The sequence below is a fragment of the Cupressus sempervirens genome, chromosome 6, assembly GCF_028749045.1.
Source record: "Cupressus sempervirens isolate cs-2001-9-10 chromosome 6, ASM2874904v1, whole genome shotgun sequence".
Classification (NCBI taxonomy): Eukaryota; Viridiplantae; Streptophyta; class Pinopsida; order Cupressales; family Cupressaceae; genus Cupressus; species Cupressus sempervirens.
In genome coordinates, this window is record NC_143123.1 from 185,201,770 (window position 1) to 185,345,948 (window position 144,179).

Genomic DNA, 144,179 nt, shown 5'->3' on the forward strand with positions numbered 1-144,179 from the left:
CTCTCTTTAGAGAAAGGGAGAGAAGTTTGAATGGATAGAAAAGTGTGAGGAGGCCTTTTAGAAGCTTAAGAGGTCACTCATTAGTGCACCCATTTTAGCATTACCCAACCCCTCATTGAACTTTGTAGTATACATAGATGCTTCCTTAGATGGAATTGAAGTTGTTCTTATGCAAGAGGGTCGAGCCATAGCTTATGAGTCTAGAAAAATCAAGGCTCATGAGCTCAATTAACAAACTCATGATCTCAAGCTCACTAAAGTGATCCATGCACTAGTACGATGGTGTCATTTCCTTCTAGGGTGATGATTTGAACTTCATTTAGATCACCAGAGCTTGTAGTATATTTTCGCACAATCAAACCTTAATGCTAGGCAAAATAGATGGGTGGAGTTCCTATGTAAGTATGATTTTGATGTACATATTATTAAGGGTAAGGAGAATGTAGTAATGGATGGCTTGAGCAAATGATCGTGAAGAGCATATTTTGCTCCACCTACCTGAGGATGAATTCTATGCAAAAAAATTCTAGATAACCCACTCTTAGAGACCTCTTGAGGGTAAATTTGAAGATTATTCATTGAATTCTAAGGGATTATTACGACATAAAGGGCACATTTATGTACCCTCCATAGGAGACTTGCATGAGTTTATTATTTTGGAGGTTCATCGAGTACCTTATGCAACACATCCTGGAGTTAAGAAGATCCATGTTGACTTAAGACAACTATATCATTAGCTGGGTATGAGGATGCAAATTTCTAATATTGTAGCTAGATGCTTTGAGTGATAGAGGGTTAAGGCAGAACATGGACATCCAAGTGGACTCTTGCAGCCCCATGAGATATCAAAGTGGAAATGGGACACTATTTCTATGGATTTCATTTTTGGTCTTCTGATGTCTTCTCATATTCATGATGCCATCATGGTGACGGTTGACACCTTGACCAAAGTTTCCCATTTTTCACTAGTTTAGACTACCTTCACTACCCCTACAGTAGCACAAGTGTTCTTGCAAGATATTGTCAAACTACATGGAATTCCTTGTAAGATCATGTCAGATAGAGATTCCTTGTTTACATCATCCATTTGGAGGGAATTACAAGCAACATTGGGCACTAGGATCAACTTCAACACCACTTATTATCATTAGACAGATGGTCAGATAGAGAGGGTTAATCAGATTATAGAGGATATGTTGCAGATGTATGTGATGGAAAACCAAGTTAAGTGGGAAGAATACTTGCATCTTGCCAAGTTTTCTTACAATAATGGACATCATTCTTCTATAGGTATGCCACCCTACTAGGCCTTGTATGAAAAATCTAGTAGGACACCCTTGAGTTGGGAGAGGATCGAGGATAGGGTATCCATTAGACTGTAGTTGATCAAGGACATGGAACAATAGGTAACACAGATTAAGCAATGACTTAGAGAGGCCCCCGGGATAGATAGAAGTAGTACATAGATGCCAAGAGGATAGATAGAGAGTACATGGTGGGTGATAGAGTATTCTTGAGCATGAAACTTCATAAGAGTCAAATATATTATGGAAAGGGCTCTAAGTTAGCACCTTATTTTGTTGGACCATTCAAGATTTTGGATTGGATAGGACTAGTTTCCTATTGTCTAGCCCTACCACCTAGCCTGTCGCATATCCACCATGCATTTCATGTTTTTGTATTGTAGAAGTATATTTATAATGAGTCTCACCTCGTATATTTGGATGTCTTATAGGTGGAGTTAGATGGATAGATAGCCTTAGATCACATTTGCATATTTTCTCAGCAAACCCTCTCACATCGAGGCAAAGAGCTGGACTAGGTTAGAGTCTAGTGGGATTGTTATGATGAGGTCATGGTGACATGGGAGGATGTAGCACATATGAGAGCACAATACCCCTATCTTTTTAATGAACTCCAGGAGGAAGTTCATGGTTATGGGGGGAGGATGTAAGGTCTCACCCTGACCCATCATAGCATAGATACTATATTTTTATTGTGTTACTTAGGATTGGATATCTCAACATATAGTTTTGAGACTTGATGGATAGTAGATTTTTTTACTTATCCAATGATATTTACCTTGTGATTTTCCATCATGATATGTATTAGGACTTAATTGGCATAGTTAATGAATTAATGGATATTTATTTAGTATTCATTATTATGATAGGAAAGGGAATTATGATGTGATTTAAATGCTTAATTTGATCTTGTTAGGAAAGTTAGTAATATGAAAGTTTTTGAGGCTTAATGATTAAACGTTTTATATGTAAATGATGGAGAATAGGAAGTTAATTATGAAATGTGTTATATGTGAATTGTAGAATAACAAAATTATCATGTATCCTTACTTTTAGATGTATTTATATGTGACTTTTCATTGGAGTACTGATTCTCGAGTTTAGTGTGTAGGGAAGGAACCATGGAAACATAATGGGGAAATAAGGTATAAACACATGTTAATATAACACTACCAAGGTGAATCTTTAGAAGAATTGTAAACCTCATTGTGATGTGTTATTTTTTAAATGTGAGATGTATGTTTGTAGTATGTATTTCATGCATAGATTTAGAACATGTCATGTGTGATGTATAGTAAAATTTTGTATGTGTCACTTGATACTTGTACTTGTTATGCAAAAATGACATGTTCTCTAAAGATGGATCATGTAGCCACCTTATCTCAAGTTAAATTCCTTAATTAATAATTAGACTTGTTGCCTTGACTTAGTAAGGGAAACAAAGGTTAACCCCATAGAAAATTTGTAATTGGACTTTAACTAGCATTGTGAGGGCCAAAAAGTAGCTGTAAGGTGAATTTTTGATGAAAATAAACCCTACCCATGATAATACTTTAAGCTAGGGGACTAATAGTGACCACTAGGGTGCCTAGATGACCTAGGAGACCCCAAAAAGAATGCATTTTATATTGAATCCGAAAATGGGAGTCTTATATAGAGGCATGGCCAAATTAGAAACCCACATACCCACTTTCTAACTTTAGAGATATTTAGTATTTGGAGGAAGAGAATAAGGAGCTCTACAAGAACTTTCATTTTCCATTGCTTGGAGTGAGGTTGGTATCCATGATTGATAGTGTTTCTTCATTGTATTGTAGATTTGATATGGTGTTTCTTCATTGCATTGTAGATTTGATATGGTGTTTCTTCATTGCATTGTAGATTTGATAAGTTATTTCTTCATTGCACTGTAGATTGATACAATGTAGATGTGGTTTTGTGAAGAATCTTGTTGTGTGTGCATTGAATGTGAGATGATTTTGATGTGTTCAATGGAGTATGGACTTCATGATTACTTGCATTCTTGGGAGGTATAAGAAGGTGTATGAAGAGGTAAGACACTATTAAACCTTGAAAGGGCATGTTACATATGAGAATATGTGAATATATGTGGTTCATGGATTTGAAATTGTCCTCATGGAGAGAGCCCACCTTCACCCTATATTTTGATTCTATTGTAGAATCTATGTGCAAGCCTTGGGATGGGTTGTATTTTGTTGTGTTGAGTTGTCTCATTATAGTTTTGCATGATATGTGAATATAAAGGTATGCAACCTATTGTGCCTTGTTTCCCCAAGCTTGGGTGTGGCCTCCTTGAAGGCCTAGGATGGGAGGTGAGCCACCATGGTTTCCCATTTTTGTCTCTCTTTTACAGGTTTTACTTGTTAATCTTGGAAACTTGGAGCTCATATAATACTTTCCTTTGCATGGGAGAAGAAGACCCTATTGTATTTGTATTGAATAGAGGGAAACTCCATCTTGTTAGGTTATCATATTATATTGTAAGAGTGTTACCTTGTTCTATTTCATTTGTCAATAGAGAGGTTGTGAGACATCTATGCATAGTGAGAAAGTATTTCCATTGTGTAAATTTTGATATATTGATTTCACCACCCTATGTTCATGTTTGCTGAATTTGTTGAGAGTGACATGCAAGAGAATTTCATTGTGTTGACTTTTTTGTTTCATTTTCTTGAACATGAATGTATTGAAGAAAAGAATCGAGTATCATTGTTGGCACTAGTCAGATGAAAGAAAACTTATCTCTTTTTAACCTATTATTCTCCAATCTCATAGATATAATAAATGTATTTTATGTTCAAACTTGATTCATACATATGGATGTAGAATAGGCAATTCATTAGTTAAAATATTCATATTTTGTTATAGTCATGAAATGAATGTCAACAATGTAAATTGAATACTTGGTGTTCATGGAATTACCAACAAAAAAAGATTTCATTTATGTTCATATTAGAGTATCTTGCAATTAGATTTTGTTAGTATTATGCTATTTGTTATGTGTAATACATTAGATTTCCATATTGAATAGGTATTGTAATGCATTATACAATGTTCAATTTCATCAACTCAATTATAAAAAATTATAGAGAATGCATGAAGAAACTAGGCAAAAAGTTTAACTTCAAAAGAATCTTGTAGGTGCATATTTACTTGATAGAAAATGTATGGCAATTCAAACAAAACATCTACCCAAAAAAAAATTCAATAGAATAATAATATTAGAATAAAATAAGCATATTTTACCTCTAGCAATATAAAAATATATAAGTCAACTATCATAATAATGATGGCTACCCATGAAGTAAACAAAAAAATATTGATATATGGTTGTATGAAAGTACTCTGTCAACCAAACAGTAATATATATATATATAAACTCCCCCATCCTAGGAGATGACTTGGCCATCAATCATGTTAGGAGTGTTACAAAATTTTTGGGGAAAAAAATGCAAGTTGAGGGGTTGGGGGGCATTTAATGTTGGGGTGCCTTAGCAAGCATGCCTCCCTCCCTCCTCCTTCCCACGTGGGAAGAGAGAGGGAAAGTGGGGTGTTGGAAAGTGGATAGGGGGTAGGTTTTAGAGTATGGGGAATAGAGTTTGTAGGGTAGTTTTGATTTAATTTTTTATATTTAATATTTGTGAAGGGAAATAGGGGTTGGAAATTAAATAGGAACATAACTAAGAGAATTTAATAGGTAGATGGGAATTAGACTTAAGGGGTGCTTAAGAAATAGATTAGGAATAAGATAGTTGGTTATTATTATTATTTTTTTAAAATTACTTAATTTTTTTTCCATGCTAACTAATGTGTTGGTGTATTAAAGTCAAGGGTGACCATGGGTGGTTTAGCACGGCCTAGGGAATTTCAAATTGGAAGTATTAATGTATTCTATATTAGGAGAAGGGTAGTTTAAGAGGGATTGCTCTTAGGAAAAAAAATTATGTTAAAATGTAGAGGTAGTTTAATATTTATGTGTAGTTAGTATATATCAAGTAAGAAATGTTTGACTGATCAATGTGCACTCACTAATTATCTTACGAGATCAAACCTCAATATTGAGACTATCAAATTGTCATCACCATGCAAGGATTAAGTACTAGATAATAAACACATATATAACAATAATCTCAAATGCAATTTTGGAACTAATTGAATACAAGTTATACATTTGGATAAGAAAAACATAACCATACCCTATATCCTTAAAAAAAAAATTGTAATTGTGTTTTTTTTCCTTGTAGAATTTTGGGCATGACATGCTCCAAAGGTTTTTTGATCTCTATGTTATAAAGAGGAAATGGTGAATGATCCTATGGTTATTTTCTGGTTCCCCTTCATCCTTCATGTTCACTAATGCATTTATTTCATATTGATGAAATGAATTTCATCAACCCTTCATTTCTTTAGGTTAAAGACATAATCAATTTATCAAATTCATTGAATATCTTTTATGAGGGAGTTTTACCTCTTAATTCAGAGGAGAGTTATTAATCAATCATAACTCATCCAACTATTAGGACACTTTGTTCTTTTTTACATACATATTGAGTCATTATTTACATTTCTTTCTGAAGGAAAAATCTATTTACTAATATAAGGTATGACTGTCGAGTCACATCAATCCATTTAAAATAAAGCTTCTAATCAAAAAGAATCTATGATTGCTAAGTCATATACTATGGATGTCAAGTTGTAGTCAGAAGTCAAGTTGCATTTTGATGCCAATAATATATTACAAGAGAGGAATACAAAGTTACCTAACAGAGAAGCACACAATGAACCTGAGATTGAACTTCTTGAACATCCTATTATTGAAGTAGGAAGAAATTTTTTTTGACATTAGTACCTCTACCAAAGGAAAAAAATATTATTTTAACCAAGTGGGTATATAGAAATAATTTGGATGAGAATGGTGAAGTGATAAGGAATATGATAAGGCTAGTTTGTAAAGGTTATGCACAAGAAGAGGGAATTGACTATGGAGAGATATTTTCCCTAGTTGCAAGATTGGAAGGAGTAAGAACTCTTCCTGCTTACTCTACGTAGAAAGGATTCAAAGTTTATCAAATGGATGCTAAGTCAACATTTATGAATGGTATATTGGAAGAAGAAGTTTGCATTGAACAAACTAAAGGATTTTTTGATCCTAAAAATAAGAACATGATATGTAAATTTTACAAAGCTTTATATGGTTGAAAGCTAGCTCCTAGAGTATGGTATGAAAGATTACATAACTATCTTGTGAAGATTGGTTTTAAGAAGACTGATGACAACAATAACCTATACTTGAAGACTAAAGGAGGTAAAAGAATTTTACTAGCTGAAATATTTGTTGATGATATCATATTTGGAAGAAAAAATCCATTCTATAAGACATTTGTAGATGAGATGATGAAAGAATTTGAGATGTCTATGTTTGGATAGATAAAGTTCTTTGTTGGATTGCAAGTGTGTAAGATAAAATGTGGTATTTACATTACTCAATCCATGTATGTAAAGGAAATATTGAAAACTTTTAGTATGGAAGATTCAACACCAGTTAGCACTCCTATGGTGATAGGACACAAATTATCCAAAATGAATGATTCTGCTAAGGTAAATCAAACATTGTAGAGGTCTATGTTTGGGAAATTGTAATATGTAGTTCATAGTAGACTTGATATTGCTCTACTTGTTAGGATTATTTCAAGATTTTTTTCAAATTCTAAGGAGAATCACTTAATGGCTATCAAAAGGATTATGATATATCTTAAAGGGACAAAAGGTTATGGTCTATACTACAAGAAGAATAACAAGTTTGAATTAAGAGCCTATACAGATGTTGATTGGGCTAGAAACACTGATGACAAGAAAAATACAAGTGGTGAAGAATTTTTCTTAGGAAAGAGATTAGTCTCATGGACTACTAAGGAGAAAAAATGTATTTTACAAACTACTGTTGAAGCTAAATATGTGGTTGTTGTAGTGAATTGTACTAATCTAGTGTGGATTAAACAATTACTCAAAGGTATGAAGGAGGAAATCATTGAACTTTTGGTAATCTAATGTGACAATACAAGTGCTATAAACATTTCTAAAAATCCTATAATGTATACAAAGAAAAAGCACATTGCAATCAAATACCATTATTTGAGAGACCTGGTTCAGGACAAAGAAGTGAGAATGAAATATGTGAATACAAAGGAACATATAGCTGATATATTCATGAAGGCTTTACCTAAGTATGTACGTGAATATCTTAGAGGTAACCTAGGGTTGATACCCCTATCTCAAGCCACTTGAGGAGGAAGAGTGGTACCTTGAATAAATTTAGTTGAATGTCATATTTTACAACTTGATGTAGTGGATCTTACTTTAGTAATTGCCTAAAGTAGGAAAGGAGCTGAAATGGAAGATTTACAATCACAAGAAAGGTGATATAGGGAGAACCTGAATTATTAATATTTTCATAAATAGATGACAAGTCTTTGGAATTTTTTCCAAAGAGGGAGAATTTAGTAAGAGGGAGAGTCACCTTAAATATTTGAAGGTAGAGTCTATTTTGAAGAAGGAGAGAGATTGTAAAGAAAATATTAACCTATATAGAGGAAGGACACATACTGATAGAGGGAGAGATTTCAATACAAGGTATTATGTTTCTTTTTGGTATTGTTGTTGGTAATGGTTTTCCATTAATTCCAAAGAGGGAGATTGTTCAAAAGAATATTGGTGAAGTGTTGGAACTTGTATTGGAACAATCATTATTTTGTCACTGATGTCAAAACCTACCACTTGTTGGTAAGACAATTGCTACTTTTGGTCTGAATGCTATCATTTGATTGATTGATAAAGAGAATTTGAAAACAAAGGATAACAGGAGTACCTAGAGAAAGGTTGAGTCATGTGGTGTATAAAAGGAGCACTAAGAAAAGACAAGACTATGATGATATGATGTATTGTTGATCTATTTAAGGTTAAAGTGAAAGGTTATTTAAGCTAAGACAAGAAGAAGATTATGAATCAAAATGTGTCTGCCAAGCTTGATCGAGAAAATAGTCGAAGCTAAGAAATTTAGTCTAGGCCACGCATAATTTAGTATGTGCCAAGCAAAAATTTGGTATGTATCGAGCAAAGAAAGATTAGTAGGTTTCAAGTGTCTAGGAAGTTAGTAAGAGGCAAGAATTAGAGGAATAACAATAATGACTGAGCAAGGAAGACTTAGTTCATGCAAAACCTAGTGTTGGCCAAGCATCAGAAGACTATTATTATTGAGTGACAACATGTTATTTATGAGTGACAATAAAATGAGTTTGATTAAATATTTGATGAATTTGAGCCAAAAAAGTTGATTTCTTGAATTGTGTGAAGCGTGTTGAAGATAAGTATGATGAGTTGGTGGCATAAAATTCAAGATAAATGATTTTAGGTGAATATAATAAGGATTGTGAGAGAAGTTTCAAGAGGGGACCTATGGAAAGAGGAAGGATTTGAAGAATCTAACCTAACCCTAAGATGGATGATTGTGATTTAGCAACAAAAGTTTGAAATTCTCTATATAAAGGGATATAAGGCTAGAAGAAAAATATCAAGAGTGCAAAATAGAGAAAGACAAGAAGTCTGGAGGTGTTGCTTCATATGATGGCTGAAGGAAAGAACCTACTATTGGCATACTAAGAAATAAGGCTTAAGGAGGTGAAGACTTGAAGGGTTGACAAGAAATCAGGGGTGAAAGGAATGAGTTCCAAGTAGAATGGAGGACTAAATCAGAGATCTATAATCTATAAGTGAGTTTTTTGTTAGTAGATCAAGTCCTATGGTTACTTTCTAAAAATTGTATCACTCTAGATAAATCCTTTGGATTAAGGTTGACCTAATAGTCATGAGTAAATCCTTTAACTGGGTGACATTCTAATGGAATTTTCTAAAGTCCTCTAACATGGATCACTCCTAATAGGGTGATTGAAATCCTTTAATCAAGGTCACATTTAATAGTGTGCATTGTAACTTTTAACAGGGTTGGCTCCTAATAAGACTCACTTCAGAAGAGTGAAAATTGGTAACATGCTATTGATGATTTTTCTTAAATTAGGTTTCCACATTAAATTCTTGTATCAAATTGTGTGAATGAGTTTGTGATGTTTAATGTTTATATTTCTATAAAGTTATTTTGACCTAGAATAGTAACCTACTAAGTTATGGAGATATTGGATGATCTAATCAATGCACATACTTATATGTTTGGTGAAAACTGAAAAGTTTAATTTGTACATTTAGACCTTAGATAACCAATTCACCCCCCTCTCAGTTAACACTAGTACAAAAACAACAATTTATTACCAAATAAACTACTAAAAATTGTAGATGTGTGACTAATTTTGATCATGTGACCAATGGTAGTTTATTGCCAGACATTTATCTCTCAACCAAATTTATGACTAAACTATTTTAATCATTGATTAGGTCATTAATTTAGTCATTTATTGTTGTTATTTGGTAGTTTATATGGTAGTTTATTTGGTAATTTTGGTAGTTTATTTGGTAGTATATGTGGTAGTATATTTGGTAGTTTATTTGGTAGTATATATGGTATAATATATGGTAATGTATTTGATAGTCTATTTGATATTTTATTTAATCAATAATTTAGTCATATTAAGGAACGATGGAATTGAACCACCATCCTTCTACTTATAAAGCAGGTGCTCTTCCATTGAGCTAGTACCCTTTAAAGAATAATACAAAAAATTGACAAAGTTGTCTTCCCAACATTAGATCTACCATGATCATGGTCACTGTAACATGATATACTCTTCACAAAGAACACAAATTTTTAGTTATTATGAGAAACAATAATCTAAATCTTTATGAATAACAATTTAACAATTTTAAATTCTTTTGTTCAAGGATTTTAAAATTATATTTCACGTCAATTATACTTCTCTAAATTATTGTGTTGATGGACTCTTATAAAATATAATTTAGAGCACTTTGGCCAGACACAAGTGTTGTTTCATGTGCTAACTTTTTAGAAAAAAGATACAAATGATTATGCAATTTACGTCAAGAAAATAGACCTTTGCATTATATAAAAACAATTTCTAATAAATTCTAAATGTCCTTAATAATTCTCATTGAGTCATCTCTAGATCTATCCTAATATTCGAAATATAAGAAATGTCATAGTCAATTAAGTTACACATACAAAAATTGCAAAAATGTCTCAAAATCTAAAGAAAAAGAATTTTGACAAGAAACAACTAAAATATACATAAAATTGGGCGATCATTATAACTTCAACTTTGTCCACCATACATAAATGTGAGATTGGATCTTTTATGTAAATTAAAATAAACACATCATCAAGAATGCATGAGAATATTCTTGAAGATCCAAGCTATATTCACCACACCATACTTAATTAATATCCATTAAATGTTAGTTTACTTGCATTATTTTACTATGTTGTCATCTTAGTAAACTATTAATCACACCTATGTGTGAAATGGGTACGTCGAAGAGGTGTGTAAGCTCAATTAAGAAAAAAAATGAAGTAAATAAGGTCAAATGATAGTGTTAATATAATGTTGAACTCTCTCTCTCTCTCTCTCTATATATATATATATATATATATATATTCTCTTCATCTACCTCTATGTCTCTCTCAATCTATAATGATCTTTTGTTTCTCTCTATCTCTCTAACTCCATATTCATTTCTATTTGTATCTTCACTCCATCTCTACTATCATGTATATCTATCTACCCCTCTCTCCCTCTCTCCCTCTCTCTCTCTCTCTCTCTCTATACACACACACACACACACACACATTTCTATCTATCAATTTCTTGTCTCTCTTTACCTATTCATTAGATGTTGGAAATCAACAGTCAACAAATTTTGTGAGTTGTGGATGACCATTGAAACTTCTATGACCATATATTGTTTTTCACCCATTTTTACATAGTCATTCATTTTCCCTAATAAATATGTATGACTTGTCTTGTTCATTACTATGAGTTTTTCCAAAGTATCTGAGCTTTCATTTATTTTGTATTGTGTTTTATTTGATGCCTTAAATACACACACACTTGACAAGAAAAGTCTATTAATGTTTACCTTTGAAAAATGGATAGAGACTAAAATGTTGGTACATTTGAAGTATCTTTTAAACTTTCTTTTATAGATAGGTGACATTATTTATTTAATAGAATTCAAAAATATTTGAGTTATATGTCCCTTTTATCTCTATCATTTTTTAACTATATTTTCCTCTAAATCTCTCCCTCACCATATTTTAAGTATAACAAAACCTTGCTAATAAACAATGTAAGAAAAAACATAAAATTAGATCTATGTTATTATATATATATATATATATATATATATATATAATATGAATATTTTTTATGCTAATTAGTTTAAGGAAAACTTAATATAAATGAAATAAATAAAAAATTATATTCTAATATCTAACATAAAAATCACCTAAATTTATAATAATTTTTAAATTTCTTTATAAAAATCAAATCTTGTCCACCTAATACTCTTAAAACTCTATAATAAAAGAAAAATCTTTTAAACTCCATTTATCAAATGCTTTCTGTGATTAAAAAAAATCATGTCTTTTAAATGATTTAAAAAATAAAACAAGTATAGATCAAATTTGCTTCGTACCCTCTCTTCTACCTACCCACTAGAGGAAAGAGGGCAGAGGCCTCCATAGAATTTGGTTGTTGGAGGAGACATGGAGTTCCAAAGAGTGTTAAGAAAAGAGGAGTATTACTAAAATAGAGTGGTATGATTATGATATTACATAATTGTATCCAGATAAGGTCCTTTGCTCTTGTGCTTTATATTTAAAATATCCCAATATGGTGTACATGGAGTACATCCATTGAGAGAAGTGACAAATAGGTTTTGATGTGTATTCTTAAGCCAAATACCTAATGCCCTTATAAACCACCTTGCCAAAAAAAATCTCTTTGGCTGCCAATTAAAAACATCTACACAGTGAATCTAAGAAGCATCTAGGTAGGACACTAGAAGTTGACCAATAATAATAATTTTATCTTCAAAGCTTCAGCTATGAACAATGGCGAAACCAATTCTATTTTATCATTTCTTCTAACCCCAATTGAATCATCTCAAAATCCAAATCTAAATCTCACCCCTTTTTCAAATATCTAAGGAAGTCATGAATTTCTACATGAGGCAACATGGGATTAAACTTTGATCCAAGTAGTTGGGATTTTTAAAACTTCAGTGCCTGGTTAGGAAGCTTTGTCAAAGTGAAACGTAGGGCAGTGATATTTCTAGGTCTAGCTATGGAGATGATAATGAGAATTTCTATGGACTCTGCATCTTCACTATTCAAGTCATGTTGACACACTAAATATTCCTTGTGAATAACCCTAATCCAAGACATGAGATTTTTAGAGTTTGTTCTTAAGCATGGCAAAAATTGAAAACATTTGTTGGGAAGTTTTCATTAATGGAGTCTTGTGATAGAAAGGACTTCAATAGTGAGTAGGAGAGGAATAGAAGTTATAGAAGAGTGAGGAAAAGGAGCTGGGGAAAGTGGGTCTCTAAGATAAGGCAACCAGGGACCAAGAGCAGAATATGGCCAGGGCCATATGATAAGCCCCATATGGTAGCTCAAGCCTATGATGTTGCCGCTATTTTCTTGAAGGGGAATTATTCTTTGCCCAATTTTCCTCACCTAATTTATACTCTCCCTTACCCTACTTCCTTAGATCCAAGGGACATTCAATCTGTTGCTTCTCATGCAACCCATTCATTTGGGGAGCTCAAATTTGGGGTAGAGGGGTATTTGTAATGTTTAGTTCCCATCACTAAATGGAAGAAAATATCTGAGAATTTTGTCTCATTAAAAGGCTAGTTTTGTGGAGGAATTTTTGAGTGGAAAGTAGGCAAGCTGGAAAGATGTTGCAAGGTAGGGTTGCTTATTTGTCACCATGTCTACACAACACAACTATTTAAAAAAATTCTAGTTAAAAAAAAATGGAAATGGTGAATTATTCAAAACTAATTGATCATGGACATAATTACAATGAAAAAGCTTTTAAATTTAACAACCATAGACATCAAAACATATCTATTGTAAAGTAATGTGAAAAATCATAATTTCTATTAGCATTTCATGTTTATGCCACCATATCATTTCATTGCACAAAAAAGAATATTTTATCTATTCAAAAGTTATGGAGCTTGTTTGCTCTAGGATTCCCTGGGGCTTTTCCATTATTTTGGGCACCTGAGACATTCTGAGGTGTGGGGATGGATGGAAAATTGCCTCTCCACCCCTTCTCTATTGCAAAGTTTGGGGATATCCTAGGGATCCACAATCCTCTATACCCGGGGAAGAATTTCTCCTAAGGGGGGACCTCTAGAGCATTCCCTATTTCTCCACGATGTCCCAATATCCCCCACATATGGATAGTCCTGGATAGTGATTCGGGAATGGTAATAAGTTTCATTATTTTGTAATCTCAATAGTGTTAAGATAGTGATCCATTAACTATCGGTTTCAACAATATAAATCTATTCATTATGATAGTTAAATATGTAAAGGAATAAGGATCAGATCATTGATAGAGATTTATTTTTATTTGCTTTAATATGATGACTGGAATCTCTTCTTAAATAACCTTAGTAATATGGATTCTCCTTACAAATTTATGCAAGAGATCTGAGCTGTCAAACTGTAAGTTATATATATATATATATATATATATATAGAATGCAAATGTATAAGTTGGAGACTACTACAACTTGAAACTTTTGTGTGTTTCAAGTGCTTGGCAGATCTAAATATATATATGCCAAAAAGGAAAGTCTCATGTAGAAACATGCCCATGACTACCATACAAACTGATTCATGACCATTTCATTATTAGTAAGTGATGTTTTAAGGCAGTGATTATTGTTAACTTCTGATCTCAACAGTGTGTTGATAGTGTTCCATTAACTGTTGGTTTCAATAATATAAATCTATTTATTATGATAGTTAAAACTACTAAGGAATAAGGATCAGATCATTGATAGATTTCTAATTTTATTTTCTTTAATATGATGACCGGAATATCTTCTTGAATCTCCTTGCTAATGTGAATTGTAAAATATTGTACAATATACCCAATTTGTAGCTAATTAGAAATCATTTTTAGAATATTTCTTCAATAATAGTTTTGCATGGATATTTAAATTGGGACTTAAAAAGCTATACAAAACCTTAAATCTCAGGACTAGTAAAATAAGACTTAATAATATGCTAACCTATTCTTTTTTACTAGATATATATTGCATAAGTTCAAGTTGCAAAATCAAACCAATCTCGTATTGCTCTTTCTCTCCATGCTTGGATGGTTATTGTAACTAATAGATTATATCCCAAAATATTTGTAGTAGTAATGCATAGAGATGCAGGAAAAATGCTCAACTAACACAATGTTTTAGAATTTATATGAAGATATCTTCTAGTAGCAAAGAATAGGATCTCCTCAATCCTCGGGCCCATTGTATAGAAATTAAAACCTTGGAGTTCATACCACTTTTCTTAAATAGGCTCAACAAGATCCTTCTTCAAAATTTCCACTTATTGGAGTACTGTAATGTATAGAACCTAATGCCACCAGTAAATTCTTCAAATAATATGCAACCATTAAAGATCTACAACCCACCAATTACACCCAAACACTAAAATCTTCATTTATAATGTAGATTTTTCTTCCTGGGTTCTAGTTCTCACACCAAAATGACTACACCAACAAGAATACCAAATGTTGGTAAGGTTATAGGAAACCCTAGTGCTGAACACCAAGAATAATAGTTACAAACTTAAACTTGCAATACAATATGAGAAGCCATGCTGAGGAGACAATAGTAGGCACCATAAACAAAAAGAAGTCATACCAATACAAGTACAAGCTTACTAGTAGATGAGATACTCAAAGGAAAAAATAATAATCTTTAATACTATCCATTATTTCATCCACGATATGGGGGAGGCTTGTTTCTTACTGCTAGAAATTCACAGTTCCTATTACCTATAAATAAGCATAAGTCCAAAGGATTGGCAGACATAATGTGTAGGTCCTCTAAATGGATTTTAAGATCTAGACATAATCAATCACCACTTATGAACCATAAAAGAAAAAAGGATTTTTAAAGTGTTGGACTTAAGATAAACATATCAAAGAAAGAATGGGCCCACATTCATTTTAATACATATCAAAACTTAAATAATCCAATAATACCATTCATTAAATGCACTTTTTTACTAGAATATTATAACGAATCCAATCATGCAGAGCTTAAATAATCTAATTCTATCATACCTGCAACACCCTTATTCCTTTTTTGTGCTCACTTGGACAAACTTTACTTCACCCTCTTTGTCATAAAATCAACATGGGGAGGACTGCACACCTTGCATCAAAGGAATAAGTCATAATATGTGTTGATGTGATAACCATTATCACTCCTTTAAGGAAATTTCTTCTAACTAAAATTCAAGGTCTACACTATCATTCCTATGAACCAAAAATAAATGTTAGGATAGAATGAATATCAAAAGGAGGAGAATTTAGTCCTTGTAGTTGGGAACTTCATTTGTTAATGTAGATATATGAGTTTATGGCTTTTATGATGAGTGTTTGACTAAGTTCCATAAACTTTCATTCTTGTGTTGGCGTGGAGTTTAAGGAGCTAGTCATTTGAGCTTGTAGGACATTTGGAGGCATTTGAGCATTTTTCTCTAGTCAGTTGCTTCATTCTTGGTGTGGATCTGAATGGTATGATATTATATTCAAGCTAGTAGCATATGGCAAGTTGACTTCACCATGAGTTGGCTATATTGAAAGAAAAGGCATGGGATTTGAGTGCCAATTGTTTAGTCTAGAAAATAAATTGAACCTATTTTAGCATGCTAGTTTTCATATTCATTCCAGGCTCCAACACTTGGCCTATAAATAATCTCAAGGCATTTGAAGCATTCTATGTAGTCTGGCCTATATCAAGCAAGAGGCTTTTAAATTTAGAGAATTATAAATGCATTTGGAGGAGATGTTTTCACATTAAAAGCATATTCTAAGATTGATAATCAGTTGCTTAAGCTCATCAAATAGACAAGCTTTCCATAGCTGATTAATAAGGTCTGAAATACCACTAAATAAATATATTTATTCTTCTTAAAAGAGAAATGAAATAATTTTTGTTATTTTTTATTTGAAGATAAATCTAAATATGATTTTCATTTTAAAAGAAATGATCAAAGAAACATTACAAGAAGAAAGATCTTAAACATGCAAATATTTGTGATATTGCTATCAGGATTTAACTGTGTAGTTTTTGAGTCAAACTCATTGACCCATATTTCATGAGTAGTTTTTGAGTCAAACTCATTGACCCCATATTTCATGAGTAGTCATTCAACATGAAACCATCTCTCATGAGAATAAATGGAATACTTAGCACTCATTGGATCTAGGTGATGCTCACAAAGGTGAAGTACCGAGACTTCTCAGGAGGTCACCCATCCTAGTACTTCCCATCTTGTATGATAGTTATTCAAGGTTTGGCCATAACTCCTTCAAAGGTTGGAGATTGTAGAATATTCTAGAAGTAGTGTGCATGTTAAATCAAATCTTGGAGAATGCTTCCACCTACACATAAATTTTACATGGACATCTTACCAAGATAATTCACTTGGGCATCAATACATTGCAATGTAACTAATGACTTGTACCGACTGTAGATTTAATCACTAGTGATTCTTAAGAAAAGACAATTAAAAAGTAAACATAGCAAGAATCAATAGGCTTATTGTAATCCAGAAATAATTTTTTTTTATCTTTTTGGAATCAAGGCTAGCAAAGATAAATTTCTTATAGGTAGAGTAGATGTACTTGCATATAAATGACCATGCTACTTGTTATGTTCAAGGGTCAAGTAGATGTACCTCTATATGAATAGATGTACCAAGCTACTTGTTCTGTTCATGGGTCGAGTAGATGTACCTCACATCTATTCAACCTTTAATAATTTATAACATCTAGGGGCATGCATTGTTTTCAAAGATAGGAAATTGAGTTTCTTTTGTATTATGTCTGGTTAAAAAATGAAACACCTAGAGAATGCCTTGGGAATAACTTACTAAATAATTCTCAATGGTATGCATATAAGATACTTACAAGAGAAATCACATGGAATATCACATATATGCATTAAAAAATCTGATAAATTAGAGTTATTGAGAGTTTTTTTCTTAAATGCATTTACACTAAAGAACAAACAATTTCCTAATGTATTTCAGCATACCGATAATAAAACTATTTAAAACAGCCTTAATATCGCTAGTCATGGAATGCTCTTTGGATTTGATAAGATTTCCCTTTAAAGTATAATCATCTGGCCATTCAATTCTAAGAGAACCCTCCATTTCTTTATCACTTGGTGTGTTTGAGTTTGCTAAAAACACAGATTTGCCAAGCAAAAGTAGCTAAGATATTCCAAGACAACACAATTCTAAAGTCTTTGTCAAAAATGAAGCATCAAAGTTATTTCAAATACAACAACATACTCTTAATGTTGACTTCAAGAGTGCCACTAAATTTATAATAAAATTCACAAATTTTTTTTCTTGTGCATTCATCTTTTAGTATAGATTCACTATGTATTTTCTCGTACATGCAATCCTTCAAATCTAATAGCCTCAAGACAATCATCCATTTTCTAGACTATTTCATTGAGAGAAAGTCCCTCAAGTGTGGCTATAAAGTTGCAAAATTCAACATTTCTTCATATTTAAGGTCTTCAGACCATAGAGAGATCGTAGAATGGAAAAGAAACATAGTCAAGTGCTTACCCTATTGTTATCTCAACAGATTTCTTAAAAGTAATAAATAATTTTGATCATGCAAACATCAGTGGGTGTCAAGGCTTTGGATTGTCATATAGAGCCTCATTGGAAGATGACACAAAAGTTACAATAAAAAGGTTAACTAGAGACTTTCTACAGATTGAAAGAGAATTTATGGAAGAAGTGGAAGCTTCCTCCAGAGCCCAACACAAGAATTTGGTCTCCTTGAAAGGGTATTACTTAAATGGGAATGATTAGTTTCTAATTTACTCTTACTTAGATAATGGAAGCTTGGGTTATTGGTTACATGAAAGGTTAGATGGAGATGCACTGCTAGACTTGGATGACACTGTCTATATAGGGGCCAAAATGGACTTTTATTAATTAATTTAATAAATATTTATAACAATTTTATTAATTTTAATCTATTAAAAAATACAAACAAATTGATTATGTAGATGCATTTTGGCCCCTCCATAGCCAAAACTGACTCAAATAGTAGGACAAAGATAGCTCTAGGAGAAAGCAAGGGTTTGGCATGTTTTCTTATTGTATGTGAACCTCATATATTGCATCACGATATCAAGTCAAGAAATATTCTATTAAATGATAAATTTGAAGCCCATTACCAAATTTTGATCTATCAAGGCTTATTTTTCCATATGATGTGCATGTGATCACAATACTTGTGGAAACATTTGAATATATTCCAACTAAATATGGATAGATCTAGATAGCCACTCTTAGAGGTGATGAGTATAGCTTTTGTGTTGTGATTTTGGAGCTTCTTATTGGAAAGAGGCCTATTGGTATCTGCATACCAAAGGTATGTGGGGAATTAGTGGCAAGGGTAAAATAAATTGGACCTGATGCTAGAGGAATAAATATTTGACCCTATTTTTTTATGGTAAGCAAAATGAAGATCAAATATTACTAGTACTCAATGTTTCATGCATATGTACAGAAAACTGCTTGATAGGAGGCAAGATTTTTTTTACTAAATAAATGGAATTTTGACACTTTCTATAAGAAAGAAAAGGGTTGTATGATCATGGGTTCATCGAGAACTTGGGGGATTCTTGCTCATGCTTGGTTAGTTGAAGAGAATGATTAGATCTTTATTCAATATATTTCTTTATTTCTCATACCATAGTTTTAAATGATCTGATGTGAGAAAGTAGGATAGTCTAAGATGATGAAAATACCCTTATTGAAGTTATGAATACAAATATATTTTTCTAAGGATAACTTAACAATTCTAATACCTACTTATAGTGACAACAAACTTTTGAGAACACATTAACAAGATTGCATTATTTGTTGTATTTTCTGGGTAAATTGTGTAACAATTTTTGCATCAACATTTTGGATCACACTCTGTGATCCATCATCAGGATGAGAGAGATGAAGGAGAAAAGTGAAAAATTAGGGCTCACAGATGTTGAGCAAGCAATACATAGAAATTAGTCAAGTTTTAATAGTTGCAAAATGTAATTGGGCTCAATAAAATAAAAAATTAGATATAAAAGAGGATGTTTGGACATGTATCTATTGATGCACTTTGGAAGTTTCTTGAGATTAATGAACTTTATCACAATGAAATTGAGTTTCATCTTGGGAATTACCATAATAGGAAAATCAAGTCGCATAAAAAATGCTAGGCATATATACACTAAGGAATTACCCCTCTTTCTCTTATTCTAAAGGTACATTAAATAATGAATGACAATGGTAAAAGCAAGAGAGAATAGAAAGGAATTAACATACTCTTTCCTCCTCTAAATGCATTTTTGCAATCCTAAATTTGTCCATTCCTTGTCGAGAGATCTATGAATGCATATCATCTTAACTAGCTGGAAGGAAATATTGTAGAAAATTGAGAATAATTTAGCCACAACTTATGTAGATAAACTTGTTATAGGGTTCTCCATTGGGGTTTTGTTAAATCGAAGCCCTAAATGTGGGTTGTCTCTATAACTCTCAAAACTTAGGTCACATCCATGAACATGTATGTCCTTTTAGAAATAGATAATTTATAGAGATTATCAGAAGACATACAAACATATGCAATTTGAACATTATTTTCACTGACATAAGCTCTCCTAGATTGAAGAATTTAGCATCTGATATCTAGGTCATAAAGAATCGTAACAATAGATTAGGCCCTAAATAAATACATATCAACATACCTGGCTTTAAAATATTCATTTTTGTAGTAGATTAGAACTCAAGTATTATTTTGATTGACCTAAAGAAGATCCATCATTGGAATCAACATCCAAATTATTGAAGATATTCACAAATCACATGCCCAATAAAAAATAAAAAATAAAAACACCATGAGATACTCAAAGTGCTATCATTTTTTTTTTTAGGTACTCGAAGCGCTCTCCTTACTTTTATTATTATTTATTATTTATTTCAATAGTAAAATTATTTACATTTTCTTTCTCTTGACATTATAGGTAAGTTAATATGGCTAACTTATCTCCACCTTTAATCCTTAGACCCACATCCAAGAGGCCTCATTTTCTCTTTTATTTAAAATGTTATTTAGTTGTAAACTTAATATAATGGTTGAAGCCAGGATTCATTATTTATTATTATGTGATGTGATTAATTATTATTATTTTTTAAGTTTATGTAGAGTCAAACCCAAGACCTACCAGATAAGAGGCTCACAATTTACCATTGTGTTGTAGGCTCTTACCTTAAATTTAATAATATTAAATATCATACATTATATAACTTTTAATGTATATGATTCATAAAATATATCACATTAGTTTTTATCTTTATGATTTCAATTATAAAATCAAAGTTCTTAAGGCCTAGTAACTCAAGGTGAAATTCTTTGAAGTCAAATTTATTATATGTATTTGTTATACTAAAGAAATCAAAAAATTAAAGTTGTTCCATATCATACTTAAATATATTAATAATTCATTATAAGATTTCATTAATGTAATTAATACCAATTTTATATTGAGATTACAAAATACTTAATTGATAATTAATATTTTTGATATACAAAGATAGATTTGGAGTTTCCTTTTGAGTGTATGGAGTTTTAAAACTCTCTTCAAAAATTCGTAGATAGATTTTGCGGAATTTGAGTATATATTGGAGTTATTTTGAGTTCATTATTAATTGAGAGGAATTTCAAGGAAGTTAACTAATAATAAAGTATTTACAAGACAAAAACTCCATCGACAAGTTATTTAAAAAAAAGTTAAAAGAATGTATACCATGACTGAAAAATCATTAATGATTCATTTAGTCATTTGTTTCAGTGACTAATTATTAGTGACCAATTATTTCGTCTTTTATTTGATCATTTATTTAGTCACTTGTCTTTTTCCAACCTTGTAATTTTAGCCAATGGCCAAATTAGTCATTTCTTTAGTCATTAATGCTTATAAATTATAAAACATTACTATAATTTGATCATTTTTAGTCACATGACTAATTTTTTTAGTCTTGTGACTAAAGGTTTTAGTCACGTGGTCATTTATTTGCCAAATTTCTACTATTGTAATCTAAATATTTCAACAAAATTCTATAGGCTGGCCTTTATGTAATTAAGCTCATAAAAGAGGAGATCACAAAAGGAAACCTTAATGAGATCTAACCAAGAAAAAATAAAGAGCATAAATGAGAGTTCTAACCACACACAAGATAGCCACATATAACTCAATGAAAAGAGGATAGAGAGGTGGGTTCACCAAAAGAAGGCATAGACCTAGAATAACCAATCTAACTCCAAAAAGAATGAGCACAAGTTGTGTTCACCAAAAGAAGGTGGAGTCAAGGCCAAAGAAGAGGGATAAATGGATACAAATTCAAAATATAAAAGAGTGGACTTGTTAGGTTCAACAAAATGTTTTATTCGTAAAGTGGAATCAGTTTCACAGAATGTAGAGCTCCACTTTACTGGGTCACTAAGTGATTCAAATATATGTGTGAAGGAAAGTGGGGAATTTCCAAGTATGGTTCCACTTATGATCCAAAGTAGATTATCTAGGACCAAAAGAAGAAGGGAGATAATACTAAATTTGAATTATAAAGAGGAATGCAATACAAGGAAATGTACTCTCTTTGGCCTTTAAAAAGATAATATGAATGTGAGATTGAACTAATTTCTTAAATAGTGTAAATCTAGATGCTAGGTAAAGATAGTAAGTCCAATTAAGATGCAAATCTAGGGTAAAGATATAGAAGGAAATAAAATATAAATGAATAACCTTGAAATACATAAAGGAAGATGTATTTTGGACCCAAATCTCATAGATATGAATTGTATCTAAATATCTATCTGTAGATCTCAAAATGAAATGATGAAAGGAAAAAAAAAAAAAAACCCCAAAAACATCCCCTGAATTTGAGACTAAAGGACTAAGTTGACTTGGGAAGATGTCCTACAACTAGGTTGACATAGTTCAATGATCTACAACTAAGGACTCTAGAAAGCTTGTGAATAGTAGGTTCTTGATTGATAATCCTTTTTTCTCCCAACTTGCAAATCAACAATTAAAAGAAAGGTTTGGGGGTTGGGTTTCAATAAGGGATTTTTATGGTCAATGACTAGGTTAAGGAATTAACTTTAATTAAGAAATATAAATGAAAATGACTGAAAGACAAGATAAATGTTAGGATTCACCTTTCTTATATTTATGTAAATGTAATCTAGATCTTGAATTAGGATTGTATGGTATCTCCACTCTTTTCAATAGATCTACCATAATATTTTTATGATGTAATGGATATAAAAGTGCATTAATAAAGAAGATGATGAATGATTCAATGTAGATCTCATCCCTTTATGGCCAACAATAAGATAGATATTGAAGAGGAAATTCTTACAAAGGATCCTTCAATCCTAGATATAAATCTTGCTTGAAAAATTTGAATACTTGAACTCCTTGAATGAAAAAGACATAAATCATCAATTAAGATAAAGAATTTGAGTGTATGAATGAATGATATGAGAGATATATTAAAATAAAGCATCCAAGTCTCCTTATATATGATTTTTGGGTGAGAAAACAATATAGTACAACTAGATAACAATCACAATTTAATTAAACCCCTAAGGCCTTTTAGGCCCTAAGCTCCAAAATTATCACAGACTAGGTCAACCTTGGAGGACTCAATCAACTTGAGTTGACCTTTTCTAGACCAAGTCAACTTGAGTCAACCTGGTCCTTTTGATCCAATCTTGGGTGCCACAAAAAACATAGGTAGGTGCTAGAAGGAATATGGTGGAAAGAGGAAGAAGATAGGAGATAAAGGAGATCAAGCACAAGAATATCCATAGTCTAAAGAATGGTATTATTAAGAGGGAGCTAAAGGGTCTTAAAATTTAGGTGTGCTAATTTTAAGATGGTACAGTGATTATGATGATACCATCAACAAGAAAACTTGAAAGATACCCTTTTTGATCAACTAAGAATTGCGCCCTAGATGAGTCATGGAGTTAATAGACCTACCAAATCAATTCAAGACTAGTGTGCAAGGAGAGGAAAACATAGATCTGATAAAGAAGTTATATAAATAGGTGAAAGAAACATTGCAATAAAAAAATATTGAATTATAAAGTTTAAGAAGATCAAAGGAGAATACATGTCACCTTTAGGGTGAGAGACAAAGTATGGGAATACTTGAACAAGGATAAGCTACCCAAAGGAAAAAAAACAAAATTATAGATGAGAAAAGTAGATCCTTGCAAAATATTCCATATATTTGAAGATAATACTTATGAGTACTCTCTACCTCCTATAGTTTTCCATTTCTCAAAATTTTACTATTTATGATCTGACTCCTTTCAAAGGTGATGTAGGTACTATTGATTCTTAGCAGAATGAAGAAGATTAATAGGTAGAATTGTTAAAGTATCCCTCCTAACCAACCAATGAAATTGAAGAAAATTTTGGACTCATAGATGATCAAGAAAATAAGGAGGAACACTTATAAGTATTGCCTAATCAAGTGGAAGGGTTTACATGATCTAGATGCTACATAGATAGATGAGAAAATCATAACCAAGTATGGTACCATGTTGTAGAAGTTACTCTCAAGTGGGAACCAAAGTTCAAAAATTTAGGGGAGTATGGTGTAGAATCACCCCTCTCATGCTCTAATAGAACACATTCTAATAATTCTTAGATGTCTCAATGATTATTGGGTCTTTTGGAGGAAATAAAGGATCTATCTATAAGGTTAGTCGACACAAGTTGCTCTTATGAACCTTGGGTTCAAGATTGGTCAAGGGATCCAATATTGATGAATTGTATTGGTTTTAGGTGACTTAATTTTTTTAAATTGAAATTTACTTATCTTGAATTTTGAGAGGACCTAGGTAATAAAGGACAACAAATTCAAAAGATTGTTATCAAAGTTGAATATCAAATTCTACAACTTTCAAATACAATATGGTTGCACACTTCCCAATTATAAAAAAAAGGGTTTTAAAAGTATCTACAAATGTCCAACTAGAGGTATATGGCCTCATGAATGTCAAATCATAAATCATATGTTCACATACAAAAGCTTTGGTGGTGATTGCAACAATAAAATTATGATTTTCTGGAGATTGCCTCTATTTTTCCATATTGTATGATCAAAATTTGATTGGCACATGAGTATTTTGTCTATTTTTTTTTTATTTGAGTGTCTTACCTTTCTATTATAGTTTTTTTCATCATTAGGGACATTGAAATAAGGTAGATATCTACACTTTTGTGTAACTTAAAATAAACCCTTCTAAAAATTACGGTTTCTACAAAATGGACCCCAAATTTTTTGACTATGGGAGTTGTACAAATATTGGGGTAAATAAAGTAGGGTACATGTATTTCAATATTATAGAGGTTTAGGTTTGGGAAATAGAGTTTATGATTTTTACCACTAAGCCCTAACCAAGCATTTGTTATGTGTTGGTAGCTGTTGAAGCAATTTTCTATGTGTAGTATGGATTAGAAGATTGGAAAACCCAATTTGAAGCTACATTTCAGTTTGACAAGGGTATTAGATACTTTTTGTGCACTTGGTTGGGTTTGAGCATCGCTTTGGCTAGTAGTTTTTTTAAAGATCAAACCTAATTAAGGCTATTAGGTCTCTAGTCATACTACCAATTTGAGGGTGCCTATTTGGAATTAAAACCTAAATATTACATTACATATATAAATTATAAAGGGTGTTAAAATCTTCAATTTTTTCCTAGGATTTTTTGGAAGAAAAATAAATTGTCCTAAAAACTGCTCTAAGAAACCTAATTGCAATTACATTTCTTTATAAGTCAAGTTGGATCACTTGTATTGTAGAGTTTTGGGGGTTAAATAAATGGTTTTAGGTCCTTCAACCTAAATAAACTTGAAAAACTCCATTTCCTAGAACTTGGTTAACAATGAAGTTATTTTTCTCTAAAGCCCTTGTTTGGGGAAAATTGTCCTTAATATTATTGTCAATTTGATCTATTAATTTATCAGATGGTTGTGACACTAATTATCGTATAGAGTCATAGAGATGATACATTGGTCCATTTGAAGAAGGTTGGGTTTATTTTCTTCTTCATAAGGTCTAGTTGAAATAAGAAGGGGTTTTGGGTCTTTTGTCCTTTTCTTACTATCGAATCTTCATCATTTTCATATGTTGAAAACTCTATAAAATTTTAAATAGATCAAAATACTTATATAACTATCCTAAAATTATCAATTATGAATAACCATATTTATTTCAATTGAAAAATACATATGACCAAGAATTTGAAATAGATTGTTTTCAATATAATCTTAGAAAAATTAAGAGGATTTGTGAAGGGGAAACTCATCTCATGGTCATAATATCTTATGTTTTTGTCCACTCCTTTATGATCAATAGGAGGAGAGCCTACACAATTCCTTCCTAGATAAGATTTATAAAACTAAATTTATTTCTAAAAAGGAATGGAGCGAATGGTTAAGAAGTTATGTAATTACCTTATTCCTTTAGTGGTCATTAATAATTCGATTGTAAGTTTTTTAAAGAATTTTAAAGGCCTAAAGAAAGATATTCTCTTTCCCTATGTCTTTACTATCACAATTAATACTCTAAGTAGATGCATAACAAATAAGGAAGTGATTATCTAACCCTTATTTGTTTATTATCATTGTAGACGATTTCAATGGACACACTATATTTGTATAATTTTAAAAGGACAATTAGCTTAAAACCTCCTTCTTTAGGTTTTCTCTTACTAAGCATGCATTTTATGTGATTTAGAATAAAGCTATAAAATGGTTCTTTCTAAATGTGTATCCTAAGAGATATATAACAAGACTATGAGATGGGTTTGGGTAAAAAGTATAACTAAGATGAATCAAGGATCTTATGCATAAGTGTTAGTAGAATGACTCTGTCTCAATAAAATAGACATCTTTCATTAATCTCTTCTAATAAAGTTTACAAAAAGAAGGATTTTTTGACTCCTCCCCTAAAGTTTAAAAAGTAAAATTATCCTCCTAAAATATCTTTTCCAACCTACTCCATTAGATTGGTTTTCCCTCTATTATATTACAAGAGTCAAAATATCCTCAAATATATTATCCATCTCACTCCAATTTATTGGTTGTTTCTATTAACTCTCACAAATAGTCCAACTAATTCAAATATAAGTCCCAAAACTAGCTTTATTTAATGAAAAATGAGTTTTCTATCTTTTATATGTAGAGTAATAATCTCCAAATAAATTTGCATAACTATTTCAATAGATTTATTTTCCTTATTATCTCTCAATAGAGTACTCACTAAATTATAATTATCCTTATTAGCTCTTAATAAAATTCTCACTAAATTGCACAAAAGTTGTGAAGTATGTGTTGGAATTATGTTGTATTTGTCATTAGTGATAACACTTATTCGATTCTGAATGCTTACTGAGCTCATGACTTAGTTTATAGTTTATATTGAGCATTCAATGGTTACCTTGTAAGCTTAGCAGTTAAGAAGTTTACACTAAGCATTCTTGAAGCTACCAAGTACATACATGCAATGTGAAGACTAGCAGTGTCTGCCAAGCTTCTTAGTGTCTACCATGCTCCACAGTGTCTACTAAGCAGTAAGTTTGTGTCATGTAGATTCAATGTAAACCGAGCATTGGAAGAAGCAATGTTTATCGAGTGAAGTAAGGTAAACTCAGTGTGTAGTATCTATTGAGTGACACTACATCTACTGAGTCACTAGTGGTTACTGAGTTTAGAACTACATCGAATGATTAGTATGGACCAAGCCTTCACTTCTATTGAGTGCATGATGATGCTGAGTGATGTAGTGAACACCATGTATCAAAAGGTCATTGAGTTAGTTCAGTGAACCTGAGTTATTTACGGTTGGGCTGACTTTGTGATGTATTTATTCACTTGTGTTTTGGCCAACCTTGCTATTTTGTAAACTTGAAAGGTATATATCTAAGGTGTATTGTAAGATATCACATGTATCAAGTAATAGCGCAGTAATGTGAAGTAATTTTGAAAAGTGTTTGCGAAGGATTTTCAACAACAATTCAAGGAATATAGCAAGGTCAATACAGAGGTAAAAAAGTTATATCCATCACATAAGGTGATCAATGCACAAAGGATCTTATTAGCAATCAGTTGTAAGTAGATCCATTGCTTCATCTTAATAGGTGAATTAGCTTCTAAATCCTTTAACAGGGTAGACTTAACAATCTTTGTATAAATCTCTTAACCGAGTGCATACTTCATTGTATGTTTGTAAATCCTTTAACAAGGTGGACCTAGTAGTCTTTTGTGCTCCTAACAAGGTAGATCACCGGAAGTGGTCAATGTAAGCCTTAACAAGCCAACTTTATGATGCAGTATTAAATTTTTGTAGGTATCATCCCCACCCTAGTTTTACTTTCTATTTGGAAGGTTTTTGGGTCACCAAAATATTGTGTTGTTTTATGCGATGAATGTTTTATCTTTCAGTACTAATCTATGCAGTAAATTTAAAGGAAAGTTTTAAAGTTACTGATTCACCCCTCCCCTCTCAGTAACTTGTCATATCTTGAATATTTCCAACAATTGGTATCAAAGCATTGTGGTTCTCAAGATAAAATTTAGGTAGCTTGAGCAAAGATCTAAAGACAAATGGAGATATTCAGACTTGACAAGGTAATTGAAAATTAAAAGCTAGATCTGGAGATGGCCATAGCTCAACTCAAAGAAGTAAAGGAGCATCTTTCCAAATCCCTAAAAAGAAGAAAGGAACTTGCAAGACAAATGGATGACCATCAGTATTGTGAAGAAAAGATTGAAGACTTTTTCCCATCAAGTAGCTCAGATGAAGCTAATGAGGCAATCAAGGAACTCCTAGCAAAGAATGGCTCTCTTCAAGAAGAAGTAAGGAAACTCAAAAGAGAACAAAAAATCCAATCAATCACGCTATGTGAAATTTTGGAACAAAGGAATAAGGAAAATGAAGACTTGGTGGCAAGAAACAATGAAGAACAAAATCAATCCAATCATCATGAAGTCCTCATTGATTAGATCACGAGAGTAAATGAAGAAATTCATAATTCTCAAAGCACAGAATGAAAGAATAAGAAGTGATGTAAATTATGAAAGGGAAATTAATGAAAGAATAATGAGAGAACTAAGCTGTGAAAAAAAAATTGTTGAAAAATTGAAGAATGACCTAAATTCTAAAAAACAAATCAATGAAAGAATGTTGAAATCATAAGAAGACACGAATCAATTGAATCAACAAAATGAGCAAAATCTTCATAGGAAAAAAGGTAAAGGAGGAGTTGGATACAAGGAATAAAAAGGTGAATCTTCCAAGCAAGGTGCAAAAAGGAATAAAAAACCCTCATGCAATCATTGTGGAAAAATTGGTCATACATCAAACAAATGCTAGAGCAATGGAAAAGCAAAATTTAATGAGAAGTGCTACAACTACAATCAACATGGTCACAAAGCTAACAAATTCAAGGAGAAATCAAAATTTGAAGGTAAATGTCACAAATGCAAAAAACATGGTCACAAGGCATCTCAATGTAGATCCAAATCATTCAATCTAGCTAAACAACTTGTGAAGGCAATATTTGGATGAGACTACAATACCTAGTACAAATGAGATTATTGTGGAGAATATGGACACACTAGTATAAATTGTGCAAGACATCACCTAAGGAAGAACGATACTACTATAAGGTGTTACACATGCACTGAACTTAGTCATATAGCTAAAAACTACATGAATATAGGCAAAGTTGAAGATGAAAAGAAAGCAAGGGCTAGAAACATAAGGAAACAAATGAAGCAACAATGAATTTCTAAATCTACTAAAGATACAAGCTCAAACAATGGAAGTGAAGTCACTCAAGAAGTGGGTGACTCCATCCCCTCAAACTAAATTCCTAAGAATGTGTTGGAGTTGTACTCAGCAAGAAAATCATAAGCAGTTTCAAGAAATATGAGGAATGCAAATGATCCAATCAGTATTCCAGATATACCAAGATCATAGAAAGGTTATCTTTCACAGAGTTACATTAGACTCCACCAAGGAAATTTGGTTAAAGACCTATCTGAGTGAGGTTGGGAGTAAAAGGGATTTGGTTCATCTGTCAAGTTGATACTCTTGCTGAGTTAGGTTAGTGGATGATAGTCTGTCATGCACTATGTTGGTATGGAACCTAGCATTAATTGTGAATTTTTCACCGTGTCTTCAGAGCAAAGAGATTTCTAGGTGCATTCAAGTGATTTCAAGCGATTCCAAGTGATTTTGAGAGAATTTGTAGTTAGGGAATTTGTTCAAATATTTCCATCACTTATCGAGTAGCAATGGCATTCGAAAACACCAATAGTAGCAAGGAAAAAAGAGGATCAGAGATGTTGGTCAAGGGTGTAGAGTGGAAAGCACCAAATTTCAAGTTAGTTCTAGTAGTGGTGGAGGCACTTGACCCTAATGGCATGCAATCAAAAATTCCACCAAAGGTACTTCTAATTAATGATATTTGCACTCATTTTAAGTGTTCAATTCAAGAGATAGGAACCCTAAAAATGGATAGTGATTTAGAAGAAATGCATGTTGATGGCTCATTGAAACTCAAGCACAAGAATTTGGAAACAAAAGGGTTGACACACATATCACACCTACCAAGAAGCTTTAAGATAAAATGGATTAGGTATATTCTTAGTCATGTACACAATGGTCAATTATGGTTGGAGCAGCTCGTATTGATCACCAAAAAGATGATTCACAAGATTATTGGCCTTCCCATTATGAGCAAAGCTAAATCCACCAAAACCCTAGGTCAAGATGAACTCCAGAAGAAAACCCTAGTTGAGTGGGATGGTAGAGGTTTGAAAATTAGCATTGTTACTGATGTAGAGATGAGGTTCAGAATTCATGTAATTGCCCACAATATTTATAGTTCCAATCATTTAAATAGTGTGCCATGTGAGGTAATAGACTTAGCATTCAAAGTTGTGAAGAAAAAATTGAAATTTGACCTGTTAGAGCTACTACTGAAGCAACTAAACAAGAATATGGATAGCATCAGGTCATCAAAGAACAATCCCTAAAAATTTAATTCTTTATTAACATGTCTCTTCTTTTATTTGCAAAAATTCTTTCCATCCAAAGGTTCTGTTGTATGGAGAAAGGATGTTCCCATTTTGTATTAGATAAATGAGTTTATAGTAGAAATGGGTGTAAACTTTGACAGTATAATGGATAATTATTTTGAAGACTTCAAAGAAAGAATGAACAATAGGTTCAAGATTCCTCCTAAACTTGTTGAGGACTATAAAGATGATGTATGGTTCATGGTAGACTATGATAGAGTATACATTCAGGCAGTCAAGCCTTGAGTTTCATGGGTGAAACCTCTCCCTTATGAGGTCAATATTGATGAAACCAGGGACATCATTGAAGCATTGGTAAATGAGCCTATAGATCCCAAGAAACTAGTCTTTGCACTTATGATGAGGAAAAAGCTAGAATTGAATTGGAAATTAAGCTACCTCAAGAAATTAGCAAATGTAAGAGGAAGATTGCTAAGATGAAAATTGCCACTAGTCCCTTAATGCTTACGAAGGTAAAAGGAGAGGATGAAGAACAAGAAGATGAAGAGAAAGAATTAGAAAAGGATGCATAGCTAGCAAAGAAGAAAGGGAGGGTTATCATTACTAAACCTCCAAAGGCCTCCATAGCTATTTTCACCAGGAGAGGCAAAGGAAAAGATAAAGGTGAAGTAGTATTCAACAAGCCCCAACTTACCTTCCAAGAAAGGCTAAAATAGATGGAAGAAGGAGATAGCATCACAAACTTCAAGGCTTTAAAGTTTGAAACCTGAACTGATGCCGAGAAGATGTGGATTGAGGAGCTAGTACTCACCAAAATGGGAAAGTGGAAGTATTCCCTAGACTAGATTGCTCCCTAGATCTCAAAAGAATTATTAGTAAGGCTAAAATCAAGGTGGGAGTCAGCCACACAGATAGCCAAGGACATCTATGAACAATCCTTGAAGAAACTATTGCCAAATCTTACTGAGGCAGAGTAAAGGCAGCCATGAAGAATAATGAAGGTAAAATGATGATCAAATTTCACACATGTTTGATTCTAATTAAGGACATTGAGCATGTTGTAAGAGATTCAAAAAGCATGTGGAAGAATATCTATCATCTGCATAAGCCTAGTGATGATCTAGTTGAGATCAAGGATGATGATGATGATAATGATGATGAAGAAGATGACAACATTCCATGTACTACTTTTGATGCTAAAGATTATCAGGCACTAAGGGCTGATGATGAAGAGAAAGGGGAAGAAGCTGAAGAGGAAGACAAGGAGGAAGTGGATGAAGAAGATGATCCAATGAAGATTGTAGCAGAAGTCATTGCTTCCCTTCCTCACTCTCCACCTAAGCCGACAACATCATCAAGGTTGGAGTCAACTTTAGCAGGATTGATTGCATCTACATTAGAAATATCATCTGCTCCTACCACCCCATAGCTCCAGACATCTTCTATGGGAGTATTAGTTACTTCATCTATCGAGCTACAGCCCTCTTCATCAGCACCTGAACAATCCATCTTAGCATTGTGCATAGCTATCAGTTCCACGACTATGTCAACATCTTCTACTTCATGTATAGTAAGTCTGCCAACCCATTGTACAATTTTTTCTACCACAACTCTAACTACACTAATTTTTGTTAGTTCTTAAATTGTAAATATTGTAGCTTGTACATTACCTATTGGTACATCATTTTTGGGAAGCACATCAATTTTGGATACAGTTGGTACTTCTCTCAATTTTCCTCTAGTTGGACTAATTCAAGTTTTTTCTACGAGTCCATCTATATCAACTATTGTTTCTATTTCTAAATCCAAGGAAGTAAGCACTGAAGTAAAACCAAAGACTCCTCTAAAAATTTTGCTTGCTGGTAAGGAAATTTATGAAGACATAGACTTGGATAAAGAAATTATTATCCCCAAGATAGATTTGGACATTGCCTCAGCCAACGAAATGAGATTGGTCAATCATCTTTTAAAGCAAAAGGCAAGGCAAAAGCAGCTAAGAGAAGAGAGGGATAGAGAATTCACAATAATTGAGAATGCCAAAAACATAATTATTGAAGCTATAGGTGTTGATGTTTATCCATCTCAACACATTTTGTTACAATTAGAAGAGGTTTTGAGTAAGTTCAATGAGGACACTTCTGGCCAAGAGCAGCTCATTGAAAAGGCAGAGAAGGAATTTGACAATAAGGTGCTCGAGCACATTGCTCAACACATTGCAATAAAGCAAGTAGAATTATCCACAATTTTGAGCAACCTTGAGCAATCTTTTACAAATGTAACATTACTTTTGTGCAAGCTTTGTGATCTTACCGAGTACACCAAGGATGTTAAAGAAAAATTAAATAATATTGATGTGGACATAAAGGATAGTGCTCAAAAATTACAACTTGACCATAGTTCAAGCTCATCACATCACATAAAGGTGAAACTTTTGTCAGAGATGCAGGCAGAGCTACTTAGAGAAGAAGCTAGGATTAGGTCTACATTGATTGACATCTAGAATATGATCCTTCTAGTCATGGACCAAATGCAGAAACATATTGCTTATTCAAAAACATTGATCCAATACACCAAGTTTTCTATAGCAAATCATATGATTGATCTTTCTATAGAAGTTCAAGTGTCACTCTCCACCTACAAAATTTTGCAAAATAATTGGGATAAGAGATTTTCTCTTATTCTCAAGGTACACTCTAAATTTCTCTCACATTTTAGTGTCTCTATTTGAATTTATTATATATACTCTTTGGCATTATTGTCAAAAAAGGGGAGTATGACATGAACAAGAAAAGAGAGCAAGGGGAGTAAAAGAGACTTGTTGAGAAATAAGAAAGAAAATAAATTGACATATGTACAGATAAAACTTATGTATATATTATGCCATATGTATGAGGGAGATATGTAAGATATGTATATACAATAGCTTTACAAAGATCAATTTTGAAAAATTAAAATCAAAATGTTAGTTAACATAAGTTTTGGTTCATAAGTGTTTTTGTCACTAATGCCAAAGGGGGAGATTGTTGGAATTATGTTGTATTTCTCATTAGTGACAACACTTATTTGATTTTGAATGCTTATTGAGCTCATCACTCGGTCTACAGTTTATACCGAGCATTCAGTGGTTACCTTGTAAGCTTAACAGTTAAACAATTTACACTGAGCATTTTTTAGGCTACCAAGTAAATACAGGCAATGTGAAGACCAGCAGTGTCTAATAAGTTTCTCAATGTCTACTGCGCTCCATAGTGTCTACCGAGCAGTAAGTTTGTGTCATGGAGATTTAGTGTAAATCAAGCATTGGAAGTAGTGTTTATCAAGTGAAGCAAGGTAAAATTAGTGTGCAGAATCTACCGAGTGACACTACAACTATCGAGTCACTAGTGGTTACCGAGTTTAGAACTACATCAAATGATTATTGTGGACTGAGCCTTCACTTCTATCAAGTGCATGATGATGCTGAGTGATGTAGTGGACACCATGTATTAGAAGGTCATTGAGTTAGTTCAGTGAACCTGAGTTATTTACAGTTTGGCTAACTTTGTAATGTATTTGTTCACTTGTGGTTTGGCCGACCTTGCTATTTTGTAAATTTGAAAGGTATATATGTAAGGTGTATTGTAAGATATCGCATGTATCAAGTAATAGTGAAGTAATGTGAAGTAATTTTGAAAAGTGTTTGCAAAGGATTTTCAGCAACAGTTCAAGAAATACAGCAAGGTCAATATAGAGGCAGAAAAGTTATATCCATCACATAAGGTGATCAGTGCATAAAGGATCTTATTAGAAACTAGTTGTAAGTAGATCCACTGCTTCATCTTAATAGGTGAATTAGCTTCTAAATCCTTTAACAGGGTGGACCAACAGTCCTTTGTGCTCCTAATAGGATAGATCACCAAAAGTGGTCAATGTAAGCCTTAACAGACCAACTTTATGTTGCAGTATTAAAGTTTCATGGGTATCATCCCCACCCCAATTTTACTTTCTATTTGGAAGGTTTCTGGGTCACCAAAATATTGTGTTCTTTTGTGTGATGAATGTTTTATCTTTCAGTACTAATGTATGTAGTAAATTTAAAGGAAAGTTTTAAAATTATTGATTCACCCCTCCCCTCTCAGTAACTTTTCATATCTTGAATATTTCCAATACTATGTACATTAAACAAGAAAAAAATTTCATAATTTTTTTTTGATATATTATTTCCCCCTATTAGCTCTCAATGGAGTCTTGCTAAATTGTGATTTACCCTATTAGCTCTCCCCTATATAAGTTGTCACTGCTAGCTTCTAGGGTCCAACCAATGGTTCTGAAAGCATTATTTTTAATAGAAAAAAAAATCATTAGCACTTCCTTTTGGCTACAAGAATCCTTGAATAAAATAATGAATAGAACCCACAAAATCATCCAACAAAAGGAGAAGTAAAATCCCATCTCTTTTACCAAATAAGCTACAAACATTTGATCAAATAATTCCTAGATAAAAAATCCTATTATGTTCAAGTACGACTAGAAAAATAGATGTATCTCCAAGTCTAGCCTTCTCATTATCCAAACCTATGGCCATTTTATAATTAGGGATTTTGGAAAGAATAGCATAAAGATACTACTTACCAAATTGTCCCCCATTTGCAGAAGAATCCTTGTTTAGGACTTGAGTGAATACAAAATTGGTGCCCCTCAAATCCTCTTTTATCTTCTCTAAAGCTAAAATTGGTGCCCCCTAAATCAACTTTTTTATTCTCTAAAGCTGATTTGAAAGTCTTCACGTCTATAGGTTTTGGAATGACTCTTGAGGATTCATTTCCATTAAAATATGAAGATGGATAAATTGACCCAAAGTCATTTAAATGTGATACTATGTAAGAAGGCATTAGTGTCACCAAGCTAGGAGGGTGGAGTGACTATCCACCCATGCAAAGTTGATCTTCATTAGCTCGTAATAATCAAGCCTTAAGTTAAGAGGTCACCCTTTAGAGATATTTAATTGCTTTTGATACTTAAAAACCTCATTATTTATTCCTTTATTTCTTTATATATTAAATATTAAATTTACTAATTAACAAGAGTTTATAAATTTATTATCAATAAGATTGAGTTATAATTTTTTTATAAAAAAATCAATTTAAAGTTTAATAAACTTCCTTTAAAAGTTACTTTTGATAGCTCTTCATTTTAAAAATACAATTTGTGAAAATTGTAGGGAAAATAATCAAATTATAAATAATTTTATAAAATAACTATAAAATGAGTTGGATACGGAGTCGAAGGAGGCAGATTCAGTGGTAGAGAAGGAAAGTGAGTTGGAAGATGACAAGGAGAAAGATAATGACAAGAAGGAGGTGACCCCGTTGGTAACCCATGATAATCTCAAGAAAAAAAAATTAGACCAGATCCCAACCCATGATCATCTCTGTGGCCTCGTTGATGTGCCTCCCAACCCTACTGCACCCACCTCCCCCCTGGAGGTCCCCATTTCACACCCAGAAGAGATGATAGAAATCATGGTTGAAAAGGGGGGGAGGCCATCAGGGAAAATAAGAGAAGAGCCTGGAGCAATCTCAATGTGGATAGAGCCAGTATGGGCATTGTTAGAGAACCTGCTAAAATCTAGGTTTTGAGGGATCTTGATAGTAGCACCCACTATGACGAGCTCCTTGACCCAACTCTTTTGGTTCTCTCTGACAATGTTCATGAAATGGGTTTCAACTTTCTCAACAATGCAAAGAACAACCTGATTGACAATTTTCGCTCCATTAAGTGGCATTTTCAAAAAATTGAGACTTTGAAGGATAGGTCCAACCAGAACAAAAATAGGGGGGATGTCAAGGATCATGAGGCCAGAGGTAGTAAAGACTAGGAGGGCATCCAGGAAAAAGATAGAAGCCAGGACCCCAAAGATAATCAAGAGGACAAAATCACCTAGCTCGAGCAGAAGGTACAAAGGCTAGATTTCATCCACCAGATTGTGACTAAATAGATTGTGGATACCCTCCATACCTTGAATGAAAACATTGTTAATTTGGGGGACTATCTGACCAATGCTGGTCTTGTGGGGAATGTGGAGCAGAGTATAGAGCACGAAACCAGCCGGGAAGATCCTTAGAAAGAGATTGGAAACCAAGAAAGTCAGGGGGACTAGAAGCATTTCCCCCCCAGGATCCAGGAGGAAGAGGCCAACCAGAAGGAAAGCAACATTGCAGAAACCCTGCAGGCAATGAAAAAGAAGGGACACTAGTCTACCCACCAGGCTATGTTCCTGGCCTTTGTTTCTCAGGCTTCGAGCCTTTTTGTTTCTGGCCTTTTGAGGCAGCTTTTTTTCTGTCTTTTCAATTTTAAGTTATTTTTTGTTGTAAAACTTTGGGTTTCAGGATCCCTGTAAAACCTATTTTCCTAATCAAAAACTATAAAATGTTGAAGAAAATCCCAATTCATTAAATAATAAACATTTAAAAAAGCCTTTGAATAATATTAAATCTCATTTTTAGATAATGATATTTACAATAACAATAAAAATTTCAAAAAAAAACATTTTATACTACTACTTTGCCTATTTCCATGGAATTAATGAAATTAGGTTATTGCTTTTCCTTTCTCATTTTTTTATTTCAATTTCTGAAACAATCACTGATAGAATTTCAAAAAATTTCCAGCCAAAATATATCAATTTGAAATCTAAAATATCTAAGAGTAACAGTAAAAAAATTCAATTTGGAATCGGAAATATCTAACAATAATAGGAAAATAAATTTGAACAAGAAAAAGATGCAAAAAATAGGAAAATTAGGGTAATATAAATAATTCCACCCTTAACAAAAATCACACATTGCTTCTTCTTTTTTTGTGAAAGTTTTCTTTTTGAAATACTTTCTTCTCATTTTTCATTTCTTTCTGACATGGTATGATTTTATTTTTCTTAGGAAGATGGATAAATTGACCCAAAGTCATTTAAATGTGACACTATGTAAGAAGGCATTAGTGTCACCAAGCTAGGAGGGTGGAGTGACTATCCACCCATGCAAAGTTGATCTTCATTAGCTCATAATAATCAAGCCTTAAGTTAAGAGGTCACCCTTCAGATTTATTTAATCGCTTTTGATACTTAAAAACCTCATTATTTATTCCTTTATTTCTTTATATATTAAATATGAAATTTACTCATTAATAAGAGTTTATAAATTTATTATCAATAAGATTGAGTTATAATTTTTTTTAAAAAAAATCAATTTAAAGTTTAATAAACTTCCTTTAAAAGTTACTTTTGATAGCTCTTCATTTTAAAAATACAATTTGTGAAAATTGTAGGAAAAATAATTAAATTATAAATAATTTTATAAAATAACTATAAAACGTTGAAGAAAATCCCAATTCATTAAATAATAAACATTTAAAAAATCCTTTGAATAATATTAAATCTCATTTTTAGATAATGATATTTACAATAACAATAAAAATTTCAAAAAAAAACATTTTATACTACTACTTTACCTATTTCCATAGAATTAATGAAATTAGGTTATTGCTTTTCCTTTCTCATTTTTTTATTTCAATTTCTGAAACAATCACTGATAGAATTTCAAAAAATTTCCAGCCAAAATATATCAATTTGAAATCTAAAATATCTAAGAGTAACAGTAAAAAAATTTCAATTTGGAATCCAAAATATCTAACAATAATAGGAAAATAAATTTGAACAAGAAAAAGATGCAAAAAATAGGAAAATTAGGGTAATATAAATAATTCCACCCTTAACAAAAATCACACATTGCATCTTCTTTTTTGGTGAAAGTTTTCCTTTTGAAATACTTTCTTCTCATTTTTCATTTCTTTCTGACATAGTATGATTTTATTTTTCTTAGGAAGATGGATAAATTGACCCAAAGTCATTTAAATGTGACACTATTTAAGAAGACATTAGTGTCACCAAGCTAGGAGGGTGGAGTGACTATCCACCCATCCAAAGTTGATCTTCATTAGCTCGTAATAATCAAGCCTTAAGTTAAGAGGTCACCCTTCAGAGATATTTAATCGCTTTTGATACTTAGAAACCTCATTATTTATTCCTTTATTTCTTTATATATTAAATATGAAATTTACTCATTACTAAGAGTTTATAAATTTATTATCAATAAGATTGAGTTATAATTTAAAAAAAAAAAAATCAATTTAAAGTTTAATAAACTTCCTTTAAAAGTTATTTTTGATAGCTCTTCATTTTAAAAATACAATTTGTGAAAATTGTAGGGAAAATAATTAAATTATAAATAATTTTATAAGATAACTATAAAACGTTGAAGAAAATCCTAATTCATTAAATAATAAACATTTAAAAAAGCCTTTGAATAATATTAAATCTCATTTTTAGATAATGATATTTACAATAACAATAAAAATTTAAAAAAAAAACATTTTATACTACTACTTTACCTATTTCCATGGAATTAATGAAATTAGGTTATTGCTTTTCCTTTCTCATTTTTTTTATTTCAATTTCTGAAACAATCACTGATAGAATTTCAAAAATTTCCAACCAAAATATATCAATTTGAAATCTAAAATATCTAAGAGTAACAGTAAAAAAAATTCAATTTGGAATCGAAAATATCTAACAATAATAGGAAAATAAATTTGAACAAGAAAAAGATGCAAAAAATAGGAAAATTAGGGTAATATAAATAATTCCACCCTTAACAAAAATCACACATTGCTTCTTCTTTTTTTGTGAAAGTTTTCTTTTTGAAATACTTTCTTCTCATTTTTCATTTCTTTTTGACATGGTATGATTTTATTTTTCTTAGGATCCTTCATTTTTCATTCCATAGTGTACACATTGATCTGTTAATTTTATTTTTGTTTTGGTGTTTGTTATGTTCATCTAGTTTGTGTTTTTACTTAATGTTTATTTGTGATTTTATTTATTATTCTCTCTCTCTATTAATGTTTTTGATTAGGAAAATAGGTTTTACAGGGATCCTGAAACCCAAAGTTTTATAGCAAAAAACAAATAAAACATAAAAAATAGAAAAAAAGCTGCCTCAAAAGGCTAGAAACAAAAAGGCCCAAAGCCTAAGAAACAAAGGCTAGGAACAGAGCCTGGCGGGCAGACTAGTGTCCCTTCTTTTCCATTGCATGCAGGGTTTCTGCAGTGTCACTTTCCTTTTGGTTAGCCTCTTCCTCCTGGATCATGGGGAGGAAATGCATCTGGTCCCCTTGACTATCCTAGATTCCAGTCTCTTTCTGAGGATCTTCCTAGCTAGTTCTGTGCTCTATACTCTGCTCCACATTCCCCACAAGATCGGCATTGGTCAGATAATCCCCTAGATTGACAATGTTTTCATTCAAGGTATGGAGGGTATCCACAATCTGTTTAGTCACAATCTGGTGGACGGTATCCAGCCTTTGGACCTTCTGCTCGAGCCGAGTGATTCTGTCCTCCTGATTGTCTTTGGGGTCCTGGCTTCTATCTTTTTCCTAGCTACCTACCTGGTCTTTACTACCTCTGGCCTCATGATCCTTGACATCCCCCCTATTGTTGGTCTGGTTGGACCTGTCCTTTAGAGTCTCAATTTCCTAAAAAAGCCACTTAATGCAGTAGAAATTGTTGATCAGGTTGTTCTTTGCATTGTTGAGAAAGTTGAATCCCGTTTCATGAACATTATCAGAGAGAACCAGAAGAGTCGGGTCAAGGAGCTCGTCATAGTGGGTGCTATTGTCAAGATCCCCCAACACTTGGATTTTAGTAGGTTCTCTAACGATGCCCATACTAACCCTATCCATATTGAAATTTCTCCAGGATCTTCTCTTATTTTTCCTGATGGCCTCTCCTCCCTTTTCAACCATGATTTCTATCATCTCTTCTAGGGGAAAGATGGGGACCTCCAGGGGGGAGGTGGGTGCAGTAGGGCTAGGGGGAAAATCAGCAAAGTCACTGAGATGATCATGGGTTGGGGTCTGGTCCAATTTTCTTTTCTTGGGGTTATCCTAGGTTACCAAGGGGGTCACCTCCTTCTTGTCGTTATCTTTCTCCTTGTCATCTTCCAACTCACTTTCCTTCTCTGCCACTGAATCTGCCTCCTCTGACTCCATTTCTGACTCATCACTAGACTCCTTAGGATGAGGGGAAGGGGGGTTAGGGGGAGGCCACTTGGGGCTCTTCTTGCTAGGGAAGCGAGGAGAGGGTTTGGCTTTTGGGGTTTCAGACTTGACAAATTTCACAACACGCACTTCCCCTGAGTCTGAGCTGGCAGTGTCCTCTGAGGAGCCACCTGAAACCCCAATGGACTTGACTCTTGTCTGGGTTTTCAAAAACTCAAAAATGAGGAGCAAAAGACCCTCATGGAGGGTGGGGTTCTTGACAGGACATTTCTTGTAACTCTCTATATTCTTAGTCATAGAAGTATAAATATAGAAAGGAAAGGAGATTTTCACTTTATGTCTAAAATGATTAAGCAGAACAAAATGATGGGTCCTGACTCTATCAAACCTGGGTTCCAAAGTGACATACTCTATGATGATTCTTAGAACGAGCCCCCAAAACTTCTTGATGGACTCAATGTCATAGTAGGTGTCAATCTTTACCAGTTTGCATTTCTCCTTGTCATTCTTTATGAAAGCATTGACAGCATTGGCGGACATCTTCTTATCCCTGAAGAAGCTAATGCCTTCTTGGGAGAAACCTGTCACCTCTACAATGAGACCCTCTGTAATTTGGTGGGAGACACCATCAATTTTGACCTTTTCATTGTTCCAGGTTTCAACCATAATCTTGGTAACCCCTGCGTCGAAACCATGGAGCCTCTCCATGAAGCTGGTTATGCCACCCTTCTGAAGTTTTTCCAAACCTTCCCTTTTTCTTTCCAGCTCTCTGTTTCTCCCCATGGCTCTCTTCTAATCCTTTCTCCCACCATTGTGATGTTATGCCTCTCTAACCCTAAACCCTTAATAGAATTACAGAGCTCAAAGATGAAAAAATTGCTAAGGACGAGAGCTTTATTGCGCGTGTTATTGGGTTTAACTCTGGCTTTCTTTTGCTCAAGTAATCTGTACATGTTATTATGAAACGATGGGGGTTCCACATAACTCCAAATGATACCCTTTTTAAAACATGGTTTAGCATGTCTCATCATCATAAAAAGATTTTGAATTGGTACCTTGGATTTTCTCCTTTCAGATGAGCTCCATAGCCATCGTCGGAAAATGATTATTGTTTCCCCACGTCATCACCGAATTGAATGTGACCGCTGCATTAGCGAACTAATCAGCAACCACGTTAGCTTCACGGTAGACATGGCTGACGTGGTAATTTTTAGATTTTCTCAAGTTCATTTTTAGGTCCTCAATTATGCTTTCAATGGTCCATGATGGTTTGGTTACTCCTAAAATACAATTTATTATATTTAGGGAGTCTCCTTCAAGCCACAATTGTTTGATCCCTGAGTCCAAGGCCAACTTAACAGTGAGTCTGGCCACACTAGCTTCAGCCAAATGGTTGGTTTGGTGACCAATAGGGGAGGAGATGGCAGCAATGCCCCCTCCCAAGCTATTTCTTATGATTCCACCACATCCGAAAAGACCAGGGTTCCCCTTAGCCGCTCCATCGAAATTGGCTTTATGCCAGTTTTCAGGGGGGAAGGACCAAGTAGCCTGCTGTCTTCTTTTGATCCTGTCTTCTTTCCTGGTCTTAATTTTCCCTCCATCCTTTATGTTTCCATCTCTAGTTGTGGAATAGTTCTCTTTCATGAGGCCATCAATTTTCTCTTCTATAATACCCTTAGGAGCTTCTCTGTCTCTGAATATCCTGTTGTTGCGCTCCTTCCAGATTCCCCAGCAAAAGTGTGAGATAATCCAGGAACTCAAAATTTGGGATTCTAGGACATTGTGGTTGCTACTCCACTGAATGAAGAAATCCTAGATACACTTTATTTTTCCTTTTTCTTCTCTTGTTTTGAATTATTTTCATAGAAAAGGAACAAGAAAAGGTAGGAGAAGATGAAGGAATAATAGCTCATGGAAAAATAATTAATTCTTCTTTCAAAACCCTTCATATTCTAGGCAAGTCAATTATCAAATACATTTTCATAAAGATTTGAAAATCATAGACATCTAAAAAAATTCTTAGATCTTCAAGCTTTTATTATAGTCTAAAAACTTTGATGCCCACATAATTTTTATTAATTTTGTTCTACATATATTGTATGGTTTGAAGTCACTTTGGTTTTGGTTTAGTTTTTATTTTTCTATTTAGGTTTCTGAAAGGGAATTCTATACAAAAATTGTAATGCCTACCAACGAAAAAAAACTAGTGAAGTAAGCTAATCATGTACTTGAGTATTCAATAAACAGTGTTAACCATTAGGCTTGAATATAGTGTCTTCTTCAAAGAATGTTAGTGAATTTTTAAAAAACTATCCTTGCCCATGGCCATTATTGATGCACAAGCATCTTGGGTTATATTGTTATCCCACTTAATTAATATGTGCTTGGTTATCATTGTGAACCTGCTCAATGACTTATTTTTGTTTTTATCAATGAATGTGTTCATGTCTTCATTCACCAAGTTGGCTGAGTTCTTTTTTTATTAAGTGATTTATGTTCTATATTCATTAAGTGTCTTAGTGGATCTTTGTTGCTAATGTTTAGCTATATCTTGTTCTTCTTTCACTGAGTTATCTATCTAGTTCTTATTTGACATCTCACCTTGATTTAATTCATGGTCATGATTCAATGTGCAGATTGATTATTGGGATGCATATAGACTATTATGTGATCAACCCTCTCCAATATGATGATCTAAAAACTTCTATAAGCCATTTTGGAAAGCATAAATAGAGGATCTTGGTATAGGTTTGGAAGAGAGGAGGTAGAACACAAATAGATGAAAATATTGTAGATCTCACATGTTGGAGGATATTTTTCTACATATTTTGATATTTTTATTGGTTATAACCTAAGAAGGCCTCAGAATTGGGCATATATGATGCAATTTATGAATGAAAGAAAGATTTATCATTCTATCTCCTTTTGATGTTGTCCTTTGTGAAATTGTTTCTGTTGTGTAACTCATTGAGGGTTGGTTTATTTTTAGGTAAGCCTTTGACCCTGCCTTTTGATCTATCTCCTTGTGCTAAGTGGTATTAGAGACTAGTTTCAACCTTGTGGAGATTAAATCATGTAGAACCCTAAGTGGATTTGGTTATAGGGTGGAAAATCTAATATTTGACCTACAACTTCTAGAGGGTTACAATCTTACATGAAACTATTATCAAAATAGTTTATGGTAGAGGAAATATTGATAATGAAATTATGTTTATGTCGAGACAAATTCTATTCAGACTTGATGTTGTTGAGATAACCCAAAGGATAGGAGTACACCCTAATGATGTTAGTGATGATGAAGGAGCACTAGGAGCATCAAACCCTAATCTCAAGCCCAAGGTGGAACCTGATGAGGAAATATTTGTTGAAAATACAATAGGGAAAGTAAAATCTAAAGTGGGGGAGTGAATTAGTGCTTCAAAAATTTAACCATAAAACTATTCACCACACATCCATCTACTTGTGGACTAGCACTCGACATATTTACGTCTAGTACATTTTGGTCTTGTTGTTGCTCTTTGTTAGCTATTGCCTCTGTAGTGCCTTCCCCATTTACTTCCCTTCTAGATTCATCATTTTTTACTTCAACTACCTCTAGTTATTCTTTCTCTTCACCTACTTCCTTAGGTGCTTGCTCAATAGCCTTTTGTGTTGGCAGCCCATAGATTACTTTCCATAATTTTGTGCTCTACTGAACAACCTCTTCAATTTATTCTTAAAAGCTTGGTATTTTGGTGAAAATTTCCCCTTATACTTGTTAATAGCCTTTGTCATTTCAGATTTTTCCAAGTCTAGCATAACTCTTGCAAGTGTAGTCTCTCTAATATTTATCTCAGTTGTAAGACCATATTGCTACCTTTGCTCAACTCTATCATATAGGCTCTTGGGTAAAGAGTTGGCAATCTCAATTGGAGTCTTCTTAAAAGTTGCTATCATGGCATATATAGTTTCTTCTACTTTCTTCATTTCTATCTTCCCAAGTTTATCAAACTCAACATGTGTAAATCAACTTAAATCAACATTATTCTTGATATTTTCACACAAGTTGTCCAAATCAGAAGAGGGACTATGACTTACCGCTTTGAATTGGCTATTGTCATCTAACTTGGTCCTCTCCTCATCTAACTCAATTGGGGAAATATATTTCCTTCTTTTTTTTGCTCAGGTTTATCTTATGCTAGCCCAAGTAATAGGAACTATAGGCTTTTGTTGTGAAGTTTTTTATGAGGCCTCACCTAATTTGTCCTAGTGTAGATGACATATTTGCATTATGATACTTCTAACTCAATGTTTTGATACAATTTTGAGACTATAGGGTTATGCCATTTTAATATTTGTATTTTGATGATCTACACTTATGTTGGTATATTAGGACCTAATTGATATATTTAATGACTTCATTTCATGTTTTAAATTATTTTAATTTCCTTATTAGAAACTGAATTGTAGAAATGTAAATTAGTATTAAATGATAGATTGTGATATGCAATAGGACCTAATTCATGTTAGAGTAAATAATTAATTATTTATTATTTATTCTATTGCTTAAGCTTACTTAGGTAAATGCAGTTATTTAATATTTTGTATTTAATGCATGTAGTGGTTAGTTGATGACAACATGGGAGTTTGTTCCCTTCTATCATGTTCCACCTTTTGTGGATATGTGCTGAGTTGTCATTATCTTCTACCACCTTCCAACTTGTTCTACAAGCTTCCATGAGATCTTTATAAGCGGGCTCCCTCTTTGTATTTTCAACACATAACATTGTGCATATTGTAAATACATTTCTTATTATGTTTGCACATTTTTGGTCTCTCATGTCCGTTTAGAGTTTTTCCCTTGCTCCATGCTCTTCCTCTTCTTGGCTTCTCTTTGATAGGTTTTCACATGCAAGTGATCTTGAGCATCTTCGGAGTTGGCTTTTCTCAACTCCAACATGGTATCAGAGCCTTACTGTTGTTGCTTGGTTGAAGAAATTTTGAAGCTGTGATTTGAAGTCACAAAACCTAGTTTGTTTGTGCATTTTTCCTTTGAATCAGGGGATCAGCAATTTTTTAGAGCACTTTAGGCCCAAACGGACATCACCATTGAATTCGGAAGGCCGTTTGCAGTTAGGATTCATATAAAACTTATTGAATTTGGAGATAGAGCTTTGGGAGGCAAAAAAAATTTTGTATCAAGGCCTTCCGTACAGATCGTACAGATGCACGGTGATTTAAAAATTTAAAAAAGGAAGGCGCAGAGTGCACCACCCAGCAGCCACCGTGGGGCTACCCATGCTCCGCCCGTGGCTCCCTAGTCACCGGCTGTAGCACCCGCCCTCTGTCTATTTTCGGCTGCCGCTACTGTTCGCACCCTCCACCGTGGGTGTTCTCCGTCCACGCCCCGCCAGTCTGCCGACTCCGTTCTCTCCTCCCGATGGCACATCCTATTTCCACCATCACTCTGCCCAGATCCGCAATCTCCGCTGGCATTTTTCCACTGGCGCTTTAGTTTCTGCAGGCTGCAATAGTTTTCATCATCTGTGACCACCTCCACCCGCTTGTAGTGGCTGTGATAGTTCAGCACCCACGTGGCATTTTTTGGTTCGCCGGTTTTCTGCACCATCAGCAATAACAACACAATTAGCTGCACCGTTTGAGCCACTCACTGTGTGACATGTGGCAGCAGTGCCATGTGGCACTTTGCCACATGGACTCTGCCATGTGGCACTCTTTTTTGCCATGATAGGTCACAGGCCATCAATTTTAATGGCGCAATTTGCTGACATCAGCATGACATCATTGGCATCATCCATCCTTGCATGCACCTCTCCTGATTTTGTTTTAGACCTACTTGTGGTTTTTTGGCCATAACTTTTCCATACGGAGGTATTTTTCTAATCCAAAAGAAGTGCTAGAAAGCTAGTTTCGAGACGAAGACATTGATGTAGGTATTTTTTGGTTTTGATGATTTTTTATTGCCTATTTTTTAGTTGAATTCCAAAGTCTTATTTTTGACTCCAGCATGCATATCTTTTGCATCCCATGCCTATTTTTTGAAAACTTTATATTTTTGAAAAGCTGGTTCTGTCATCCTTTTAGAAATGTAGTCCTTTTCCTTAGTTTTTGGCCTCTACTCTTTCTATCATAGTTTTGGCATTTTTTCTAGATGATGGATATTTTGAGTGTTTTAGGCCCGAGGATTGTTTTCCTGGCATGGTGTCTCTTGTTTTCGGCTATATTTTATTTTGTTGCAGCTCTTTTTCAATTTTGATCATTGTAGCTATCATTTTGAAGCACTTTTTTGTATCGCACTGAGATCAAGTGCCACTATTGCATTCTGGGGATCATGAACGTTGTTTTGAGTCAGTTGTACATGCACTATTTTCATAAAGCACCATGGGGAGGATCTTTGTTTGTTGTTTTAGGCATTCTCCCTTTGTCAAGTGAGTGTCCCTTCCACGACATTAGACCCATGCAGAGTCAGTTTGACCGTGTCTTTATAGGTGTCTGTACCTCTTTCCCTCTCTTGATGTTCTTGGTTTGTTTGCAGGAGACTTTGGCCCACCTTCTTAGTTGCCTGTCATCTCACCCCGTCTGCATTAAGGGGGGGTTATGCTATTGTTCTAATGCATCCTTGGTTCGATGGTTTGATAGTGTGAACTATGTATTCAGTGGTTGATCCTATGTACAAGGTGATTGTAGTGGTTGGCTACCTATGCATTTCAGTGAGATGGATCATCTACCATATAGACATGCTCAGTTCATGCCTTCTTCTTCCATGGAGGTTCTTCAGATCAGTAGTTTGGTAGATTTTGTAGCTTCTTCATGCTTCAGTGATGTTGCTTCTTCATGATCACTTCTTGTTCCTATTTTAAGGGACAATTTCCCTAGTTGGAGGCTTCTTCAGTTCTTCACTAGGTTCTTACCTCTTTTTGGGGGAGGGTTTTTCCCATGTGGTTTTCTCTCTTTCCCTATTTACAGAGGTTGCATTTTCTATTGCATTGTACTTGGGTACCTAACATGACCTCGTTGCTGGGACCCATTATGCATTCATCTTATTTTTTTGAGCTTAAGGCATTTCCCTAAGTTGCACTTAAGGAGGGGTGTTAGAGTAAATAATTAATTATTAATTATTTATTCTATTGCTTAAGCTTACTTAGGTAAATGCAGTTATTTAATATTTTATATTTAATGCATGTAGTGGTTAGTTGATGACAACATGGGAGTTTGTTCCCTTCTATCATGTTCCACCTTTTGTGGATATGTGTTGAGTTGTCATTATCTTCTACCACCTTCCAACTTGTTCTACAAGCTTCCATGAGCTCTTTATAAGCAGGCTCCCTCTTTGTATTTTCAACACATAACATTGTGCATATTGTAAATACATTTCTTATTGTGTTTGCACATTTGTGGTCTCTCATGTCCGTTTAGATTTTTTCCCTTGCTCCATGCTCTTCCTCTTCTTGGCTTCTCTTTGACAGGTTTTCGCATGCAGGTGATCTTGAGCATCTTCGGAGTTGGCTTTTCTCAACTCCAACAATTCACATGCCTGGTGACTTAATAGTCATAGATTCAATATTTCATCATCATGATAGAAAATAGATTATAAGGTTATTTAGAATGTTATTCAAATCATGTTAAGTAAAGATCAATATTGATATTGAAAGATTGATATTTAAATGTTTTGAATATTTTACATGAAAATGATTAGAAAAGGGAAAGTTAATTGGAAATGATGAAATATGCAAGCCTAATGTTGAATAATTGTATGTATTTACATATTTCTTACATGATTTTCTTGGATTAGTGATGCTCAAGTTTACTGTGCAAGAATTTAACCATGGGGTTTAACGAGGAACCAAGGCTCAAGCCCATATGAACATGACATAATGAAGGTTGAATCAGTTGAAAAGATTCAAAACTCATTGTAATGTATTTTGTTTCATAAATGTGAATTACATGTGTTCATAATAGTTTAATTCATATATAATTAGAGACATGTCACTATAAATATAATGTGTTATTTTTATGTGCCACTTGACACTTGTGTTGTCCATGGGTTGATGACTTGTCCTTTAGGGTTTTGGGAAAAAGTCACCTAACCTAAACCTAACCCAATGTAGCACCCAAGTTAACCCCTTATGGTAAAGCATTAAGAGAAGTCTCCATCAAGGGGAATTTGAATTCCAACTTCCTATTAACTTTCAAGGATCAAAAAGTGGTCATAGGGGGTTATTTTGGTGAAAAATAAGTGCTCTGATGATAGTAATATGGGTTGGGGATCTAAATCTAACCTTTAGTAGGCCTAGATGACCTTGGGAACCCTCCCAACATGTCACTTTCTTAGAATTTCGAAATTGAAGGGTTCACATGTTTATCCCTCTTGTTCAAGATTACAATTTTAGAAAGGGGCAAGGATGTAAGAAAAGGGAGGATTCTTATTTGGGCCATTTTTAGCTATCTGAGAAGTTGGAGGCTTTTTATAGGGCTTGGTGGAAATTAGTGAGTTGTCTACCCACTCTCTAACTTTAGAGACTCTTAGGGTTTGAAAGCTTGGGAGGGAGATCTTCTATAACCATTGATTACCATTTTGCAAAAGGATTCAAGGTTGGTTTCTTCTTGCCCATGTAGTATTTTTCTTCAAACTTCCATAATGGTGTTCCATTCATGAGCATGACAGAGTGTGAGATTCATATTGTCTATAGATTGCATGGTGTTGTATTATGATCTAGCTTTCATGTAAATGTTTAAATGGTGATTCATGTTGTCTGAAAATTGTGACATTGTTGTGTTGAGATGAAATGTGTTGTTGTATTTTATTTTCTCTTGTTTCTCCATTTTGTTAAGTATTTTTTTTTATGGGTGTGAGGACTTCACTCACCCTTTGGGAAGGGAGGAGAAGTGTAAGGTGAAGGGGTTAGTTAGGCTTGAAAATATATTTGAGAACCTTGGAGTATGGGCTCCATTGTATGTCATTATCATTCATATCTTGTTGGGGGTGATAAGGGAAGTATGGTGTAGAAAGGAAGTTTATGGAGTATGGGCTCCAAGGAAGCTATAGTTGATGGTAGTGTTTTTGGAGGATGATTGTGGAAGCCCTATAAGGGAATAAATTTTTTTGATTTGTGAAAGCCCTAAAAGGGCATGAAAATTGTTTATTGAAGATATTGTTTGATATGGAAAGTATCCATTTGAAAAGCACAACTTCACCCTATGTTCATGGTTCCATTGGTGAACCATTGTGAAATATCCTTAAGATGGAATTGTTCAAGTATTTTATTGTGATGTATATGCATTTGTAGGATTGTATGTGATACCCATTTTGAGCCTTATTCCCTCTAGCTTAGGGGTGGTCTCTTTGGAGGCCTGTGGTTGGGAGGAGAGTACCCATGATTCTTGTTTTTTTTTGTAATGTATTTGCAAATTTTGTGCTCAAGGGAGCAATGGAAAAATCTTGGAAAGATCATCTTGTAGGTGCAACTTGAAGGAGAAAACTGGTCATTGTACATGGTACATGCATTAGAGAATCTCTCTCCATCTTATTCATGTTGTTACAATGAATGATTGCATAGTAGCAAGGAAGGAGTGTGTGGATTTTTAATGTATTTGAAGGGATGAAATCCTTCTCCATGTTATTGTATATCACATTGTAAGAGTTGAAACCTTCTATTTTGCCATTTGTGTATTGTATTGTAAAAGTGAGCTCTCCATTTTATGAATATCACTATGAAGAAAGGTTTCATAGAAGAAATAAAGTAATTTTGATATTCTCATAACTATCTACATTGTCAAGTTTATTGTTATGCATCTAGTTTGATTGAAAAGTAAGGATCGACTTGTCATACTAGACATATGAAATGTAAAAAGATTCATTGCAATAGCTATCTCTATTGAAACTGAAGTAGTGTATATGTCTCATTTGCATGTATTTCTTTGAAGCAAGAATTGATACACACAAAAAAAAATCAAAAGATTGAACATGAAGGAGTTCTATTGTGCATTAATCAATAAGGAATGCCATTTAAGTCCCATTGTAATAGAAAAAAATTAATCCACTAGTTTCATTTCATTTTGATTTTGTCCCCATGCATTTTATGTGTAAAATATACTATTCTAATGAATTCAAGATAGATTCATTTATCTAGATAATTGCATTGAAATGTTAGAAATAGCATCAAAAGATTCAAATGTTATAACGAAAGGAGAAGATAGTCCAAAGGGATAATATAGCATAAGTTCCATAAGAAACAAGCAGTAGATGCACATTTTAACTCTTTAGATTTTGTATGGGGATGGATTAAAAAAATCCTATATCTATTATAGAGCAATAAAGTATTCAAATGGAATATTCCTTGAATCTCCTACAAATAAAAAAATAATAAGGTGAAAGTACTAGTCATTGACTAAATCAAATAATAGCCTATAAATTAAGGATGAAGACTATCATAAGAAATCCATGACTTAGAACTGGTAAATGAGTCACATCAAAAAGATCAAATAATATTATAAGATAATAGTATGAGACTATAGATCAACCCACATAATAGTATAATTCCTTATCTAAATAAACAATTTTTTTTTTTTGTCATATTCCCATACCTCCTAAGCATGTGACATCTTTCTTTTCATGCTAGGCATGATTTGTTGATGTCTTGGAGCATAGGATAGGCCGCCACCCACCAACGAAAAGGACTTGGAATTCCTAGGTGGTCAACCAATTTGGAAGGATTTTTTAAAAAAAAGTATAAGGGGCACGAGGTACTTGGGAGAGTAGGATATAGGACATTGGGAAGTAGTATTTTTTAAAAGAAGAAGAAGATTAGGAATAGTTTAAAAGGGGCCTTAATAAATAAGGCATATTTCATGGGTGTAATGTGCAAGAATCACATAGGCTTAAGGGAAGGTAGGTAGTAGTTAAAATGTAAGAAATTGAGACTTAAGATAGGCTAGGTTTTTGGGAAAAGTAAGTTAGAAAAAAACAAAAACAAAAATTAGCATGGAGTATGTAGTATTGAGTTTAAGAGTTTAAGGCATGAATGATAAAGTTAGATAGTAGTTAAGTTTTTGTTCATTAGTCACCTAAAAATAGGTAAAGGAAAATTATGTTTGTTAGGAGTTTTTTTAAGAAATGTTGTTTATTATTTTTGGGAATATTTGGTGGATATATAACATGGGTGCTTTTTGTATGGGAATTTATGATATAGGATAGAACTTAGGTGATATGAAATTGGTTAGTAGTTAAGTAACTAGCATATAGAAATGGATGTACATATATCAGTTGGTGAGTATATTAATTTAGTAGAAATTATAGGTAATTAGAAAAGTAGGTAAATTTGAATTGTAATGATATATGGTTATATATAGTTGGTAAAATAGTATGAATAGAATTAAACATGGATTAGTTAGAAAAGAGTAAGTGTAAAGTGATTAGAATTCAGGTTAGTTTATTATTATTATTTTATTAATATTTTATGATGGATTAGAATTTTAGTTAATGGTAAATAATTTTTAAAATAGGTTAGTAATTTAATAAATCAATAACAATTAGTGGATGACAAAAAATTGATAAACTACTAGTGACTAATAAATAGATTTAAGAAAAAAAATATAGTTGGTTAGTAATAGATTTTAAATTTGTAATTAGAGAACAATGTTATTGTTAGTTTTTAAACATTAGATTTAATGGATAAATCAGTATTATAGTAGTTTGTGTAGTTGGCATACCTATGGATTAGTAATTATTTGTATTAACACAATTATAATGTGGTGTCATTATATATGTGTTATTAAATACCTATTAACTCTATACAATTTAATCATTTTGTAATTAGTTGTAAAGCATAGGATGTATCAAACATTGTGTTGGGAATGAAGTAAAATGATATTATTAAATAACATTACTTTATAATCCTAGTGATCTATTGTTAGTAGTGATAGTGTTTGTGATAGTAAAGTCTTTAGTCAATTATGGTAATTAGATTGATAAGTTTAGTTAGTATAATGTCATTTTAGTTTTCTATTATATATAGATATATCTTAATGGTTGATTTGTAGATGGGTGGTTATTAGTTATAACTTGTAGTATGTTAGTTAACTAGACATCATTCAACATACTACATTAACTAGGAATAAGTGGTTCTAGAATGGATTTGATATGGAAAAAAGTTAAATGAATAAGATAAAACCTTAGTTTCATAAGTAGACACAACATCTTGGAAGTTAGAAATGTTAGTAACTAGATCAACTATATCATAATTGTTAGGCATCCCAAAATTGTTGACAATGTATAGTCCTAAGTGATTTCCTAAGGTTATCTAAATATTTTTTAAAAAGAAGTTGTAGTTGTGTTTTTGCCCTATAAATTTTTGGGTATGATAGTTTCACAACCTTTTTGGGTATTTTTTTTCTACTAGCTTCTTTTCTCTTCTCCTCTTTTCTTCTATGGCAATAGGTGCTTCATTGGCTTCTTCTCCCTTGGAACCTTCATCAAATTCTACTTCTTCTTCTCCTTGGTCCTCTCCTTGACCTTGTGTAAGAACTAGTGGTGCTTGGGTAGGTGTATCTATTATAAATATAAGAAGAGTAATTGAGAGGGGAGGACTAAATCAATTACTAAAAAAATAAATCTCAAATTCCTTATATGTCAAACATAAACTCTAATCGAACTGTATTCTATTGTTACTCAACAAACACATAGGAACTCGATTTACACTAGCAAATTTTGTAGCTTGGAAAATACTGAGAATCAACTTTAACTTGACAATAACTAAATATACTAATCTTAATGTGATTAACCTTAAATTTAACTTAGTTGCATACAGATAAAAGAAATAGAATGAACACAAGTGACACCAATATTTAACATGGAAATCGAATTTGGGAAAAACCACAAATTGCAACTACTTACTGATTTTCACTCTTCTGAAGTGTGCCCTATTAGGAGCCAACCCTGTTAAATATTACAAAACACACTCTTAGGTGTGACCCTATTAGAGGATTTGATCACCTTGTTACAAGTGGCCTTGTTAGAGCTCTTTAAGAAACTTAAAATAGAAATACCACCTTGTTAGAGGATTTTTAAATAGCTATTAAGCCAACTATGTTAAGAGATTTAGATCACTATTAAAATTGTTAGAGAGTAACAATGAGATGAACTAAATTCTGATGCAACTAAATTGTAGATTATAGATCTTAATTTTGGCTTGTATACTTGATCCTTTATGATCAAATGTATCTTTGCATCTCAACAAGGATATTTTTCTTATCCTTCTAATTTGCTTCCTCTAAGCATCCTCAAATCTTCTATTATGTTCCACACATCCAATCCTCAACTTGACCTTATATTTATTTATTACACTTTGTCAATTTAGCCAGAATAAAACTTAGAATACTTAGTATTCACCTCCTTAGTTATCTAGAACCAACAAATAAATTAATTGAACTCAATATGCCAAAACAAGAAAATCCTTCATTAGCTGACCATGCTCGATAGACACTAACTCAGAAATGATTTTCCTATGTTAACCAAGTGAACTTGGTTAAAACTACATATTCACAAAGTTCCTTTGGTAACTGAGTGAGCTCGATTAACACTGGTTCCATCCAACATTTCCTTCATTAACTAAGTGAGCTTAGTTAACACTCAACTTCTACAAACTTTCCTTTGACACTCGAGTGAACTCAATAGATACTAACTTTTGAACATGGAAAACTTTGGAATGCTTGGTAGACACAAGAAACTATCTTTATTTCCTGAGTGAGCTTGACATACACTGACTAAAAATGATATGACATTTTGTGTAACATCAAATACAATACATAATTAGCTAATTGTTTTCAACAATCTCCCTCTTTATCATTAATGAAAACACACCATGTCATAAGATAATGTAATTTTTAGAGCAAGAATATAGTAAGGAACAAATCCTTAGTTTCATTTTGATTCTCATCCATGAGAACTCCCTCTATCAACATGAACTCCCTCTATCTTTAGTTTCTCTCTCTATCAAAAAAACTCTATCTTCAACACCTTTTTTCTAATAGAAAACTTATCTTCTTTGATATCAGACCAAGTTCCCCCTCTTTGAAATCTCTGGAAGTAATAAATTTTCTATGAAATATATACTCTCCCTCTTAATAAATTTTTTATGAGGTATCACAGTAAACTTCTCCCTCTTTGACAACTCATGCCAAAGACAATATTTAGTGAATATTAATGTACCTTATGTACTAATTCATTTGCAATGTGCCCTTGTCAATATTATATCATATGTCTAATCTGCAACATGCTTTGGTTAATGAATCACTAAACTTCATTTAGTGAGCTTTAGATAGGGGAATGGTCCCTAACTTATCTCTTAGATACAAAAGTGCATCCTTAGGTAATAACTTAGTGAACATGTCTTTAATTTGTTCTTTAATATTCAAATATTTCAACCTTACCTCTTTATATTGTACCAATTCTCTCAAAAAATGATATTTTATAGTAATGTGCTTGGTTTTGATGTGCATCACAATATTCTTTGATATATTAATTACATTGGTATTATCACAGAAGACAACCACTAGATCCTTGATCTCTACCTTCATACCTACCAACAATTGCTTGAAGCAAAAAACATTGGAACAATTAACTGCTACTACCACATTATCTACTTCAGTTGTCGATTAAGAAATATAATTTTGCTTCTTTCTTGTCCAAGATACTAGTCTTTTACTAAGACCAAATGCTCCACCATTGGTACTCTTTCTTTCATTAACACTTCCTACCCATTCAACATCTGTAAATGCTTTCAAATCCAAATTTCCTCCTTTTTGTACCATAATCCATAGTCTTCAACACCATTTAGATACCTCATGATTCTATTGATTGCCATCATGTTATTTTCTTTGGGATTTATTGAGAATTTTTCCACCATACCAACTACTAATGTAATATCAAGCCTTGTGTGAACTACATACTGTAATTTTCCAATCATTGATTTATATGTGATTTTCTCTACCCCTTTGGAATCATCATTTTTGGAAAGCTTATGTCCAGTAGAAATAGGTGTTCCAATTGGTCTTAAATTTTCCATTCCAAACTTCTTTAGTATCTTCTTGATATATTTGGATTGAGTAATATAGATGTCATCTTTCTTTTGTTAGATCTGTAATCCAACAAAGTATTTTATCTCTCCAAACATGGAAATCTCAAATTCTTTACTCATCTCTTTTGAGAATGCCTTACATAAATCATCGTTTCTTGTAAATAAAGTGTCATCCACAAAAATTTCTACCAACAAAATCTTCTTGTCTAGTCCTTCTTTGATATACAATCTATTGTTATCATTTTCTCTTTGAAAACCAATCTTTATCAAGTAGTTATGAAGTCTTTCATACCAATCTCCAGAAGCTTTCTTAAGACCATACAATTCTTTGTGTAATTTGCACACCATATCCCTTTTTCTAGGATCCACAAAGCCTTTAGGTTATTCTATGTAGACTTCCTCATCAAGAATTCCATTCAGGAACATAGATTTTACATCCATTTGATAAAATTTAAATCCTCTATGTGCTGGTATGCTAGAAAAGTTCTAACACCTTCTAGTCTTGCAATAGGAGAAAAAGTTTCACCATAATCAATACCTTATTCTTGATAATATCCTTTACAAACTAACCTTGCTTTGTTTCTTAAAACTTTTCCATCTTCATTTACATATTTCTGAAAATCCACTTTGTGCCAATTACATTTTTATCTTTGGGTCTAGGAACAAGAGTCCAAGTCTTATTCCTCTCTATCTATTCTATTTCTTCATTCATAGGTTCAATCCAACTTTCATTATCCAAAGCATCTTTAACATTTTTAGGTTCAAATTTAGCAAGCAAGAATGTACCTTTCAATTTGTTTCTTGTCATTGTTCCATCTTATTTGTCTCCAATGATTTGATCAGGTGCATTGTGCCTTCTAACATATCTTGCTAACACAGGTACTTTGGATTTAGAACATGTTCCACTAATCTCTTCATGATCTTCTATGTCAAGCTCAAGTCCCATTATCTATGACTTAGGTCCATCTAACTTGGTTTACTCTTGCACTAGCTTAGTAGCTTCTAACTATGACTTGGGTCCTTTAGATTATGACTTGGGTTGTTTGGTTGCAACTTGGTAGCTTTTGGAGATTTTGGGGACTCAAGAGGTGAGGCCTTCAAACTTCCAAATAGATTTGGAAATGTATTAGGTTCATAGTAATCAAATCTCTTCTATAATCCTTAGGTTCTTTGATGCCTTCTTCTTCATTCTTTTCTGCAAACTCATCAATTCTCAGATGTGCACTTTCTATGAATTTTATGAGTGGATAAATTCAAAAATTTATATGCTTTACTTTTGTAGGAGTATCCTAGAAATATGCCTTCATCACTTTTGACGTCAAATTTACCTTTCTTAGATTCCCTTAAGATATAACATTTGCTACCAAATACTTTCAAGTAACTCACATTAGGTTTGTAGCCATACCATAGTTTATAAGAATTTTGATTTGAGTCTTTCTTCAATTATACTCTATTCAAGGTATGTACTATAATACAAATTTCTTCTTTCTAGTACTTGATTGTAACATTATTTTCTATCATCAAGGTTCTTACACAATCCATAATGGATCTATTCCTTCTTTCAGCTATACCATTCTGCTATAGTGTATCAAGTTCTGATACTTGTCTCTTAATTCCTCTTTCAATGTAGAATTCATTAAAATCATTAGAAATGAATTCACCACCTTTGTCTAATCTTAGACATTTCAACTTCTTTCCAGTTTCTTTCTCTACTCTTGCCAAATACCACTTAAATTTTTGAAAAGCTTCATATTTTTTATTTAGATGCATTACAATCATCATTCTAGAATAATCATCAACATATAAAATAACAAAATTGTCTCCATTATATCTTTGTATTATAATAGGTCCATATAGGTTTGTATGAAAAAACTCCAAGACTTCTTCTAAATGATAGTTCTTGCTTTTGAAACTAGGAATACCTCTTACTCTTTTGTTCTTTCTTATCTTGATTATATTATCAAAGTTAACATGATATAACCATTTATGCCACACCCATATTTATTCTACTTGAGAAATAAAACATGAATCCTCACTAAGATCTAGGTCGACTAGGTTACCTTTTGTTTATTTTCCAAACCCATTTGGATTTCCTTTTCCATCTAGCAGTTTGGCCTTCCCATTCATGAATTCTACCTTGAAACCAATGTTATTCAATTATGCCACACTAAGTAGATTATGCTTTAGTTCTTAAGCCCAATAAACATTATCACATCTAAGTTTATTGGTTAGTGAGACACAACCTTTTCCCTTTATACAACAAGTTTTATTGTTTCCAAATCTCACACTACCACCATCATAGTGTTCCTTGTGTTAAAACTTTGTTTTATCACAATTCATATTATGTCAACATCTACTATCAATAATCCATGTATCATTCTTATTAACATGAGAGGTAAGTATCATTTTATCTCTTTCATCATAGATTCATCTTTTATAGCAATACATACCATTTCATCATCTTCACTACTATCTAAATCTTTAGCTATAAAATAAGATTTCTTACCTTTGTCCTTGTAATGCATGAAATTCTTGAAATCCTTCTTGCCTTTGTACTTTTTGTGCTTCTTTTCATCTTTGTCTTCTCTATTTGGACATCTTGCAACAATTTGTCTAACTTCTTCACAAGAGAAACATATTAAAGAAATTTCAGCTTTATATTTTCCTTTGCCTTTGGGTTACCTCCTTGCAAGTAATTCTTCAATGGCTTCAAGATCACTATCAGAACTATCTTCCTCCTCACTTTTAGATTGTTTTCTTTTAGACTTTTTAGCTTTTTTCTTGAGTGATACCTTGGCTTCAAATGCAGCCTCAAGATTGCTTGAGCTAGGAGTCTAATTATCATAGTTATCTAGTTCAAATATAGTCAATCTTCCAAATGGAGAATCCAAAGTTATCTTGTTATTTGGATCACATCCCATCTCTTGAATAGTAGATGCTCTAATTGTATAAATATAAAGAAGGTTTCTAAGTACCATACTTACCACTATCACATCTTCAATTGTTCCTCCAGAGGATTTGATAACACTGACACTGACTTTGATTCTCTCAACATATTTTGCAATGTTTTTATCCTCTCTCATTGTTATCTAATCAAACTGCCCTCTCAATATTTTTTCCTTGGTTTTCTTTATGTTATCATCACCTCCATAGATATCCTTCAATTTGGTCCACATTTCATGATTAGTAGCACACCCTTTGACTTCATCAAATTCAACATCGTTAAGAGCTAATTCTATGTCAATCATCATGATATTATGATTTTTATTTTCAATAATTTCTTCTATAGTCATTGTACTAGTAGGATTTTTTAAAGAAGTTTTTAAGTATTTTAAACCTAAATCACTGATGGTTTCTAGATGAAAAATCATAAGATCTTTCCATGATGCAAAGTTGTCTCTGTTTAACTTGGGATTTCACATTTGTAAGACATCCCAATCTTTAACTTAGGTCCTTGAAACATTCTTTGTAAGCACCAAAAGATTTGATACCAATTGCTAGAAATATAAGAGAAATAATTGAGAAGGGAGGGGTGAATCAACTACTACAAAAATAAATCCTAGAACCATTAGATGTCAAACATAAACTTTGATCAAACTATATTTTATTGTTACTCAACAAACACACATTAACTAGGGTTACACAAGAAAATGTTATAACTCAGCAAATACTAAGAATCAACTTTAACTTGACAATAATTGAATATGCTAATCTTTATGTGATTAACCTTAAGTTTAACTTAGTTGCATAGACATAAAATAAATAGCATAAACACAAGTGACACCAAGATTTAACATGGAAACCCAATTTGAGAAAAACCACCAATTGCAACTAGTTACTAATTTTGACTCTTCTGAAGTGATCCCTATTAGGAGCCAACCCTATTAAAGGTTACAAAATACACTATTAGGTTTGACCCTATTAGAGGATTTGATCACCCTGTTAGGAGTGGCCTTGTTAGAGGTCTTTAAGACACTTCAAATAGAAATTCCAACTTGTTAGAGGATTTACAAATAGCTTTTAAGACAACTTTGTTAAGAGATTTAGACCATTATTACAATGGTAAGAGGGTAACAATGAGATGACCTAATTCCTAATGCAACTAAATTACAAATTATAGATCCCAATTCTTTCTTTTATACTTGATCCTTTTTGATCGAATGTATCTTTGCATCTCAACAAGGATATTCTTCTTATTCTTATAATTTTTTTCCTCTAAGAATCCTCAAATATTTTATTATGTTCTACACATTCAATCGTCAACTTGACCTTATATTTATATCTTACACATTGTCAAGTTATCTGGAATACAACTTATCATACTTAGTACTCATCTCCTAAGTGGGCTAGAACTAACAAACAAATCAATTGAACTCAATATGCCAAAATAAGAAAATCCTTCATTAGTCAACCCTGCTTAGTAGACACTAACTCAAAAACAATTTTCTTATGTTAACCAAGTGAACTTGGTTAACACTGCATATTCGCAAATTTCTTTTCGTAACTAGGTGAGCTCAATTAACACTGGTTCCATCCAAGATTTCCTTCATTAACTAAGTGAGCTTGGTTAACACTCAACTTCTGCAAACTTTCCTCTAATTCCTGAGTGAACTCAATATATACTAACTTCTAAAATTGGCAAACTCTAGAATTCTTTGCAGACATAGGAAACTATCCTTATCACCTTAGTGAGTTTGGCATACACTAACTAGCAATGATATGACATTTTTTCTAACATCAAAGACAATACAGAATTAGCCAATTGTTTTAAACAATATCTTCTTCATCATCTTCATTATCCTCTTGTTCTTCATCTCCTTCTACATCTTCACCAAATTGTTCCTTGAGGTTCTTCACAATTTTATTCTTCTTTTTCAACAAAGAAGTTGTCTTCAAATCCATTGTGATATTTGATTTTGCTACATCATAATTTCCAAATGTAATATCATCCTTGTCTACTTCCTTTGCTAGTAAACTAGTGATGGTTGAAGATGCCTCATCCACATTAATCTCATAAGGAAATGGTATGAGCCATCTAACCCTTGGAATACTAGCTTGGACATAAGTGAAATCAACATCAACTAGAAAAAAAATATCATTTAAATGCTTCTCTACTAGTGACACTAGAATTATTAGTCTTTGTTTCATTGACATCTTAAAGTCTTCAAAATAACTAGTCATCACAATCTCAAAATTATCTCCAAATTGCTCTATGAATCAACCAATCTACACTGCAATTGACTTGTCAGTCTTCCAAATACTTTCCCAAATGTGGAGAAAGTGTTCTATACATAGAAAAATATACAAAAAAGTATTGAACTAAATTTTCATTATGCATTTTTTTCTCTTTCATATGGCTCCCAAGTTTTATGATAACTATTAGAGTTGTAACTCGACAAGCCTATAAGAATGGTCTTTCTTTACTATCTTGTAACCCAAATCTACAATGATAAATGGTACAATGTTCAACCTGCTAGATTGAAATAATTTATGTGAAATAACTCTCACTACAAATGCAATTAGGGGATCAATAATTGTGCCTATGGTAATCCCTTTCTTGTTCCATAGTGCCCCTGTAGTCTTCTCAATTTCCTCCTTTGCATCATTCCTCATAGTCTTTGTTCTGTCTAGGGTTGGATACCCCATCACTCTGTGAATAATCCTCTGTTATTTTGCTAGGACCATCCTCCAACCATTTAACATTGTCATGTATTCTATTATAAGTTGTAATCTTTCCTTGGTGTGTTTATAAACCAAGGTCAATCCTCCTTTCTTTATTGTTATAATATATTAGGATATAAGCCAAAGTATCCTAATATATTTCATTTTTGTCCTTTTTCCACTACATCTTATTTTGTCCTCTAGTGGAATATGTGAGGACAAATATTTATTTTAGATTATTCCTCCTTAAGAGGAATCTCACACTTGGCCTCACACACTTATGAATGGTGGCATTCATAGACATGGGAGTTACATTATAACTCCTCTCTCCCATCTCTATTTAAGAGATGACCCTCCTCTCTCATTTCTCATGAGATTTCTTCCTCTTCTCAATTATTTTATGAGTGATCGCTCTCTCTCTCTCTCTCTCTCTCTCTCTCTCTCTCTCTCTCTCTCTCTCTCTCTCTCTCCTCTTAAGCTTTTCATGCCTCATTCATAATGTCACAAGGGGTTTTCTTTTCTTTCCCCTTTTCAAATATCTTGTCTCATGGTGTTGGATCTTAAAGCTTTCTCTCTCCTATCTTATGGTAATATCTATTCATGCATTAACTCACTTAGATTCTTTCTTGGTATTGCTTATTTACATATTTCTTTTTCATTTCTAACATGGTATCAGAGCAGTTTAATCTTTGTTTTTGAGTGTTTGCATGAAGGTACAATTCGAAGGAGACTCTTGAGAGAGATTTCACTAATTTCTTTTTTAATCTTCTTAAGTTGGAAGAAATTGAATTTTTTTTGGGTTTGGCTAGTTTACCGCCAAACCCGATTAACTCCTGTTTGCTCTAATTTGTACTAACCCTCTTTGGAAGGCTTGCCGCCAAATGGTCTTTATTTTGTTTAAAAAAAATTTTTTAAAAAATCAAATTTTGTTTTGCTCTTGTTTTTCACAAGAAGCATTTATATTGTTTATTATTTAGTGTATAATTTTTGTTCAATATTTAAAATAAAAAAATTATTTCCCTAATATTTCATTGTAGGGAACACTTCAAAATCATATTTATGATTACCTTTTTTTTTTCAACTTACATTATTAGGTTAAAAACTATTCATATTTTTTTTTGAAATTTAAACTCTATTTCTTATCCATATCTTTTGGGTTTTAATATTGAATCTCTAAACTTATTCAATTTTTTTTTAGTAACTCTTGTTTTATCTCCTTCTTCAAGCTTGCTTGCTCGGCCCTACTTTGTGAGCTTTTGGTGCACTCATCTAGCCTCTATCATTGTCTGTATCCTGTTGTCTCTTTTTTTGTCTCAAAGATTTAGATAGGCAATTTGCAAGAAGCAAAATCGCTCCTACAGGGATTATCTTATTTTAATAGGTGCCTCCTTTTTAGAGAGTATTAATTCAATGTGGCAAGGATGTGACATGTAAGGATTGATTCTTCCATGTGCATGATAAGTTCTTCTACATTGCTTTTGTGCTTGGTTCACTTGGATGTGAGATATATATAATGCATCAAAATCAAGCCCTTTAACCTTAGCATTGCTTTCTGCATTTTTCAGCAATCCCAACAAAAACTCAGCAGACTTTATAGGCCAACGTCCTTGGCCATTTGAATGTCGACCCTTTGTTTGTGTAGTGCCGCCTACACCTCCACAAAATCATTGGAAGGGTATTGCTTGCTTGTGGGAAATAACATCCTCCAGATATCTTTTGGCCTTTGCCAAGTGTAATTTCTTGATGGCCTGGGCTGCTTCTCGGGTATTCTTAAAATGGACCCGTAGATCTGAGCCCCAAGCTTTGCATGTTTTTGTCAGATTATTGAGCTCCCTTGAGTACTTCACCATTGCTGTGATAAAAAAATTAAATAATAAGATCAACTAAGATAAAAATTGATCAGCGCAGTTCCATTGATACTAATAATAAAATTTAATGGCTACACAGTTGAGATAGTAGACTACAAATTTCCTCACAAGTAAAAACAAAATAGTTTCTTCGAGTTGCCAAACATATCAATCTAGATTGGCATGCCTTCCCTCTGACATTGAATGGCCCCTACCACTACTAAATAATTATCATTGCCATTCTGTAGTGACATCAATTGCTTTGGTTGGAGCTACTCCTGCTAGGGGTAGCATCGCAGGGGTGCAATGGAAATTGAAACAAGAAACTCTAACTGTCATCGCCACCTCCACCAATGGCACAATTTGTATCCTTTATCTCATATTTGAGCTTGAAATAAATAGTGGAGGAGAGTCTGACAGGCAGAAATGGTGAAGGCAGCTGTGAAAGGGATGGTTTCTAGATGGAACAGGATGCCTTCTTTGGGTTCAATGGCTTCCTTTGCCAAAAATTTTTATATGGTGTGGTAGAATTTTTCTGAAGCTGTTAAAAAGGCTAAACCTTTAGTCATAAATAACACCTCTTCTTCTCTTGTGATGAAACCCTCTTCTTCTGCTCCTGCTATTGCGTAAGCTTTAGCTATAGTTCTCTTGCTCCTCCAGCCGTGTCTCTTTCTTAGCACTATTTTTCATTATTTCCTTACCTTCTTATCATAGTCTTTGAGTATGCAACTCGTTCAATATCTCATGGCTGGATAGACGCTCACTTTTTTGACGGGATGTTTTCAGCATACCTTCTCGGGTTTATGTTCAATCAGCAGACAAGATAGTAGATTCATCACATGCATTAGTTCCTTTTGTGAAGATGTGTGGGATCACCTCTGTCCATGATACGGTTCTTGCTGTAGAAGCAGGTGCTAAGCTCATTGGTATGATTTTTTGGCCCAAGTCAAAAAGATTTGTTTCACTAGATGTTGCAAAGGATATCTCAGGCTATTCAAGTATTTGCATCATTTTTATTCCTACCTTGCAAGAGAACTATTATTCTTCTAACACCTTCTTTTGAGGGTCATCATTTCTTTATTCTTTTTTAAGCTCTTATCTATATCATTATAGAGCTTTTAATTTTTTTATCATTTCATACTTTCTCTGTCATTATTTGTTTAGCTTCAGTAGGTTGCAAGCTCATTTTCTTCATTTCTAGCTGTTAAAGTTATTATTCTTTTCTCTGCTAGTATATATATTTAGTTGTGTAACATTCAATTGCTTTTGTCAGAGAATCAGTATATATATTTAGTTGTGTAACATTCAATTATTTTTGTTAGAGAATCAAAATTTTATGCAGCATATCTTATTATCTCCTTTTTAAAAATTTTAACATTCCCATTTGTCATTTTTTTTTCATCCTCGTGCTGCACCCGTTTGAAGGATTTTTAAACTTCAAATAAATTTCTTTTCTTGAGTCTTTCCCTTTCCAATACAAGCCTTTTACATAAGTTTTCTTAAAAACTTTTAAAAAATCATTTTTTACTTCTTCAAAATTCTTATAAAAGTATTTTTCATGTTTTACAAGTTTTAAATTGTTTTATTTGTTAAAAGGTTTTAATAAATACTTATCTTTAATCTTTAAAAATATTAATTTTAATTTTTTATATAAAAAATAAGTTTGTGTTTTTTAAAAATAAAAAATATAGCAATAAAAATTATAGTTGTTTTTTTTTTAATTTTTAATTTCTTTTAAGATTATATAAAAAAGGAGTATTTTCTTTTTCTTGTAAATATGATAATGATGATAAATTTTTTTGTATTTTTTACAAATGATTTATCTAGCTTATTGAAATATTAATAGAGACAATATTTCTTAATCTATGTTGTGTTTCAATATTTAGACTAACCTTCTACTTATTACATTTGTGAGATTTCTTACATCATTGGTCCTTGTAACCAATTTATGTTTACAAGTCCTCTAAATTTCTTACATGATTATTTTTTTACAATGATTACACAATTTAAATTAGCACTTTTAAGAGTCTTTTATTCAAGCCTTGTCTAATTTTTTTCCATCATTATGAGTTATCATTTGAGTTATTTGAGTATTTATTCTCTAAGGGTATATTTATTCTAGTATATATGGGTGCACACATATATGCTCAGATAAATATACAAGTGATGATTACTAAATTGTACGGGTATATTCTTGTACCAAATAAATATATTCAATACTTCAATTCATAATTTTAGCTAAGTACTCATGTTTACCCTCAATGGAGTTTTATACCTGATATACATATTTTGTTTATTTATTTTTTCATTGATCATCCTTGGATCTCTGCATTTACCTTAATTCTGATTGGATTATGAGTTATCTTACACATTTTCCTTCAACCTTATTGTGATATTTTGATGTGCACATAGTTGCACTATTATGCTTTTATAGCATCGTTCTATGCCCATGTTGGCACTTTATGGTTTTATACCATTGATTTTTTTAAATTTTTTTTTAGTTGCATAGGGAGCCAATTTATTTCAAGGTTAACTATGTAGGTCCCCTTAGTACAACTAATACATAGTTTCCTTATCTGGCCCATGGAGTACCCCTCCATCCTATATTGGTGTGCACTCATTTTATATGGAGTTTCCCTCCATTTGATCCTATCTATTCCACTTTGATAGGATAATATCTTTATGGAGTTTCCCTCCAATTGGTTCTATTGGTTCCACTTTGAAAGATTGATATTTATATGGATTTTCCCTCCATTTGATTCTATAAGCTCTACTTTGAAAGGTTTCAATATTTATGGAGTTTTTCCTCCATGGTGTTCCATTTTGTTCCTCAATGAAGAGGATGTTATTATTGGAGTTTTTCCCTCCAAATTTAGATGATTTGATCCAATTTGAAGGCAATATGTTGTTAAACCCTCATAATCCATTCGTTTGAGTATCCTATCAAAAATCATGATAATACTAATTTGATCAGCATGTCTCTCTTTTTACTTTATTTTCACATATTAATGTGACAATGATTTGCATACTTCATTGCTTAGATCATGAATCATGCATCTTGTGGAGGGACGCCCCCACTAACTTGCAGTGGGATGATTCATTAAGTGGACCATCTATATCCACGTGATTGATGCAATGTTGATGCAAGTATCATTAGTTGGCCTTGTATGTAGTCATTAGTACATTAGTATAATATACTTTTCATGAGAACACTGATCAAACTTTTTTTGTGCTTATTGATAATATTTTGAGCATATACTTTATCTTGATATTAGGTTATCTCCATTGCTTTGTGGTAACATGTTTTATTCTCCTCATTGTTTCTCTATGAGAGTTTTACTATCCTTACTCAAAAAGACTTTCTAATTTGAATATAAGATGCAATTCTACTTGTGGATAGTTGTCTTGTTTTTTGTTCTTTGTCTTTTTTTCCAGGTGATCCATCAAGGAACCTTCTCAATTTTTCACACATGAAGATGTGTCTATGCTTCCACTTGATCACATTCAAAGGACTCATGTACTTCTCTTGGATCTACAAATGTACCATATGGCTTGAAGACAATCAAATTACTTCATATTGAAGATTAAGTTGTAGATTATTGTAAATTATGGGTTTAATACCCCTTGATATAATTACCCCAAGTAAAGATTAAAGGGGGGTGTTAGAAGTTGTAATCTTTCCTTGGTGTGTTTATAAACCAAGGTTAATCCTCCTTTCTTTATTGTTATAATATATTAGGATATAAGCCAAGGTATCCTAATATATTTCATTTTTGTCCTTTTCCACTACATCTTATTTTGTCCTCTAGTGGAATATGTGAGGACAAATATTTATTTTAGATTATTCCTCCTTAAGAGGAATCTCACACTTGGCCTTACACACTTATGAATGGTGGCATTCATAGACATGGGAGTTACATTCTAACTCCTCTCTCTCATCTCTATTTAAGAGATGGCCCTCCTCTCTCATTTATCTTGAGATTTCTTCCTCTTCTTAATTATTTTATGAGTGATTGCTCTCTCTCTCTCTCTCTCTCTCTCTCTCTCTCTCTCTCTCTCTCTCTCTCTCTCTCTCTCTCTCCTCTTAGGCTTTTCATGCCTCATTCATAATGTCACAAGGGGTTTTCTTTGCTTTCCCCTTTTCAAATATCATGTCTCATGGTGTTGGATCTTAAAGCTTTCTCTCTCCTATCTTATGGTAATATCTTTTCATGCATTAACTCGCTTAGATTCTTTCCTGGTATTGCTTATTTACATATTTCTTTTTCATTTCTAACATATTCTACTAAGCACAATCTTAATCCACTATGTCTTGAATACATTAGGAAAATATTAGGCACAAGTTAACCCTTTTCTCTCTACAACCTTGTTTCCCTTTTTTAATACTCTATTCTCACACAATTTTCCATATAAGTTTCTTATTTCTATATCTCCAATGTTTCCTAACTTACAAGTGTAGTAACACCTTATATCTTGTATCATTAAAAGTTGTCGTGGTATCATAGATAATGCACTAGATAGGCCTCTTTTATAAGAAATATTAGGAATAGCTCTAAAACTTGGTTGTTTGATCTCATTTCTTATCAGTTGAACATTCAAAACTTCCTTTCCTTACTTAACCATTGTAGCATAAGAGATAGATGCCATTTCAAATATCTAGGTTTTGCAAAAATTCAAACAACATAACTTATCACACGATAAATATCTTTGACTTTGATGATTGGTGACAAGTAGTAGTTGAATCTAGTTCACAAATTCTTGAATCCTTGAACTTAGTTTGCCTTCAACTCTTTGTGCTCTCTTTAGTCTTGAATAATTGCAAATGAGTTGAAAATTGACCATAGAGCTCTTGAGACTTCACAAGAAATGCTCAGTTTTGTAAGCTTAGTTCCAATAACATTTTTGACTCACCTGGCTTCTGGGTTATTCCTACCATGCTTGGAAACCATAACAAGCTTAGCCAAGACTATCACCTTTGGTAGGTTAGTAAAAATTAAACTTTTAATCGAAAAAAATACTGAAAATTATAGATTTCTTCTAAGTTCTAAGCAATACTTTGCATCTTACTTTATGCATATATGGTCTTTTCAAAACTGAATCCTTGGAACTAATGTATATTTGAACTTTGAAATATCAATCCCACACATACCTCTTGATTTCCTAATTGGGGGTGGTGTGATCATCTGATCCATTGGATGAAGTGTTTCCATCTAAACTTGATGTGCTACAATCTTCTCTTTTCTTCCATGTCTTATTCATCTCCACTTTGACATTCTTAACATCAACCTTTCCTTTTCCTTTATTGAATTTATTGCTATGTGTCTTTGACCTTGTTGGACAATTTCTTCTTATGTGACTAATCTTCAAGCAACTAAAATATGTAGTTTGACTTAACCATCTATGATAATCACTTCTTAAATGTGTTCTAATGCAATTTTTAGAAACATGTCCATATTCTTGATAGTAATAACAACTATACCTTCTATTCTAATCCCAATTATAAGAGTTTTCAATATGGTTTACCTTGGCTTTCTTGTTTTATGAGTAGTAAGTGTTGGATTTGCATTCATATGCTCTATGTCCATACTTCTTGTAATTGTAGCAGTAACCTTCAAATATTTGTGTGCTTGATGTCTTGGTCTTTCATTTATGTGCTTGATGTCCTTGATTGTTGCACTTGTAATAGTTGCCCATGAATTTCTTCTTAAGGTTCTAATTTGCATTGTTGCTCCTGCAAACATTTGTTGTATGACCTATCTTTCCACAATTATGACAAGTTGGTTTGTATTTCTTACCTTTTTTGCTTCTTTGTTCACCACTTTTAGATGATTCTCATACTCATGTAACCCAATCTAGCAATATCACTATTAGATCTAGGATATCTCATTAATTTCTCAAAATACTTGATGGCTTCACTAGGTTTGTTGAAAGTTTTAGAAAATTCTTTTTTTTTTTTTTTTAGATCATTTCATAGTTTTGCATTCTACAACTTTAATGTTGTGATCTCAATATCATTTCCATTCAATTCATGATTGGTAATCATTATTTGACTCAATAATTCCAATTGCATATGAGAACTCCTATTCACCTCTAATGTCTTCTCATCTAGTCTATTGGTCAGTGTCCTTTTTTCATCTTCAATAATGACTTTGTCTTCTTCAACTTTCTTTTTCTTCTTGATCACCTCACATAGAAATACTGATTGGACTTCTTGTCCTATCTTAAGATTTTTGACCTCTTCAGTTAGGGCACCATTCTTTTTCATCAGATCTACAACTGCTACATCAAATTCACTTGAATTTCCATTTGCAAACAAGTCACTAGTGTCAATCTCTTGGTAATGTGTATCATTTTCTTCAAAAACTATATCTTTCCTTTTCTTCAATGAGAACTTCAACTCATCTCTTGCTTCATTTAGTTGATGTAGGGAAAGATGGATTTCAATTTATGATTCTCAATAGTATTTCCCAACTTGTAGACTTCCATCTTCAAGATCTTTCCTCAAAGCTGCAAAGCTTTCCTTTCTAGAGAACAAAGCTTTGATACCAATTATCAAAAATCCACTAGGGAAAATAAATTTTGAAGGGGTGGGGTGAGGGGGGGTGGGTGGGTGTTGGGGTGAATAAATTCTTCAAAAAATTAACTATAAAATGATTCACCATACATCCATCTCACAATTTGCATGTAAACTAAAATAACTAGCTAAACATATTCATCCATAGCATCAAAGAAAATTACATTCAACACATATATGACACAAGATATTTGGTTACCTAGAAACCCTCTAATGAGAAGGTAAAACTAGGGTGGGGATGATACCCACAAATCCTCACTACTGCATAATTAAGTGTATCCAATGAAGGCTACAATGTTTTTATCATAAACTATGATCTACCTAGTGAAAGGTTTGCCCTATTAAAGGCTTACAATATTGTTAGATCTTACCTTGTTAAAGGATTTCAAAAACCTATTAGAAGTGTGCCTAGTTAAAGGACTTAAACCTACAAGAAACTAAGCACCCTATTAAAGGATTTACAATATCTAGTTAAGACTACTCTATTAAGAGATTCAATTGATTTACCTATTAGAATGTCTCAACAATGATCCTATAATTAGCACTTTGCTACTAGATAATAGGTCACCTCTTTGCATGTATCCTTGATCCTTGTTGATCAAATATATCAATTCTATCCTCTAATATATTTCCTCTATTATGCTCTAACTAATTCTTAAATGTATACCTCAATTCACAACTCTTTATCCACCATGAATGCTCTTTTTCTTCATGCAAACTTCTTTCTTCACTACTTTCACACTCTCTTTCTTTTAAAGTTTGTCCTCCTTATGAAGACTTAGGTGACTTAGGGTTAGGTATGAATCAACAATTGTGATTCACCCATTTTCCCTCTTAATCCATCCTTTTGATTGATTTGCTTCATGTACTACATAAAGATCCTCAATATATACTCATCCTTATCATCTAGAATCGCAAAAAAATCCTTAAGTTGCCTAAAAAATGGTTTACATAGAAGTTTGTGCCATTACAAACAACTATGTCCAAAACTATTTACTTGACACTTGAAGTGTTTGATGTTCAACATCCATTGTATCTTCAATGTTGTAACTTGGCCTTTGAATGACTTGGCATTCATTGATCACTTGGCATCTAAATCACTCAGCATCAACTATCTGCTTGACACTTGAGTGAGTTGGCACATACTAGTTACTCAACACATACTATTTGACAACTTATGCTACACATACATTACTTGTTTGGCATGACCTAAGAAAATGAATTAAGTGTATTATCACTCATACATCAAAACAATTCTGAGATTAACAATATTGTTAAAATTTTTATCTAGGGCACATTCAAAACCTATTATTGAGGTTATTAGCTATGATGGATGGTTGTGTTAATCTCAAATTAGTTTTGACATATGAGTGACTATAGAGTTAGTCACATTCATAAAGTGCATTCCTAGTAAGTAGTGTATCTCAAGATGAGTGAGTAGTAGATGCCAAGTCATTCAAAGGTCATGTTGTAGCATTGAAGATATAGTTGATTTCAAGCATCAAAGGCTTCAAGTGCCAAGTAAATAGTTTTGGACATAGTTGTTTGTAATAGCACAAACTCCTATGTAAACCATTTTTTGGACAACTAAAGGATTATTTTGAATTTCTACATGATAAGAATGAATCAATATTGAGAATCCCTATGTAGTACATGAAACTAACTAGATTAAGGGATGTTCTAAGTGGCAAAATTGGTGAATCACATTCATTGATTCCTACCTAACCCTAAGTCACCTAGGTCTTCTTAAGGAGGACAAACCATAAAGATCTTAAAGAGTGAAGATAGAAGTTTGCATGCACAAACAAAGCATTCATGGTGACTAAGGAATTGTGATTGGGAATATAAATTACAAAATAAATTAGAGAGAACAAAGGAAAGAAAAGGGGACAAAAGTGATACATCTGATTAGAGAGGATCAAGCATACATAAAGAAAGAGGTGATACAATATCTAGTAGAGAGGTGATAATCAAAGCATCAAGGCTGAGATATTCTAGCAAGTTAATTAGTAAAAACTCTTAACTAAGTAATCCTAGCAAGATTTTGTAAATCTTTTAATTGGGTACTTACTTCATTGTAATTTGAAGTCCTTTAACTAGACACATTTCTAATAGGGTGTTTAGATCCTCTAATAGGGTAAGATCTAACAATGTTTGTAAGCCTTTAATAGGGAAAACCTTTTATGGGTAGATCATAGTTTATGATCAAACATTGTAACCCTTATTGGGTGCACTTTACAACTATAGTAGTTAATATTTCTAGGTGTCATCCCTACCGCAATTTTACCTTCTCATTGGAGGGTTTCTGGGTAACCAAATATCTTGTGTCATATATGTGTTGAATGTTTATTATTTTCATACTATGGATGAATATGCTTGGGTTGGTATCTCATATTTTTGAAATTATGAGATGTATTTATCATGAATATTTTAATAATTGAAGTTTTGAAGGACCTATTTATCCCCCTTCCCCCCTCTCAGAGTTTACTTTTCATATTTTATTTGCAAAAATTGGTATTAGAGCCTTGTTCTTTGAAAAGGAAAGCTTTGTATCTTTGAGGAAAGATCTTGAAGATAGAAGTCTACAAGTTGGAAAAAGTCATTGAGAATTAGAAGATTGAAATCTAGGTTTCCCTACATCAGTTGAATGAAGAAAGAGATAGCTATTGAGGAGAATGACACACATTTCCAACAAGAAGAAATTGCTAAATTATTTGTAGATGGAAACTCAAGTAAATTTGATGCAATGGTTGCAGATCTGATGGAAAAGAATAGTACTCGAACTAAAGAGGTTGAAAATCTTAAGATAGAATATTAAGTCCAATCAATATTTCTATGTGACATGACTGAGTAGAAAATGAAAGCTGAAGAAGAAAAAATTCATGATTGAAGATGACAAATGGACATTGACCAAAATATTAGAAGAGAAGACATCAAACATAAATAGGATTGCTAGCATGCAACTAGAAATAATGAATCAAGTAATGATTGCCAATCATTAATTGAATGGTAAGGACATTGAGATCACAACTCTAAAGTTATAGAATGACCAACTAAGAAATGATCTAAGAAGAGAAAAGAAGTTTGTTGAAAGTTTCAATAAACCAAGTGAAGCCATCAAGTACTTTGATAAATTGATGAGATCTCATAGATCTAACAATAATGATACTTTGTCCATGTGCGAGGTTGGGGTCCTAGGTTGCTGCACCTATTGCTATTGGCAACTCACTGATATTGTAGTTAGAACTAGACATTGTTGAGGATATCTCTAAACCATTGGATAAATTCTCCTCTACTGCCACTATTTTCTACTTTAAAGGTTTTTGGCCCTCCCTTTTGGACCTGCATGCATGGATTGGTTGTGTATGGGAACCCTTTATTTCAGGTACTACATAGATATACCCAATTACTAGGGGTTTTTTCATTGTGAAGGTTGATTCAACTGAAGATAGAAATGCTATTCTACATTGGGGTTTCTCTTGGGAAGAGAAATTTCCCTTGATGGCTAAACCTTGGTTCAAGGATTTGACCCATCAATGGAATCCTTTAATAAAGTCCCTCTATGGGTCAGGTTGCCTAATATTCCCCTTCACCTTTGGGTGGATTCTATCTTGGAGGCAGTGGGGGAGGCCATTGGGGATTTCTTACTAGTGGATTATGCTTCTTCCAATGTGTATTGCACCACTTATGCTTGGATCCTAGTTGAGGTTGATATTTCCAAGGGTCTCCCAATGATTATTTTTTTCATCTCTCCTCTTAGACCTTGGGTCTAGTGTATTGATTATGAAGGAATCCATTTCCAATGTAGGAAGTGCCACAAGACCGGTCACCTTATTGCTCATTGCTCCTTTGAAAAACCTAGATCGAAGATGTATCCTTCTTGGTGGAAGAATGTCTTGGATGATCATTAAATTATTCACAAAGCCCCTTTTGTTGGGGATAGTGAACCTTCTTAGGACTCTTAGGTGGCTTCCATGACTACTGTCTTGGTTGGCTCTCTTGTTGCCCCTTCATTGGAGACCTCCTCTATTCCACCCTTGTTTGTGGTTGTTTCCTCTGTTATTGATACTTTGGTGGAGAAGGAGTTTGTTCTCCCTATCCCCTTTCTTGTCCTTATTGTGGATGTTCCTCCTAGTCTTGTTGGCAGCTAGGACCCTATTCCCTATCCTGCCCCTACCCCTGTACTAGACTTTCCTCCTGCCTCAGTGGGGGGCCAGCTAGCTTTGGGCACTTGTAGGGAGATTATTGACTTTTTAGATTCCCCTAGGCTCCATTGTTCTATTTCCTCAGGGGATTGGTTTGCATAGGTAGCTAAGGTGGAGGATGGTTGGACTGTAGTAAAAAGAAAGAAAACTAGGCCATCTACTCCTCCTTTAGAAATGAACCTTTGATCATGCAAGGAAGGCTCTAAATCAAAGGGCAAATCATGATGTATCTGGCCCTGCCTCCTTGCTAGATCTTTTCTTTTGGATGGTGATTGGCTTTTTGTCACCTTGATTACCCTTAGTTTGGGGGATGACTAGTTTTGCATTTGTTTTTTGTACCTTTTGTTTGTGCACTCATTGAAAATTTTTAGAGTTTTATAGGGTTTTAGGCACCCTTCAAAACCTATTTTACTTAATAAAAAACAATAATGATACTTCTATATTAGGATACACTAGTATTGAGGAAGGAGAATCATTTTAAATTAGTTAACAAAGAAGAAACAAAGGTAAGAAATAAAAACCTACTTGTGGAAAGTTAGGCCATACAAAAAATGTTTACAGGAGCAAAAATGCAAATCAGAACCCTAAGTAAAAATTCATGTGTCATTTTCATAACTGCAACAAGCAAGGACAACAAGCATATGAATGTAGGACTAAGACTACAAGCACACAAATATTTGAAGGATATTGCCACAATTTTCAGAAGTATGGACATAAAGCATATGAATGTAGATCTAATACAAAGTGGCCATCAAACAAGCAGACAAAGGGACAACACAATGGAAATCCCTACAATTGGGATAACAATAGAAGGTATAGTTGTCACTATTGTCAAGAGTATGAACATGTTTTTGAGAATTGCATTAGAACACATTTTAGAAGTGACTACAATAGATGGTTGAGTCAAACTACATATTTTATCTATTTGAAGACTATTCACATAAGAAGGAATTGTCCAAGAAGGTCAAAGGCACCTTGTACTAAATTTAAAAAAGGCAAAGAGAAGGTTGATGTTGAGAAATTAAAAGTGCAAATAAATAAGACATGGAAGAAAAAGAAAGATTGCAGTACATCAAGCTTAGATGAGGTCACTTCATCCAATGGATCAGGTGATCACATCACCCCCAACTAGGCAATCAAAAGGTATGTGGGATTGATATTTCAATTATATATTTTACATCAGTTCCAAGAATCTAATTTATAAAAAGTTTATATATGCATAAATTAAGATGCAATGTATTGGTTAGAACTTGGAATAAATATATAAGTTTTGTTATTTTTCATGTTGTAGCCGAGCATGAAAAGTTTCATGTTTTTTTCTGACTAGAAATAAAATTTTAGTTGATGTCAAGCTACTAAAGTTGATAGTATTGGCCAAACTTGTTGTGGTTACCAAGCATAATAGAAATAATGTGTAAGACAATTGATTTGAAATTCTTATGATTGCCAAGCTTATAGTTGTGTAAGAACTGAGCATTTATTGCTAAGTTTTAAGGGTTATACAGTCAATTTTTGAGTCATTTGCATTCATTCAAGATCAAAGAGAGCACAAAGAGCATAAGAAAAACTCAAGAAAAGTATTCAAGTGTTTATGAACTAGATTCAATTGTTACTCATCACTAATCACCAGATTCATAAGGTATATATTGTGTGTCATGCTATGTTTTCTAAATTATTGCACATCCTAGTTATTCAATATGGCATCTAGTTCTTCTACTACTATTAGGAAGGAAGAAAAATAAGTTTTAAATGTTCAATTAATAAGCAATGAGATTAAAAAACCACCCTTCTTAGCTATTTCAAAGATTGCATACAAGGGAGATCCAACTGGTGCATTATCAATGATACCAACACAAGTTTTGATGATACAAGATGTTACACTTGTAAGATTATAAGTATTGGAGACATGGAAAAAAATATTTGTATGGAAAATTATGTTTTGATGGAGTGTTGAAGGAGGAAAGTAAAATTATTAAGAGAAAAGGGTTAACCCATGCCCTAGATTTTCTAAATGTATTTAAGGCAAAATGGATTAAGAAAGTGTTGAGTAGAATACCTAGTCACCCTGTATGGTTGGAAAATGGCCCTACTAAGATCACTGAAAGGATCATTCAATGAGTAACAGGATACCCTACCCTAGATAGGCCCAAGACCATGTGAATTGATGCTAAAGAAGTAATTGAGAATAATGCAGGGGGTGTATGGAACAAAAGAGGGATGACAATTGACACAATTTCAGATCCCATAATTACATTTGTAGTGAGAATAATTGCACACAAGTTCTTTTAATCCAATAGATTGAACAATGTATCTTGTATGGCTATGGATTTAGGCTACAAGATAGTAAAGAAGGATCACACGTATGACCTTGCCGATCACAACTCTAAAAATTATTAAAAAAACTTGGGAGCCATAAAAAAGATAAGGAATGCACAATACAAATTTGGTTCATTACTAGTTTGCATATTCTTCTATGCACAGAATACATTTCCTTCATTTGGAAAAGTTACTTGGAAGACCAACATGTCAATTGTAGTTCAAATTGGAGAATTGATAAAGAAACTTGGGCACAATTTTGAGTCAGTCATGACAAGCTATTTTGAAGACTTCAAGAAGTCTAAGAAGTAGAGACTAAGGATACTAGTGTCACTAGTAGAGAAATATTATGATGATGTTTTCTTTCTAGTTGATGTTGCTTTTACTTATGTACAAGAAATTGTTCCTAGGGTCAAATGGCTTAGGCCATTTTCCTATGAAATCAATGTGCATTATTAGCCATCACAACACCATTAGTAGACAAGTATATAAGAGTGCAACCTGATTTGGAAATTATGAGGAAGCCAAATCACAAATTACAATAGATTTGAGGACAACTTCTATGGTGAGAAAGAAGAACAAAATTGTAAAGAATCTAAATGAAAGATTTGGTGAAGGAGGAGAACAAGAAGAAGATGATGATGATGATGATGAGGTTGAAGAAAATGAGAAACCAGCTTGAGCCTCACTTGTACTAACACAAAGTCAAGGAGGGGACCAAGAAGAGGAACAAGTAGAACATGATGGAGGTGCCAAGGAAGAAGAAGCCATTGAAGCACTTGAAACTATAGAGAATAAGAAAAGAAAAGCCAAGGAGCCAATAAAAAAGAAACCAAAGAAGGTTGTGAAGCCAACAATAATTATTACTAGCACTAACACAAGGGCTACTACAAAGAAGACACAATAAGCTAACAAACCCAAAGGCAAAAGAGCTACTACTACTACAAAGCAGGGTCAACAAGATCAACCAAAAAGTAGGAAGTATATAGCTCCAGCTGAATTAGATGAGGAGAGGACTAAATCATATGACAAAAACCAATTCCAAGTGGTAAGCCATAGTCCCTCTTCTAATTTAGACAACTTGTGTGATAATATCAAGAACAATGTAGATTTGTCAGGGTTCACACATGTTGAGTTTGAAAAACTTGGAAAAGTAGAAATGAATAAGGTTGAGGAATCTATATACAAGATGATAACCACATTAAAGAATACACCTATTGAGCTTGCCAACTCTTTACCCAAAATTCTATATGATAGAGTTGAGCAAATATGGTAATACAATTTAACTATTGAAAGGAATATAAGGGAGACTGCTCTATCCAAAGTAATGCCAAATTTGGATAAGTCATCTATGACTAAGGCCATTAAAAAATACAAGGGATATTTTCTCCCAAATATAGAGATTTCAACATTTTGCAAAATAATATTGAGGAATTTGTCAAATAGAGCACCCAGATATTGAAGGCTAGCTATCTATGGGTTGTAAACACAAAATGAAATTGAACAAGCACCTAAGGAGGTAGGTGAGGAAAAATATGAACAATAGGTAGTGGATATCACCAAGGATAAATCTATCAAAGATGGACATGAGGGAGGCATAAAGAAGGTAGCAGATGCAGAGGCAACAACTGAAGAAGAGTAGCAATAAGATTAGAATGTACCTGAGGTACATATGTTGAGTGTCTATCCCCCTCATGTAGACCAAGAAAGTCAACAAGATACTATGAAGATAAAGGATGTTTCTAATAACATAGTGCAAAAAATAAATCCTTTTATAGAGGATGACTTGAAGATGATACTATATGATTCTAATTTAGCTACTAAACTATGCACTAATCTTGTATTAATTAGTACAAATGAAATCGAGAAGGTATCAACAAGGGAGAAACATAACACTAACACATCTAGTGTGCCCCTTACATCTACAAAGACAAGAGGTCCAGAAACACTACTTGGTGTAACTAACATTCATGTTTTAATGCCCATAGTGGTATATCAAATAAAGGACACAATGACATCAAATGTAAGCATATTGGTGCCAAATGCTTCAGTACAAGTAGTTTTGACAATTGAGTAGGATGGGACACAAGTCTCTATAGGTTAGGAAGGCATTCTTGCACCTAACTCACATGCACAAGGTGAAGAAAAAATAGAGAAGAAGAAGGATAGGACTAAAGAGTCATTTTTTACTACGAAACCAAAGGAACAAATAGAAATTTAAACATTGTTTGTCCTTGTTGGAAGCATGAATTCTAATGATATTCTCATGGGGGAGTATGATAGAAACAATATTTTGATGTTATGTTACATTCATGATTGTGTTTGTCATTAATGTCAACATACCAATTTTTTGTGGTATCTGATAGAAGAACAATAATAAAGATTAAGTTGGTATAGAAAAATTATTGAGTATTTTCATTAGCAAGGTTTAAGGGAGATACTACTAAGTGTCTAGTATATGCAACTAACCTAGGGAGTATAAGATATTAATTTAGGAAGAAGTTATGCAAGTTTTGGTGAAGACTATTTTGAGATAGAGTTTATAGAAGTGTATTTTGGTAAACATTTTATATCTCTTAGTAGCATTGTTATTCTGAGAAGAAAGGTTAAGGTCATGTAGAAGAAAAGTTGGAGATGACATGGGTACATAAAGTTATTGAAGTTACAAGACAATTGATTGATGTTATCACTAAGTATAATGGGTTCTTAATAGGTCCTATAATGATTAATTGAGAAGGTGTAATAGCCAACTTAGGGGATTAGTTTATGGATTTGGTATAAAGGAAGGAAATTTTTATTGTTATGTATGAATGATTACATGAAGCGCAAAGAGTGGAATAGAAGAGAAACAAGTTGATATGCAAGGGTTAATAGAGCAGAGCAAAGTTGGAGAAAATTTAGTTGCTGAGGTTTCATTTTGAGATCTGAGGTTTGATATTTGGATCTGAGGTTTGATATTTGGATCTGATAGGACAAAGGAAAGAGGATAAAGCATAGTACAAACAATTATTCTACAAGGAATAGTTGAGAGATCAGTTGGATAGTGATGTTTACTAGTCTTGCCCTAGAAGCTATTTGGACAATGGGTCTTTCTACCTTCTACAACTCCTAACAGGTTCCATCCTCTAACAAGTAGTGCATATATATATATATATATATATATATATATATATATATATATGTATGTATGTATGTATGTATGTATGTATGTATGTATGTATGTATGTATGTATGTATGTATGTATGTATGTATGTATGTATGTATGTATGTATGTATGTATGTATGTATGTATGTATGTATGTATGTATGTATGTATGTATGTACGTATGTATGTATGTACACATATATACATATATACATGTATATATGTATATATATGCATATATATACATATATACATATATACATGTATATATGTATATATATGCATATATATACATATATACATATATATATGTATGTATGTATGTATATGTATATATATATCTATATATATGTATGTATATATATATATATATATATATATGTATGTGTATATATATACATACATACATATATATAGATATATATACATATACACATATATATACATATATATATATGTATGTATGTATGTATATATATATATCTTTGTGGGCATCATTCTCACTAGGGTGTTCCCTCTAATCAAGAGTTTTTCTAGATAACAAATTTGGTGTAATTGTGTATGTGCATCTTTTTATGGTTGCTATTTACTTTGATTGGATGGCTAAGATTAATTAAGGTTGATAAATTTTTTAATTAGATAACTGATTCATTGACACCCTCTCAGTTATCTTAGTGGACTATTATTTTTAACAATTGGTATCAAAGCATCAGGTCCTTGAAAGATAAGCTTACAACTTTGGGAGATCAATGGTGAGTTATTCTAGGAAAGATAGTACAAAGTCTGATGGAGGAAATTTTGACACCCAAAAGATGGAGCTTCTTGGTAAGAAATTAGAATTGTGTAAAAATTTGAGCACTGAGTTTCTAGATAGATTGAGATCTAAAGAAGACATGAAGATTAAGGAAGGTATTGATCTCCTCATGAAAAGAGAGCCAAAAGGTATGGAATTTTTTTCTTGTTGGACATGAAAAGATTTTGGTCATTTTTCATCTACATGCCCTGACAGGATAAGGAAAACTAAAAAGAGTTCATTTTCTAATGAAGATGAAGAATTTAAAGAAAGAATAGAAATATTCTTTAATGATTATAATAATGAGCTTGATTTGGTTAGGGAAAAGAAAGTATTAGAAGAGATAGCCTGGTAACTATTGTTAGTCATGAAGACAAGGATAAGTTTGGAATTGATAGATAGAATACTGAAGTATTCTTTGAGACTAACAATGATTTGTAAAATGAAGGTGAGAAAAGGTAGGAACAAATTTTAGAACCTAGAATTGAGCTAAGAGTTGAGATAACAACTCCTACTTCTAGTAAGAATATGACAAAGAATCATCCACTAGAGGAGATCATCAACAATAGAGATAAAGGTGTAATGACAAGAAGCAAAATCAATGAAGAACTATGTATGATATCCCAAGTAGAACCAAAGAATGTAGATGAGGCATGCAAAGATGACTATTGGAAACAATTTATGAAAGAAGAATTGGATCAGATAGTGAAGAATGAGACATGGGAATTGGTCCCATGACCATTAGACAAGAATTTGATAGGATTGAAATGGGTATTCAGGAACAAGATAAATAAAGATGAAATTGTAAGAAATAAAGAAAGATTGGTATGTAAATGTTACTCATAGAAAGAGTGAATAGACTATGATGAAACTTGTGACATTGTGGCAAGAATTGAAGCAGTAAGGTTATTCTTAGCCTATGCAACACATAATAAATTCAAAGTGTATCAGATGGATGTCAAGTCAACATTTATGAATGGAGAACTTGAAGAAGAGGTTTACATAGAACAACCTAAAGGTTTTCCTTTAACAAATGACAAAGACATGGTATGCAAATTAAAGAAAGTATTGTATGGCTTAAAACCATCACCCAAAACCTGATATGTAAGGTTGGACAAGCATTTGACAAAACTTGGATTTAGCAAATGTATGGTAGACAATAATCTATAATAGAAATAAATAGATGATGGATTGATGATTTTTGGTAATATTTTTTGATGATATCATATTTAGAGGAGATGATGATGAAAGTCACAAGTTTGTAGAAGAAATGAAGAAGGAATTTGAAATGAGCATGATAAGAGAAATGAAATACTTCCTAGGATTATAGATTGTGCAAGATCAAGAAGGAATCTTTATTTCTCAGACTAAGTATTTAAAAGATCTATTGAAAAGGTTTGGTTTGTAAACATGTAAACCAATTGGAACACCTATGATATCTTGACACAAGTTATCTACAAAGGATGAGACACCTACTATTGAACAAAAGAAGTATAGATCTATGATTAGAGGATTGAAATATTTGACTCCCACAAGGCCAAATATAGAAAATATAGTTGGAATTGTTGCAAGATTTTAGGATGATCCTAGAGAAGCACATTATGTAATAGTTAAAAGGATATTTAGATATCTAAAGGGAACACTAGAGTTTAGATTGTGGTATGATAGATCTAATGATTTCGCTTTATATGCTTGTACTAATGTTGATTGGGCAAGAAGTATAGATGTTAGAAAGAGCACCAGTGATGGAGCATTCTTTCTTGGAGGAAGATTGGTTTCTTGGTTAAGTAAGAAGCAAGACTATATCTCATAAAGTACAACATAGGTAGAATATGTTACATCAGTAAAAAATGTAATGGAGTTGTTTGGATGAAGAAAATCCTAGAGGATATAAGGATGGAATCCAATGAACCTATTGTCATACATTGTGATAACACAAGCATAGTGAATATGTCTAAGAATCTAGTGTTACATTCCGAGACTAAGCACATTTCAGTCAAATATCACATGTTGAGAGAGAAAGCTGTAGAAAAGGAAATTAGATTGAGTATGTAAGAACCAAAGAGAAAATTTTAGATATTTTCACCAAACCTCTTCTAAATGAGACTTTTGAGTATTTGCAAGGTATGCTAGGGGTTATACCCCTACCTACATTAGAGTAGATGATGCAAGAGTGCATCAATCTAGTGATACAAAGCACTATTGTTTGTCTAGATTGAATGTTGATACTTCCTGTATGGGGGATTATTTGTAATGGACAAAGTTATCTAGGACTCTTGATAGATGTTTTTTTGAATAGTATCTTTGGACACTTGAGCAGCTCAGAGACAGTTGTTACAGTGATAGATGGTTGTTGAAACCTTTGACATTGATGTCAATGGGGGAGATATTACAACATGAAAAACATTTTGATGTAAAGAAAATTGAGGTATATTAATGGGGGAGAATAATTGATGAAGAGAATTTGAACATAAAGGATGATGATCTTTAACAGTTGGTATTCTTGGAACTAGATATTAGTCATCTATGTTGTCATCAATGCCAAAGTGGGAGATTGTTGGAAGCATGAATATTGATGATATTCCTATGGGGGAGTATGGTAGAAATAGTATTTTGATGATATATTATATTCATGACTATGTTTGTCATTAATGTCAACATAGAAATTTTTTGTAGTATCTGACAGAAGAACAATAGTAAAGATCAAGTTGGTTCGGATAGATCATTGAGTATTTTCACTAGTGATGTTAAAGGGAGATACTACTAAGTGTCTAGAATATGCAACTAACCTAGGGAGAATAAGATATTAAGTTTGGAAGAAGTTATGGAAGTTTTGGTGAAGACTTTTCTGAGATAGAGTTTACAAAAGCATATTATGGTAAAACTTGTTATATCTCTTAGCAGAGTTGTTATTCTAAGAAGCAAGCTTAAAGGCATGTAGAAGAAATGTTGGAGATGACGTGGCTAAGATCACTCATCATAAAATTACATGTACAAAAATTTATTCAAGTTACAAGGTGACTAATTGATGTTATCACTATGTATAACATGTTCTTAATGAGGTCCTATAATAATTAATTGAGAAGGTGTAATAGCTGACTTGGTACAAGGAGGGATAGAAGAAATAGAACTAAAGACACAACTAGATATCCAATCCACCATGTAAGAGTTAACATAATGGAAGCAAACACAAAAGAGAACAACACCAGAGAGAGAGAGAGAGAGAGAGAGAGAGAGAGAGAGAGAGAGAGAGAGAGAGAGAGATTCTTTATTAATTCATGAAAATGTCAACATACATGCCCAGTTGTAAGGCATTGTGGGTTACAACCAATTACAAATACCACTTCCAAATTCACAATCAAACTTCAATTTCACATTTCAATCCTCTAAGTCACCCCCAACAATCTCTTAAAACTTAATCCTAGAATTCCCTAAATAATTATGCAGCCATAGGTTAGCCTACCACAGAATTAAAACCTACATTAATTGGATGCACATCCACAAGTTGGCTCACATTAGTTATTGACTACCTATACCAAAACTAAATGCAAGAAAGGTCAGCCCAAATTGGAACTAGACATAGATAACTTGGCAGACAAAGACTTCACAAAATACTGGCACTCGGCAACCTCATGAGCTCAACATCCAAAAAGTCACTCGGCATCAACTACAAACTTGGCATTCTTTAGTGCTCAACAACCAAAGGAATTTCTTGGCATCCAAAGGAATCACTCAGAAACCAAAGGAATCACTTGGCAACCAAAGGAACCACTTGACAACAACTAAGAACTTGGAAACCACTAAATTCTTGGAACCAACTAGGAGAATGAAAAAAAGTGCAGGGTTATGAGGTAATCCAAGATACTCCTACATCAAACAACTAGGAATGGAAGAAATGATTCTCCAAAATCATTGAGATGCCACAATCTGAGCTGAATACAACTCAAATTGAGAAATTCATGAAGCATCTTCAATAGATCTGTTCTTCCACTTCACCAAATATTCATAGTAATTTTTTCCTCTTGTGCTCTTGCTAACTCTCTAATCCAATACCTTTTCAACTTCCTCAACATGCTTCCTAGGATAATCATCTAATACAACAACTTCATCATTTGACTCATGAATCAACAACATTGAATATAGGAGATATATCCATGTCATCAAGTAACTCAACTTCATAAGCATTACCACTATGAAACTTCTTTAAGATTTTACAAGGTCCAAACTTCTTCATCTTTAGCTTACTATATGTTCCAATAGGAAATCTTACTTTCTTCAAATGAACCATCACCTCTTCACCAACTTGAAAAACATGATGTCTTCTAGACTTATCAATATTCTCCTTATACTTATGATTACTTTTTCCCAACCTCAACTTCACTTCCTTATGCAAAGACTCCATAAAATCAGCATGTTTCCCTTGCAACACTTCTCTTTTCTTCACCAAAAACATCTGTCAAATTAGATACTCCTCTAGGTTGCATTCTAGTAATGACCTCAAAAGGTGTCTTCCATGTACTCCTATTCACAAAATTATTATATGCAAACTTAGCTTGTGCTATTAGAAATAAATAATATGAACCAGCTCCAAAGCTAGCTACCCCTCCTCTACCTGCAATGCATTCCAATCAAGAACATGTACAACATCAGGGATATACTGCCTAAGTACTAAAACATGGAAAATATCATGAGTGTGAGCTAGATTGGGTAGTAAAGCAAGGCAATAAGCAACTGGGTCGATCCTCTCAAGAATCTTGAATGGTCCCACAAAGCGAGGTTCTAGCTTTGAACCCTTTCTGTATCATATCAAACTCTTCTGTAGATGCACTCTCAAGAATACCTTATCTCCCACAGCAAATTGCTTATCAGTCCTATGAGCATCATCATACTTTTTCTACCTATCCTATGCCATAGTCAAGTGCTCACAGATACACACTATCTATTGTTCCATATCATGAAGCATCTTAGGACCCAAAAATATGCAATCCTCAAGACTATCCCAACTCAAGCGTGTATGACAAGGATGTCCATATAAAGCCTAAAATGGTGCCATGCCAATAGAACTATGATACCCATTGTTGTAGGCAAACTCCACTAGGTAAAGATAATCCTCCCAATGTGTATGCCTATCCATCTCATACATCCTTAACATATCTTCTAGAACTCGATTCACCCTCTCTGTCTAACCATCTATCTCTGGGTGATATTTCAAACTAAAATTCAATTGTGCTCCAAGCTCATGCTGCAGCAATGTCTAGAATGCAAATGTGGATACAAGATCCCTATCCAAAATGATCTTTCAGGGAATACCATGTAGTCTCACAATGTCACGCATGAAGACATTAGCTATAGAAGCTATTGTGTAGGAAGACCTAATTGGTGAAAAATATGCCACCTTAATTAACCGATCAATGGTGACCATGATAGCATCATGACGATGAACACCCATAGGTAATCCTACTATGAAGTCCATAGAGATGATGTCCCACTTCCATGAAGGAATGAGATTTGGTTGCAAAAGTCCTACCAGGTGTTGGTGTTTTGCATTGACTCTCTGACACTCAAGACACCTGGCCACATAATCAGCAATGTCTCACTTCATCCTAGACCAATAGAATAAATGTTGCAAATTAGCATGCATCATCTTGACACCTAAATGTGCCGAGTAGGGTGTATGATGGGCCTCTGCTAGAATAAAGGTGCGAAGCTCATCCAGTAATGGCACATAAATCCTCCCTAAATGTCTCAAAATACCATCTAACTCTCAAACATAGCCTGCAAACTTACCCTCCAGAGGTCTTCTTGAATCTATCTCTCTGCACACCTACTGATACCAAGAATCTGTAGGAAGTGCCTGAAGAATTTGACTCCTCAAATCAACACTATGAGTCATAGATGATATCACATGTCTCCCGTGACTCAAAGAATCTGCCACCGCATTCTCCTTTCCTTGAATGTACTTTAGCTCAAAGTCATACTCACATAGAAATTCCATCCATCGCCTCTGGCGAGAATTGAAGTTAGGCTAAGTGAAAATGTACTGAAGACTGCGATGATCACTATGTAGCTCGAATCTGTGCCCCAACAAGAAATGTCTCCACCTAAAGCATGAACTACTACTGCTAACTCCAAATCATGTGTAGGATAATTTAGCTCATGATCCTTGAGCTTGCATGATTCATACACAATCACTCGTCCATTCTGTGTCAAGACTGCTCCAATCCCTTCAAGGGAAGCATCTATACATACCATGAAATCACCTTCTGGATTGGTTGCTACTAAGATTGGTGCACTAGTCAAAAGCTCTTTGAGCTTCCAAAATGATTCCTCGCATTTCTCCGTCCATATAAACTTCTTCCCTTTCCTCTAAAAGGAAGTGATAGGATGTGCTATTCTAGAGAAGTTTTGGACAAATCTGCAATAATAACCAGCTAGACCCATGAAACTACGAATTTTTGACACATCAGTCAGTGTGGGCCAATCTACTATTGTCTGGATCTTTGCAGGGTCTACAAAAATACCATCACCTAAAATGACATGCCCTAAATACTAAATCTCAAATTTGAAGAATTCACACTTAGTCACATTGGCGTAGAGCTGATTGTCTCTCAAGCATTGCAAACCAGTTGTAGGTGTTCCTCATGCTCCTTTTGAGACTTAGAATATATCAGTATATCATCAAGAAACACGAGTACAAACTTGTCAAGATAAGATCAAAACATGTCATTCATCAAACTTATGAAAACTAATGGAGCATTAGTCAGCCCAAAAGGTACCACTATGAACTCATAATGCCCATGGCGAGTTCGAAAGGCGGTCTTGTGAATGTCAACTTCCTTAATGCAAAGCTGATGGTACCCTGACTTAAGGTCAATCTTGGAGAATACTATAGCTCCCTTGATCTTATCAAATAAGTCATCGATCCTTGGTAGAGGATACCTATTATTTATTGTCACCTTATTTAGCTATTTGTAATCAATACAAAGGTGCAAAGAACCGTCTTTCTTTTTCACAAAGAGCACTGGAGCTCCCCATGGTGATACACTAGGTCGAATTCTCCCTTTGGCCAAAAGTTCCTCTAGCTGAAGATGCAACTCACCTAATTCCTATGTATTCATGTGATAAGGAGCTTTAGAAATAGACTCCACTCCTGGAATAAGATCAATGCTAAAGTCGATGTCCCTTTTTGGAGGCATGCCCAAAATCTCACTTGGAAAGACATCTGCATATTCCTGTAAAATCAAGTGATCTAAAGTCTTCCTCATAGGATCTTCCTCCTCAAGATCATTTACCATGATAGCAAATATCTGACATCCCTTACAAAAACTCTACTTCAATTGCATAGCAGAAATCATCCATAAAGATATAGGCCTCGATATCCCAAAAATCTTCACATCATTCCCTTGGTCATCCTGACACATAATAATCTTCTTCTTGCAGTCTATATTGGCACTATGAGAGCCAAGCCAATCCATTCCTAAAACCACATGACAAGAACCAGGAGGTATAACTCGAAGGTCAACTGTAGTATCAACTCCTCCTATGCTAAGCCCACACTTATGAACTATAGAATCTATGGAGACCTTAATGCCTGAGGCTAGTTCCACTTGCCAACTGTGATCTTTCTTCACCAAATCTAGCTTACACTTAGCAACTAAAGATGGAGAAATAAATGAATCTATAGCACCTAAATCAAACAACACTAAAAGAGTTGTACCTTGAGTAGCTCTTGTGGTTTCGACCACTATTCCCTAATGGTCTACTTGACAGTGATCTACCGCTACAAACACTCCATGAGCTCTACCTGTATCCCCAACTGTAGGCTCGGATGCTATTGGCCTAGGCCCTGAATACTAAGGTGCTCGCTATGGATAGTGAGCTACAAAATGTCCAACCTACCCACATGTAAATCATCTTGTACTTCTACCAGATCCTCTCCCTAAAGGGGGTGCATTTGATTGATGATGGTTATTTCTACTAACAAAAGACTGACTACTCTGAGCTAGCTGATTGTGCTAATTTCATTTATTATGTTGAGCATTGTAGTTGTTCTTGGAGTTAGAACCTCTGCCACCACCTTGAACCTAAGGGTACGATCCCTTCTACTGTTGTGTTTGCTGAGACTATTGTTGATATTGTTTCCCCTTAGAAAAAGGAGGTTTCCTATTTACTCCTAAGTTATAGTTTCCCTTAGATCCTGATGCTGTAGGAATTCCCACAAAACCTCCCTTACCAAGGTTGACACTTTGTTCTACAAGGATGGCTCATCATACCGAATCCTTAAGGGTTTTAGGCTCAAATACCATGACCCCCCCAATTATACAGTTGTTCAAACCTCTAATAAAGTGTTGTGTCAACTAAGCTGAGTTGTCACTAAATCCTAAAAAGGACATGAGCTCGTAAAATTTGTGCTCATACTCTATCATAGTCATAGAATACTGCCTGATATTATGGAACTCATCTGCCCTTTGCTACTTCCATTCCTCTGGTAGGAATCGCTCATGAAAACTCTCTAAGAATAGCTCCCAATTGACACTATTCATATCTATGCCCCGCTTCTTTTCCTCAATTGTCCACCAAGTGGCCCCAAAATTCTCCAAGTTGGTAGTGGAAAATCCCACCTTAACATTACTCTCAAAGTCCTACATGGGAAAAATCATTTCAAGGGAAATAAGCTACTATTCGGCCACATATCCAGAACCCTACCCATTAAAGGGCTTGACCTTAGATCTCAAAAGATCCTTCATCTAAGTGGATACAATGGATCTCTAACGATCTCTTTGAGAGCTCCTAGACCTAGGTCTATGCTCTTGTTCTACCTGATGTTCTTTATGCTGATCATGAACAGGAGGTAGGCGATCAAGACTGGTCTGCATCATTTGTCTCAAGTTAACCTCCTTAGACTTAGCTTGGTCCCCTCTATGGCTCTCTTCCTCCTCCTTACTAGCATGCTCTCCCCCACTTTCTTCATGAGTAGGCCCTCCATAGATAGACTCGTGGACACTGATAGCTCTGCTACGTCCATGGCCTCTTCCATGCCCTCTATGATGACCTCTAATAGAAGACCTTGTCCCAGATACCATCCTACAACAATATCCAAGATACAAAGTACTATTACAACCATAAGGCATGCTACTGTATAGCATAAAAGGCACAAGTTTACAAATAGACTAAGTTCAATATCAGTTTTTCCTATGTTTAGGTTTAAGTATAATTTTTAGTTTTGAAAACTAAGTTTTTTAGTATGAACATATGCAAGTAATAGTTTTAAGTTCTTTTTTAGTTCACCTAGTTTCAAGTGTGTAAGAGATACACATAATAGATCAATATCCTAGTTTTGTTCCAAAATACCTAAAACTCCCAATGTAGAAACTCGGGCTCTGATACCAAATGTAATGCCCCACCAAGGGATCCAAAGAATTAACCTAAAGTTTCACTAAGTTTGGTAGCATTTTTTTTTTGAAACATAAAAGTAAAACAATTCATAACATAGTAGTGAAAGCAATAACATCAATTCAACTGAAATTAAACATAAACATAACAGGTTGCGTTCTTCAAGAATCCCTTAATGTTGTATCACATCTAAATTAACTATTAATGATTCCATCTAATACTACATCCACATGAAATAATAATGATAATTCCAACGTTCTTTAACCAATATACTTTTGTTCCAAATGTCCCTTGATAAATTACATTTTAGAAAGCTCAATCATCCATTGTACAAGCCATAGGGTATGAAAGACTTAAAAGAATATAAATATGTGAAATAAAGTACATCACCCTATTATGATCCATAGTGCAATAAAGTAAATGAAACCACATGTTATACATGATACATCATCATAGAAAATATAAACATCCATCATAACAGATAACCATAAATCACAAACATACCTAACTAAGTGCATGGTTCCTCCCAACTGTAAATAGTATCATTAGACCATCGTGGTCCCTAGCCATCCCTTTGTGTGTAACATCCCAAATCATCGAAGAGATTATCGGTATTAACATAGTAGGAATGTCACTCCTAAATCATACTACATCATATGCAAAAATAAATCTAATCATGCAAAGTAAAACATAAGATAAGTAAACAACATCATCTATCATATGCTAATCATCAATATAAGGATATGTGTCCACCATCATAATCAAAGAGTGCATCAGCCATGGTGTCTCAGACGGATCTTATATAGTAGGAGTGAAGAAGCACTACCACCTGACCGTGTGGAACCTAAATGGTCCACTCCCACCATGCTGAGGAGATAATCTCAAGTCCCAAATAGGCTACCAATCACATAGTACAAACACTTTCTAAGTCCAGGAATCCTAAAAGTATACTAACTCAAAGGTTCCAATCAAAAACTGACATCTAATCTAGAGGTACAACAAAGACATGTAGGAAACCTACTATGCAAATGGGAAAGCATCATCACACGAATCATGCTAGAGTTACCCTGGTAGTCTCTCAATAGACCCTGGCCTCCTAGTGATCCCTATGTGACCACTAGTATCCTCTCATACTGATGAGGCATACTAAAAAATGTAAAGTCACAACCAAGCATTCTCTCTACTCCCATCCTAGTTTGTGCTAGCACTCAAGGCATGGGAAAGAACAAAAAATTATCTTATTGGGTTCATTTAAGTCAGTATTAGGTGTGCTATTTTCACTTATTGAAACACCTTACAATGAGTTACCCTGGTAGCCACTTAGGGCCCCAACCCCCATTGCAAGCCACTTCCCAACACTACAAGTAGATAACCTACCCTAAGCTCATGGAATCATAAATCACAAAATCACCATAGTCCTATACAAGCGACTAGAAAAATACCAAAAGATAATCTATAATAAGAACATCAAATATCCATGAGCAAATGAAAAGCATCCATAGATAATCATGACCATAATAGCTCTCTATTGGCAACTGAAGGTATCACTGATAATCACAATATTCATTGGTTCTCAACAAGCAACCAAAAAATATCTCAAAATAATAATGATCGAAGACTCCAAAATGGTCGAGTCAAATAATGTCACAACATGACATCATCAAGATCATATAAACAATTCAATCCCATCAAGGTGACTAGAAAGTAATCCAAATACAATTGATCGATACTCATAAATGGTTACATATGTCATAGCCTACACAAGAAAGTTGGAAACAATATCAATCAGTAAACCACACACACACCATAGAGCATGCGATCACATAACCATGGTTGAGTTTAAAAGATCAAGATTAAAAGACATCATCATAACATCACAACATAACCCTCGAGCCTCTGGTAGACGTCCTATTACTGGTCAACAAAATAGTCAACCTAAAAACCCAAAACAAGAAGCATAGAGAAAACACAAAATGAAAGAACATGTTTTAGTTTGCTAAAATTACATAGTTGAAATAAAGTTTGGAGGTCTTAGTTTTCATTTTCAAATTTAGATATTGAGTGGAGAAATTTGTGAATTTCACCCAACACACGTATTTGTTTGATAGATAAAAGTACTTTCCCCATTACCCATTAAATCAATATTTTAAGATGTCTCTAAGAGTATATTATATATACAATATTTGAAAAAGATCCCCATCATGTTCCAATAGACCACATAGAAAATTCAATAGATCAATTGAAAACGTAATAAAAAGGAATTACAAATTTCCTCCAAATTACATTTGGATTAAATTTATATTAATAAACTAAAATATTATAAAATAACTAATTTCATTGAAAGGAAAACTAATAATAAAATTTTATTTATTATTAATATAATAATTAACAATTATTAATATAATATATATACATAATATATAATATTAATATTTAATATTATTATTTATGATAATAGATATATTAAAAGTCGATAACATATATATATATATATATATATATATATATATATATATATATATATATATATAACATAAACATTTTTATAAAAAAATGTAATCAAATTAAAAAGGACTTCGCTATCGATTTATACAACTGTCACGATGTTGTTGGAATAATGATACATTTGTCATTAGTTACAACACTTATTTGATTCTGAATGCTTATCGAGTTCATCACTCAGTTTATAGTTCATACCGAGCATTCATTGGTTACCAAGTATGTTCAGTAGTGTTTACCGAGTCAGGAAGGTAAACGAAGGATTTAGTCTTTACCGAGTCAGGAAGGTAAACGAAGGATTTAGTGTTTATTGAGTTAGGAAGGTAAACGAAGGATTTAGTGTTTACCGAGTCAGGAAGGTAAATGAAGGTTTTAGTAATTACCAAGACAGAAAGGTAAAAGAAGTATTCAGTGCTTACCAAGTGAATTGTCGGAGTTAGTTTCTACTGAGTGACACAATGTTTACCGAGTCACCAGTGGTTACCAAGTTCCAAGCTACTCAGAATGATTAGTATGGACCATACCCCTGCTCTTACCGAGTACATGATGATGCAGTGTATTGTAGTGGATGCCGAGTGTCAGAAGGTCATCGAGTGAGTTTGAGGAACTTCAGTTTTCTACTATCTGGCCGACTTAGTAATGTTTTGTCCACTTGTGTTCAGCCAACCTTGTTGCTATAAATATTGGAATGGTATATATGTAATGTATTGTGCCATTTGCAATAGAGTGAAGTAAGAATGTAATTCAGCGAATTGAAAGAGAATCAATAGCAGAGTATTTAGCAAGGTTATTAAGGAGCAACAAAGATATATCCATCACATCAAGTGATCAGTACATAAGATCTAATCAGGAAACCAGTTGCAAGCAGATCCACTGCTTCATCTTAATAGGTGAATTAGTTTGTAAATCCTTTAACAGGGTAGACTTAAAAGTCTTTCGTAAATCTCCTAACAGAGTGCATACTTCATTGTATGTTTGTAAATCCTCTAACAAGGTGGATCTAGCAGTCCTACTTGCTCCTAACAGGGCAGATCACCAGAAGTGATCATTGTAAGCCTAAACTAGCCAACTTTATACTGCAGTATTGAAGTTACATGGGCATCATCCCCACCCCAGTTTTACTTTCAAATTGAAAGGTTTCTGGGTCACCAAATCAGTGTGTTAATCTTTTCATGCGTACAGTAAAGTAGATGAATGAATGGTGAATTTGTTATTATGCTGAATTGGTTTAAATTTTTTAAAGTTTACTGATTCACCCCTCCCCTCTTAGTAACCTTGTTAGTCCTGAATATTTCCAACAATTGGTATCAAAGCATTGTGGTTCTCAAGATAAAGTTTAAACAACTTGAGCAAAGATCAAGGACAATGGAGATATTCAGACTTGACAAAACTATTGAGAATGAGAAGCTAGATTTGGAAATGGCCATGATACAACTCAAAGAAGCAAAAGAGCATCTTTCTCTATCCCTAAAAAGAAGGAAAGATCTTGCAAAAGAAATGAATGATCATTAGTATACTGAAACAAAAATTGAAGATCTCCTCCCATCAAGTAGTTGAAATGAAGCTAATGAGGCAAACAAGGCAATCAAAGAACTTCTACAAAAGAATGGATCTTTGTAAGAAGAAGTAAGGATGCTAAGATTGGAACAAGAAACTCAATCAATAAGATTTTGTGAAATTATGGAGCAAAGAAACATGATGCAAGAAGAAATAGAAAGAAGGGACAATGAAACTCAAAATCAATCCCTTGAACATGAAGATCTAGCAGATCAACTATCCAATGCAAATGAAGAAATCAGGATTCTCAAAGCACAAAGTGAAAGAATGAGAAATGAATTGAATATTGAAAGACAAATCAATGAAAGTCTAAGAAGAGACCTAAGATCTGAAAGGAAAATCAATGAAAGCTTGGAAAATGATCTAAATGTTGAAAAAAAAGTCAATGAAAGGATGATGAAATCTCAAGCAGACATGAATCAATTGAATCAGCAAAATGAGCAGAATTTTTATAAGCAAAAAGGTAAAGCTGGTCTTGGATACAAGGAAGAAGGTGAATCTTCTGAACAAGGTACCCAAAGGAATCAAAGACCCACTTGTAATCATTGTGGCAAGATATGTCATACATCTAACAAATGTTGGAGTAATGGTAAAGGTAAATTCAATGGCAAATGTTTCAATTGCAATCAGCATGGTCACAAAGCCAATGAATGCAAGGAGAAACCAAAGTTTGAAGGCGAATGTCACAAATGCAAGAAACAAGGACACAAGGCATCTAAATGTAGATCAAAATAATTCAATCCAGTAGAAAAAATTGTTAAAGCAATATTTGGTTGGGATTACAATACTTGGTGCAGATGTCACTATTGTGGAGAATATGGACACATAGGAACAAACTGTAGAAGGCATCACCTAAGGAAGAAAGATACAACCATAAGATGCTATACTTGTACTAAACTTGGTCATATAGCCAAGAATTGCATGAATATAGGAAAGGTTGAATATGAAAAGAAAACTAGAGCTGATAATATTTGAAAGCAAATGAAACAACAGTGGATTCCTAAGTTTATCGAGCAAGAAAATTCAAATGATGGAAATGTCACTCTAGAAGTAGGTGACTCTACCATTCCTAATTAGAATTATCAAGAAGGATAAGGGACTATATCTTCAAGCCATATCCTAAGCAGTTCCAGAAAGAAGGAGTGGAAATGATAAATTAGTATTGCAGATACAAGTCATAATTCACAGTGTTGCATCTACTGAGTAAGGTTGGTTTTTACACTTTACCGAGCTTGGTCGGGAAAATAAGAAAGGTTTTGTGTGTTCACTGAGTTGCAAGGTTTACCAAGTAAGTCGGTGACTATTTGTAAAACCCTCATTCTTAGCTACCTTTGTACCCAAGCATTAATGACAGAATTTCAATCAAAAAGGCAGAATTTGATCTCATTTTTCACCGTGAATTCAGAGTTCACAGAGCAAATATATTTTCAAGTGTATCCAAGCAAGTTCAAGTGATTTGAAGCAATTTTCTAGTGAATAATTTTTGTTACGAAATCATTATCTCACCGAGCAGTAATGGTATTCGCAAGCACCAGTGGCAGCAAGGCGAAGAAAGGTTCTGAAATGCTTGTGAAGGGAGTCGAATGGAAGGCGTCCAATTTCAAAATCGTTCCTACGATCGCTGAATCACTCGACCTACATGGAGCTCAATCATAGATCCCTCCAAAGTTCTAGTAGGCTGAATAGTGTACCCTTTGAGGCTATAGATTTGGCATATAAGATTGTGAAGAAAAACATGGAGTTTGACCTAGCTGATGTGCTATTAAAACAATTAAATAAAAACATGGATAGCATAAGGACTGCAAAGACAAACCCTTGTAAATTTGGTTCTTTGCTAGTTTGTTTATTTTTCTATGTACATAAATTATTTCCATCTAAAGGTGCAGTTGTATGGAGGAAAGATACTCCAATTTTGTTTCAAATAAACGAGTTCATACCAGAAATGGGTATCAATTTTGACAAGGTAATGGATAATTATTTTGAAGATTTCAAGGAAAGGATGAACAACAGGTTCAAGATACCTCTGAAACTTGTTGAAGATTATAAGGATGATGTCTGTTTCATGGTTGACTGTGATAGAGTCTACATCCAGGCAGTCAAACCCTGAGTGACATGGGTAAAACTATTGCCCTATGAGCTAAATATTGATGATGCCAGAGATATCATTGAGGCACTGGTAAATGAACTAATGGATCCCAAGTTGCCTGCATTTGGAACCTATGAAGAGGCAAAGGTTAGAATAGAGCTTGAAATCAAGCTTCCTCAAGCAGTCTCTAAAGGCAAGAGAAAGATAGAAAAGCTAAAAGCTGATACTGGACCTCTTATGCTTACCAAGGGAAACGGTGAGGATGAAGAAAAGGAAGAAGAAGAAGAGGAGCCAGAAAAGGAAGCAGAGCCAGCAAAGAAAAAGGGTAGGGTAATCATTACCAAACCTCAGGCGATGTTCACAAGGAGAACTAGGAGAGGCAAGAAAGAAGTTGTGTTCAGCAAACCTCCTCTAACATTTGAAGAAAGGATGAAACAACTAAGAATTGGTGTAGGAATCAACAATTTCAAGGCATTGAAATATGAAACCAGAACTCCTGTTGAGCAAAAAGAAATTGAAGATCTGATAATGGAGAAGTTGGGAACCTAGAAATTCTCCCCAGACCAATTTGTTTCCCAAATTCCTGCTGAACTGTTTGATAAAATAAAGGTGAGATGGGAGAACACCGAGCAAAGATTAAGAGAACTGGTCCCCACCCTAACAGATAATCAAAAGGGCATTGAAGGATCATGAAGGCAGAATGAATATGAGATTTAATACATGTCTCATATTGCTAAAAAGCATTGAGCCAGTTGTTAAAAATGCAACTGATGTCTGGAGTGATGCATATAAACTACATAAGACAACTGAGGAACCCATAGAGATCAAGGATGATGATGACAATGGTGATGATGAAGAGGATATGGATGGTGGCAACACCATTTCCATGGAAGTAACTGATGAAGACCTTGAACAGGTAATGAAAAAGAAGGAAGAAGAAGAAAAGGAGGAAGAAAATGTTAAGGAAGAGGATGATGCAGTTAAAATTGCAACAGCTGTCATTGCCTCCCTTCCTCACTCTCCACCAAAGACTGTAAAATCTACTATGGAGATAGGATATTCAAGCAAGATTGTGAGCACAACAGAGACATCCATTGCTCAATTTCCTCCAGTCTCCTCTCAGCTCTAGGTTTCTGCAATGCAAGTGCCAAGCACTTCATCTACCGAGCTTGCAGTCACTTCTTCAGTTACTGAGCTTCAAAGCACATCATCAGCCACTGAGTCATCCACTGTAGCAGTTACTTCACCGAGTATATCTCTTCCACCTGCAGCTTGTACTGTAAGTCTTCCAAGTTTCTTATCAATTTTGTCTTCCTCAGCCACATTGGCCCCAATTTTTGCTCCAGTCAGTTCTCCAATTGTAAATATACTAGTATGTACATCATTTTTGAGTAGTACATCATTTTTGGGAAGTATATCAAGTTTTGACACAGCCAAAACTTCTCTTAGTTTACCTTTAGTTGGTCCCATTCCAGTCTTGACTGCTAGTCCTGCATCATCAACCATTGTATCTACTTCAAAAGGAAAAGAGGTAAGTACTGTAGATAAACCAAAGACACCATTGAAACTGCTACTTATAGGCAAAGTATTAGAGGGTGATATAGATTTGGATGAAGAAATTGTCATTCCAAAGATAAATCTAGAAACTGCTATAGTTAATGAACTAAGATTGGCTAGTCAGCGTCTAGAGCAAAAGGCACAACAAATGCAGCTAAGGAATGAAAGGGACAGAGAATTCAACATAATTGAGAGTGCTAAAAACATAATAACTGAGGCTGTAAGTGTTGATGTGGATTCATCTCAACACATTTTGTTGCAGCTAGAAGAAGCGGTGAATAAATTTAATGAGGATATCTCAGGACAAGAAAAGTTAATGGAGAAAGCAGAAAGGAAATTTGAAAATAAGGTGCTTGAACACATTGCTCAGCACTTAGCAATAAAACAGGTTGAATTAACCTGAATTTTGTCTAACATTGAAAATTCTTTTAATAACGTAACCTCACTTTTTGCAAAACTTTGTGATGTTACCGAGTATATAAAGGAAATAAGAGAAAAGTTAAATAAGATAGATAAGGGTCTGAAGATAAGTGCCCAATCGCTGAAGCTTGACCCCAGCTCAAGCTCATCTCATCACCTCAGGATCAAATTTTTGGCAGAGAAGCAGGCAGAGCTACTCAAAGAGGAAGGAAGGATAAGGTCTACACTACTGGAAATCTAGAACATGATCCTTCCCATCATGAAAAAAATGCAGAAACACATTGCATATTCAAAAACATTGATCCATGACAATAACTTCTTTGTTGCAGACCATGTGATTGAACTTTCTGCAGAAGTTCAAGTAGCTCTCTCCACATGTAAAATCCTGCAAGACAATTGGGATAAAACTCTACAACTAATTCTTCAAGTACATTCTAAGTTTATCACACATTTTGGTGTCTCCATGTAAATACATTCTTTATTCTTTGGCATTATTGTCAAAAAGGGGGAGAAAGTAATATATAGAGGAGAATCAGACACAAAAGGGGAGAAGGTAATAAAGTAATAAAGAAATAATGATAGTGGTGATAATATGAATAAAGACATATAACTCATGTAAAAACCTTGTGTATAATGTATGGGGGAGTTATATGTAAGGTAGCCCATGTATATTCAACACAGTAGAATCAAGTCAGTTTTGTCAGATCTTGTATATAAATTTTGGCTCATAAGTGTTTTTGTCACTAATGCCAAAGGGGGAGATTGTTGGAATAATGATACATTTGTCATTAGTTACAAAACTTAATTGATTCTGAATGCTTACCGAGTTCATCACTCAGTTTACAGTTCATACCGAGCATTCATTGGTTACCAAGTATGTTCAGTAGTGTTTACTGAGTCAGGAAGGTAAACGAAGGATTTAGTGTTTACCGAGTCAGGAAGGTAAACGAAGGATTTAGTGTTTATCGAGTTAGGAAGGTAAATGAAGGTTTCAGTAATTACCAAGAGAGAAAGGTAAAAGAATTATTCAGTGCTTACCAAGTGAATCGTCGGAGTTAGTTTCTACTGAGTGACACAATGTTTACCGAGTCACCAGTGGTTACCAAGTTCCAAGCTACTCAGAATGATTAGTATGGACCGTACCCCTACTCTTACCGAGTACATGATGATGCAGTGTATTGCAGTGGATGTCGAGTGTCAGAAGGTCATTGAGTGAGTTTGAGGAACCTGAGTTTTCTACTATCTGGCCGACTTAGTAATGTTTTGTCCACTTGTGTTCAGCCGACCTTGTTGCTGTAAATATTGGAATGGTATATATGTAATGTATTGTGCCATTTGCAATAGAGTGAAGTAAGAATTTAATTGAGTGAATTGAAAGAGAATCAGCAGTAGAGTATTCAGCAAGGTTATCAAGGAGCAACAAAGATATATCCATCACATCAAGTCATCAGTACATAAGATCTAATCAGAAAACCAGTTGCAAGCAGATCCACCACTTCATCTTAACAGGTGAATCAGTTTGTAAATCCTTTAATAGGGTAGACTTAAAAGTCTTTTGTAAATCTCCTAACAGAGTGCATACTTCATTGTATGTTTGTAAATCCTCTAACAAGGTGGATCTAGCAGTCCTACTTGCTCCTAACAGGGCAAATCACCAGAAGTGATCATTGTAAGCCTTAACCAGCCAACTTTATACTGTAATATTGAATTTTCGTGGGCATCATCCCCACCCCAGTTTTACTTTCAAGTTGAAAGGTTTCTAGGTCACCAAATCAGTGTGTTAATCTTTTCATGCGTACAATAAAGTATATGAATGAATGGTGAATTTTTTATTATGCTGAATTGGTTTAAATTTTTTAAAGTTTACTGATTCACCCCTCCCCTCTTAGTAACCTTGTTAGTACTGAATATTTCCAACAAATGTGACATTCCATTGCAGGTACTTTGCATACGTAGGTACCCTGCGACTTATGCATTAAACAATGCTATGTCGTGGGTACATTGCATACATAGGTACCTTGTGACTATTAAAGGCACTGAGGTATGGGGGTGGGTGTAACCCACCCCTCTCAAATATTTATAATTTTTTTTTTTAATACGATTTCAAATAACGTTTTTAATAAAATGTTTCTATCATATGCGATCCAGATTTATAATATATATCTGAATATTATAAGTGGCATTTTTTTTCAATATATATATATATATATATGCAAATTTATAAACATATATGTATATTTTAAAAAGAAAACATTTACAATAATGCTTGTGAGCATAAACATAATTTTTTAAACAAATAGGGCTTTTCAATTTTACAATTTAGGAATTCTCCCTATAATGATTAATCTCTAGATTTACTTATTAATCTTTCTAATAGGTTTTCCCATAAAATTTTAAACCCTAGTACATAGAATTCTTAGATCTATGCATAAGGGGGTTTCTCATATGACAATTTAGATATCCATGACAAAATTGCATATAACTAGAACATCCACGCATACAATCTTCAAAAAGAATTCAGAAGACATGAAGAAGACAGGAAGTGCAAGAAGCAAAATATCACATGCAAAAATCACAAGTGTCTACTTGGACACTGATGCTAAATCACTTCTCCTCAGAATCTGCAGACCAAGCTCCTTCCTTCTCCAACATTCCTAGGTCCTCCAAACATGCTCCCCAAGCTTCTAGGAGTGCCTGAATATAAAGAACTCCCAGGAAGCACCTAGAATGTCTCTAGAAACAACTAGAAGGTGTTGAAAACTAAGCACGAGTCTTTTCCAACCTTCTAGATTAGTCACAAGGTTGTAGACACCATGTGCTTAATTTGTGTGCTAACTCCTGTGTTGTTGACATATGTGCAATCAAGAGGTGCATTTACTCCTAGGTAGACTTATAACTTTTATTTTAATTCTTTTATCTTTTCTATTATTATTATTTATTTATTATTTTATTATTATTTTATTATTATTTTTATTATTATTAATTATTAATTTCTTTTATTTAATTCTTTTTCTCAATTAATTCCCATTTAATTAATTAAAATCAAAATATCAAAATATCATGATATTATATTAATTTTTCCAAAAATAATTAAATTATTAATTAAATCTTTTAATTTAATGAATTAATTAAAAGAAAATTCACCATAGACCTCCAAGATAAAATATGAGAACCCATCATAGAATAATCCACACAAAACTAGTCTAAAAGGGTTAAAATCATGAATTATGTCATCGGACACATTTGGATGGTAAAATATCTCAGATACTTGTCCTACCTTTCTAGGACAAATGGTTTAATGATTTAGGATCTGGACTTGAGAATTTATCTCCCCTCTCTTACCATTGAGATAGTGCAATAAGGTACACTCATCTAGGCAATTCAGGAAAGTCAATACCTGGTACTTGCAATCTACATAAAATCCATGCATGTACATACTATATATATATATATATATATATGCTAAGCTAAATAAACAATGGTAGGAAGTGGTGCATCATGTAGATCCCAACTAGCAGGTGACTATGACTCCCTTCCTTAACCACATCAGAAACACCATACAATAAGAGAACAAACATGCACACCATACACATGCAAGTACGGGGTAAGTATCCATAAGAAAACACATGTGATAATAAACCATCTAACTAATCATCATCAATAACTGAAAGTAATGTAATAATCTTCATGCATACATGAAATGTAGAGTCTAAGTAATCACATCATATATCAACTAAATCTGTAACACAATATCTGATAGTCTCAAAATAATGCTACTAACCTTCAACATAAATTTGACCTAAATAGAGTTTGACCATGATAGCAATAATGTATCTAGAAAAAAAAATGTAAACGAGGGCAGGCACTACAAAAAGGATCTTCAATGTTTGTCTCGCTCACTTCTTGTAATGTCCCCACTTCTGGGGACAATTTTACCTTTCAAGTTGGGTTTCACAATGCTCTAGGAAGACCCTATGGGTCTCTCAGAATGATCCGCGATTAGTTTGCCATCATCCTTCAAAGACCTATGAGACTACATGCACTACATTTCTCTTTAATAAATTCATATTAAATATAAATCAATAATTTTTCTACATTCTAAATTATTTAAATTCATTATTATTTCTATTCATCTCTATTCTGAATCCTACTCATAATTCTAATGATCTTAAGAATTCTTATATTTAAATTTATATAAAATAGATCAATACTAGATTCATTATCATAACTATTCATTTCTACTACAAACCCTAATTGATATCATTAATAATTTTGACATTGTAATCTATGTAAATTACGAATCATAGAACTAATCTAAACTTACTCTTATTATGTAATAGTCATAATACTATTACAAAATAACTAAATAGAATTAAATTTTATTACCTCTAAATACTCATGGTATAACTAATAATAACAAAATATTACTTTACATAACTAAATTTCCTACACTATATTTTACATACTTACCTATAGTATTATTCTACATACTTACCTAGCCCACTGTGATATACGGTTTGTACCCTAACATGGCCAATGTCTCTTTATGCAATTCCCATGTACTTTGATTAGGAAGCCGCTCACATATTATTGCCTTTGTCCATGTAGAATTCATACACTACGATGGTGTTAACCTTCTTGCATCAGGTTTGAATCCCTTCGATGTGCTTGTTTCCTCTTTAATTAATGATCTGAATAGCCAGTATTATGCATTCAAGGCTTTGAACTTCCAAGTGTTGGATATCGCTTAACTTGGTACTTTATTACTAGTCTTCAATATGCATCAGGAGTCAACTATAAGTGTATGTGGCCTATATTGGTCATTGAGGGATTTGTGTTATTTTTATCCTACCCTCTTTGTCAACTATGTCTTTTCAATGACTTTGGTGCTTTTATGGAGGTTTATTTATGCTCTCCAAACTATGTACATCTATGCATCCATGGTGAATGATGACTATTCATGTGCTTGTCCTTGGTCTTATCTCCTCCATTAATCTATCCCATTATACTATTATTGTTCCAATTTTTTTTTACTCAATTTACATATGTAGTAAACATATCTTCTTCACTTTTTGTTCAAACCTTATTCACTTAATCTCCCTCCACAAAATGCATCCATTTGCAGGGATGATGGTGCACAATTTGATTGGTTTGTTAGGTAAATATTAAATTTTTGTCATCATTTTCCATTGATGTTAATGATAATTCATTTATGGCATCATTTCAAGAACAACATTTAATTATCTCTCCTAATACCAATATTTTCTCGTACTTGTATTTACGAATGGTTGTGTGCTTTCAATAATATATGCATTCGATATTTTTTCATGCCACACGCAGTGAGTTGAATATGTATTTCATTTGACTTCAATACAAAAAGCTTGCAACTACCTTCCACTCATTGTTTACAGCACACCCAGCAAGTGGAATGTTGTATTTTTTTGAGGAATTTTAAGACATTATCCATGTCTCTTGGGGATTTGAATGCTAGCCTCTACATTTCTTCCTATTTGAAAGGCACAAATATAGAGAGAAAGAAATGATTCACAAGCTGGTAGGATGCTAGCTCTGATACCATTTGTAATGTCCCCTTTTGGGACATTTTCTGATTTCCTTTCTATTTGTATTAGTTTGACAATATGTGATGTGTTATTCCTCTCAATGTTTTGATTTTGTATATATATGCATGTTTCATAGAGTCATGTCTTTTCATTAATAATAATGATATTATATTAAGAATTATAATTATATTGATTATATATATTTATATTAATAATATACCATATATTAAACATATAACATATATTATATCTATCATTATTAATAATATTACTTGTTATAAATATTATTTATTCATTAATTGGGTATATCATAGTATTGAGATATATATAAATTATTTAAATAATCTTTGATTATATTGATTAATATCATAAGATATATTATACATCATTATAATATATCAACTATATATATTATATTATGTTATAATACTTTATTAATACAATATTGCTATATTAAACATATCTTTATCATTATTTATTATTTCATTCGTATTACTATTATAATACAAATTACATAATATAGTTATTATAATATTACTTATAGAATAATAATTTTATTTTACTATTATTTATTAATATTACTTTATATATATAAAGTATTTTTTATTATTTAAGTTACTTGTCAAAATGGGGACATCACAGTCCTCCCCTCTTGAATTTGCTTTTCCTCAAGAAAAATTATTCATACACAAAATTTGTCATAGACATAAAACACATTTGCATTCAAGGACAAGAGAGATTTATGAAAAATACAAAGCAGACATGATGCAAATAGATGAAGGCACAAAGAAAACGCGATGAAGACACATCATACATAACCTTGATTAGATCCTAAAAGTAACAATGCGTAATGACTATACTTCTTCATTAGGCTTATGAACCCTGCAACCAAAAAATAAGCATCAGTACATGCATATAAATATATATATAAACTTCAAAGAAATTCAAATAATAATAAGTTAATCAAAGCCAGTTCCATACTAAGTCCAAGAGCAGAACTCTGGCCCCCTTGGCCCTAGTGGCAGGTATTAGGCATCCACACGAGGTAGTCTACTTAGTGGATTGCTTGTTTGGCTAGAAAGGTTCTTGTGAAAAGGAGCCATTACTATCTTTCCCTTAACTAGCACTACAATAAGGTGTCTTAACAAACCTCCCTTAATTGCAGACTCCATAGGAAAGTTAAATGTGGCCTTTCCCTTAACTAGTACTACAACAAGGTGTCTTATAGACCTTCCTTGATTGTAGACTCCATATGAAAGCTACTTGAAATCCCTAAATCATTTCTCAAATAATCAATTTTACACCTTTATGATTACATTAATTAAGGATGCTTACAATTTCATATTTTAACTATGGTTGAACTTCCTCGAAGCTCCATTGGCTTCCCTCTCTGTTCATTGACTAAATGTTATTGATATTCCCTTGATCATATCTCATCTTCTTCGAAAGACAATAGTTAAAAAGGATCTTCAATGTTTGTCTCGCCCTCTTCTTGTAATGTCCCCACTTCTGAGGACAATTTTACCTTTCAAGTCAGGTTTCACAATGCTCTAGGAAGACCCTCCAAGTCTCTCAAAATTATCTGCAATTATTTTTCCATCATCCTTCAAAGACCTATGAGACTACATGCACTACATTTCTCTTTAATGAATTCATATTAAATATAAATCAATAATTTTTCTACATTCTAAATGATTTACATTCATTATTATTTCTATTCACCTCTATTGTGAATCCTACTCATAATTCTAATGATCTTAAGAATTCTTATATTTAAATTTATATAAAATGGATCAACACTATATTCATTATCATATCTATTCATTGCTACTACAAACCCTAATTGATATCATTAATAATTTTGACATTGTAATCTATGTAAATTATGAATCATAGAACTAATCTAAAATTACTCTTATTATGTAATAGTCATAATACTATTACAAAATAACTAAATACAATTAAATGTTCTTACCTCTAAATATTCATGGTATAACTAATAATAAAAAAATATTACTTTACATAACTAAATTTCCTACACTATATTTTACATACTTACCTACACTATTATTCTACATACTTACCTAGCCCACTGTGATATACAGTTTGTACCCTGACGTGGCTAATGTCTCTTTATGCAATTCCCATGTACTTTGATTAGGAAGCCACTCACATCTTATTGCCTTCATCCATGTAGAATTCATACACTATGATGGTGTTAACCTTCTTGCATCATGTTTGAATCCCTTCAATGTGCTTGTTTCCTCTTTAATTAATGATCTAAATTGCCAGTATTATATGTTCAAGGCTTTGAACCTCCAAGTGTTGGATATCACTTAACTTGGTACTTTATTACTAGTCTTCAATATGCATCAGGAGTCAACTATAAGCATCTATGGCCTATATTGGTCATTGAGGGATCTATGTTATTTTTATCCTACCCTCTTTGCCAACTATGTCTTTTCAATGACTTTGGTGGTTTTATGGAGGTTTATTTACACTCTTTGAACTATGCACATCTATGCATCCATGGTGAATAATGACTATTCACATGCTTGTCCTTGGTCTTATCTCCTCCATTAATCTATCCCATTATACTATTATTGTTCCAATTTTTTTTAGTTAACTTACATATGTAGTAAATATATCTTCTTCACTTTTTGTTCAAACCTTATTGGCTTAATCTCCCTCCACAAAATGCATCCATTTGCAGGGATGATGGTGCACAATTTGATTGGTTTGTTAGGTAAATATTAAATTTTTTTCATCATTTTCCATTGACTTTAATGATAAATAATTTATGGCATCATTTCAAGAACAACATTTAATTATCTCTCCTAATACCAATATTTTCTCATACTTGTATTTACGAATGGTTGTGTGCTTTCAATAATATATGAATTCAATATTTTTTCATGCCACACGCAGTGAGTTGAATATGTATTTCATTTGACTTCAATACAAAAAGCTTGCAACTACCTTCCACTCATTGTTTACAGCACACCCAGCAAGTGGAATGTTGTATTTTTTTGAGGAATTTTAAGACATTATCCATGTCTCTTGGGGATTTGAATGCTAGCCTCTACATTTCTTCCTATTTGAAAGGCACAAATATAGAGAGAAAGAAATTATTCATAGGCTGGCAAGATGCTAGCTTTGATACCATTTTTAATGTCCCCTTTTGGGACATTTTCTTATTTCCTTTCTATTTGTATTAGTTTGACAATATGTGATGTGTTATTCCTCTCAATGTTTTGATTTTGTATATATATGCATGTTTCATAGAGTCATGTCTTTTTGTTAATAATAATTATATTATATTAAGAATTATAATTATATTAATTATATATATTTATATTAATAATATACCATATATTAAACATATAACATATATTATATCTATCATTATTAATGATATTACTTGTTATAAATATTATTTATTCATTAATTGGGTATATCATAGTATTGAGATACATATAATTTATTTAAATAAGCTTTGATTATATTGATTAATATCATAAGATATATTATACATCATTATAATATATCAACTATATATATATTATATTATATGATAATATTTTATTAATACAATATTGCTATATTAAACATATTTTTATCATTATTTATTATTTCATTTGTATTACTATTATAATACGACATACATAATATAATTATTATAATATTACTTATAGCATAATAATTTTATTTTTAATATTATTTATTAATAGTATCTTAGATATATAAAGTATTTATTATTATTTAAATTACTTGTCAAAATAGGGACATCACAAACACATTCAAGAAGTTGCAAATGTCTCTAATATCCATGGTATTACAGAGGATGATGTTGCAGTTAGGCTTTTAGCCTCATCCTTGAAAGGAAAAGCATTACAATGATATAGAGTTTTGGCTCACAGTTCCATAGCAGATTGGGATGGATTAGGAGTAGGACTATGTAAACACTTTGAGGACAAGAGTGACCATTTGTCAATTTTAGAATAGTTGACTACTATAAAAAGAGCCCCCCATGAATGTATGACTAATTTCAACTATAGATTTCAAAAGACATGGGATATAATACCTACTTCAGTAAAGTCTACCCTTGGTAATGCCTTCTTGCATTACCTCAGAGCTTTTAACAGTGATATTGTCACTACAATCCAAACTATGGGAGGAGATACCTTACCTAATACTTATGACATAGCAATAAAGTTAAAAACATCCTAATACAAGGAGGTAACTAGCTCCAAGGCCTCCTATGCCTTTTTTCCCTAATGTTCCAAATCATCAACCAATAATGGCTCCTCTTCCCACAACTTCCACATCACAATCCCTTAACCTAGTCCCTCAAACTTCCACATCTTCAAATGGAATAGATGAAGTCAAGGAAATGATGCAATCTATGATGTTGAGCATAGATAAGAGATTCTAGGATCAAGAGAAGAAGCTAGAGGATAGTGTCTCTATGATGCAGAAAGTGAGCAACAAAGTGGTGACTTTAGAGAGACAACAAGCTCAAGGTAGTAAGGCTCGTCAATTACAACATCAAACTCTGAACAGTGGTAGGCCTCCAAATCATAATTATGGGAACAACTCTTTTGATCAGAATAGGTAGAATAGCCATGCTTCAACCTCAAATGTAAACCAAAGTAGGGCCATAGTTCCTCAAAACAACATGGCCCAAGATCAAGATTTTTGTCCCTCTCGTAACTACTCCTATGCCCGTTGCATGTGTCAGAAGGCTAAATCTTATTTGGCTTTGACCATCCAAGAGCTGGCAACAAGACAATCATACAAGGAGGACCAATTTAAAGATGCCTCATATATGCAAGGACAAGGTGATTTCTCCTTTATGAATCATCAGGTGGAGGAACATTGTAATGTAAACCAGGATTTCATTGCTCACAACACTAGAAGCAAAAGAAGAGCTATTGAAGATGCTACCCCTCCTCCTCCTAATCATGCCTCAAATTCAAATGCAATACCTCATGAACAAGTAGTAAATGATCAATCAAATACTTCTCAACAGAAAAGATGAAATAATGGCAGAAAGGATGTAAGTGATCCTCGGGTTGTTCCATCTCAACCTCCTATAAATGCAGCTCCCAAGGCTTCTACCAAAGTACCTAATATGCCATTCAATGCAGTAGAAAAAATGAAGAGGACAAATGTGAATATTTCCATGTGGGATGCTATTGCTACTATACCCATGCAAAAGAGGTTGCTATAGCAAGAATTGGAAAGTATTGAACCAAAGGGTCAACCACCTAGTATGGAAAGTGCCACAAGCATAGTACAACCATCAAGGGAGGAAGAAATAAGTAAAAAGGTTAGACCCCCTCTGTTTTATGTTTCTCTAATTATAGGGGGTAAACTAGTCCATAATTGCATGATTGATTCAGGGGCTAGTAGTTCAGTGATGCCTAGGTGTGTTGTTGATGCTTTGGAAATGAAATATGAGCCCATTGTTAGGGATGTATTACAGTTAGATGGTAGTATTGTCAAGATTGTAGGGATCCTTAGGAATGTGGAAATGGCCCTACATGCATGCCCTAGTTGTATTGTAACACAAGATATATCTATTACTAAAGTCAAGCCACATTTGTCCATCTGCTTGTCAAGAGACTTCACTACCCAAATAGGTGGTTACATATCTTCTAATTGGTCATATATATCTTTTAGAACAAGATATGAGGCCAAAGCTTCAATCAGAGTAGAGCCTCAAGCCCTCCATCATACTGAACCCTACACCCCTAATCTCATCAACATGAACTGCACTATCCTAGAAATGGATGAGAATGACATAATGAATGAGCCTACTACTTCCCTATTAGAGATACCTAATTTTATCTTAGATGAATGGGCTAATGCATATAAATTTGATCCCATGTTAGAAATCCTTGAGATAGGCCTTAGTACATATTGTATATTAGAGAAGGATCCTCTAGTTCCCAATCTTGTGGAGACTAAAGAAGATGTGAGTGGGATATGGAGTATGTACTTTGATGACTCAAAGAATAAGAATGGATCAAGGGTTGGTGTGATGTTGATTTCTCCTACACAAGCAAGGTACTACTTCTCCTTTAAACTCTAGTTTAGTTGCACTAATAATGTGGCTGAGTATGAATCCTTGATTCAGGGTCTCCTACTTGTTTAGAAAAGAGGAATTCAAGCCTTAAGCGTATATGGAGATAATGAGTTGGTGGTTAATCAAGTGACAAATCAAAATATCACTAAGAACAATTTTCTCAACTCTTATAAACATAGGGTATGGGATTTGCTTGAGGGTTTCAATGCATTTAATATTCAAAGTATCCCTAGAAAAGAAAATAGACATGCTGATAGACTTGCAACAATAGGTGCATCTCATGATGTGCGAGGGAATCTTGAGGAGAAGAAGTAGAAACAAATCAAAATGGTAGTAAGGACCACCATCCCTAACAACAACATCCATTGGAAAGTGTTTGAATCTAATGAAAAATTGTAAGCTTCTTGTAGAATGAAGCAGAGTTTTCAAATAGAAACCAGTCAAGACTGCAAGATCAGTATGGTGATCAAATCATTAATCTTAGTTCCAAAAAATTTCCTAAGGATCTCATTACTTTAGAGAGTGTTTTCAATCCTGATGACCAAGCAAGAGGCAAAGCCATGAACCTAGCTACTGACAAAGATGATCACACGCTAGTCATGGTTGCTGATGGAAAATCCTTAAACATGGGGAAGGTATGTTCTGAGATTGAGCAAGAAAGTTTTATTCATCTATGTCAAGAATTTAATGATGTATTTGCCTAGATGTATGATGATTTAAAGGGTTTTGACCCAAGGTTTTTTCAACATACCATAGATTTAATTGATAATGTCAAACCAGTAAGACAAAAACAAAGGCCAGTGAATCCCAAGATTGAACCCTTAATGAGAAAAGAGCTATCCAAATTGATTGAGGCCAATATAATTTTCCCCATCAAGTACTCGTCATGGGTAGCAAACCTTGTCCCTATTAGGAAGAAGAATGGAGAAATTAGATTGTGTGTGGACTTTAGGGACCTTAACCAAGCTTCCCTTAAAGATAACCATCCTCTCCCTTCCATGGAGCAGATTTTGTCCAAGGTCAGTGGTTCAAAGAGGTTTTCATTTCCTAATGGATTTTCTGGCTACAATCAAGTACTAGTCAAAGAGTCTGATAGGTACAAGACTGCATTTACCACCAAATGGGGTACCTATATTTATTGTAAGATTCCATTTGGGCTAACCAATGTGAGTGTTGCATTTCAGAAGGCAATGGAGATGGCCTTCAAAAACATGATTAAAATGTTTGTATTAGTTTACCTTGATGATATCACAATGTATTCAAAGAGTGTAGAAGATCATTTTGATCATTTGAGACAGGTTTTCTCAAGGTGTAGAGAGTTTGGGATATCCATTAACCCAAGAAAGTGTGTTTTTTCTACCAATCAAGGTAAATTATTAGGACACATTATATCTAAGGATGGTTTAACCATTGATCTAGAAAGAACAAAATCAATACTTGCTCTCCCTCTTCCTAAACATAAGAAAGGGTTGCAAAGTTTCCTTGGTAGGATAAATTTTATGAGTAGATTTATCCCTAATCTTCCTACCATGGTCTTTGCATGGAACAAGGAATGGAAGGAAAGTTTTGAAGAGATCAAGGTAGCCATAGCCTCAGCCCCCACTCTCATTAATCCAAATTTTGAAAAGGATTTTATCCTTTATACCCTTGGTGGTGACTCAAGCATTTCCATTGTCTTGACTCAAAAAAATGATAAAGATGAAGAGCTGCCCATAGCCTTCTTTAGTGAAGGTCTTAAAGAGTATGAAGACAAATATAGCTATGTAGAGAAGCAAGCCCTTGTAGTCATCAAAGCTTTAAATAAATTTAGACACCTCCTGTCTCATAATTAAAATTCATTTGCTAGTACCCCATGCTAGTGTAAAGAATTTCCTTTTGAGCATAGATATTAGTGAGAAGAGAGCTGGTTGGATTACTAAAGTAATGGAATATGATGTTGACATCCAGATCACCAAGTTGGTAAGAGGGAAGGGGTTGTGTAAATAGATGATATCATCTTAGGAATTAGATGAGGAAGTTTCTATGATTCTAATAAAGCAACAAGAGATAAGAAATGATGACCCAAGGAATTGGATGGATGATATGAAGAATTTCTTATTAGGCAATGGATACCCTCAAAAATTAGATAAAAATAAAAGGAGATAGTATAGATTATAGTCAATTCCTTATGTTATAGTTGATGGTATCCTTTTTAGGAAATAATTTAATGGAGCCCTATTAAGATGCATTGACATAGACCAAGCTGAAAGAATGATCAAAGAGCTTCATGATGGTCCTAATGGTGGTCACTTCTTAGCAAGGACAACTACAATGAAGGTCATGAGGGCTGCTTACTACTAGCCATCCCTGTTCCATGATTGTCATAGGTATGTGAGGAAATGTGAAAAATGTTCCTTCTTCTCTAGTAAGCAAAAGCTTGCAGCTCTTCCTCTTCACCCCATTCAGGTGGACCAACCTTTTTCTCAATGGGGATTGGATTTCATAGGCCCTATCAATCCTTCTTCTAGTTCTCATCACAAATGGATTTTAGCTACTATAGATTACTTCACTAGATGGATAGAGGTAGTTTTATTGAAGGATGCCACATAATCTTTAGTTGTTCAGTTCCTTGATGGAATTGTGACCAAGTTTGGTGCCCCTTCAACCATTATTTTAGATAATGAAAAATCTTTTGTAGGAGCTCAAATTTGTGCATGGGCAGTTGATGATAATATCTACTTAAGCACATCCTCAAACTACTATCCTCAAGGTAATGGTTTGGCCGAGTCATCCAACAAAAACTTGATTAAGATTATGAAAAGAGCTACAGAGGATAACCAGAGGTTTTGGCATTAGAAGTTGAGGATTGCACTATGGGCTAATAGAATAAAACCTAAGAGGTCAATAGGAAATTCACCATTTATGTTGGTATATGGCATAGAATAAAGTCTTTCAATTTCATTAGAATTCTCATCCCTAGAACTAGCTCATCAGTTGGAGCTAATTGATGGTAGAGCTGATGGAGCTAGAAGAGAAAAGAAGTTAGACCATTTAGACCCTAGAAATACATCAGCAGTAGGTGAAAAGGAGCTTTGACAAGAAGGCTAGGGTCAGAACCTTTAGAGAGGGTGATTTAGTTTTGAAATGGGATGCAGACAGGGAAAAACTAGGGAGACACTCAAAATTTTATGCACTGTGGAGTGGTCCCTATCTGATTGTTAGTTGCAAGCAGGCCAATTCTTTTTAATTAAGCAAGCCTGGTGGTCAAATTTTACCTATCTTGGTCAATGGGATCTATCTCAAACAATGTCTTTGACAGGGCTTGAGGTTTCATGTACATATGTAGCTTAGTTTTCTTTTTGTTGGTTTCTTGCTTTCCAAGAAGTGCATGAGCACAAATTTCTCCCTGTGAGATAGCAAAATCTTTTTCAAAGTTTTGAAGGTTGTAGAAGGTTTTTTGGTCTCTAGTTCTAGTTGCAGAGATAGAGGGCAAGTTTTCATGGTTTTGTTCCCATAGAGGTAGGGTTAGGGTTTCACAGTGCACTGATCCAAATCTTTTCCAACTCTACAGCCCAATGGATGCATAAGGTCACTGGTCACACACATAGCTAGCTTGCGTCCCCTCTGAGTCACCAAAAATGTTACCTATTTTTCCCCCACCAAAATTTGAATTCAAATAATTGACCCACCCAACGGCCACTTCCCATCTTTAATATTATTTTAATGCCCAAGAAATACAAAAAATAAAATGATTAAAACTTTATTGTATTTCTTTTCTCTCCTATTTTGTTTCCATTGGCCTGCAACTTTCCCCACCCTTGGATCTTGTTAAGATCTATGGATGTCACATACTTGCTATGAAAAGTTGCGAGGTTGTTTCCCATAGCAAGATAATGATCGTCAAAATTTTTCTATAGTACTAAAGATGAAGTCTAGCACCAATTTTCGATAAACCACTGATGCTCGCTATATCACTACTAGGAAGTTGTAATTTTTGCCAGTAGCAAGGTAGCGACATGCCTAAAAATGACAAACATGATAGGGTCAAGAAAAAAATGATGTTATTGGAAATTAAATAATATTTATGAGTGCCAACATGTTAGGCTAGCTCAGTGATAGTGGTACCTGGACCCATGCCCCTTCCATAAAACATCTAAAAAAATTTGATCATCAAATCAATCTTGGATGTATGATCATCACTATCTCGCTATGGTGAGTTGCACGAGGGTTATGAATTGTGACATAGCGACAAGGAACCCACCATACTTCTCTTAAGTAATGTATCAATGTCTTCCACATGATTAATGAGAATCTATGATGGTTGCTATCTCGCTATGGCAAGGTGCTCACTTTTTATGTATAGTGAGATAGTAATTCAATGACATGTGTCCTTGCAAGCCAAGGGAGATAACGTTATAGTTAGCATCGGTGGTTAGGGCTGGTGGTTATGTGATATCATAGTCATGGTTCGTTAGTTAGATGTGGTCAAACTTAGGAAGACCTTGCAGGTGGCAAAATGAAATAAAATAATTGGTCCATGTGGCCCATTCTAGTTGCAGTATTCTATTGACTGTTGTTTTTTGCTGATTCATTAGCCATAAATGAAGGAGATCAAATTTTCTTGCACAATTTGATCCCTATGATCAATGCCAACCACTCCTAAATGAATGCTAGACCTAGTAAAGAGCAGGAAAACACTCCACCACCCCAATTTATCTATCTACTTGGTCAAAATGGTTTAATGGCACCATTCGTATCAAGGCCCTATTTCAACAAATATCAGGTTTCATTGTATCTGAATCTATACCCAAATCAAATTTTCTCTAGATCCTTATCGAGACTTAGTGGCAGTGGTTGTAGAGTAACTTTAGTTAGAGAATATCTCAGTTATGCCTGAGCTATAAAGGCAATTTTTGTAGATTTTGGTTCGGTCGACTCTTCTCTGACTTCTCTAATATTGCTTTGCAATTTCACTGTAAATTCCCTTTTTCTCTAAACTATATGACATTCTACCTTATCTCCTTCAGCCATCGATGTAAAGTGAAAGAACTATTTGCCTCTCATTGGTGTATTGTAGAGATCTTCAATCTTGTATGAATGTATCTCTTTTGGCCTATGAATGGTATATAAGTGAATCCTCTCTTTCCTTGTATCATTCATTCGGGTTTTTTGATCTGCATGTGATTGTTAGATTAAAGCAAGTCTGGATGTGTATATCTTTTCATGTTATGATAGTTAAATAGTGTAAAAATGGGTAGAGAATGCCTTGAACACTCTATTTTGGTGCATCACCCCCTTAGGTTAGAGTAGATAGATTTTCTTTCATGCATTCCTTCTTCCTTTTCCTCTCTAAGAGGAGTTAGGTGCACCTTGATAGTAAAGGAAGCTAGCCTTCTCTAGAGACTCAACCTCACAATTCAAGTCCCACAACTTGGAGGTTGTTTCCATGTTTCACAAGGTTATCCTTAGGTAAAAACTTTGGACAAGGGTGCAAACCTTTGTGACAACATTAACCGTGCAAACTTTTATTGCAGTAAAACTAATGTCATTTGGAATTTTAATCAAAGGCAAAAATATTTGTTTCTTCTCATTTACTTGAAGAGTATATTGATTCAATCTTCCATCATGTAAAACATCTCTATCATATTGCCAAGGTCTACCCAACAAAATATGACAACAATCCATAGGTATAATATCACACAAAACTTCATCAAAGTAATGTCCAATCTTGAACTTCACAATACATTGCTCACTTACCAATATCTTATGCTCATCTTTGATCCATGAAGCATGATATGGTTTAGGATTTTTTAGCCTCTACAACTAAAACTTTGTAACCAACTCTTCTAATTCCAAATTTGTTGAACTTCCACTATCAATGATCACCTTACATCATTTACTAGCCATCTAACATCTACTCTTGAAAAGAATTCTTCTCAAAAAATGTTCCTCATCACTTCCCTTATTACATAAGGTTCTCCTCACTATTAGATTTTCTCTAGCCTCAAGTTCACTTGGTGAACTCTCAATATCTCCTTGAATCACAACATTTGTATTATTCTGCCCATTTTTAAAAGATCTACATTCAAAAGATCTATGCCCTTCTTTACCACATCAGAAACAATTAGCATGAAAACTACTTCTAGAATATGAATTACCTCTTCCTTAATAAGAATTAGTATCTCCTCAATAAGAATTACCACCTTTAATCATTCAAATTTTCGTTTATCATGCACAAAACTATTAGATCTTCCTCTACCTCTCTAGAATCTACCACATCTACCTCTTTGTCTTTGTTCATGCTTATTTGTCAAGATCTCCTCAGCTTTCAAGACATATTTATATGCTTCTTCCACACTTTCCAACTTCACAAAACTTATTTCATCTTGAACTCTTTGTCTTTTTTCATGCTTATTTGTCAAGATCTCCTCAGCTTTCAAGACATATTTATATGCTTCTTCCGCACTTTCCAACTTCACAAAACTTATTTCATCTTGAATTTTAGATCTTAATCCATTTATGTACCTTGTAATTTTCTCAACATCATCATACACATGCCTAGATTTGATGTCCAATCTATAGAATTCCTCAGTATACTCTTTCATAGTCATGTCCTTTTGTCTCAAATTTTGCATCTTTCTCAACAAGCTAACTTGGTAATCAGCAAGAAGCAATTTTTTCTTTACTTTTTTTACCATCTTCACCCATGTTCTGATCTTCTCCTTTCCTCTCCTTTGTCTATCAATTTGTAAATTCTCCCACCATGGTGATGCATGATCTTTCAACCTTATAACTACAATCTTCACCTTCCTATTATCAGGAGTGTTTTCATACTCAAAGAACTTCTCCATTTTAGAGATCCAATCCAACACAACATTGGTGTCCAATTTCTCATCATAAGGGACAAATTCTACAATAGGCTTTGAATTTTCTCTAGACAATACTCTCAACAACATTTCTTGATCTTGGTCTTCTTTTAGTTCTTGATTAGGGCTTGTTGCTATTGCTTCATCATCAATTACATCATCAAGATGTGCTCCTCTTCTCTAGGCTATCTCCACATCATCTAATTTGGCTGCAATTTTTCTGAATTGATCCAATATAGAATTATTAGCATTTCCTCTATCGTAAACCATCTTTACAAACTAGGTTTGTGCAAGGTCATAACCCTTTGCAAGTTATAGGTCAAATCTATAGATCTACAACCCTACAACCAAATCTGAAATAGGATTTTATATGATCCAAGGTCTTGGTATGAACTGCCTCACACTTCAGTGATCTACTTGCACACTCAAGAACAACTACACTCTAATACCACCTAGTACAATGAATGATAGAGAAACTAGGGCCAAATTGGCACACTCAACTACACAATCAACCATGCAAGAGTTAACACAATAGAAGCAAACAAAAAAGAGAACAACACCATAGAGAGAGAGAGAGAGAGAGAGAGAGAGAGAGAGAGAGAGAGAGAGAGAGAGAACAATATTCTTTATTGATTCATGAAAATATCAACTACGTGCCTAGCTATAAGGTCTTTTGGGTTACTACCAATTACAAATAACACTTCCAAATTCACAATCCAACTTGAAGTTTGCATTTCAATCCTCTAAGTCCCCCCAACAATCAATCCTAGGCTTCCTTAAATACTTGTGCGACCATAGGTTAGCCTATCACATGATTACATCCTATGTTAAATGCATGCACAACCAAAAGTTGACTCACATAAATTATTAAATACCTATACCAAAATTAAATGCAAGCAAGGTTGGATCAAATTGGAACTAGACATAGATAACTTGGTAAACAAAGACTTTACAAAATACTGGCACTCAACAACCACGTGAGCTTAGCATCCAAAGAGTCACTCAGTATCAACTATGAACTTGATAATCTTCAATGCTTGACAACCAAAGGATCACTCAACAACCAAAGGAATCACTTGATAGCAACTAAGAACTCAACAAACACTAAATTCTTGGCATCAACTGGCAAAATGAACAAAAGTGCAGGATTACAAGGCAACCCAGGATGATCCAGCATCATGACTCGTGGAATTATTTTTGTGGATTTAGTATAAAGGAAGGGCATTTTCCTTTGTTATCTATGAATGATTGCATGAAGCATGAATACAAAAATAGAAGAGAAAAAAGTTGATATGAGAGGATAAGTAGAGTAGAGTGAAGTTGGAGAAAATTTCATTATCGAGGTTTTATTAGGAGATATAAGGTTTGATATTTGGATCCAAAGTTTGTGACCTAGTCTACAAGGTCTGGCAGTGATTGGTCTAGTTGACAAGATAAAGAAAATAGGGTAAAGCACATTACAAACAATTATTCTACAAGGAATAGTTGAGAGATCAGTTGGACAATGAAGTTTAGTGGTCTTGCCCTAGAAGCTATTTGTATAGTGGGTTCTTTTTCCTTCTATAACTCCTAATAGGGTCCATCCTCTAACAAGGAATATATATATATATATATATCTTTGTGGGAATCATTCCCACTAGGTTTTTCCCTCTGATCAAGGGTTTCCCTAGTTAAAAAATCTGGTGTAATCGTGTATGTGGATCTTGTTATGGTTGTTGCTTACTTTGATTTGATGGTTAAGATTAATTCAGGTTGATAAATGTTTTAATTAGATAATTGATTCACACCCCCCCGCTCTCCCCTTCTCAGTTATCTTGGTGGACTATTATTTTTATCAATCCTACCAATTTTTGCATCACCTATTCCTAGTAAAACTCTTCATATGAAAAGTGGAGATGCTACTTAATTGCAATCATCAAAGCCTAGTCCTAATACATCTAAGGTTGGAGAAGGAACATCTTATGGAGATGTCAACTTAGATGAGGTGATTGAACTTCAAAAGTTTGATCTAGCAATGATCACCATAGAATAGATACGTATATTGCAAGAAGCTTTAGCAAGGAAGAAGAATCTAGAATTACTCAGAAGGGAGCACAAGCAAAGAAAAGTTCTATATGACATCAAAGACATATTTCTTGATGCATTCAACCTCCCAACACCTAATAAGGATAAACCTATTATTGAGCAACTAGTGAATATGGTTGATAAGATCTGTGATTCAAACCTAGACTCCAACACCAAACTTTTAGAATGTTTTGAGAAGATATTTCAAACAAAGGTTGATGAAAAATTTCTAGTGCCATTGTACTAAGACAAGTTGACTAAAAACCCAAGATGAAATATATAAATAAGGTGTTAGAGAATATATTTTGTCTATACACAAAGCTTTGTGATGTGATTTTTTTCACACCAGAAGCACAAAGGGCTATTGACTGGCTACAAGGAGATATAAAGACAATAGGTAATATTCATAAGTTATCTCCTAGTCATACTCAAACTCATTTTGAAATACTATTATCTACTCAGGGTCATCTAGCTATTTACAAGAACAATATACAAATACGAGGGCTACCTTGATAAATATTCAAGCCATGTTGACCCCACACATGGAGGTGTTGCACAAGGAACTAGCCTTTCCAAAAAAATTGATGAAGAAAGATTCTCGTCTTTCTACTCATGAAGGTTTAGTGGACCTTTTTGCCAAGCTAGATGTTCAAATTCAATCTCTAGAGGTGGCATGCAAAAATTGGGATGCAACAACTAGAGGTCCATTAAACATTTTTGGACAAACACACTATTCATGTGCCACCCATGACATAAGTGTCAAAAAAGGGGGAATATTAAAAAGAAGGATATTAGATGAAAGGAGTTATCAAAGAAACATAGAAAGTCAATAGTTCAAGAAAATTTAATCAACAAGAGTAGCATATTCAGATACAATATAGAAAAATCAACTCATGGGGAGTTATGAAGTTTTGAGGTATGACTAATAAGTCATAAATTCTGAATTTTTTTGATATTTTCAAATTTTGTATGTGAGGTGAGTAAAGATTATAGATTGTCTGAGTTATGCTTAAGTGAAGGTTATATATGCATGGCCAAGTGTTTTTTCCACTCATATCAAAGGGGGAGATTGTTAATCTCAAAATGCGTTTGACATATGAGTAACTACACAGTCATATTTAGAAAGTGCATGCCAAGCATAAATTGTCAGATAGTGCATGTCGAGTGAGATATATAGTATGTGCCAAGAACTAGTATATGTTGAGCAGATAGTTAGTGTCAAGTTACTCCAATTTTGAGCAAGTTAGTATATGCTAAGTGAACACTAGATGTTGATTCATTCAGAGGCTGTGTTACAACATTGGAGATATAGTGGATCATGTTGAGCATCAAAAGCTTCAAGTACCATACAAATATTTTTGTACATAGTTGTTTGTAATGGAAAAAACTCCTATTTAAACCATTTTTGGGCTAGCTTAAGGATTTTTTTGTGATTCTAAATAATAAGAAAAAATCTATATTGAGAATCCATATGTAGTACATGCCACCAATTAGATTGCGTGATGTTCTAAGAAGAAAAATGGGCGAATCACAATTGTTGATTCCTACCTAACCCTAAGTCACATAGGTATTCTTAAGGAGGACAAACCCTAAAGAGTTTAAAGAGTGAAGAAAGAATTTTGCATGCATAGACAGAGCATTCATGGTGACTAAGGAATTGTGATTGAGATATGAATTGCAAAATTAGTTAGAGAGAAAAAAGGAAAGTAGAGAGGATAGAAATGATACATTTGATCAAAAAGGATAAAAAATACATCAGGAAAGAGGTGATTTGATATCTAGTAGAGAGTTACTAATTTAAGGATCAAGGCTAAGACATTATAACAGGTGAATCAATAAAATCTCTTAACTAAGTAGTTATAGTAGGATTTTGTAAATCCTTTAACAAGTGTTTACTTCATTGTAATTTGAAGTCATTTGACCATGCACACTTCTAACAGGGTGTTGAAATCCTTTAATAGGGTAAGATCTAACAATCCTCTTAAGCCTTTAATAGGGAAGACCTTTCATAGGGTAGATTATAGTTTATGATCAAATATTGTAACCTTCATTGTCTTCACCCTAGTTTTTCTTTCTCATTGGAGGGTTTCTAGGTAATAAAATATCTTGTGTCATATATGTGTTGAATGTTTATTTCTTTCATGCTATGGATGAATATGTTTAGTTTGGCATTTTAGCTTATATGCAAATTGTGAGATGGATGTGTGTTGAATTTTTAATAGTTAAAGTTTTGAAGGAATGATTTACCCCTCCTCTTAGATTTTACTTTCCTTATTGTGTTTCCAATAGGTTGGACACCAAAAATCTATCAAATTGGATCTATGAGATGGAGAAATTCTTTAAAGACATCCCTGATAATAGAAAATTGAAAGTAGCCATCACCAAGTTGAAGGACCATGCTTTACTTTGGTGGGAATATTTAAAATCTTATAGAAAAAGGAAAAGGATAGATTAGGACATGGATAAAGATGCTGAATAAATTGAAGAAGAAATTTCTCCGTATTGATTACCAAGTCAATTTTTTGATGAAGATACAAAACCTGAGGTAAAAATATGAGTGTGAAAGAGTATATGGAGGATTTCTATAAATTAGAAATTAAATCTAGTTATTTTGATGATGAGGTAGAGAAACTGGCTAGATATTTGAATGGTTTGAGAACTTCAATTTAGGATGCAATTAGTTTTGTAAAATTGAATAATGTGGAATAAGCATACCAATATACCTTGAAAGCTTAAGAGATATTGAAAAAGAACCATGAACATAAACAAAGACATAGAGTTGTAACATTTCAAAGAGGCAGAGGAAAATCTTATAGAGAAAATATCAAAGATCAAAATGATGTGCAAGATAAGGGAAATACTGAATGGAAAGGAGATATTTCTTACTGAGGAAGAATAAGTTCTTACTAAGGTGATTATGGAAGAGGAGGATTTCATGCAACCTATTTCAAATGTAGCAAAGGAAGACACACATCCTTTGAGTGTAATTATTTTGGGAAGAAGATGAAAAGTAGTAGCAAAACTTATTTTTTCCATGAAGAATCTACAAGTCCACCAAATGGACTTTAAAAAGGAGAAAACATTAAGAATCCATCTTGAGGAGAAGTCTTTTCAAGACTAGATACAAGATTCTAGGAAATTTTTGTAAGGAGATCATTAATAGTGGTGAAGAGTTGGTTAATAAGTTGTAGTTGCAGTGGATGAGACACCCTAAACCCTACCAAGTTTCTTTGATCAAGGATGAGCATAAGTTACTAGTAAGTGAAAAGTGTTGGTGGCATTCAAGATTTTGAATCATTATGATGAATTATTGTGTGATATTATGCATATGGATTTTTTCCATATGATAGACCCTAGCAGTATGATATACAAGAAATGTATGATGGAATATTGAGTCAATATATTATTTGGGAAAATGTCAAAAAAGAAAAATATTCTTACCTTTGATAGAGGAACCTAGTGAATATCATTGTACCACAATATAGGTTTACATGGTTAATGAAAATCAATTTGTGAAAGATGTGAGTAAACTTTTTTTTTTTTTTTTGGTTTGCTATGATTCCTAGTGCATTGAGTACTGCTAGTATTGATCAAGTTCTAGTGAAAATTGAAAAGTTTCTTAGTGAGAATTAGGAGATTATTTTTGAGAATGTACTTGATAGTTTACCACCAGTAAGAAGTATGAGTCATTATATGGACCTAATTCTTGGAGCTAGTTTTCCAAACAAAGAACCTCATAGATTGACACCTACTGAGATTGAAGAATTTAACAAGAAAATTTAGGAATTGTTGTAGTAAGATTTTATTATAGAAAATTTTAGTCTATGTGTAGTACTATCTATATTGCAACCTAACAAGAATGGTGATTGGAGAATGTGTACTGATTCAAAAGCTATTAACAAAATAACAATTAGGTATATGTTTCCTATGCCAAGGATGAATTATATAATGGATTTTCTAAGTGGTGCAAGATATTTTACAAATATTGATTTGAAGAGTGGGTATCATCCAATTAGAATCAAAGGAGGTGATGGGTGGTAGAATTATTTCAAGACAAAAGAAGGTTTTAATGAATGGTTGGTTATTTCTTTTGGTTTGATAAATGCACCAAGTACTTTTATGAGGTTGATGAATGAAGTCTTGAATAATTTTTTTGGTAAGTTTGTGATTGTTCATTTAGATAATATTTTGATATTCAGTAAGACTAAGGAAGAACATCTTGGGCATATTAGATAAACATTATAGATATTGAAAGATGAGAAGTTGATGATTAATTTAAAGAAGTGTTCATTCATGAAAGGGAAAATTGTGTATTTGGCATTTGTGATATTGACTAATGGTTTTAAAATTTATTTGAGAAGGTTATATAAATTCTTGAGTAACCTTCACCTAAGAATGTGAGTGAGGTAAGATCATTTCATGGGTTAGAAATTTTCTATAGAAAGTGGTTCAGAATTTTTAGTTTGATTTGTAATAGTATGATTGAGACAATGAGAGGATATATAAATGAATTCAAGTGGAATCATGGAGATGATAAGAGTTTTGAGACTTTGAAACAAAAGGTTGTTGAATTACCTATGTTAGCTTTACCTAATTTCAATAAGGTATTTCAAGTTAAGTGTGATGCAAGTGGTAGTGTAATTGGAGCTATGTTGAACCAGGAAGGAAAACATGTTTCTTTCTTTAGCAAGAAATTGAATGATGCTAAAAGTAAGAATTCTATGTATGATCAAGAGTTTTATGCCATTATTCAATCTTTGACGAAATTGAGACATTATTTGATTCCTAAGGAGTTTGTGTTATCCACCAATCATAAAGCTTCAATATAGTATTTGGGAAGTTAGCATAAGTTGAATCAAAGACATACAAAATGGGTTGAGTACTTGCAAAATTTCACATTTGCAATCAAGCATAAGAGTGGAGTACCTAATCTAGTTGCAGATGCATTGAGTATAAGATCTTTGTTAATCAAGAGGAAAGGTGAAGATCTTGGCTTTGATTAGATAAAGGATTTTTATGAGACCTACCCTAATCTTTCTAAAGTGTAGAGAAAGTGCTAATAAATAGTACATGATCAATTGATTAAGTATGAAGATTATTTCATTTAGGATGGTATGTTGTTCAAAGAAAGTCAATTATGTATACTAAGAGGATCTTTGAGAGTTAATTTGATTAAGGGGAAACATAGTGGTGGAGTGGCTCGACATTTTGGTTTTGATAATACATTGAATTTTCTCAAGAAAAACTATTATTGACTATTGTTGTATATCCATGTTCATAAATTTGCAAGGAGTTGTGGAATTTTCCAATTTGCAGTGAGAATATTGGATTTTATACTCCTATTTTAGTACTTGAGAAAACTTGGAGTGATAAAGGCATAGACTTTATTCTTGTCTTACTAAGGACAACAAGAGGGAATAATTATATATTCATTATTATGGATAGAATTTTAAAGATGATTTATTTCATACCTTGTATGATGACATCAGATGTTGTACATAGCACATATTTTTTCTTTAAGCAGATTGTTAGGTTGAATGGATTATCAAGGAGTATCATATCTGATAGAGACAATAAGTTTGTTGGATATTTCTAGAAGAATTTTTAGAAAAGAAGGATATTGAGTTGAAGTTTAGTTCTACATTCCATCCATAGATTGATGGATAAATGAAAGTTGTAAACAAAAGTTTGGGTAATTTTTTGAGATGATTAGTTACAAACAAACCAAGTAATTGGGATTTAGTATTGGAAAAAGTAGAGTTTGCATATAATAATTTGGTGAATAGGATTATTCGAAAGAGACATTTTGATATTGTTACTAGAATGTAGTGTAGAGGTATACTAGATTTGAGGACTATTTCTAGTGAAACACAGAGATGTGTCGAAGGTGAATTTTTTTTTGAATTTATGAGGTCTTTACATGAGGAAGTGAAATATAATTTGGAATATATTAATTAGAAATACAAGGAGAATATAGATAAGTCCATATGACATGATTTTTAAATTTGGTGATGAGGTGATGGTTTATTTGAAGAGGGGTACATTTTATGTTGGCATCTATATTAAGTTAAAGATGAAAAAGTTTGGTCCTTGCAGAATCTTGAGGAAATTCAATAGTGGTAAAGCTTATGATGTTGAGTTACCTAATAATATGGATATATCTCCTATATTATTATTTTTTAAATTTGTATGAGTATCATGAATCTAAGGTTAAGTTGATAGTACCAAGGGACTATCCTAAGAAAAGAACTAAAGAGATAGAGTGTATTTTGGATTAGAGAGTCAGTAAGAGTACAAGAGCAAAGGATTAATTTGAGTATTTGGTAAAGTGGAAGAACATGCTAGTTGAAGATTATGTGAATTTTTTTCAATCTAAGTTAGATTCATATTGGATTGAGACACACTCAGGATTTAGGAGAATCATTTATTTTCAACCTTGGTTTTTTGATGTAGGACCTATTAGAGTAATAAAGTTTTTTCTTACTAATTAAATCATATTGATTTAATTATTAAGTCACTTATTATCTCTAGTTTACTTAAGATAAAATTTGGGCATATAATAATTGATTCTTTTATAACTATTATTATGCAAGCTAGGTTAGATTCTTGTTAGGGTTTTAGTCTCCTTTTATAAGGATGTTTTCTCTTTGTAATATTAATTCACTTTTGATTATAGCAATCTCTTTTTTTGCTCATCGAGAATGTCTCATTTATGGATCTAGAAATTCTAGGCTCCATAGCTTTTGCTTCTCTCTTTCTTTGACAAGTGTTTGCATGCAAGTGATTCTTGGGAACTGTGGGGTTTATCTTTCATCAACTTCAACATGGTATCAGAGCTCTAGATCTTCTTGACCCTATTGTATTTATGAGAGGTTTGTCTTGGCTTTCAGATCTGTCCCTTTTCTTCAAAGGGTTTCATTTTTTATAGGATTTTTGTACTAGATTTGCAAGCTCACTAATTTTTGGTGCACTTGACCCCAAACAAACCTCACTATTGAGCTCTAAGCACCCAAAAACCCCTATTTTCATATTAAATTTGAGGCAAAAAGTGATTCTAGATTGAGCATGTTTCTCAAGGTTGTGATTTGATGATTTTTGGCATGGAAATCAAGATTTCTTGCATGAAAATTGAGATATATTAGCATGTGAATCAAGATTTTTTGGCACACATCAATATTTTTTTGCATGTAAATTGAGATTTTTGACAAGAAAATAAAGTTTTTAAGCATGAAAATAAAAAAATTTAGCACACAAATTAATATTTTGGCGTGCAAATTGAGATTTTTTGTACACCAATCAAGATAATTTTGTGTCAAATTGGCATGCTTCCTAAGGTAATTTTCTAGTACTGATTGGCACAGGGTAAAAGCATAGATCTGTGTTACCATTTGTGATACAAAAACCTGTTTTGGTCAAATCTCATTTCTCTATCAAAACTCAATTTTAAAAAAAAACTAAAAATATCCTTTTATAGATTTCAGATTCAATATCATCATTATATAAATTTTTGAGTGTTTTGATTAGTTATAATATGTTATAATCTCAAAATATTATAAGTCGATATTTCAACATTTCAGAAGATGCTCTCTCAAAAAATGATAAAAAATAGTAAATCATATCAAAAAAATAAAAAATATATATTTATCACTAGAGGAGAGAATCCTCTTCACGAATATGTAATTTATTTTCAAGAAGGTATAGATTTGATAGGGAAGTTTTGATGGGAGGAAAAAACTGTTGGATTCTGACAAGGTCGAACTTGAGTACTTATAACAAAGAAAATATACATCAAAAATAATTATTTCTTTTTTTGTGCACTAGATATACATGTCATCTATAAAATATTTTCAAATTAGAACAAAAAAAGGTGATTTGCACATACTTGTTTGACAGGAACTACATCCTATATATTTTACAGTTAAAAAAGGGACTTCAAAATAAAATAAAATGAATAAATTCTTAGTCAAAAAAAATATAAAAATTATAGGCATAAAATTCATACAATTCTACACATTTGATTAGTTTACATCATCTTCATATTTTAAACACAAATACCATTTTTTTTGTCATTAATGTTGAACTGTCACATTCTGATATCACATTTCTTTATAAAAGGTGAAATAGGTTTGTGCTTTTACCCCACACTTCATAAAGTATTATGACATAGATCCTGAGACAATGGTTTTTTTCCCTTCTAGTGCTTTTTTTCACTACCTATTATTTTTTGGTTGTAACTTGTTTATCCAAACTCTATTATTTGCAAAAGGGATATAATTGAAAAGCTAATTCTGAGCCCATTGTGATGATGTACTTTATTTTGACTTTAGATGCCTTTTGGTTGTTAATTTATGTATTCAAAGTTAGAGGTTCTATTTGACACTCTAGGAGACATATCTTGAGATATTCTATTTTCTAGATTTTGCACTAGATGCATCCTATTCAATTTCGTTTTCTTTTTTGCATTCTGGTGGATATCTTGGTTGTTTCGGATCTAGAGATCTATTTTATTATTTTAGATGATTATTCATGGTTTTTACTATCTCTTGTATCATCCTCATGTCTCTTTGATCTTTGTTGACATCTTTCTGTAGTATTTTTGCAAATGCACTGAGATAAAGTGCCACTCTATTGCATTTTGGGATCTTGCACAACTTTGTATTTTGTTGTACTCACACTACATTATAAAGTTCCTTGGGGGGTTTCATGTTCATCATATTCACCATCTTCCTTTGTCGAGTGAGTGTTCCTTCCATGGTATTATCCTCATGATGTGTTGATGACACGTTCCATTATATGTGTTTGTACTTTTTTTGCACTCTCGATGTTCTTGGTTCTTCTTTCTATAGGAGATATTGCATTCAGTTTCAATGTTCATGTATTACCTTTCAGCATTATAGGGGGGTTATGTTGGTTCTATTTCTTTCTTGGTTTGATGGAGTGATCTATGTATTCAATATTTGATCCTATGTACTAAGTGATTGTAGTGGTTGGATACCTATGCATTTCAGTCAGATGGATCATTATGATATATAGATATTCTTTCATTCCTATTTTTGGAGTCCATGAAGATACCTTCCATCTTTGATTGATCAGCTCTTTAGACTTAGTCTTCTCTACCTAGTCTTGTTCTATATAGTGGAGGTTCTTCATATCAATAGTTTGACAGTGTTTGTAGCTTCATGCTTTAGTGGTGTTCTTCATTATCATCCTTTTGTTCCTATCTTTTGGAACATTCTTTCCATATTTTTTGTAGTAGGATTTTTCCCATGTTGTTTTATCTATTTCTCCTCTTTTTAGAGATTTGGTTGTGCTTGGGCACCTCATCAAGCCTTATTGACAAGAGCCAAATTTTATTTCAATAGTAGTTTCTAGGTTTTTAGCTACTCCCTAAGTTTATCTTAAGGGGGGGGTGTTAGAGTAATAAAGTTATTTTCTTATTTATTAAATCATTTTGATTTAATCATTAAGTCACTTATTTTGTCTATTTTACTTAAGCTAAACTTTGGGCTTATTTTCTTTTGTTAATTATTATCATGTAACCTAGGTTAGATTTTTATTAGGGTTTTGATCTCCTTTTATAAGGATGATCTCTCTTTGTAATATTAATTTACTTTTTATTATAGAAATTTCTTTTTTATTCGCATCAAGAATGTCTCATTCATGGATCTAAGAATTCCAACCTCCATATCTTTTTCTTCTCTCTTTATGTGACAGGTGTTTGTATGTAGGTGATTCCTGGGAGCTGTGGGGTTGATCTTTCATCAACTTCAATAGGAGAATCTTGGGTTTCATTGTTATCCTACTCGATAGATGTGCACTTGGTTATCACTATGAACTTATTCAATGAATTATTTGCTATTGTCTAGGTGAATATCTTCCTATCTTCATTTATCAGGTGGCTTGGGTTCCTTGTTCAGCAAGTGATTTATATTCTATGCTCACCAAGCATCAAGTTGTCTATCTGGTTTTCATTTGAGATCTAACCTTTGTATTTAATTCTTGCTGATTATTTAATGTATGGATTAATTATTAGGATGTTTGAAGACTATTATGTGGTTGACCTTATCCAATATGATGACTAGAAACTTGTGTAAGACATTTTTGTAAGTAAAAAAATGGATATTGTTCAAGGTTTAGAAGAGAGAATGTAGAATGGAGATAGATGATAAGATCATAGATTTTATAGACTGGAAGATATTATTCTATGTATTTGGATCTTTATAGTGTTTTTAATATGAAAGACCTCATCATTGGGCATGTATGATGAAATTTGATGAATAAAAGAAATATTTTTGTTCTCTCTCCATTTGGTTTTTTCCTTTGTAAAGTATCTTCTATTATATAACTCAACGAGGGTTGTTTAATTGTTAGGAGAGCCTTTGGGCCTACCTTTTGATACATCTCCTTCATCAATTATAGTATTTGAGAACACTACCCCAATTACCATCACGCATTCTTTGCATTCTAGTTTTTCCTTAGGTTTTGACCTCTTACGTAATGCTTGAAAATAATAAATTATGGAGCTCTATCTTGTAAGATGTGTTTGGTTTAGAATTGGCTCCCCTACCTAATCCTTAACTGCCAAGAAAATATTACACAAATAGAGAAAAAATTAAAATATTTTTGGCAATCACTATTGGCTAAACACATTGGCCTTTTTATTTTCACTTGATTATGTGTTAGGTTTATGTTTTAACTTTAATAATGTTTCTTGTTAAAACATTTTCCAATAGATACAAATTTTTGAGTAATTGCAAGGCTCAATGGAAGGTGCATTTAAATTATGAATAAATAATAAATTAAAATAATTTTAGAACTTTAATTTTAGAATTTTCCAATACACACATAACACCCCCTTCCAACATTATAGGAAATTGACTATAATTGTAGCACAATAATTGATTACCTAGCATTAAAAGTGTATCTCACTAATGCTCATTAACCAATTGGTAAGAACAATATTGTTTAAATCTTTTCTCTCTAGTAGCTTCTTCTTCTATTTGAACCTTAGAAGCTTAAAATAAACACATCGAGCCCAATGCTAATTCTAGGAAGTGAAGCACCCTTATGAGGCTTAATAATAATAATAATTGAGTAAACCTTGAATAACCTCAATATACTAGTGACAAAATCATGGTTGCAACTTAGTTGACTTTTTTATTGTCTACTGAAGGGTACACATTGGTAAAATTTTAGAGCTTATGTCATATGAAGGAAAGTTCAAGGAAAGTAAATACGAATGCTAGAATCTACACCATTTCCTTACATAACTATATTGTATTTTACAACAAATTTTTGTGGATTGTTTTCAACCTCTATTAGGAGTATTTGTGCATACTCTTAATAAAAAGATACACCTTATATGTATATTGTGTCTTGATTTAAAGATTTGAAAACAAATTATCTATAAATTATGATTTGAATCAAATATCAAGAAGAATTATTTAATAGATATCTTAGAATATGAAATGGCATTATTTTTTAGTTATCCATCAAATGCAAGGATATGTGGTATTTTCTATTATTGGCCTTGAGCTTCTATTATAGATCAGAATATCAATGTTTGTCATTTGCTTAGAATAGTCTAGAAGTTTGTTTTTGATTAATGAGAGATCTATCCCAACCTCCACCCCTTCCTTTTCCCCACCACTTAATTTCTTATCCCAAAAAAAATAATTTTAAAAGGTCAACATTAAGATATCTATGACATGTACTTAAAGTTGTAATGTAAGTTGACCTAGACCTTCTAAATAACCACTTCATTGTAGAGCTTTAGATGAGATAGTCAACTAAAAATTTGTTTGGAAGAATTTACTCAACCTTCTATGCTATAGGATCAAAACCTCATATGAGTAACATAATAGGGCAATTTTAATTATCATTTTTATTTAATTTTAAGTTTACCATGCTAATTAATTCTTTATACAAATTCAAAATAAATCCTTCCATAACATCATTAAGGAATCGTCAAATAAAATCTCATATGAAATAATTGTATAATTTCACAACATATAGAAGGTTGTTACATTTTCCTAATGTAATCCACAAGAATGTTTTTCTTGTAGATCACATGTTTGACTTCAATAAATACTAAAGTTTAGGTTTTATATAAGTTCATTACACTCCACATTCATGGGCATAAACAATAACCATATACACTGTCCATGTAGATCCTAGCCAATAATAACAATTACTCACACAATGGACCCAAGCTCCTATAATGAAATAAAAAATCTACCCTTCTTCAAAGAACATCTACTAGTATGAACTATATAACAAGCAAAATATATCCACAAGATATTACACAATGGGTTTGGTAGCTTAAAAGTTTGATTTCCAACAACAAGACCTCTTGTGTCACCCTATTTATCCCCAATAACACATTTTTTATGTGCAATCCCTTCATCTCTAGTTGTAATATATGTTTGGCCTTGTAGGCTAGGATTTTTACATCTCATCTTTAGTCCTAAAAGTACAAAATTAAAAACCATTGACAAAAATATTTAAATTTGCATCAATTAATTTGATAGTCCCACCTCACAATATGAGAAGAGCATTCACATTTTGATAAGGTTGTAGATTCAAAGATATGAAATTTAGTTATTCTTAAATCAAGCCTAAAATATGTATTCTACTAGCATCTTCCCTTAGTTTTTTTAATAAAAAAAAATGATACATTCAATTTGAAACCATGGACAAAATAGCTATAAAAATTAAAAGACTATTTGGTCAGTATTACCATCTAATCAAGGTTAATTATGTTCAAAAGGAGGTGTTTTTAAAAATAGTTGTTACCATAAGTCAAGTATTATATTCTTAGGTGTGACACATCTCTCTTTTTAAGATTATTCTTGTACTATCTTAAGATAGATGCACTTACCTATTTAAGTCCTTTTAGCACTTGTTAAACAATGTCTTTCCTGGACCATGGATAGATCTCTATTTGATGTTCTTTTTCTCCTGTTCAACACCATATCTTCTAGTTTTATTTTCTCATCCTTCTAGACCTTCCCAATGCCTTTTCTCTCTAGTGTTTGGAATGAGGTAAACCTTGGTCAACATGGTTATTTTTGAGTTCTTTTTCCTCCACCTTCTAGATAAGGATCAACCCAAGTCAACCTTGTCCAAGACTAGGTTGACCTTGTGCTTAATAATTATAAGTTTTGGGGTTCAAAAGGTCTCAAGTTATAGTTATTTATTCTTCTCTCATGTCAGTTTGTATTTAATTCTATGCTTAGCAATCAATTTGAAGTTAACTCTCTTTTTAACACTCAACCTTAAGTTATCCTTTAACTCTTTTCCCACTAGATAACTAGTATAAAATGTGACTTGGAGGCTTCATCTTCATATTAAATCATGTCAAGAACTGATAAATCTTTGAGTACTCAAGGAACTCTAGAGCTCAAGGTGCCCAATCATTCAAGAAAATAAGTTTCTTTAAGAATTTAGGGATCTTTTGTTAGCATTTCCTATTCAAGATGTAACAATTTTTTGGCCATTAAGGGAGGAGATCTACATTGAAGCATTTATTATCTCCTTCATTTTTGTACATTTAAATCCATGGTTACATGATGTGGTTATGGTAGATCCATTACAATTGTGGAGATATCCTACATCCTTCATATTGAATTCAAGATCTACAAAATACATCACAAACAATCCTTATTGACAAGAGCTTTTACAAGCAAGGAGAATATTTACAATTATCTTGTTTCCTTTACATTTTGATTTATCATTTAAGGTTAATTCCTTAACCCAAGACTTAACCAAGGCAAGCCCTCCCCCCAAAAAACCCTAAATCCTTATTTTCTATATTTAATTACAGGATACCATTCAGAGCTTATAGATATGAAACCTACTCTTTAGGAGCTTTCTAGAGAAGTTTGTTGCAAGTCATCAAATTATGTCAACCTAGTTGTAGAGCACCCTTCCAAGTCTACCTAGACCTTTAGTGCCATTTTTCGAGGAGATTTATAGGTTTTTTTCCATTCTTCACTTTATTTTGAGATCTATCAATAGATATTTAGAAAAGGGTTCAAATACATGACTTTTGAAGCTAAAATACATCTTCCTCTATGCATTTTAAGGAGATTCTTTCATATTTTATTTTCTTTCATATCTTTATCCTAGATCTATATCTTAATAGGGCCAGTTGTCTATGTACTCATATGTCTATAATATTCTTACAGTGTTCTATATCTTATTTGGTCTTACATATGAGTATCCAACAACTCCTACAAAGTTTTGTATACTCACATGTATATGCCCACTTCAAGGATTAGTGAAAGGTATGTTTACCTCATTGATTGCAATAACAAAATTCTACACCTTCTAATCAAGAACAAAAAAATTCTAATGGTCCTTCCTAGTATTATTGTTTGCTTATAATACATGTGTATGAGTAGTGTAAACTTTAAGAAACCCCCCTCCAAAAAAAGGTATAAATTATTGGTAAATCTTTCATTATTTTGAAAAATGAAATTATTTCAATTGGTGAAAGTCTCAATATTTTTTAAAAAATTTTATTTATATTGGTGATTATTTTGGAATCATAATTTTTACATAGAAAATATTAGTATATCTCAATAACAAGAGGAAGTTTATTAATCACCATGGAATATCACAAATCAAACTTAAACATTTGTTTACCTTGTGGATTATTGGAAAAAAGGGGTAAAAACTTTATTAAAGATTGAAAAGCACAATTACAAAGAAAGCAAGGACCTAAGGTCCCAAGAAAACCAAAGCACCTCCCCACATAGAGAGATAAGACAACCCTCACCATCATCTATCACCATTCTCAACCCCATCCATATCCAGAATATTCATTAAGTCCAGATAGCTCTCTTGAGGGACTAACTCCCACTCCTCAATTCTCCATCCCTCAACATGCTCAGAAGCTCACTTTGCCAAATAGTCAACAACCCTATTCCACTCCTTTAGAATATGGACAAAAGACACCATTTCCATCAAAGAGCTAATCCATGAAATTTGCTACACAATCCCAGCCAACTGCCAGCTAACATTAGCCACTTTCTATTCAATAAGTAGATTGATCAAAACTTGGGAATTAGATTCAAAAATTATCATTCTCCACCCTAAAGCATGAGTTCTCTCAAGAGCAACAAGAATAGCTTGGCCTTCCACCAAGTTGATGGTCTATACCCCTTCATAGATTAAAAAAAAAAGACCATAGAGCCTCAAAAGTCTCTACAGATCTCACCAATACCAACTAGACCTGGATTACCCCTTGAAGATCCATCAGTATTGATCTTCAACACTCCAAAGGGAGGAACCTGCCATTTTCCAACCCCGTCAATTGTTTGCTTCTCATGATATCATCTCTTAGCCTTGGTCAAGGCCATAGAAGACCCCAAAATCTCCAATCTTTCAACCAACTCTATATTTCTCTTCCCCAAAGGGAATTCCACTTCACACTTAGCCACACCTATCTCCTAAACCATGCTTAATATCCTTTTCTAGATTTTTTTTTACTAGCCTCTATTCCCCATGAAATATTCTCTGATTGTGCTCTAGCCAAATCTCCCACAATAAGAAGATAGGTTCCACAAACCACACCTCTTGTAGAAAAGGAACCACAAAAGGGGGTTGACCCATTCCCTACCAAAACTCAATCAAGGAAGAAGCACAAACACAAGGAGTAGTCCAAACACTGCACCAAAAGTGCCAAAGCTACATGGAAAAAGAGAAACAAAAGAATAGGTGGGCTGAATCCTCCTCATTAGCCCCACACATAATACAAATAGAAGGGCTAAGAAATCCTCTCTTCTAAATATTATCCCATGTCAAACACTTATCCCAAGCCAACATCCAAACAAAACAATTACATTTTGGCCAAGAAACCTTGTTCCAAACCTTTTTCCATCACTACAAGTCAAGTCCAACCAACTTCTCAGACAACAACCTATTGTAACCAGAAGCTACAATATAGATCCCCTTAGGATTGGGAGACCAAGCAAGCACATCATCTTCTTAAAGAAAACAACATCTTTGACTAGAGAGGATAGTTTGCAGCACATCACACTCCTCCTATAACCCAGCAACCAACCATTCATCTGGGGATTTCCATTTTTCCATCTCCATCTGATGACAAAGAAAGAAGGATTTAAAGTCCCTCACCTATGACCAACCAGCCTCTTGAAACTGCTGACAAAGAATCCCCAAATTGGGGAACTAAAAAGTGATGGGAGGATAACCATCCCAAGAATTTGACCAGAATTGGGCTCCCTCCCCTCTCTTGCAAATCCAAAAGAAGCCATCCTTAATAAGCATGGCCCCTTTCTTAAGGGTGTCCCAAATCATAGATCCCTTCCCCACAAGGGGGTACCTAGAGATATGAAGAGGAGGGATTCCCAAGAGATACTTCTAAGAAATAATCTTTGCCTAGCTCTTATCCTTCTCATTACACCACTGCCAATAAAGTTTAGTAGCCAAAGCTTCCCTAGTCAAAGCCAACTGCCTCAAGCCTAATCCACCATATTTTTTCTAGCTACACACCACTTCTCATCTAACCAAACTCCATTTGGAGGACTCCAAGAAAGAAACCCATAAAAATTGGTGCACCACAGAATTAAGATCCTTCCAAAAGCCCACAAGAGCAAGTTGGAGCATACATCTATAAATGGGCAGAGCCTCCACAATAGACTTAATCAACTGGACACAACCAACAAAGGATAGCTAGCGATGAGTTTGGTGATTAACTTTCACCCAAAATTTATCCAAAATAATCTGCCAAGACTCTCTAGGTAGTCTACTCACCAAGATGGGAATACCAAGATACATCAATTAAAGACTCTTGATCTGAAATCTCAAAGTTTGAGAAATCCTTTGCTAAATAGGGCTTGGAGTGTTGAAGAAGAAAGTAGAAGATTTTTCTTTATTAGTCTATTGACTAGAGGCAACCAGGTACACATCCAAGACCCTTCAAAGATTAGAGGCCACCCTCATAGTTGCCATCCCCATCAAAGAAATATCATCCACAAATTGTAGGTGAGTTTGCAGAGGTAAGGCACCACCCCACTTCCAACCTTGAATAAGACCTAATTCCACATTTCATTTAATCCATCTCCCCAAACCTTCAGCCAAAAGAATGAACAAATAAGGAGATAGAGGGTCTCCCTTCTGAAGTCCCCTCAAAGCCCAAAAAGCTTAGAATGACTCCCATTAATAAGCATTAAGAAATAAACTGAGGTAATAAAACTTCTAACCCATTGATTCCAATCTTCCACAAAGCCAAAAGCACTAAGAACCTACCAAAGGAAGGACCAACTAACTCTATCATAAGCCTTAGCCATGTCTAGTTTGATAAACATTTCTTTTTCTTTTGACCTAGCCATAGAGTGGATAACCTTAGTTGCAATGATAATCCCATCCAGAATTTTCCTACTAGCAACAAAACCACCTTGCTCTTTAGAGATCAAATCCAAAAGTCCCTCTTCAACCTATTGGCCATAAGTTTAGAAATAATTTTATAGATAACATTGCATAAAGAGAAAGGTCAAAATTGGCTAAACCTATTAGGCCCCTCCATTTTGGGGATAAAAGCAAGAAAAGTAGCATTGCAAGCCCTTAACATTTGCTTATTATGTTAAGACTCATGAACCACTGTCAAGAGGTCAAATTTGATGATTTCCTAGAATTCTTGAAAAATTTTAATCGAGAAATCATCCAGACCTAGTTCCTTCCCCCTCTTCATATTAAACACAATCCCTTCAAGCTCTTCTAATGAGATATCCTTCATGAGCTATTGATTCATATCTTCAAAAACAAGAGAAGAGATAAAAGAAAGAATTTTCTCCTCCTAAGGAGACCCTCCTTGCAAGTCCTCTCGAAAGAGAGACTCAAAATACTACACTGCCTCACTAGATATTTTTGGGAAGGAAGGAAGATGGTCACCCCTGTCATTTACCAATCCAATAATTGAATTTACTTGGCACTTGGCTTTCACAGAATTGAAAAAAAATGCAATATTTTTGTTCCCTTCCTATAGCCACTCAATGTGAGCCTTTTATTTCTAGTACAATTCCTCCCGCAGTTCCCATTCTTCCAGCATTTTCATAACTTGAGCCTCATCCTAATCTAATTCTCCTTGTAATGTCATCTAGATCTACTTGGGCCAACACCTTTTCTTGGAAAACATTTCCAAAATACACATGATTCCACCATTTAAGCTCAAATTTAATATATTGAAGGAGTTTAGCAAGGACATACGTTGATGTGCCATATGCTAGTATCCCCCTCCTCCACCAGTCAGAAACCAAATCATTCAATGATGGATCTCGTAACCACATGAGTTAGAACTTAAAAGAAGGCTTACAAAGCACTCAAGTTGATTCCATAGTCAGCCTAATAGGAAAATGGTCTGATCCTCTCCAACCCAAGATCTTAGAGTAAGAAGACCACATCCCTCCAACCCAATAACAATAAACCAAAAACTAATCTATCCTTTTTGCAATCCAAGATTCACCAACCCAATAGTTGTTCTAGGTAAATTGGCCATTGTTTGGTTTGATATCAACAAGATTCAAGGTATTAATATTGTCTCTAAGTAGCAATGCAGAGGCTCCAACCTTCCAGTACCACCATACTTCTCAACCAACTCACAAATAACATTGAAATCTATTTCCATAATCTAAGGATAGAAAGGCATCATACTATGAACCAATCTAATGTGAGACCACAAACCTTGTTTACCCTGAAAGTTAGTAGGAGCATAAATATTGGAAAATAATATGAATTCCCCTATCTCTAGGCTAGTTGCAATCATAAACATAGAGGACCTAGAAGAAATCCACCAAAGAGGCTAGATTCTTCTAGGATTCCATAAACAAACCAGACCCCTAGAAGCTCCATGAGCTCCAATGCTCTGACTCTCCCCATTTCTCTACAAATTAGGCATCAAACCTTGCATATTCTCAATAGCTAACTTAGTTTCCTATAAAAAAAACAACATCAGGACCTTGCCTTCTAATTAACTCATGAACTGCTTTTTGTCTAGGGTTGTTGTTCAAGCCCCTTACATTCCATGATAGGACAATCATTTCAAGGGGCTTGAAAAAATAGAATCAAAAGGCTTCACTACCCTTGACTCTACCAAATTCTCACTAGAAAGTTTAATCTTTTCCATATCCTTTTTTTTGCTAGGTTTAGCAAATTTCTCTGCCCCACCTTTCTTAATTTCTTTATGCAAAATGTCCAATTTAGGCAGAGCCTTAAGGTTCGCTGCCAAGTCTGAGCTATTCCCCCCCCCCATAGACAAAGAATCCACTCCTACTATAGTAACAATTTCCAAGGGTTCCTACATCTTAGGGATTCCTCTTTGTTGATCTATTTCCAAGTGCTGACAGTCCTCCCCCTGTGGGTCCATAGAAGCCTCAAGAACAAGATCCTCCTAGACTAAATCCACAAGCTTTTGATCCAAGTAGATCAAATATGGGTTCACCTCTTGTTGGTTGAGCTCATCCAATACCTCAAACCTATTGAATGTACCATCATCATACTTTTCATTAAAAGGCCTCTTTCAACCCCTATTCTAATTTTGAGACTTGACTGGTACAAAACTATCAGAAGCCCCAACCTCTTTCGAAGAAATACCCTTTCCCTTATCTATTATAGGAAGATTACTCATGGGCTGTGAAGTTTGGGTCTTCCTAGTCTTGAACCTTGGGAACCTTCGCTGCAAATAGCCATATTCTTGGCAGAGCTGACATCGAAAAGGGAGGGTTTCATAGTCCAATTACTGTATCCAAGAATAAGAACCCACACACATTTCTATTGCATCTAGTAAAGGCTTACTTAGATCAATTTCAACACAAATGCATTCAAAAGTCATTACCTTTTTGCCCAAGGTCTGCGATGACATTCCTATAGGATTACCAAGCATAGAGGCCAATAGATGCAACACATCCTCTGGACAACATTCCATTGAGAGACATGGTAAATGAACCCACACCAGGACACATTTTAGAAGTTCCTTTGCAAGGTTAAATCTAGCATGCCATGGCTTGATAAACAACCCTACCTTATTATGAAAATAAGGCCCCCCCTCAAATACCTGATTGTGATTAGCAATGTAATTAAAGGTAACCATGAAATAATTGTTTTCCAATAACACAATCTCCATTTCCCCCTTTGGCTCCCAAGTCCTCCAAGCCCAAACCTCCAAAAATTGCAATGACACCCTCATTCCCAAAAAACTTATATTATAATGAGTGATGCAAAAAATACTCAACATCTTTAGCAATCATTGCAATGGGATAACCAGTTTTGGCCTCTCCTTGCACCTCTCGAGACATCCATTAATCTTCATAATCCTTGATCCATTAGATGGCCCCAAATCAGCATTCTCAAAATTTAGTGCAAACAAATTATTATCAAAGGTCTTCATCCCTTGATTTGAAGACTTTGAGCCTATTGCTACTCAAAAATCCAAGTGAGAGCTCCTCACTGACCTCTCATCCTTGGAATCTGCCATTATACCAGGGAAACAAACCTACACCAAGGAGATAAAGAGGCAATGCACCCCTCATGCAAATTTTAAATCCAACAAAACCCTCACCAACAATCCTTCCTTGCCACGCAACAAAGAAGACAAGAGGTAGCAAGCCAACAGGCCACCAGTAGCAGAGACCCCTATCCCCCCGTACATGGCATAGAGATAGCACCAGGCGCAAGCTTCAACCTATGCACCCACCAAGATCTCATCTTCCCATTGCTCAGTTTGACCCCAAGCATAGGAAGATGAGCCACCCAACCCAAACACATGGACACTCATTACCTCATGGATTATTATGAGGATCATTACATTATATTTTAAATCAATAGTGAAAACTAAATATTTATGATATATCCTTAAAGTAACTAATAATTATGATAATTATTGGTGAATTAATTATAATATCTCAAAAACTATATAATATTAAGGAGAATCTAATATAATCATTTATCAAATATTGTGGCCAAACGTTGAGCTTAATTTTTTCAATAAAAGAAATTATTGGGTGATTTTAAATATATTAGAACTAAATTTTATAAAAATGTGGCAATTTAAGTTGCCTTAAATCTTATATTATTAGCCAAGTTATTAGCCAAAATTTTCTAAAATTAAAAGATTTATGAATATTAGCCACTAAAGATTACCTTGTGTATGGGTGAAAAATCATTAGTTTTTATTGAGTCACTTTGGTAATACAAGTTTGTATTTGTTTTGTAGTTATAAACAAACCAATATATATTTATATTTTAATTATAATATAAAATATTTTTATTAAATACTAATATTATTATACTTAGAATAAGCTTACGTAGATATATTACTTTATTTATATTATCATATTGATTATATATTTTGAACAAATGATATATATTTTATTATAATAATTGATTTTTATTATTAATATGTCTATTTTTATTTATTTAATATTTTTAATATTTAATTAACATTAAAATTTTATCTTTAAATGGGGACATGACATAGATTATAAATTAAAATATAATAAATAGCTAACAAACAACCTCTAAGAATTAACAAGTACATAGGAGCCCCTTCTAGTAGTAGATGAAACAAACTATTACTATTAGGAAATGACATTACTCTAACATAGAAATTGATTCACTAATATTAGTGTGTATCTCGCTAATGCCTAGTAATCAAGTATATATTGTCAATCAACCTCTAGATTGGAAAAAATTATTGTAAATCTATCTAGTGTTGGTTGACACTAATCTTCATTTGATGGTACCATCTTCAAAACCTTAATCACTAAAATTCAAAGGCAAAACTAAAATTCCTAATGAAAAGATTAAGTTTATTAAGCTAGATCTAGCTAAAGTGTATGACCAAGTAAGCCAGGATTTCCTAAGTACAATTATTTTAGTTTTTGATTTTGATGTGGAGTGAGTGAATTGAATCCTTAGTTGTATGACTTCTCCCTCCTCTATTTACATTAATGGTGAACCCATGAAGCTATTTTATTCATCTTGGGGACTTTGAAAAAGGTGATCCTTGGTCTACTTATTTTTTTTTCATTGTGGCAAAGGTCCTAGGAAGATTTATTAAATTTGAAGTTAGATAAGGGTTCATACAAGGTTGGAAATGGAACAATAGTCTCTAGCCTTACTACCATATTCTATTCATGGATTACACTAGATTGATGATGATGGCTTTTATTAGTGAAGTAAAATTTTAGAGGGGCCTTAGACACCTATTTAGAAGCTTTCATGCAAAAAATAATGAATATAAATCCTCCATTTATTTTTTAATAATCCTTTTCTTATTCAGAATAAGGCTGACAAGATTCTAATATTTCAAATTAGTGCTCTTTGTTTGATGTATCTAGGAGTCACCTTGGCTCTGGGAGCTATTGGTGTTTTTTGGGCTATTAGGTACTTTGAACCCAATACTAGGATGCAAAAGAAGAAAACAAACCTAAGGATAAGCTAAATCCTATGTTCAATATGATTAATCTGAGCTCTTTACCAACTTCAACAAAGTACAAAGTGTTGACATTGCAATAAAGTTTGTTTGACACACACACTTATTTAGATAGTTAGTATCTATCAAGCATATTATACAACTAATAGTGTTAACCAAGTAATTCAGGCTCCATTGAGTTCTGCAGTTGCTACTAAGTTTTAGGAATAGTATTCAGTTTACACTGAGTAGTTTCTACCAGGTTAGTGATTATAAGTGTAAACCAAGCTTCTTAGTGTTTATCAAGTTTCTTAGTGCAAACCAAGTTCTACAGTGGTTATCAAGTTCATAGTTTCAATGATGTGAATCTAGTGTTTACTAAGCCATGCAATGTCAACCAAGTGATTTAGTCTATACTGAGGTCGTGGTGATAGCATTGATCGAGCTATGTAGTGTTAATAAAGTGATTCAGTTTATATGTCAAGTTCCTCAATATTTACCAAGTCACTAGTATAGACCAAGTTCAGACTACTTGGAAGTGATCAGTATGAATCAAGATTTTATGTCTACTAAATGCATGACAATGTTGAGCATTGAAAATGGATGTCAAGTATTAGAACTTCACCAAGTTTGTCATTAGAACCTGAGTTCCTATAGTTGGGCCAACTTTGTGTATTTTTGTGGAAACTTGTATTCTAGCTAACTTTGTTGATTTATAATTTGGATTGGTATATATGTAATGTATTATACTACATACAATAAGATATGACATAAAATAAGATAATTAGATGCAAAATGTAAAGAGCAGAAGAGCAAAGTAAATGGCTACAATAGTAAAAGGAGAAACAAAGACTTATCCATCATAGCAAGGTGATTATTACACTCAAAGGAGTCTCATTTAGCAAATTAAGTTTTAGGTCAGAGATCAGCCACTGGTTCATTCTAACAGATGGAATAGTTGAATTCTTTCACAAGGTAGACTTAATAGTCTTTTGTAAATCTCTTTACTGAGTGCATACTTCATTCTATGTTTGTAAATCCTTTTGCAAGGTGTACCTAGTAGTCCTTATTGCTTTTAATAGGACAGATCATCAGAAGTGATCATTGTAAGCCTTAACAACCCAACTTTATATTGCAATACTAAAGCTTGTGGGTATCACCCCCACCCTAGTTTTACTTTCTATTTGGAATGTTTCTAGGTCACCATATTGTGTGTCAAAGTGTTATGAATATTTTGACAATTTAAGTTTTTCATGCATGCAATTAGATCATAATACACATGATTGGTAAATAAAGATTAAGTTTTATTGGTTATTGATTCACCCCTCCCCTCTCAGTAACTTACCCTATCATATATATTTCCAATACAAAATACTCCCTGCTCTTTAGGCTCTATAAGGCCAACATGGGTGGACCTTAGGGATACAAGGGCGAATGATGATTTGGATTTTATCTTAAGACATTTGATTACTAATATTTTTTCCCTCAAACCTATCCCTTATGATAAATATCGGTCACAATTTCTTCTTAGATTTGCAAGACACTTCTTGATCACAATAGCTACTTATAATCAAGAGGAAAGCTATTACAAATAAGGGATGACCCAAAATTTTAGTTCTTCATTACATAAAATGGAAAATTGATTTTGATTGATGTATACATTTTGCAACTAGATAACTCATCAACTTACATTTGAAAACAATTGATTACTTCCTTAACCATTGTTATATGGAGTGAAAACCAACAATCTTAAGCCTATTTAATTGACTTGAAATTAAATTTTTCAGCAATGAACTCTAAATCTCATTCTTATCATATCCCCCTTATATACCCAAAACCGTACCACTTACTGAAAGAAATTAATTAATTCTTTGAACTAAAAGAAATAAATAAGAGATATATAATTTATCTGAATTGTATTAAATTGAAAGAACATTGCTCATTTCAAACTCGAGATCACAGATATGAAAAATTTCCTTTTGTATTATTTTCCTTTGAAAATAAATTAAAAACTTGATATAGATTCACATTATAACTCAAAACTTGGCAATTTGATCATTCATATTCACCATTCCTTCAAATTTACAAGCCTAAACACATTCATACAATCACAAAACTAGATAGACTATAAAATAACATAGAACTGAAAATATATAGATTTCTAACCTCTACTCCACATCTTGGAAATCCTTATAAAGGATTGCAACAAGCTTTAGATGGGAGAAGGACACATGTCAACACCTCAATGGAAGAAAAGGAGGCAATGTATTCATAAAAAATTATAATCAAGACATTCTCCTGTGCTGTATCCAAAAGTAGGGAAGTAGTTGAAAAGTCACCAGGTGACTATTTACTTTTGGAGCTTTAACTTTGATTCCTTGTCATCTTCTACCTTTATCTTCTTCAAAAGTTTCAAAATTTAATAGATGTATTTATGAGAGATTTACTTCTTTTATAATTCATTTAGGATATCTGATATTATCTAAATCTCTCACTCTTTTTAATTTCAATTATTTCTTAGCTACTTCATGCCGGTAGAGCCTTTATTTCTCCCACCACTTCCAAAGCAAAGATCTCTTTCTTGTTGGACCACTCTATGGTTTTAACCTTTTCTAGGTCCTTTGTGGCTTTAGTCCACCTAGCATCTATTATGGCTTTAGACTCCACTAAGAATTTATTCAAATCTATTTCTTCTCTAAACAAGGAGTCAATTAAATTATTGAAAGGGGCATCACTACTATCTTAAAAAATTTCCACCATGGTCTCTTGAGTCAATATTGCACTAAAATGTATTAGACCATTCATGTCATTCTCTCAACCTATTGTTATCCAAAATTGGTGGAATGTAGGGCTCAATTCCTTGAGATAGTACTTTCATTTTTTCTTGTATTATTTGTAATTTACCAGTGAAGAAACCAATTAGTTCCTTTACCATTTCTAGGCCCTCCTTCACTATAATAATATTGTCAGGTAAATATAGCTTTTTAGCCATCAACATAATAATTGTCTCTAAGACTTAAAAGTATGGCCCCAAAAGATTAAATGTGGGTGATGTCCATGAGAGTTCTTCATTGCAAAATTGTTGAACACTTTTTAAAGAAACATACAATGTATGGGCTTGTTGTGATGTGTTCTTTAGAATCTCAAGCCTATGACCAATCATACACCTAAGGACATATTTCCTTACCTCACAACCTTGTTAAATTGGTAG